Source organism: Puntigrus tetrazona, chromosome 18, assembly GCF_018831695.1.
Source record: "Puntigrus tetrazona isolate hp1 chromosome 18, ASM1883169v1, whole genome shotgun sequence".
Taxonomy (NCBI): Eukaryota; Metazoa; Chordata; class Actinopteri; order Cypriniformes; family Cyprinidae; genus Puntigrus; species Puntigrus tetrazona.
The window spans coordinates 22,641,155-22,763,050 of NC_056716.1; the positions used below are offsets into that span (position 1 = coordinate 22,641,155).

Below are 121,896 nucleotides of genomic sequence, written 5' to 3' on the forward strand. Positions count from 1 at the left end.
CACTGAAAAAGATATGCAATATAAAACACACACACCATAACAGCATCAAATGCTTTAAATCTGAAGGGTTTTTAAATAGACATTTCATAAAATATGTTTTTAAATGCGGCTTAATATTTCAAATACTTTTGGGTTCACAGTATTTACAATGTATTCAGTTGGTCCTATAAGAAAATATTCGCATAATAGCATTGATTTTCAGCTTTTTAGACTTTGCACATAAATGCCCTAAAATGCTAAAATGCAATTATGGATTTGATTTCTAAGCAAATATTTCATTATCTGTCAGCGTTTAATGCCTGCTTAAAATCTCATTGACATTCTGTTTTGGCGAAGGTTAAAGGTGGCCACAGTTTTTTTTTCTTCAAGTTGTGCCCGTGGACATTTATTTTAGTCCTGTACATGATGGATTAAAGATCATTTTTTACAATAAATTTTTCTCTGTTATTTCATTTTTGATAGGACCAGAGGGCATATGCATTTACAACATCTTTTTCTGTTCTTTGACAGCTCTGTTCAAACACAGGCGCAGGAGAAGATGAAAGACCACTGGCAAGGTGGGCTTTCTTTGCCTCTCTGATTTCCCCATCATGAAATCATCTCCTGGGGAGATCCTTGTGGCGCTTGTGGTTAAGTGAACAGCTCTTTGGGTGAGTGGATCCGTTCAGAATGAGAAAATAAGAAATAAACATGTGTGTTAGTACTTGATATATAGCGTCCTTTAACAGCAATAAAACAAAAAAGAATCACAAATAAGTTCAATATCTTTTTTGTATAAAAGTATTTGTCTTCTTGCATAATGTGTCTCAGATTTTTCATTCCGTGAGCTTCCCAGGCTTGCATGTCTCTCAGGAGTTTCACAAGAGATGTCAGACATTGATGTCGTAATATGAGCTCAAATGCTCAAACTCTTTTAAAATAAAAGTATCAATGCTGTGTTGTTAACATTGCTATATACTATATCTATATTTTTTTTATTATTTGTCAACAATATTGTTTTCCCCTTTTTTAGAGTAGTACACTGCCTTTCAAAGATTTGTGGATCAAAGATCAGTAATATTTCATTTGTTTATTTTTAAGTAGTTAATATGAAGATAATAAATGAGGATGCATGCATTTCATTGATCAGAAATGACAGTAAAGATATTTATAATGTTTCTAAATATTTCTATTTTAAATGGTCGCTTAAACTCTTTATTCTATAAATTACTATTTCACGGTATTTCGATCAAATAAATGCATCAGCGTGCATGAGAGGGAAAAAACAAATTAAAACACACTTTGGGCGTTTGTGTACGGGCCCAAAAATTTTATCTTTAATTTAATATAAAAAAAAGTCTAATAATCTCATAACTTTTTTCCGACTGCAACTGAGTTTGTGCTTTAAAACTACTAAAAATAAAAATACATATAAATTGTTTTAAAAAATATATAAAAAATAAAATAAAAATTCACAACCTGAGTAGTTAATTTTTCCTTTGGTTTGATAGAATACTTCATTGTACAAACCTTGATTTATTAAATAAACATGGATTTATTTCTCCTTGCAAGATATATTCCTACATTAAATTCTGTAATGCAAATCTGTCAGGCATTACCAAGAAACCATCACAGCGTTTAAGAAGCGAGATGGATCGGGTGATAATACTGAATTGGCACGAAATATTGCCTCATTCAAGTCCTCTACCATATGAAGCTCTATAGAACCAGAGTTCTTCACTGTACCTATCAACAAACCTGTTTTTTCCCCATGGTTGTCTCCCTGATTGATCACGCATATCCGTTTAGCTGTGTGTGCCGGCCAGTGTTTATAGTTACTGGAGTGTGTTGGGTAAATACTGGGATTAACATGAAGGATCGATCCATTTTACATCAGCACGGAACTTTGAAACCCACCGTGTTTCCTTCACGTGCTCTAATCCTGCGGCGGAGATTTCTCAGCTGCTCCTTCCTTAACTTGTAGGAATACATTCCCAGGCTTCTTTGCTTCTTGAAGATGGGCAGGCGATGTCAGAGCGGCCGCACGCGTAGAAAGCGGACACCGAGTCACATAAACACTCATACACAGACCCAGATCGGTCAACATCAAGCCGTGTCAGTTTGACACACACACAGCTCGAGGCTCGATGTAAATACGCTATGATCTGTCCTCTGATTTATTTACTATTTGACATGCTTTTCACGCACTCATTTACAGACTGTCAGTCGGTGTGCACGCTGGGAAGTGGTGTAACTGTGGAAAAAGAGACAAATCTATGCATTTGTATCGGATGATTTAGGAAACAGTTTGCCGTATCCTTTTTAGATTGAGGAAAAAAAGAAAACTCTGTCAGCATTTCCTCACTTTCATGTCGTTCCAAACCTGTATGACTTTCTTTCTTCTTCATGCTGAACATGTTTTGTCATATAAGAAAATCCTATAGCGACTTTTTGTGTTTTATTGGAGACTTATTTGAGGTAAATAATGGCACGAGTTGAACTGTTTTTTTAATGACATGTTTAAATTTTGACTCTCGCATTTTCATCACCCATATTATTTTTGTGCTACCCTAGCTTTAGCCGATTTCATGCACGACTTCAGCGCTTCTAATTTTACAGCCCCGAGGTTCCAGCGATACTTGAGCTGCTTTTTTATTGTTTTATCTAGACCACAATCTTAGCCATTTTTAAAGTGTTTTATATTTTCATCTTTGAGCAATTTATAAAACCGTACAGTGAACCCAAAAAGTATTTGGATATTTGGGACACGCTTTAAAAATGTATAAATGTCGTTCCACACTGGAGAAACGAAATGGAAACAATAATAAAAAAAAAACAAATGGCATAGAGATGTTTTTAAGTTAAAAATGATATATACTGTATACAGTGCCTTTGAAAAGTTTGTGGTCAGTAAGATTGTTTAAGTTTCCATTGTTTGAAAAAAAGTCTCTTATGCTCACCAAGGCATCTGTGCATTCAAAAATACAGTAAATTGTTGATACTGTGAAATATTTAAAATAATAATGTTTCTATATTAATGCTTTTTGAATTGAGGTTTATTTCTGTGATTGAAGTTTTGGATTTCCAGCCGTAATCACCCCAGTCTTGACCATCATCAGGATCCTTCAGAAATCATTATAATATGCTGGATTAATCTTTTCTGAGATTTTCTGCCTACTTCTCGGATTCCTTACTGATTACAAATGGTATTTATTTTAAAACAGGAATCTTTTGTAACATTATAAATGACTTTTGATAAAATGTGTCCTTGCTGAATGAAATTATTAACTTCTTTCAGATGCTAGTTGGTTCAATGTGAGTTCAGTACGATAATATTCTAATGCAATGCCGTTCATAAAATCAACATGTCCAAATGTGTTTCACTGTTATCATACACAACCATTCAATCACTATAAAGGCGTTTCTATATGTGCAGAGCATCCATTGCCGTGTCCTATGTGACAGACGATGCCCCTTCTAAACATATGCAGCACAGATGTGTGGTTTCACATGTTTAAGCCACAGGCGCACAACCTGATGTGTCTTTAATTTCTCCTATAATTACAAGTGTCTGCCCTTCGCCCGAGAACCCCAGAATGAATAAAGTATTCACATGTGAACACCCAATACATGTGGTATGCCAGTCAGTTTATTTCAGCGATGCTGGTTGGAACTCTAAAGCTTCACACATCCCTCCAACCTGACATCTAACAGAGAGCTCACCCTGAAGCTGTTTTCAATGGATCAAATTGATACATTGTGTATTGGTTGCCGTTTGTTGGGTTTCCATGTAATGTCCGTCTGACAAAGAAGATAAAGCATGTTTGGGTAATTTTCTCCTCACTGGTCTCTTATCTCGGTCTCATTCATTAAAGTGGAAATCATGATGGATTCAGTTTAGTCTGAGAAGGCTCAATGACCAAGCAAACCGCAGTTGCACTGTGATTTATTTTTTGTGAACGCGAGAGGCATGAAGGCAACAAAGGCAAAGCGCAACGCATATGTTTATACGCAGTATATATCTTAGTATAGAAAAAAAACAACAACGAGATTTTTCAGCAGCATTGGTCTGCAAATGTTCCTATGCTCATATGGCCCTCTAAAATGTGAAATTATGTTACGTATCGTAACAAATGTGAAAAAAGTGCCAGTTTTTCCATATTTTACCCCCCCTCTAGTCAACACAGCTTTCATACTAGTCAGATTGTCCTGATGACAGACACGCAAGCAAGCTCCAACGAGGGAAATTTGAGCAGACATCATGGAAGTTCATAATTTGCCATCTGCACTGTAAGGCTTTTGTGTTCATTTGCATATTTTGACATGGTGAAAGACGAGCCAATGAAGCTTTGGGTTGCAAATTTGGTGAGGTTTTAGAGAAGACAGACTGCATTGTTTGTGGTTTAAGTGGAGTTAAGTTAGCTTTAGCTGATTATGGCAGGGACGCCATGCCACTTATTTGAAGTCATGTAATGTTATCCTTATGGAGCCTTTCATGATTGAAAATGCAGTCTGAGTCTTTTGACAGATCCTGCAGTACGCCGTGCAGTGACCCCCAAAAGCTGAACAAAATTGACATATCAGTGTTTGTGCGTTAAAGTTAAAAACTTATCAAGTGTCATTTAGTTTTTACAGAAGTAAACCATACGAAATATAAATATTGCTAATCATATTGTCTACATATGCTTAGAAATAGTTCCAATATCACAGCAGAAATCTCAGTGTGTCGCTGTACAAAATGAATCAAATTTTGAACAAAACGTTTGAGTTAATGATTCAGTAAGTTGCAAATCAATCGCTTTTTCCGAATGAATCTTTAATCTTTTGAGTGAATCTTTAATTAACTCACTTCTAAAATATTACTTGTCTCATTCTGAAATTCAGTGTTAGTCAAAGTTAAAAACTCATCATGTGGCATTTAGTTTTTCCAGAAGCAAACCATGTTACTTCGGTCCATTAGTTAGCATCTTGTGAAGTGATATTATTGATAGTGGAATCATATTTTAGCTAGAAACACTGAGTTGGAGTCATGCGGATTACTTATGGATTACCATATCTTTATCTGCTGTTTGAACTCCCATTCTGATGGCACCCATTCACTGAAGAGAATTCATTAATGAGCAAAGGACAAATCGCTAAATTTCTCCAAATCTGTTCAAAACAAATTTATCTATATTTTAGATGACTTGAGGGTGAACACGTTTGCAGCATTTTTTCAAATTTCTATAAGATTGTTTTGATAAATATACATTTTATTCACAATATTGCAATTTATATAGTCTAAATATGGTTATATACAGTTCCAAAAGCCACAGAAGATATCATAGTGTGTCACAGAACAAGAATGAACTCAATTTTAAGCAAATCACTTGAGTGAATGATTCAGTAAGGTGTGAATTAATCACTTTTTTCCTGAATAAATGATTTATTGACTCTCTCGCTCATAAAAGCAGTCACTTGTCGTGTAACAATATAAACTGCAGAAAGTCATGGAAAAAAAACCTCAGCTGTTGTACAAAGCAAATCCATAAGTCAGTGAATTAAAGAATTGTTGACCTGGAAATATGAAAGTACTAAAGAATTTCTCCACTTTTACCACAACAGGACTTGTTGTCACCCTAGAGGTACGGTATGAGAAATTTAACACTAACTACCTATTGATGTAACAAGAGTCTTGCGTTGTTTTATTACGGCGATACAAGAAGGTTGTCATAGTGTTAAAATGATATGACCACAGAGTTACTCAAAACATATGGCAGGGAAACCAGAGTGTTACAGTAGAGGTTAGACATGGCCATGACAGAGCTGAAATGAATGAAACAGATATGCGCTTCAGTGTTACATCTGATTTTCTGCAGATGTGCAATACATCACTGCCAGAGATGACACATTTTACTTTTGTAATCGGTTACTATTACAGTAATGCACAGTAAGTTAGCGATGAACAGAAAAACAGTCACTTAGACATTTTTAAAAATGCATTTCAGATATGCATCACCTAAAAGAATCTAAAATTCTGACACATAAAGTGTTTAAATTTAGGGCTTCTAACTAAGAAAGCTTTGAAATTCTCCTCACGAGGGATGATTTATCATTTGTAGTGATGCATGGAGCTCTATGGTTGTATTTAAGAGCTGAGCTCATCTAACCAGACCCTCTGGCCCTTAGTAAATTATGAAAAAAGTGGTGACGATAATTCACAGGGTTTCACTTAAAGATTATTCTTCTTGAATTGTACTTTTCCTTTGGCCTTTTAAAACACTTTGGGTGAAAAATAGGATAGTTCTGGATATCCGTTCGCCATGAATTATAAATCGGGACACCTTTATTATTAAAGTAAAAATGAAAAAGGGATGTGCAAAAAACTTGTTTACATCTTTACCTCGAGGTCATTTATGATTCACACTAGAAAGGTATTCTTAGCGCTGCTGACGCAGTCTAGCAAAATTGCCTGTTTTACTTTTTAGAGCTGCATTTCACTACAATAACCATAGCAAGATTACAGACTATGTGAAAGCCACATAATGCCTGTTATTTCATTCTTTAATGGTCGAGGATCTCTGTTCTGTCTGAATGGAGTCTGTAAACGCCAAGACAAAAATCAGTGACATGAAAGAAGAGATTAACACAGATGTGCTCTTCTGAGCTGCGTACGTAGACAGCATCTCGGCACAGATTAAATAAACCAAATTCTGACGCCATCCATTAAATGAAGAGAGAGAGAGAGAGAGAGAGCAAATCCATCAACTGTAGATTTGATAAAGTTTCTCCAAGTTTTGAAATGGTTATTGCAATCTTTAAAACAGCTGAAAAAAGGCTTGTCAAAATTACTTGCAATATTTACTTAATAATTAGCTTTTATCTGCATTTTTCTATCAGTTATTTGTAAGCAATTATTTTTATTTATATAATGTTTACTTCCAAACATTACATCACCACAGGATACAATTCATAAATAAATGCATAAATAAAAAAGTAATTGTGACTTTTAATATCACAATTCAAATTTTTGCTTGCAATTCTGAGAGGAAAAAGTAAGGATAAAAGTTATGTTCTGATTTATGTCCTACATTTATGTATTTATTTTTGTAGTTTACATCTTGCAATACTTTAAAAGTGGCACTTAAAATTTCACAATTAGAACTTTTGAATTTAAAAATCTTTTTTTCCCCTCTCACAATTGAGATTTTAACAAATTTGTGAGAAAAGATATATATATATATATGTATATATATATATATATATATATATATATATATATATATATATATATATATATATATATATATATATATATATATATCCTATAGCAGAAACATGTTTTCCTTTTCCTGCTTGTATTCATTGCATTTGTGTTTAACTGTGATAAGATCTCTTATACAAGATTTAGTAAAGGTTAAGAAAAACCAAAAGTCAGAAGGTGGAACAGAACTGTGCGCTTCCAGCCAAATCTTGCAATGTTTTTCTTGGCGAGGACGGAAAAAATGCATTTTATTAATTAAACATTCTAATGACTTTATGCATTGCTTAATTTATTTACGTCCTTAACTTGTCGTACAGTTCAAAAAGACTGTTGCGCAAAAGAGTTTTCTGAGTATGTTTTTGGCACCGCTGCCGATCTAATTTTGCACGTTCCTTTAGAAAAAGCTCAGATGTATTGATTGGTGATGGCAGTGGGCTGGAGTTAATTATATGTAATGTCCCTGACGGTTCTCTGGGCTAGAGTGCAGAGCCTGCTCTGTATCTACAGTCTCCCAAACGTGCCGTGATTTAGCAGCTTTTTCTGCTCTTTTTAATCCCTTCTGCCAAAGTTTAGACCTCTGAGAAATTCTATTTTATGAAGAAAGGAGGGTTTTCCGTGTCTCTGTACATGCTTCATAAACACTTACTACCTGAGCTTTGGGTTTGCTCAGTCCTGCTGGGAGAAAATCATGACTCCTTGGCTTATTAATGATGATCGTATATTCTCAATTCACCCTGTGAGAGGACAGGTGCTCGGCTGAAATGGAGTGAAAGGAACATTTTGGCAACGTAATGGTGAACTGCTCTGAATCAGAAAACAGCCTCATATCTCTCGGGCTTTATTTTTTAAGAGCTCTTATCAGCTGTGGAGCGCATGTTTTGAAATCATATGACTGTGTGCAGGGTGTGTGGCTTTTCCTGTTTTCGTGAAACGTACTTGTTTTTTAAGAAAGCAGCGCTTTGTATTGTTTTTATCATGTATTTTCCGCTTGATTCAACTAGATTTTTTCTCTTATCTTTAACAAGGCTGCATTTATTTGATAAAAAATAAGTAGAAATTGTAATATTGTGAAATAATTATTTTATTTCTTTTATTTCTTCATGGTAGAAATAGGCTTCTATGTATGTGTATTTTTTAATCTCATAGTTTTGATTTAGTATTCCATAATTTGACTTTTTGCCTCATATTTTTGACTTCATAGGTCATTATTTCGACTTTGTTAGTCAAAATTTAGACTTTTTACTCTTATAATATTAAGTATATAATAATTTTGACTCTTTATCTCATAATTTCAACTAAGTCCTAATTGTCGACTCTGCAAGTCATCATTTTAGCTTTTTAGCTCAAATTTCCAACTTTATAAGCCATAACTTTTCATCTTATAATTACAACTTCCAAGGCATGATTTCTTTTTTCTTCCAACGATTTTTTAGCATCCAATAGTTTTACTTTTTTTCAATATATCTATTTTTTTTAAATATACTGGGGGAAAAACACCATTTCTCATGACTACTGTAATAGCTGTCAAAACTTTTGCCCTGCCATCACAACGGCAGTATTATGAAAACGTGATATTAATTTTGAATAAAATGATATAAGATATTTTTCAAGCGGTGCGTGTATCGAACGTATATCCGATAACTGTCTGCAAATGCAATGAAAAATGACAATTAGTAATATCGTACAAGCTCTCGTTGAATTACCAGACACTCGTTCGAAGACTTAAAAAGTGATTTATTACATCTCTTCCACCGATAAAGCCTACCACAGGTTGTTTGAATGCAAAAGGTGATAAGGACAGCCAATCTTTTTCATTGCTGAGGTTCATTATTCCCACAAGCCTGTTCTTATTACCGATGCACAGCTCCATCAGAAACAACCTTCAAATGGAGCAATATCCTGCCCTGGCTAATTATCAAATTTCAGATCTTAATAGATCTTTTGTGAAGGTAAGAGCAAAATCAATCACAAATGTAGCCGAGCATCCACTTTCAGAGGACCAATTTGTCCACCATTTCACATCAATCGCTATCTCGCTAGCCTCGTGCAAATTGAAAGCAGAGTGAAGCGAGTGGCGAGGAGGCGGATCTGGCCACTCTAGCGCCTGTCCTCCTGCGCAAATATCACCCGAGCGAGAATGAATCAGGCCGAGGGCCCGTTTTCCACGCAGCGGCTCGCTGTCGTCAGACTGCACGTAGAACTCCGCTTTAATTCTTTCCATCATCACGCACATTTATCACCGGGCCTGAATTACCCAGGGTTGTGCGCTAACGCAGTTTTGAAACTGCTGCTGCGAGAGGAGGGTCCCGCTCGCACAGATGTGAACGGATGTGTTTGAGATTCGCTTGGGCCCCAGATGCATTCATTTTACGCGCACACACACGTTCTGCTTCCCATGCAGCAGATATTCTGAATGGATGCTTACACTAATCTCCCCCCGAAGATGTGAACAATTGGTCATTTAACGGCAGAAGGAATACCATTTAAGCTCGCATAGCTACCTCCCCAATGTTTTGGTCAAATCCATTTATCATTTTGCCTAAAGGTGGTCTATATAGTACCCAGAGAAAGCGCATATCTGGAAGCTTTCACATTCATCTTAATGACAGTCGCTCAGCAGGTGCAGGATTTCCTGAACCTATGTATTTTGAATTATTACAAATGTATTATATTATATATTTATTTATATATTTATAAACATGTCAAATATGTAAAGTTTGGATTTTTTTTTATGCTTTTGAAAGAAGGCCCATCCTCGACAAGGCTGTATTTATATGAGGATTACAATTTGTTTCATTTAGCATTTTTATATATTTTAAAATCGTCATATTCCTGTTATTCTAAAATGCTAATTTGGTTCTCAGTTAATAGTTGTCAACCTTTTTACTATTAACGTAATGTTTAAAGCGTTGCTGTTTTATTGCTTTATTTATTTATTATCAAAGTGATGGTAAAGACATTTACCGTCAATAATAATAATGCAATAATATTAAAACAAATCGGGTCAATACTGTTCTTTGAACATTTTATTAATTAAAGAAATGTTTAGATAAATAATACATTTATCATGTTTTTGTTTAAGATTTTAGTAAAAAATTATTTTAAAAAAATTGACAGTATATATAATTAATCAATATAATCAACTAAAGACAGTATATAATTAATTATTATATTTATATATATATATATATATATATATGATATATATATATATATATATATATATATATTATATCAAATAAACCGACAATTGAAAATTCAATTAATTCAAATAAATACCACACTTTTTAAAATAATGGTTTCTAAAGGATCATTTGAAACATGAAAATGGAATAATGGCTGCTGAAAAGAATGTATTCATATTTATAGGATTTTTTTTAATGTCTATGAAAATTACATTATACGTCTGCAAAATGACTAAATGTAAATGTAATGAAAATTACATTAGGCTATTTTTGACTGAATGTTGTAGTTACAGCATCTACCAGTAGGGCAAACTTGCCAGTATTCAAGCCAACATTACAGCTCTTTGGTTTGTCCAGGCATGCTTATGTGGCAATGTGGGTCTGTGCAAGCCATGCTTTTAAATCGTGGCCCTCTACCTCCTGTAAACCACCATAACTCAATTTTGACATATTTGAGCCCAGCTCATTAAGGTACCAAAATCACTCCTTCAAGGAGAAGTGTCTCTTATCTCCAAAGCGCGCTCCCCTCGAACATTCTGCCTCCACGCTAAATCTTTTACCTCTATGCATTAGGAGTGATATAAAACACAAAGGCTGAGTATACGGATGACAGTCGGGTCAGTGCCTGAGAGGGGGCTCGTATGTCAGCGTGGCAAGATTGGCTCCAGATGCCGTGAAATGTATTACAGACCAACAGTGGCTTTGTAATGTGAATGTGTGGGATGAGAGCCGCATGCTTCCCTCTTGATATGGGCGGCAGACGTATGCCTGGGCCCCATGGTAATTGTCTGCTCCATACGCGCTCTGAAGAAGCTCTCCGAGCACAATAGGTGGGAGGACACGCTGTTGGCTGCTGGCTCTGTTTTAATAAACAGGTCTGCTACAGAAGATGGGAGTTTTATTCTGGTGTTAGGCTCAAGTAGACAAGACTTTTCACAGTCTGGGACTCATCGTAGCATATTGTGGCATAGATCTGCACACTTGTACATTTAAAGTAACCAGTCTGCTTTGTTTTCAATGTTTTCAAAGCGTGTTAATATAATACCAATATGTCTGCAATGTGCCGGTCTATAGCTGCAACTTTTTTTCTTTTTTTTTTCATTAACAAAAGCTATTTAATAAATGCGCCTTATAGGGGAATTGGGGGAAATATATGTCATTGTCAATTTTCTATTAGTTTAAAATGATTTTTGATCATTTTGTTTTAATAATAATTTCATTTTTTGCCTCAAACATCTTTAAATTCACGTTCTATCAATTTTGTTGCCTTTGTTTTATTTAGTTTTTTCACCCCAAAATTTCGCCTGCATTTATTATAGCAAAGTGAATTGAATTTCCAATGAAATGCTTGATTTTTGAAATGTAATGTATACTGAAATGACACATTTGCTCCTGTATTTTTAGCAACATATTCATAATAAGCATGTATTTTTCACAACCGTTACATCATGGCTCATTTACAGCATATGTGTACAGCATATGCTTTGCTTTTTACGGTACAATTCTAGTTAATGATTTACTGTACTCTTACTGGCACCTAAAACTGCGGAGGACTGAGTGATCTTCCTGCAAATCCCCTGCAGTTCACTTCTATAGGCTCTTCCCCCTGCACTGCTCCACTAGTTCCTAGTTGGTGTGTTTCCTCTCATTAGATCCTCTCCTCAATCCACTCTTCCCAGGGCACTGTGAGTTCCAGCATGATCAGGTGCTTTGAAGCCTTGGAGGGCATGATAATATCTGGCCGGAGGGATGCTGTTGCTATATACGTAAGTGAAAAATAAAAAATAAAATAATAATAATAATAATAATATGTGTGATTGCATATATATATATATATATATATATATATATATATATATATATATATATATATATATATATATATATATATATATATATATATATATATATATATATATATATATATATATATATATATATATATATATATATATATATATATATATATATATATATATATATATATATATATATATATATATATTAATATTGCAATATACGTGAATTAAAAATAATAATAATATGTGTATTATATTATATTATTATTATTATTATTAAATAAATAAATAAATAAATAAAACATTTTGATTTTTCTTTTCCTTTAGAAGGTGCTTTCTCTGGATTTTGAAAAAGGCAGCATTTATTTGGAACACCATCACTTTTTTATCAGTTTAATGCATACTTTATTTAGTGCAGCAATGATTTAATCAAAATACCTCCACTAAATTAATTTGCTATGCAATGATATACAGACAGGACAAAGAGTCCGAGTAGCTCTCTAGCTCTAGCTTTAGGAAAACATCTATACTGCGTTTGAGTCCAGGGTTAAGTGGAAAGTCAAGCTTGGTGGTTGGTAGATACGGTTCTTAATCAGTAGTTAAGCGCAGTGAAGGCCTCCAGATCAGCCATAATGAACGGCATGCTAATTGGACTCTGGCAACCTCTGTCCTCATCTGGCCGCCCTTTATTATGTATGGGTGGAACAGGCAGGAGCCAGGAAGCCCACCACTTCAGAGCACACCGCAACACAAATAAAACTGCACTGATGAGATTAAGCAATTCAAGATGTGTGTGCGTGTACTTTTAAGGCAAACAGTGAGAGAGGGACCGCTGTCGGGTCCTCGCGTGCACACCTCGCGTTCGGTTCCAGTCAGTAAACAGAGCCGCGTTGTTTTCATTGTGCCCTTATGTGTCACGCCATAAATAAACATCGCTTCCCATAACTGTTGGACGGCAGAGATAAATAGAAGAAGCTGATTAGAAATCTTTAGTCTTGGGAGGATGCTCAGGCGACTCTCAGGGATTCATTTTGGTGAATCCTATTATTGGCTAGAGGAAGCGTGGAAAATATGAATGCAGAGAGTGACTAGGATTTTACAGTGCGGCTGAAAGCGTAATTGAATTTGAATTGTTAGTTTTATGCACAGGCACATTTCACTGAACCAAGCAAGCATGAAATGTTTTAAAACGTTCCACAACATGGCATTTTGGTTGCAGTTATAGAAAACTCCCCATACAACAAAAAGAAAAGGGTTCTAATATATTGCAAGGCTATATATAATAAATGCTATTTTGCTATTTTAAGTTCATTTTAGTTAATATTTAAATAAAATAAATAAATAAACTAATTAAATGAATTAATATTTAAATCAGCTCTTTTTAAACCTTTTAATTTATTTTAATTAATATTTAAATAAATTTCATAAAGTAATTAAAATAATTAGAGATATTTTATATTTTCAGTTTTAAATTGCTTTAAATTTAAATGCTATGTGCTTGTGAAAATTTGTTTTCTTTTTCAAATGTTTTTTTCTAGTTAGCTTTAATGTATTTTTATTTCAGTTTTAGTCATTTTAGCATTTCAGATTCAACATTTTTATTTTTTCTAAAATGATTAGCGCAAAGTTATGAAAATATTACAACTCTATTTATTAAGGATGCTTATAAAAAATAACATTATCGCAACCTTTTTACAGCTAGCTGAGTACAGAGTTCCCAGAGTTCTGATACCCAGGCCACCACAGCTTTATAAGTAGTTTTTATGCCGTTGTCTGGGATTCTGTTTTGCTGTTTTGCTTAAACTCTCTGATTAGAAGACAATTCCTGTTCCTATTCCTTTGTGTCTGGTGCTTAGCAAGCGCATGCAATTGTTTGCGAAAATGTTACCAGCGTGTGGAGAGAAAGCACAGTTTAGTTCTGTATTTTTTTTTTCACACTAGAACGCCGGCCTCATTTTAAGCCTGTCTGTCAACAGGCGGACGTGCTGACAGCACACTATACATGCTGGAAATAAAGTACAGTAAGTGCTTAGAATTACCACTCACTGAAACGACAGCATCCATTCGGCCTTCAAAGAAATCCATTTAGGAGGTTCAGAGACTTCTCTTAGCTGTGCAATAAAGTGTGACGGATATGATCTTGAGGAGAATGGCTTGAGTATGGAGTTGAGTATACACTACACTACACTCCTAAAAAACTACACTACACTGCTTAAAAGTTCTACAAATAACCATTTTTGGTTCCACAAAGCAGCTTTCAGTCAAAGGTTCTTTAAAGAACTTACATTTTTATCATCTAAAGAGCCTTCTTTCGCCACAAAGAACCTTTTGTAAAAACTGAAAGGTTCTTTAGATGTTAAAGGTCGTTTACGGAGCCATTCAGACCGAAAGGTTCTTCTATGAGTGTTCTTATCTAACATACGTCCTGTAGGCGATGCGTACCAACCTAATACAAACGTGCCACGGTTACGCATTAAACGTTTGTTTTTATGCCACTCTCTGGACATTTCACTTTGAAACTGCAGTGAAATGTGCGGTAAGATACATAATTATGGGTTCACAGAAATACATACAATTAAATTGCAGAGTTGTTTTTTTAATATTTTTTTCTAGTGATTGTTCTGATGATTTGATCATTTTCAGCCAATGAGTGATCAAGATTTAACAGTGTGTATTGTATTGCATTGGATAGTGAATCAGTAAATCAGGGCAAAAATCAAGATCAAAATGAATACTCAATAATGCTATTTCATCACTCGGTCATGGGATTTTTTTAATACTGAAAAAAGTTCACCCTGTCATATTTCACAAATTTTTACTGTTTATTTTTATTGCTTGTATACTTTTTGGTGTTTTATTGTTACATTTCACTTTCAATTTAATTGATTAGTTTATTTATTTATGGTAATGTTTCTATTTAGGTTAATAAGTTTATTTTTACATATTTCAGGTTGCCAATTTTTCAGGTTGCCAATTTAATAGTAGTTTTTTTACTTAAGTTTAAGTTAAATGTAATGTTTAGATTTTAGTTTTAGTTTTTAAAAAGTCTGGTGTTTCCAGCATTCTTTATCCAGTCTTCTTCATTTAGTCATGCACAAACAGTTGCTCTACTCTATTTTTAGAAATAGAATTATCATTACCATTTACCAGCTAATTGCAAAAAAGGCTATTCAGCTCAACATTTATTGAAAACAACAATGGGAAATGTGTTCTGTAATATAGCTCGTATACAAGTTGAACACCATCAGACATGTTCATTGGGATTATTTGACCAATAGGGAGTGATCTTCAAGGATACTGTACACATGGAAAGCCAGATTCAAAGCACTGTTCTCAGTATAAATACGTATACGAGTAAAATTTTACCTTCCTATTTTTGCCTAACGGTATGATGTTTCAATGGAAAAACCATTTCCAGCTCAGTCGCTGCCGTTTGTCCTTCTCACATGCAGATAACCAATCATTTTCCATCCTGTTTTTCATCGCTAGCAGTTTGTATGTGAGAAAAAGATAATATTTGACGGTCGGCGTGTTTTGTTTGTAAGTTCATGGTATCGCGTTCGGCAGTGCGGCGGTCAGCTGTGTTTATGGTTTCTTGGCTTTATTTTAGCAAGATTTAAAAGTGATTTCTTATCAAAGGTGTGGTCAGACCAGAACAATATTTTTGTCTAAAGCAACTGGTGAGATGTAATTTGTGGGGGACAGTTTGCGCAGTTTGTGTGGCAACCCAAACACCAAGTAACCTAAAAGCATATTTCAGCTATGTTTACCGTATAGAATTCAAAGTGGTCTTTATGTTTTAGTCCAGCTGAGTGGAAACAGACGTGGCTCTGGGTTATGGAAAAAGAGACTGTGTTTTGGATGACTGTCAAAATATTATCAATCAATATGACCAATCTAAATATTTTCCCCCCACACTGTACATCTGTCTCATTCTGTGTTATACTGATATGCCTACTGTGCTGACCCGACGTCCAGATAAAAGCCCTCGACACACAAACAGATCACATACCCAGACTCAATACTGAAGCCACGTCTCAGAGAGCTTCTATAATCTCAGACAGAGCTGTAACCAGTAGGATGTAATTAAAGCACCTCAAGCAGTGCACAAAAGCAGCTCCTCTGGAGCTAAGGATATTGTCCATATGGTGCCTTTAGTTTTATTTTTTTGCATGCAGGGAAAATATGCAGACCACAGTTGGACTTTTTTAATGTTTCATGACTCAGATAAAAAATTTCTGAACCAGGGATTCGGCTTGTCATAATGTATTTCCATCATTTCTTTCCATTTAAATGCATTGTTGTCTACGTGATTAAGGAAGATATGTTCAAATACATATGTGACCATGGAAGCCAAAATCACGGGGGTGTATTTCTAGCCATAGTCAAAAATATTTTAATGGCAAAAATGATTAGGATATTAAGTAAAGATCATGTTCCATGAATATATTTTGTAAATTTCCTACCATAAATATATAAAAACTTATTTTTTGATGGACAACAATTTTGTCAACCTTTTTTTTTTGTAAAAAGTTTAGGGCTGCATTTATTTGATTAAAAGAAAAACTGTAAAAACAATATAGTTCATTACTATCATATAATGTATTCCTTTTCTCCAGGATTCTTTGATGATTAAAAATAGAAATCTTTTGCAACATTGCATATGTATTTTTTGTTACTTTTGATACATCCTTGCTGAATAAATATATATATACATATATATATATATATTTTTTTAAAAAACCTTACCGAATAGCAGTTTCCAGTTTTCTCGAATCATAGTTTCAAATATAAATTATTTAAATATTATAGTCACAAGTAATTATTCCTGAGTGCCAAATAAGCATATTAGAATGACTTCCAAAAATTTGAATTTAATAGAAAGAACATAATTGTGAAATATTTTTTTGGGTTTGTTTTTCCTGTTGTGATTCTGCTAAATAAAACTACAAATTATAAAAATTCCAGTACAGTTATACCGTATATACCAGTCAACATTTAAAGTGGATCAAAACCATTCATCAAAGCTGTCCTAAAACTTATAACCAAAATGCGGTCTTTGATGAGCTTTTTTGATCCACTTCAGATGTTGACCACTGAATTGTTTACATTTACATTCTTTCATTTCAACTAAAACCATAAATCGTCTTACATGTATTCTTTCTGAACACAATGTAGTTTATTTATTCATGTTTTGACCCTCTAAAATTGTATAAAACTGTAGATAGGTTACAAGACTGGAAGGTAGTTCTGTGCCTGGGGTCCAACATTTGGTGCTATGCCCCTGTTCGCAAGTAGCGTAATCTTCTTTGTTTATGAAAATGTATATGAAGCATTTCGCTACACTGCGGATGCGGCAATGCTTGTCAAAATAATCATGCTCTGGGTGCAAGTTTCCAACCAAAGAAACACGAATGTATCTGAGCATTAAGATGCCCGAAACCTGACTTATTTAAAACTGTAATTATTTCATGCAGCCTTCTATATTCAGGAAAGTTTAGCATGTTTGGCAGAATTTTCTCACAATTATTGTATTGTAAAAATGTATTATTATAGTTTTTATATTTAAAACCGAGAAAGAGAGTAAAAGAGATTAGGAGACGGAGAGAGAGAGAGAGAGAGAGTATATTTTGTCCAAACGCTCAGCGGTAAATCAGCAGTCAGTAAACTGGGCCAGTTCTATTGTTGGTGCCTTGCAGCAGAAAACAGAGTCACTCCATGCATTAGTATTCAGGACTGGACTCATTACAATTCAGACAGTTTTCTTGCCTTCTGCATGTCTGCCTGTACGCTATAAATGAATGACTAACTTTACAAAAACCAGATATCACAGATCTAATGAATAAACACTAAATTTAGAACGGGTTTGCATACATGCATAAGATAAACAGTCAAAAATGGACTTGAATAAGCAGGCAAATACTATTCATTTTTATGTTATAAGCCTCCATTTTAACAGATACCTTCGAGAACAGGATAAATGAACTACGGGGTGACAAATACGCAGCGTATTTCTTATTCGGGCCAACAAAGAATGAACGAAAAAGTACTTAGCGTACCTTTAAATCATTGGTTAATAAATGTACATACAGTACATGCAGGTGTTTGGTTTTTTTAAAGCCTGTAAATGACTATGTGAGTATTCAAAAAGAGTGAGCTTTATTTCCTATGTGAGAAAGCGAAGCTTTTAAAAGCTACGTGCCTTTGGCAAACTTCCTCATGTAATGCTTTTAATGTAATGGGTCTTAGGAGGGGAAGTTGTAAGTTACCAAAAGGCAATTTTGTGAGCTTCCTCAGAGGTGCTAAATTGTGCATTAGACTCAGATTTCTTCATGAAAAACTACAAAAAAAAACTTAAGCAAACTTGATTATTTTTCTGTGAACGGCTGCCTTGTATCTCAAGCTCGGTGTTGACAGCAAACAGAGCTTTAATGTGCAATAATGTGTTTTTTAAATGCATTTTCAGACACCAGCGTCCTTTTCTTTCTTTTAAACACGCAGCAAGGTCAGCGTGAGTTTACATTTATGTTCTTAGCAGATGCTTTTAGACCAAAGTGACTTAAAATAAAGTGCACAAATCATGTTAATGGTTATTTCCATGACAGATAATTGCCATTCATGTGATTTGTGCACTTCATTGTAAGTCGCTGTAGCGTCACAGGCTGGTTAATCTCTGGTCTCGGCTCAAAGTAACACACCATTACCTGCCAACACCTGCTGTCTTTCTCTTCCTGAACTCTCTACCCCGTGAGAGTTCAGTTCACACTCACCTACATTCGCTCTAATGCATAATGCATTACTCTTTTTGCCCTTTAAAAAACTCATTTATTAACCGTCTACAGCACGCTAGCTTATTTCGCTCTCATAACAGATAACCGGGTCTCTTGCTGTTTATATCGATCTCCAGTCATTGATGTATCATGCATTGATTGTTCTGTTTCTTTGATATCTGAAGAGCTTAATTAATTCTCTTTTTAAAGCTTTCATTTTAGGTTTGGCTTTGAAGTAAGGGTTATTTAACTTTTTCCTGTTAACTGAAGTACTCTCTTTAGTACTCATCAAATCTGAACGTAATTGCAATTTAAGTACGGTTTTATGATTTAACCACCATAGAGTTTCACTCATCATTAGGTTGGCTTTTGAAGACTTGCAATACAGTGCAAGAGACAAATGAAAAACGTTTTAGGGCACTTTTATGGTATGATTCATGACCAATTCGAATCATGTTGTCTTGTCCCCCTATTAAATTAATTCCTGGATTGCTATTATAATGTTTGCTTTGCCTCTGTTTATGCTACATCTTTTTATAAGTTGTGTTGTGTGTACTTCACCTGCTTGTAAATTTGATTGGAAGATTTTACCCATTCAATTCAAAAGTGTTGCGCATCTGATAACAATATGGGTTTAAACTGACATGAGAGTGAATAAATGATGACAGAATTTTAATTTTTCAATGTACTTAACCCTCCAGACTCTTTTGTTTTCCGTCAGTGTTGATATCTTATCCTGTACAGCTCATCCAGAAAGCTCCCCCGCAATATGCTCTGCTGTCAGGTGTGTCTGGACAAGTGTGTGTGTGTGTGTGTCTGCATCGTACAAAGAGCAGTAGTACGCCTGAATGCTCTGTCTGTGGTCTACAGGATGATTCAGCTTTCCATGTGGATCCTCTGCCAGACACATTAGCTTCAATCTGCTGGGAATCTCATCACATGCTTCTTGGCTTTATGATGGCATGCTGCTCATCAGAACCAGCGCTGCTCCGCTGCTGGTTGTAAAAACCTTCATCAAAAAGGTTTGGGTCTAGAAACATCCCACATACCCCTGTAGCCGCTCTGTCGAAGAGTGTGTCATGTTGTCAGCGACAGTTCAAAGGAGGCCAAACCCTGGATATGCAGATATGATTGATGGGAAGGTCTGATTGATCCGTGGTGATGGGCGTTATGTGCAGCCACCAAAGCTGTCAATCATTTTTTCATCCAAAAATTTGAAGCGTACTTGGCTATGAGGGAATTGTGAAACACTGACAGTTGTCGCTGTTAACGCCCTATGAAATGATGCTGTCATCCTCAATACTGTAAACAATTCTACATTAACTAAGAAAGTGAGTTCGTGCAATAAACATCCTTTTGCATTTCATATACGAAAAGAGAAGCATGGTCAAAAAACCTGTATGTTGTACAGTAATATTAAAGTGAACTAGTTTAAGCTTTATTGCACTAATATCTTTTTATTTATTGAGGCACCATTAAATCTTATATCCATGGTATCACATACATTCTCCACTTTTTTTTTGCTCATTTTAGGGTGAACTATAATTTGAACAAACAGGTATTGAATGAGTTAATTGGATAATTCATCACTGCAAACATGGGCTGATAAAACTTTCATTTTGGCATCACTGTTGATGTGACTCTCTGTTTGGGTAAATACAAAATGCAAAATAGCAGTCTCTGGTTCCAAGAGACCAGGAGGTGTCAAAAATTTACTGGATGACACAAAATGACACAATTTGCATCATCTGGGTGACATTTGTAGAGAAATAAACAGTGATTTCTGGGTGCAGGAAAAACAGAGATAGCCCTATTCTGACAGGGATAGTATTATAGGGGGTCATTACAGAAATGTTTGTTTCACAGACGTACTCATTTTTTATTTGCGTCTGAATATGCCATGTTGTGTTTTTCTCTCACAACTTCTGTGATAATTCCAGAGCAAATTACCTACTGATTTTCAGCAAACTCAGTGATCCTCTGAGAAAGCTAATCCCATCCAATGCTTGTGATTGCTGGTAATATATATATATGATATCTAATATGGTCAAATTATTTCTGCACTCAATTATGTTTTAATGACATGTACCTTTATCAAAATTAAACATGGGTTTACTACAAATACAAAATACAATAGTTATACTAAAGTAACCACACATTAACATGGTTTTGCTACAAACCATTTAGCTTCACAATGGTATTTGTGATTATACTAATCGAAATCAATCCAAATGATATGGATTGCATGCATACAGAGCTCAGACGTACAAAACAGACCCTCCCACATCTGTAATAAACACGGAGATGACTCAATAGACATTGTTCATTTACATATACATACTGTGACAATACAAATCTAAATAACAATGCAAATTTATAAGGTTAGTTAACCCCAAAATGAAAATTCTGTCTTGAGTTACTCATATTCACATCACTCCAAACCCAAAAGACCGTTGTTCATCTTCGGAACACAAATTGAGATATTTTTGATGAAATCAGAGGACCATCTGACCCTCCATAAACAGCCATGCAAGAAACGTACTAATTACATCAATAAAACAGTTCACGTGTTACGTCTTCCGCCATTTTGGAGAGCATCGCAATGCAACACATACACACGCACGCTTTAACGTATTTGCACTCGCATGAATGTAAACTAAGGCGAAAGACAAAACTCAGGCGAGAAGAATGGTTGAGTAAATTACATTATTTTTGTTATCTCTGTGCAAAAAAAGTATTCTCCTGGTGTCGCAGAACTAAAATTGAGCCATTGATGTCACATGGACTGTTTTACCGATGTATGTATGTACTGGATGTTTCTGGATCTGGGATCCTTTCAGTTGTATTGCTGTCTATGGAGGGTCAGATGCCGATCTGATTTGTGTTCTTAAAGATGAACAAAGGTTTGGAACAACATGACAAGATTTTCATTTTGGGGTGAATTAACCCTTTAAAATGTATTAAAATCACAAAACCTTTTTAAACTATTATGAGCTTTCCTGCAATCAACAACTTAGCAACCATCCTAGCCTATAAATAAAATCTAGATAACTTAATTATTCCAAATGTCTTGCAGCCACCCTCTCTCGGTCCCAGACTTGAAGGTCAACACCAGCGAGTCTGCTGACCCACTTTTCGATGAGGCACCAGAAGGAGTGCCCGGCCAATGACTGAAAGGCATTCTGCAGCGCACCATCTGTGCACATGGATAGGTCAAATGTCAGCACGCCTGCTGAATCACACCTGGGAAAATTCCTAAAATGTGATGGATTAGAGAGAATTGCTTAAAGCATACGTTAGAGACCATCATGGTGCATGTATGGAAGATACTCTCATCACTGTAAACTAGGCTAAAATTACTTTCCTTTTAAGCGGATGCCACCAATGCCTCTTATTTTTCAGCAAGCCATCAAATTTTTAAGATCCATGATTTCTCGACAGATAAAATCAAGTTCCTATTTATTAAACATTCTGTTCAAGTTGGAAATGCGTCATATAAAGGGTTGTGAATGCCAGACATTTGACTTTAAAACATGCTCTACTTGGATATTTGACTGATATGTGAGGAAAAAAGTTGTGAGGATGTGGAGGAAAGGTTTATTTGAGCGATTCAAGAGTTTTGAGTGTGGAAAAACTGTGCAATTTGATTATGTAAATCAGATGTGGGAAAGCCATTGGATGCGGAGAGAAACTATGGGCGGCTGGAACGGGCCGGTTCTGGGAACAGGCCTCCATCCAAGCCTCTTAATGACAGTCATTGACCCCCTTCTGTCTACGACTTTTTGAGAATAAAGCCACAAAAATGCTCGCATTCCTACAATCGTACAGCATAAACAGATGGAAAATGTAAGATATTCTGCTGCAAAAGGTAGGATCCTTTACCTGATAGCATGAAGAAGCAATCTTTTACACCTTGGAATTTCTTACACATAAATTTGCGTAGATATGAGCCTGAAGAAAGGTTATCTGTAATCTCCTGTTGTTTCTACAGTAATGTTCTGGGTTAGATTTTGTATTAAGGTCTTCTGTTGCCTGTGTCATTCATCCGTTCATTCTTTATCGCACTTCTGTGAGTAATCTGAGATTTCCATCTCTGCTGGAAATAACCTTAACTACTTCTGATGTGTTGCGAATGTGTGCAGGTGCAGGTACTCAAGCGTAAAATACCGATTCTTTGTGCTTTATGGGCATGAAACACTTCGCTCCGACTCACATAATGTAGACCAGTAGATCTTTTCCAAATACAGAACTCATTTATACTTCACATCACACACACACACACACATCTTCGAGACCATAGGTGCTCAGTAGGGAACTGGCAAAACGTCTTCTTCAGATAAGGTTACCTGAGTTAAAATCATGTGCACATATGACCGGAAATATGAAAGTTAGCCATCCGTGACTCATACAAGCCAGATCTGTCAAATTCAATTTGGAGTTTAATCATTGAAAGACATCCAAAAGGCCTCGGTTTTCCAACCCCTGTTGAAGGTCAGTATGCAGTTATTCACTTAAGTTCATTATTAATGGGTCTGCGCGACGTTTGAAATCAAAATGTAAAACCAAAAAGCAGAGGAAAGGTATGTGTTCATTTTCCTGCTACCAGCTGGCTGTTTTGCAACCTTTTTGCTAGGGAATGGATTTCACTTTCATAAATGCCTCACTAATGCCATATTTTAATTATGCACAAAGAACCCTTCTCCCTAAGTGGTCTGTTATTGAAATGGCATTTTCAATTAAGCATTATCTTCTGAGTTTTGAAAATGGTCTCGCTAAAGGTCATCTCATTTTTTTGGCAAGGAAAATTTCTATCACTTCATACACCGATGGAAAGTTAATAACAAAAAATGCATTGTGAAAGAAAAGAGCAGAAATGCAATGCTGCGCACCAAGCTTACCAAACCTGCATCCATAAATGACTAATGAAGGACAAAATGTTATCAATCACTTGTTCTTATCTTACAGTGTCAAATACGCCACCCAGGTTCACCCATCCATCACACCATCCTCCTACATCATCATTTCATTTCAAGCCAGAATGATTTAATATCACTTATGTGGTTGAAGGCCACTTTATTTAACAGTTTTTTTAACTGGAGGCATGTGATCTTGTGGTCTCCCTCCTGGCTGTAATTTGTTAAATATTACATTTGAATTGGGTTGAAGCTTTGTAAACAAATTAATATGAAAATACGAAGAAAGTACAAATTTTAAAAGAAATAATATCTGTTGAAGTCATAAAATTCAAGTGTTTTCTTTAGTGGAGGAAGAATACACAAAGTAACTGGCAATGTTGTGTTTAGAATATACTGAAATTAACCTCTTGTTTATTGAAATGTCGAACTAAAGCAATATCACACTTGTGTCTGTGAATCATGTGGATTATTGTGATGTTTTCATCAGCTGTCTGGACTCTCGTTCTGACGGCACCCATTGACTACAGAGCATCCATTAGCGAGAAAGTGATTTTGCTACATTTCTCCAAATTTGTTCAGATGAGAAAATTCATACGTTTTCAGCATGTTGAGTATGTTTCCACCATACGTTCATTTTTGGATTCCTTTAAATGCATTTGTAAACCGAAAATGTCCACATTCCAAAAAGACCCTCTATTGAAACAGAACTGCAAAAAACTGCTCAGTCATTTAACAATATATGGTAAACCGCAGATCAAGGGCCCTCATAAATTTTCAAAACGTAATTATGAAGCATATAATGCATTAAAGAGTGCTGGTTGTAAATATAAATAACTATAGGCAACTGGGTTTAAAAGCTGCACAGTATGTAAATAGCAGGCTGTTCACTTTAGAGTAATGGAGTTTTTCCCCACACAGGAAACAGATTATTAGAAAATCATACAAATTTGACACTGACAAATGACATGCACGAATAATACGTGTACAAGAGGGATTGCACCTATTTCATATACAGGAATTTGATATTATATTTTAGGTAATGACATTTCAGCATGCTACATTAAACCTACATCAAATTTACATGGTATATAATTCTTCATAAGCTTAACGTGTTAGCCATAAGCAAACAATATGTAGGCTCTTAAGCTCTTTATTGTGAACTCAAACAAAGCATTTATACTGTCAAATGCGAAGTTTGCCGTGTAATTTGAAACTGGCCCTGTGCTGCAATTGAATTTGAGGGGCCACGACTTCATGCTTACTTACTGTATTCTGCTTCAAAAGATTTTTTGTGGGATTTCAGACTGTGCTAAGCCTAAATTTGTGGGTCTTAGTTTAAAAATCTGTGTAGAATTATCACCGTGACAGGAATTCTGAGGTTTCCGTCACAAAAACTGATACGTGGTATACCCAAAAAGTAGGATTTGGGAAACACAGAACCTACTAATTTTGAAAAAAAAAAACGTAAAACTAGAATTATACCACCGTAACGTTTATGAAAACTTTTCATTTGTGAAAATGAAATACGATACAGCTAACGTTATAAACGTAAAACACTCTTTTAGTGCTGTGTGTACAGAATTATCTCAAATTAAGCCATGCGGTCAGGAGGGACCAAAATGGTAATTACAGTTTCAGAAAAAAACCAAATGGTTGTGTAGCGGCGCACCCGTTCCTATAAGACAATTTCAGAGTCTGTTACAGTGAGACGGAAGGGTCAGTTCCTGTGATTCCTTCAGATCTGTGATAGATTACATCATAGCATCCTGCTGTTCTGTGAATGGCCACATTGAAGACTGTCTAAGTAGCCTGGGTCTCGCTATTGAACTAGAATTACATCAATATTCACTGGACCATAGAGCACTCTTTGTGTCCTCAGCAACTACAAGATTGATTCTTTCTCTCTTCCTCGGTTTCTTTTCTTCAATTTCTCAAGTCTTCAAAGGGATCCGAATACTCCCTGCTGTTTGAAGAAAGCAGTACATATTAGCCATAAAGCCTGCCTGAAGTGCATGGCTTCTGCTAAATTAAAAATATGTGTAGGTTGACTATAGAAGCAATTCATTTGAAAAGACAGTGTTTTTCCAGTTTTGCCAAAGACAATGGCTTGTTTTCTGAATGTAGGCCCTCTACTGGATGTTTTAAAATACAGTTCATTAAGGATTGCATATGTATAGACATGATAATTTTTATACGTATGGCTGTTGTTATTAATAATAAACGACCTGGTTTTAGAACTGAGAGTTAAACTAAACAGATCAACAGCAGTCACAACCGCTGGTTATGGTCGCAGTCCTTTCTCTCTGCTTTAAATTCATGCGTGAAATGTGTCAAAATATTCAGTTTGTGCCGATCGTCTGCATAATCACAAAATGAATCCAGTTTCTTGACTTTTTTAGCACATTTTAAATTAACACCGCTATATTTGTGACATGATTCAATAATTAATGTTAACACCACGGCAAATTAAATCTGAGGCACGAATAATTGTTTCTCAGAGGACATGCCTTGGACTCTTACGTCATGAGCTGCACTTTAGGCTACAGAAGAAACACTTAAATGAATACCTTAAATAAATTTCACCCAAAATATTGCATCCTTTTAAATTCATCTGTGTGAAAAATAATTTCTGTATAGTCACTACACTCCTGCACTTTTTCTACTGTAAAACTCTCACACATGCGTAACATGCACACAATTAAATGGATCAGCTTTGATGAAAGGACTATATGTATAGCTATATAAAGGTATATATGTTCCACGTGTGTGTGCAGTAAACATAATAAAATGTAACAATAAGACAGAAGAGCAAATATAACAGCTAGCACAAGATGAATATTCATATTCTTGATTGCACACCTGTTAAAAACATCAAACATTACGTATTTTTCCTTATTAAAGATGTATCTAGCACTGTTATTGATGGTGCTAAGTGACCGGTTAATTTACATAGTAACAAAAATGCGCAAGAAAAGTGAATCTAATATTTTGTAAACATTTCAGAATGCGTGTGCAATAGAGGGTTAAGTCAGACCGTGTGTATGTGTATACATACCCAGGAGGAGGGGTTGCGCGCATGCGCACTGGAGCCACTAACCACACGCGGCTCAATCACGACATTTATTTGGCGTCCACTATGCATCATCTCAACACTCTCGGTGTAAGGACGTCCAAACACAGTCGCGCGTACTGTAAATACTGTATGTGCACCATCCACTCTAGCCTACGGGATTCTCTCCGCAAATAACATGGGTTAAGAGGAGGATGTCTGGATAATTCATTTCAACACTTTGCAAGGATGGGGACTCGGATATTGTTTTTTGGCAGAGGCATTTTGACAAAGACGAAGAGAGAAATCAAAGAAGGGCTTTAATATCATCCTTCAACTCTTTCATTTCCTTTCCTTCTTTTCTTTTTTGAGAGATGATCGCAGAGTTGGTGTGCAGCGCCGTGGCACTGCTCCTGTACGTCAACACACTGGACGCCGATTTCTGCTACGATGACAGGTATGCCAGCGAACGAACCCGATACATCCGCGCGTTCCCGACCGTCGTAGTGAGTTCGCCGGTTTCGTAGCAACCGGAGAACGTTGAGCCGAATGTAGTAGCGGCGGCTTTTGTTCTTTTCGTTCTGTTACATGTCGCGACAGCGCAGGGAATGGCGGCGCGAGCGTGACAACTGTCAGCGGATAAACACAGCCAGTCGTGCAACTTTGAAACACCGAGTCTCGAGCTTGCGTTGATGTTGTTTTTTGGAAATGCGATCGTCGGGGAAAGTGATGATGCTCGAGAATATCGCACTCCGCTCGCTAATTTATAACAGGGGGGATTGTCAGCCTCCGGGGGGCTGAACTGACCGTGTTTGAGCCTGGCGATTTAGAATTAGAGTCAGATGGTGATATCTCGAAATGGGAATTGTGTTTTCGCTTCCGTTTGCGATGCTTTGAGTACTTTTGAGGTATGAGATTCGCGTGGCATGCGTTTGCTGCCCTCGGCGGTCTGTTGCCAAAATAAGAGGAGAATCGTGCAGTCTTGTATACGAAACCGAAAAAGCTAACAAAAGCTAAATTTTAAATTTAAAAGGTTGTTAAAACAAACTTTTACCGACTCTTTAAAGACTTCTTAAAGCGACCAGTGCTGCCTATATTAAATGGCTACTAAAGCGATATCTGGCAACATATTTAATATATGGCGTGTTCATACAATAACCACATGCATGTTTTACGGCACATGTCTTTATTAAAACATAGTTAGTAAAGTCAAGCGAACCTTAAGTAGGCTATAGTTATTGGACCGGGCATCATTTTGCGGCTAAGCAAGTGAGTCAGATCAATTTATAAACCACTAAGACTGATTCATACTTGTTTTTAATCCCCTAAAACAGACGACTCATCAGAGAGTCGTTATTTTGGGAATAGCCTGCACTGGCCGTTTTGCATGTTTTTGATGAAGCGGCTTATGAGTTACTCGTTGGGTAGTCGGACTGCACCGGTCGCGTTGTATCACTTTGATTCGATAAAAAGCCCAGGTCGTGGGAATAATTTGTTCTAGAATCGGACTGTACCAGTCGCACTGTATGTTAAAGACTCCAACTCGAATATCGTGTGCTCAGCTGCTAGCCTTACAATAATACGCGTTGTAGAACAAATATCTCAGCACTTGGTCCCGCCACTTGTTTCTAACGGACGGAAAAGCCACGCGTCCCTCAACTCTCTCTCTCTCTCTCACATGGAGAACGGTAGCTTTTCGTAATCATTTAACAATTCTACCCCACTGGGATGACACATTTATTTTCCTAAGTGGCGTTAGGGCACGCTGTAATAACGTTAAAGAAAACTAGAGCCGCACGACAGTTACGCGCCGTTGAGAAGCAATAACCCAGAGAGCAGGCAAGCGACGAGAGCGTCCACTGTCGCAGTTTGTGAAATGAATGCGTCTCCAAGGTTACAATCCCTACATTTACAGTGACTGATTTATTTATTTACACGCCCGCTGGCGTTCTTATGCTATACAAACCGTATAGGCTTAACGTGTTTTTCTTTCTTGCCGCACTTGTCTGTCTCAGATATGTGTGGAATCTTAAAAATGGGGTTTATCATTTTCCCGGGTTGTCAAGACATGCCATTTTCCGCCATAGCGTAGCTATTAGAGCGAGTACGAATCCTCTGGGCAATAAAGTCAAAGTTGCAGTAGGTATTGCGCCCTGCTTTTACTGTGTAAGCTGCAGTCTGAGTAGATTTGTCAAGCAGTGCCTTCTGTTTTCAAACGCCTCATGTTTGTAATTAGTAGCAGGCTTCATTTAAAACTAGAAATGACATTTTGTCTCACAGCGTTCCCTGAGGTGGAAGGACTGCAGAAACAAGTGTCAGGCCGGTCCTGGGCAGTGTTACGCCTCCCTTGCTGGTTATCATTTAATTCGCGTTGAGAAAGAGCAGATGTGACATGGCGGTGGCGGAGAAGCCTTTTTTTGGGTTTGGAGTCCTGATATCATGCCTGTAAATGAAAACGGTGTTTTAAATCACTGAACTGACCTCTATTATTCAACCAAAGGCTTGCGAAGGACCAAGGTTGGTAACGTTTAAGCGAGCACTATCAGATGTCGCTAGTCGTATAAGGGCTTTATTAAAAACGGGAGGTTGGCATTTGATTTTGGAGCGTAATAAAAGCATTTGAGGAATTGGGGTTATGATTTTTAATGTGGAGACAGGAAACGCAGCACTTAGCAAAGTGGTTCTGCACGTACATATATTGCGACCAGAGTAATGCACAAAACATGCGCTTCAAAATGCTGGCTAAAAAGCTCCCAAAAATGAAAAATGTGAAATTTTGATGGCAAAGGCAGCATGAATTATACATCAACATAACATTATATGTCTGGATTGCCTAGTCGCTTTTTAAGCATGACATTTGGTTCCTTTTTCAGGCAACTCATGGATGTTTCGCGTTGGAAGAGTTTCTTAACAGGAATTATTGTCTTAAGGATTATAACAGAATTCTAAGTGAAAAAGCACATTCCCGATTTAAATAAGTTGCCTTTTAAAAGTGCATCTGCATCTCTTGTGGATTTCTACACGATGCACTGCCAAATCCATTTGTGAAATGACAGTTACTTTAAATCTAAAGGGAAATCACCCTGTAATGATACAAGAAGCTAAACTTTCTATCGCTTCCTCATTAAAAACTTCAGCTGCTCCCTCCTCTGTAATCCGTGTACCGTTTATGCTGCTGTGACATACCATCACTCAGGTCTATTAGGAGCTCAGCAAGCTTGACTTCAGTGCTGTGTGTCTAGCTTTCCCTAGGGAGCCCTCTGTATCTGGTCCCCGTCTCCAAATCACACTCGACCCTGACACCTGCACTACAGAGTGGAGGCCATAACTTGTGGAGCTCATATCTGTGATGCCATAATCCCCACACCTAGAGCAGAGATGGAGAAAAGAGTGGATGGTGCCAGGGTTGAGTTATAGCCTCATCTCCGTGGCCTGCTGTGAACCTGTCCAGAGGCCTGATAGATGAACTCGCATGAGGAATTGTCGTCATTCACCTGAAATTGAGGGCAAACCCATTGCCGTTTCAAGCTCTCGCAAGGCTGTATTTATTTGGGGTTTGTGGTTTTGGAAAGAGAAGGCTTTGAGTCGGATGAATGAGTTCCTAAAATGTGTAATTTTTCTTTTTCTTTTCGCATGTCGAGTAGAATCAGATACGTTTTGAGTACTTCCTCCACAAGTACTTATAAAGACAGCATGAAATGGCATGTGCAATGCGTTCATCTTCCGTAATGTGACAGTTTTCAGAGAGGAGCCGAAAATAATGCAATATGGGATTTGTCTGGACCGTGAAAAGTGGACCAAGGCAGACTAAGATATTATTGGTTAATATTTTTTGCCTTTCTGAGCAACCACAGGAGAAATTATAAAATATTTATGTAAATTTTGTGGTTATGGAAACAAGCATTTGAATTGGACGAATAGAGGTACTTATTTTTATATATGTCAATTAGCATTAGATAGATTGTGAGTACTTGCTGCATGAAATTGCGCTCATGAATAAAACTCTTTTAATGCGTGTCTGTGTAATTTTCATAAACGTGTTTAGATTGTAATGTATTTATAATTTTTATATACACAGTGGTATGCAAAGGTTTGGACACCTCTTACAGAATTTGTGAAATATATATATATATATATATATTATTTATTAAAGGGTAGTTAATGGTTCATAGTGCCTTTTAAGAATGCAAATATTGTAAATTCGGCTTCTATATTTCCTTAAAATACGTTTTGCAAGGATGTTTCAAAGAAGCATCTCTTTGGTGCTTTTAGCTTTGCACCGTAAGAACTGGATGTCATATTAAACTTCCCCTCTGACTCTTCTCCATTAAGCAATTTTCCTAGTGGTTCTGCTGGTAGTTTAGTTTCCAAGCCTGTTTAGCTGAGGCTGCAGGGATGAGCTGGTGTGCGCTTTAAATAGCCTGCGCTGTTGGTTTGGGTTTTGTGGTGCTGTCTGGCTCTGTTCTCTTCAGGCGCTGCTGGAGTGTCCACCCTGTGGATCCGACCGCACACTTTGGATCTGTGGTGATGTCGAGAACCAAGGGCGGCAACCCCGACTAGGAGCATCTCTCTCCTCAATCCGTCCATCCCAGCGGTACCCTGTAATTATCTCGGAGAGAGAAAAATTAGAGCGAGAGACACTCTACAGCTCGCACCACCCCTACATGGCCCCCTTTTAATCCTCCAACAGCTCAGTCCAGATGGTCATGTTTGCAAGGCATTGTGGGTGTTTCTTTTTTTATGTTTTTGTTATTCCTCTTCTGTACTTTTGTTTGAGGACGATTCATGGGGAGTGTGATGTAGACATCAGCATTCCAGATGACTGTGATTATGCCAATGACTCAAAGAGTTTTGCGTTGGATCATTGGCATATTGTGGTAATGTGTGTGTTAATGCTTCAGCCAGACACCGTAGAGACACTTTGTTCGTTAGTCTGTTGTGTTTTCTTTTTAATTGGTGCAGTGTGCTTCCTTGCGAGTCTTGTAAATGGTTGACTTCTATACTTAGAGCTTTTGTCAGAGTTTTTGGGATAAGATTAAAACTGACGCTCATCAATTTTTATGCACAGACAGTGCAAAACCTCTCCAAGTGCGTGCCAGTGGCCTGCAAGTTTAAGAGACTTCAAGCTGTGGGTTAAGTCATATAACTTCAGGGAGTATTTTGGCACGTCCAGAATGGGGAAACGTATTGCCTCATCTTTTGGTTTGAGTAGAGATGTCATAAAATAAAACACCAGATTGAACAGCCACCTGTGCCATTTGAGTTGAGGCTGCTTTTGAAACAGCTGCATTTGCTTTACGGTAATATAAATGTTTTTGCTTTAAGTTCATAATGCCGTGAAAGTAGTCTGTCATTGACTGAGTCTTATAGTGGCAAGTGCTAGTTAAGTTGGATTTGGTGAGTCGGTTGTACCTGTAACCAGTTGGCTGATAACTTTATTAGGAAACACAATGTTATAGTATGAATTGAAAGTGAAAGTGACACATAAAATTAGACTCCATAACATACAGCCTGCTAAAGAAAATATCTGCTGTAACTCATGTTTAATGACAATTTTAGTGGAATTTTAGTTTAGTCTCATAATTATGCAAAAAAAAAAAAACAACAACAACAAAAAACAGCTAAATGTTATATATTTACATTTAAAATTATACATTTAATTTAATGTGAAACATTCATTTGCAATATATTTGTCACGTATGAAGGGTCTGAGGCGTGCGGATCCATGTGCAGGCTTTTATTAAATGAAGGCATGGTCAAAACAGGCAGGCGTCAAACAGGGCGAACAGGAATATCAGAGGCAAGACAATAGCAAAATCCAGAGACAGGCGGTGGTCAGGTCAGGCAGCAAACAATCACGGAATCAGAAGACAGGCAGGGTCAAAACCAGATAAACCAGAGACAATAATCCACGGGCGATCTAACAACGAAACAGGCGAAACAATGCAACCTGCAGTTGAGTGGCTTGCTGCAGTATTTATAGTCCTCTGACAGGAAGTAGCAGCAGAGGGAGTGATCGCAGATCACCCAGAGGTAAGAGCTCCCTCTGCTGGCTTGGTGACATAGCCCCCCTCCTAGGAGCGACTCCTGGCGCTCCACAAAACAAACAAAACAAAACATAACTGGGAGCTTGGGAGGGGTTCCGGGAGAGGGAGTCAGCAAGCTGAGACCAGGAGGAAGAGACGGTGGGAGGAGCCAGGGAGAAGACGGGAGGAGTAAGGAGCGGGAGGCGATACCGAGCCCAGCCATGATGGTCAGTGGTGGAGCCGACGGAGGGAGGAGCCATAGAGAGGTAACTGTCCTCAACCCCATGGAGCCGACCGACGGCGGTGGAGCAGGTGGTCGAGGAGACTGAGGCGAAGGCGGAGAGCAGAAGAGCCAGGGTGATGCAGAGGCGCTGGAGGTCCCAGGCGACACCGCAGGCTTTGGCGACTGATGCGGAGACGGGGACGAGAAGGACGCTGCGGAGCCAGAGCGACAGAGGACTGAGGTAGAGCCGGGGGAAGGGAGGAGCCTGACAGAGCCGGAGGGACGGAGGGATGAGGCGAAGCTGGAGGAGAGGAATCCTGAGGCGACGGATGGTCGACGACCGACCAGGGCGTAGCCGGAGAGACGATGGAGCCTGATGAAGCTGGTGGATTGACGGAGCACGGTGGAGAGGAGGGAGCTAGGAGCCTAGGGAAGCCGGCGGGTCTACAAGCCGAGCTGGAGTCCGGGGCTCGGAGGCGGGATGATGAAGCGAGGGATCCTTTACCCACGGCGGCAATGGAGACTGGCAGACCCGTGGCGAGCTCCAGGTGGAGGGCAGAGGATGAGTGCAGGGGCTGCTGGGATCCATCGTCGACGTGTGGTAAGGGTGGGAGGTGGGTTAATCTTGAGGAGGCGCCGCAGGCGCGGGCACTGGGACGGGCACGCAGGCGCGGGCACTGGACGGGCGCACGAGGCGCACTGGCACTGGAGGCTGGAGGCACGCAGCGCGGGCACTGGAGGCTTGGGCACGCAGGCGCGGGCACTGGAGGCTTGGCACGAGGCGCGGGCACTGGAGGCTTGGCACGCAGGCGCGGGCACTGGAGGGCAGCACGCAGGCGCGGGCACTGGAGGCTTAGCACAGGCGCGGGCACTGGAGGCTTGGCACGAGGCGCGGGCACTGGAGGCTTGGCACGAGGCGCGCGGGCACTGGAGGCTTAGCACGGCGCGGGCACTGGAGGCTTGGCACGAGGCGCGGGCACTGGAGGCTTTGCAGGGCAGGCGGCCATGTTGGAAAGCGGCGCAGGGCAGGCGGCCATGTTGAAAGCGGCGCAGGGCAGGCGGCCATGTTGGAAAGCGCGCAGGGCAGGCGGCGACCATGTTGGAAGCGGCGCAGGGCAGGCGGCGACCATCTTGGAAAGCGGCTCTGGGCAGGCGGCGACCATCTTGGGAAGCGGCTCTGGGCAGGCGGCGACCATCTTGGGAAGCGGCTCTGGGCAGGCGGCGACCATCTTGGGAAGCGGCTCTGGGCAGGCGGCGACCATCTTGGGAAGCGGCTCTGGGCAGGCGGCGACCATCTTGGGAAGCGGCTCTGGGCAGGCGGCGACCATCTTGGGAAGCGGCTCTGGGCAGGCGGCGACCATCTTGGGAAGCGGCTCTGGGCAGGCGGCGACCATCTTGGGAAGCGGCTCTGGGCAGGCGGCGACCATCTTGGGAAGCGGCTCTGGGCAGGCGGCGACCATCTTGGGAAGCGGCTCTGGGCAGGCGGCGACCATCTTGGGAAGCGGCTCTGGGCAGGCGGCGAACATCTTGGGAAGCGGCTCTGGGCAGGCGGCGACCATCTTGGGAAGCGGCTCTGGGCAGGCGGCGACCATCTTGGGAAGCGGCTCTGGGCAGGCGGCGACCATCTTGGGAAGCGCTCTGGGCAGGCGGCGACCATCTTGGGAAGCGGCTCTGGGCAGGCGGCGACCATCTTGGGAAGCGGCTCTGGGCAGGCGGCGACCATCTTGGGAAGCGGCTCTGGGCAGGCGGCGACCATCTTGGGAAGCGGCTCTGGGCAGGCGGCGAACATCTTGGGAAGCGGCTCTGGGCAGGCGGCGACATCTTGGGAAGCGGCTCTGGGCAGGCGGCGACCATCTTGGGAAGCGGCTCTGGGCAGGCGGCGACCATCTTGGGAAGCGGCTCTGGGCAGGCGGCGACCATCTTGGGAAGCGGCTCTGGGCAGGCGGCGACCATCTTGGGAAGCGGCTCTGGGCAGGCGGCGACCATCTTGGGAAGCGGCTCTGGGCAGGCGGCGACCATCTTGGGAAGCGGCTCTGGGCAGGCGGCGACCATCTTGGGAAGCGGCTCTGGGCAGGCGGCGACCCATCTTGGGAAGCGGCTCTGGGCAGCGACCATCTTGGGAAGCGGCTCTGGGCAGGCGGCGACCATCTTGGGAAGCGGCTCTGGGCAGGCGGCGACCATCTTGGGAAGCGGCTCTGGGCAGGCGGCGACCATCTTGGGAAGCGGCTCTGGGCAGGCGGCGACCATCTTGGGAAGCGGCTCTGGGCAGGCGGCGACCATCTTGGGAAGCGGCTCTGGGCAGGCGGCGACCATCTTGGGAAGCGGCTCTGGGCAGGCGGCGACCATCTTGGGAAGCGGCTCTGGGCGGCGGCGACCATCTTGGGAAGCGGCTCTGGGCAGGCGGCGACCATCTTGGGAAGCGGCTCTGGGCAGGCGGCGACCATCTTGGGAAGCGGCTCTGGGCAGGCGGCGACCATCTTGGGAAGCGGCTCTGGGCAGGCGGCGACCATCTTGGGAAGCGGCTCTGGGCAGGCGGCGCGCCATCTTGGGAAGCGGCTCTGGGCAGGCGGCGGCCATCTTGGGAAGCGGCTCTGGGCAGGCGGCGGCCATCTTGGGAAGCGGCTCTGGGCAGGCGGCGGCCATCTTGGGAAGCGGCTCTGGGCAGGCGGCGGCCATCTTGGGAAGCGGCTCTGGGCAGGCGGCAGCCATCTTGGGAAGCGGCTCTGGGCAGGCGGCGGCCATCTTGGGCAGCGGCTCTGGGCAGGCGGCCATCTTGGGCAGCGGCTCGGGGAAGGCGGCCATCTTGGGAATAAATGCAGTGTCTTCTTCCTCCATAATACCCAACGTGAGAGCTGACCCCACAGTCACTAAACCAAACTCAATAAAGTGTGCCAGTGATTCACGTGGACCCTCTTGAACAAGTTGTGTTTTGAGTGGCTGATTTATTCCCTCGTGAAAAAATTCAATTAGCAAACAGTCCGGTAAATCAGAGAAGTAAGCCAGGTCCAGAAATTCCTGAGTATAATCCTCAAGTGATCGGGTGCCCTGCTTGAGGGTTAGCAAAGACATTGCAAGGTGCATACCTGGCCATGGTTCGGGTGAAAAGCCGCTGGATCCTGGTGTGAGGTTGCATTCTGTCACGTATGAAGGGTCTGAGGCGTGCGGATCCATGTGCAGGCTTTTATTAAATGAAGGCATGGTCAAAACAGGCAGGCGTCAAACAGGGCGAACAGGAATATCAGAGGCAAGACAATAGCAAAATCCAGAGACAGGCGGTGGTCAGGTCAGGCAGCAAACAATCACGGAATCAGAAGACAGGCAGGGTCAAAACCAGATAAACCAGAGACAATAATCCACGGGCGATCTAACAACGAAACAGGCGAAACAATGCAACCTGCAGTTGAGTGGCTTGCTGCAGTATTTATAGTCCTCTGACAGGAAGTAGCAGCAGAGGGAGTGATCGCAGATCACCCAGAGGTAAGAGCTCCCTCTGCTGGCTTGGTGACAATATTACATTGATTAAAAATTAATATACAAAGTTAAACATACCTTGGTGCTGAGCCAACGGAGACTTTAGAGCAAGCGTATGTTACGATATTCGCATATATCGCGAATCGAGAAGTGATTCAGCACCGATTCAGAGATTTTCCGAATGAATCGCGATTCCTCTGGAACCTATACTAAGCTTAGCTTTGAACGTCAGATGGTTCTGCATGCTTTAGAAACGGCCGTACTCTGCTTGTTTCCAAATACTTAAACACACTTGAATCTAAAATAATCATTTATAAAATTCGCAAAAGGTTACAGCTCTAGTTTTTGGTGAATGGCATTTCAAATGTAAATAAGCCCAACGTGCATGGACACATCCACTTGTAGCACGCACAAGTGACGATTCTAGTCAACCAGTCGGTGTTCTGCACTTTAGCTCCACCCTTTTGGTACCCAAAGGAAGGGTACCAAAAGAAGGCACGGTACCGTTTACTATTTTGCTACCATTTACAACTTCTGACAATGGAGGCGAACATAATTGCGTACCGTACTGTACTATACTGAACAGTACCGCTTGGTGGAAATGAGCCATTAAATTACCACATTGTTTCACTTAATATATAAATGGCTTTTTCAAACCAGTAATTTTTCAACCGTTCAGCACACAATTTTACATTTGAATTTGTGCATTTGGCAGGTGCTTTAATCCAAAGCTTTAAAGTTACACATTTTATTAATATATTGCTGGACTGTAAAACAGTGTTCTCATTGCCCTCAGGAACAACTGGATTCGCAGTGGATTGTTAAAAGTCGAGGAATGTATAGCCGTTTTTGTTCTCTGAGAGATTCCTCTTGGACCTTTCTCTCTGTGACGTATTCTAACCCCCGAGTTCTGGGTCAGCGGCCTTCTGACAAACCACAAACACTATTAAACACAACCCGCTCTACTGTAGTTGGCGTATGTGTGTGGGGTTTTGGTGTCTCCCACTGAGTAATCTGACTAACAATTACTATGGCCATGACCTCGTAAGGTGAACTTTCTCAAGGCTGTAACCTCAGACCAACCATTTCTCCAATTTACTGCAGTCCTGCTGTGTCCGGGGTTTAAACTGAGTGAAAAACACCAGCCTGTGTGTGTGTGTGTCTGAAATACCAATGCAGAAGAAACGTTCTGCATAGGTACTTAGCCTCAGTATTAGTACTGGTATCTTCAGCTATCTCACGACATAATCAGGAAGAATTTAAATCGGTTTTAGTCTCTCTCAGTCTTTTGTGCATAGAAACAACTTCAGAACAATTTTTGTTTTTGTGTGTGTGTGTGTATATGTATGTATATTTATATATATGTATGTGTATGTGATTGAAGAATATTGTATTTCGAATAGCTATTCATCACATCAAAGCTTTGTCTTTCTTTTTAATAGCTTATGCTCAAAAAGTATGCTTTAATCATTTGCAAATTACTTTTTTGACATCAGACATCGGAGAAAACTATTATCATCATATTTACTGTAAGCATATTATTTGTGCTTAATAAAGTGCTCAGATCATGCAGGTGCCTCTTGATAACCATGTCCATTGTCCAGATGGCGTCTAGACTGAAATCTTGGGATTGGGAGCAAGCCGAGGTTTTTCTCTTCTCTTTTTCGATAGTTTGTTAAGCAGAGGAGCTCTCTCTCTCTCTCTCTCTCTCTCTCTCTCTCTCTCTCTCTCTCTCTCTCTCTCTCTCCTCCAGCTCTGATTACTGAAGCTTGATTAGCGAAGCGCTGTCAGAACAGCCTGAGATTGGATGGCCGTCGTCCCACTCTATTGGCTCTCTGAGGGAGCAGCTTCTCTCTGTGATTGCCAGGGCAGATGATTGTCATTTGTGATGTGTGGGCCGAAATGAACTGCAGGCCAGAGTGGCCTGACCCATCGCTGCCCATGGGGCTCTAAAATGGGCTGTTGGTCACAGCTGATGGCCTTTCAGGCCTTCTAAATCAGACAGGCCGTAATCAGCGCTGAAAGAGGGAGGCCATATGTACAGCAGGTTTACTGCACAGTAGAAGACAGCAGTGCAGATTAACTTTATTGACGCGCGCTGTAGGATCGCATGGCTACCTCTACAATCGTGCTGCGTCTTTGTGCCTGTCATTTAATTAAAACCTAACAGATTATCTGTCTAGTTTCATTATTTTGGCTGCCTTCTCCCTGCCCCCTTCGATTATTTAGCTAATCACATTAGCCACTAATTAAGGTAGAATTATACCCACGTACAAACTGTATGCACCTTACTGGAGTCCTGCTCTTACCTTTGCCCTAAAAACTAGGGTTACACAATCAATTGACTAAAATAAATTAAATGAATCATTTAAAAATGAAAATGAAATGAAATTTACAGTTATTTTTATGTGAAAATATCTAAAAAACATCAAATAATAATATAATAATAATAACAAATAAGCATACTAGGAATAGCAGTAATATATATTATTTTATAATAATTTTGTGTTAGGATAATAAAATAAATATTAGTAAATATTTAACTGGACCAAAATAAATTTTTGAAAACCCGTTTCAATTTTTTCACCTCAATTTATCTTATTGTTATTCAGCATTATATTACAATAAATAGGCATTTTATTCAATTCTTAGTCAACTTTGAAATTGATTAAACATTGCATAAATACATGTAGTTATGTATATGTATGAGGGGGTTGCCTTCTTTTTTTTAAGCGTCAGAAATGTTAGATGCTCATACATTATATCACAGTTCAAATCAAAGTCACAATACTACACTCTCAGAAATTACATTACATATGAGACTGAACTTGTAAAAGAACGAACAACAAAACTTGGCTTTACCAACAGAAAGATAAATGCGAGTTAGTTTGCTCTTGCTTCAGGGGATGTTTAGTTGGAATCTTTTCCTCAAAAAAGTTGATGTAATGTTATGGCTTCATCATTACACACAGGTCTCAAATCATTTCCTTTCATTTCACTAGATTGGTAATGGCCAGAGACATGAGTTTTGATTTAGAGCTAATGTTCTTGATGGATCTAATGCGGTGTTCCTGTCCTGTGCCGGCCTGCCTTCATTTTAATAGGATTAGCAGTGGCCTGTGGATTGTGGGGGGTGCTGTGTCAGTAAAGCGTCTTATCCATTTGAAGCACAAAACCCCCCTGTTGCTAGCGTCTAAACAGGATGCTATAGTGCACTTAAAAAAAATAAAGCAAGCCTCTATTTTTCTTTGGTTTACCTTCTAGTGTCTCCTGTGCAGCTTCTATGCCTGCAGAGGAAGCTGGGACATGACCTGGCCAAGAAGCTTTTGTGCTTTGTTGAGATCTGTGTGGTCTCTATTCACTCTTCCGCCTGTGCACACCATTAACGCTCACTGATGAGAAATAAGCCTCGCTTGTGTTGCCTGTTGGCTCAGTTGAACAAAGAAGTGCTCGTTTTTTTTATTTGGGCAGAGAGTAGATGCATTGCCTTTGTGTATCAACCTGTCAGAATCAATCTAATCAGCACTGCAAACATGTACGTGCCTGGGGAGACGTCCCCAGCTGAAGACCAGGGCATTATTTTAGGTGCTTTAGGTGTTTCTGTTGTTCTTAATCTGTTGTCCTGCATGTGACATGCTTTTACTATTAGAGATTACATATTCGATGTAAAATATTCTTGTAAAATCTAAAATTTGCATTAAATACCATGTTAGAATGTTAATAGCATATGTATACATTTATAAACTGGGGTTTAACAATTCTATAAAGATGAAAAAAAAAAAAAAAACTACATAGTTGTATAACACGTTTATAACATATATAAGTGTGTGTGTATACATATACATTTGTTGTATGTAATATTTTGCATGATATTTACATTAAAAGTTGGAAAAAGTAATAAATATGATATTATATCATTTGACCTATTATGTATGTTTTAAAAATATATTTTCTCATTCGAGGAAATTCATGTGTTCATTGTAACAAAAATGCATTGAATTGTTAAAGCAAGCATACCATGTGATTCTGTTGAGCTACTGTAAATCTCAGTGAAATGGAAATCATTTTACTGAGACCTTCAGCAATCCAACAAGCATTGCCTTATTCTTTCTCTATTTAGATCTTTAAATATTTGCACAAATCTTATAATGCATTTATGCAAAGTCAACAAATGATGTTGTTTTTGGCTTTGACTCAGTAAAGCTTTCATTTTCTAAGGGTAAGGGTTGCACAGTCCTCTCTCTACACTGATCTTATCATTGCTATTACCTTTGATTCAGCAATCCTGTGGCCGGCTTTGCAAGCCAGAGATGACTTTGCCAACCTCATGTAAGCAAACTAGGGCATGTGAGCCGTCTGCTTTCCATATCTGACATCATGCCAGATGGGCAATGCCCGTTTGGTTTCTTACAGAGATCAAGGGGATAGAAGGATTAGATCCTGCTATTTAGTAATAAAGGCTTTAGAAAATGATCTAAATTCTGAATGGTTTGATTAACACAGAATGTTCTTGGGTTTCAGCAGTCTAGTTCTTTTTAAATGGGAGTTTTCTTTATTTTAATATAGGAAATGTGTGATTTGAGCTTTCTATTTGACTGCTTTACTTTAAATGGATAATTTACCATTTAATTAAAATGTTCTAATATTTTGCTCAACTTCAAGTCTTTATTTGTATGACTGCTTTCTTCCACAGTAAAAACGTGTTGTCACAAATACTTAACTGTTCTTTTGAAAGCAAGTGGTTACTGAAGAGTCTGCATCCACTTTCATGTACTCTTTGTAAAAAAAAAAAAAAAAAAAAAAAAAAAAAAAAAAATGGCTGAAAGTTATTTTGCCATTTGTCAATGCTCTCAAAACCCATGTGAGGGCCAATGAAGTTTGAAAATGAACACTTTGTCATCATTTACTCACCCGCCTTCAAATGTCTTTTTCTTCTGTTAAATCCAGACGTTTTGAAGAATGTTGGTAACCAAATAGTTGCTGGTAGCCATTGACTACCAATTATTTATTTCCCCAATCCTCCTCAATACTATGCATATAAAGATATAAGATGAATTCTTGATAGTATCTTCTATTGTGTTCAACAGAAGAAAGCATTTCATACAGGTTTGGAACAGCTTTTGCATGATGAAGCAATTTTATTTTGGGTGAGCTATTACTTTCTTAATCGAAATGCGTCGTGTCTGTAAGATTGAATAACCAATGACTATCCAGATTTAGAGCTTGATATCTAGAGATAAATTTTGTGTGCCCTCTTGCTGGCTGTCTGCATGTGGCTTCTCTCAGCCTGGTATTCGAGAAGTTGTTAATTGGTCCCATGGAGGACATATCTGAACGTCTAAAGCAACACTTGCTGTTTGTCATCAGTTTTCAACATCCAGCAGACATCAAACTTCTTTTTTCAGGCTGTGATCTGCGAGACCAATATCAGTCTCCGAGGAGACTAAGACTGCCTGCACTGAGATGTCTGTTCTTTTTTAGTTTTGTTAAAATTTCGGTAGAAATGAGAGTAGAAGGAGCAAATCAAATCCAGCAGCTGTCACGGAGGCTTCCTTTGGCTGTGAGTGATCGCAAAGAACATCTTGGAGGTTGAGTCATTGCTTTTGGAACAACTTTCATGTTGTCCTACTTCCAAGTTATCTCTTCTGTCATCACTGTAATGCATACAAACATATCTAGCTCTGACATCAACAGCAATATGGCAGGGAAGAGCATTTGTGGGGTATTTTATGGGACAGACTGGATTAGGGTTGTCAGAACATTGTAATTTTAGTGGTCCACACCAATACTAGTAAAATTGCACATTTTGATAGCAATTTTGAAAGAGGAAAAGAACCTAAATTATAATCAAACCCTCTGTTATAAATGTGTTAAATGTATATACAGTACCATGCAAATGTTTTGGGCTGGTAAGATTTTACTTTTTGTTCACCAAGAATACATTTACATAATAATAATTAATAATAATAATAATAATAATAATAAAGAGCAGTAGTATTGTTAAATATCATTAAGTTTTATTATATTTTTTATTTCTTGTAATGGCAAAGCTAAATTTTCAGCAGCTGTTACTTAATGTCACATGATCCTTCAGAAAAACTTTTAATATGCTAAATTGGTGAATTTGGTGCTCAAGAAACATTTCTTATTAATAATTTAAAAATAATTGTACTGCTGCTTTTTAGGATTTTTCGTGAATAAAAAGAATGACATTTATGTAATAGTTGTATGGTAACAATTTTAAAAATATTACCCTAAATCTTAAGTGTCTTAATTAGAAATTAAGTATTAATTAAACGTGTTACAGACCCAAAAGTTTGTACAAAAATCTTAATTTAGCTCATCTCATTAAAGGGAAAAACATTGCTTTTGAGGGTTTAAAATTTTACAAAAACAGTAAGTAATATTATCAAGATTAAAGAAACAAAGCAAGTGAAACAATAGATCAAAGAAAAAAAAAACTAGCAAACAGTGATTGAACTCTCTTCTTGGAAATTATTGCAATATTCGTTATGGACACACACACCGTTATTTGCATTGTGGTTGGCTTGACCACACATATTCAAACCAAGACTAGCTTGAGCATTCAGTAGTTAAATATTTATGATTTTAGGCCCTCATTAGCTTTAGCCTGCCAATTTTCACACTTAGTATTAGATTTAATACCGTTCATAAAACCAAATGGAAAATTGTTGTGCTGCTTTATATCCACAATCTTTTACTGTGAAAAGATTTCACCAGATAAAGAACCGCTTTTGTGTATTGTGTAGGTTGCAGGGCATTGATCTTGAGTAAACGGAACTACGGGAAGGTTTTCCTTGCTCTTGAACTCACGCACTGTTTGCTTTGCCCAGTGGGACGTCAGGCAGAGTGGGGTCTTCCTTTCCTGGATGGGGGAGTTAGTGGAGGTTTATTTTTGGGTCTCAAAGGAAATTTAGCTTTTGAGAGAATCCATGTGTCTTTTTGACAGGTTGGCCGCAGACCCTGCCGCACTATTAAGTGTAATTCAGCGTTCTCGTGAATGTCTCGGATGAATGTAGTTTTATTAGTCAATGACTCTAGCTGGGTCTGAAAGTGTTTGGATTGAGTGTCTAAAGAATAACAAACTAAGTACTGAAGAAACGCCCTTGATTACTTGGTGGGGATCTTTACATAATCAATAAATAGATCCTCATAAGGAGTCCGGACCACCAGATGTAGCAGCCCACGGCTTCACTGCCAACATGATGAAAATGTCAACATGTCTAATTAAAACCATTTCAAATGATGCAGACCCTCTTCGGCTTATCAAATATGTTTGCTTTTGCGTGATTGACTGCTATAAAAGTTTGAGGCCCATGTCAATGGTTCTCATCAAAGAGACAAACACAAGAACTTCAAAGTTTCCATCTTCTCATCAAGGGCTAAAATAAAGGAACTGTTTGGAAACTCTCAGTTGTGCTGGTCTGTCGCTGTCTGTGATTGATTTTGTTGAACCTTGTGGTGAGGTTCAGCATTACAAAAGTTTTTTTTTTTTTTTTTTTTTTTTTTTTTACAATTTCCCATGATCCTCCTCTGTCTGAGAGCAAAAGCAATTTTACTGTTTTGGTCAAAGTCTCATATGTCGATTTATAATTTTTTTTTAGACACACACACACATATATATATATAACACAGGAAGAATGTTTTGAGTTCAAGGATCTGAGCTTGTCACTTGCACACCACTAGACCCTGCCTCCATCAGGTTTCTAAAGGTCAGGAAGTACATCCAAACATCTAATGCAGTAATGGAAGTCACTCCATCAAGATGAGATGTTGCTTCCTGGTAATGCATTTTGTCTGTTATGGACAGAAATGGATTTTACTGTCTCGAGTCGCATCTTAAAGCATTTTGTGTCATATTACAGCATTACCAGTTCATAGCGTGGACTGCCGAAGCACTTTTCACATTTATAGCAAGAACCACTGATGAAGAGCTCGACAGATGTAGATTTTTATGTATGTATTGTTTGCAGATTGCCATAAAATGACATCATCTGTTGCTTGTAGCATCTACTTTCCATGACGCGTAAATATAATGTGTCTGGGAAAGGCATCTTTCCGCACGCTGTGTGTCTGTGGAACGGTTTGTGTTTGTGTATGCATGTGGGTGTGTTAATTGTCTCCGTGATTAATACTGGTTGTCTGTAGTAAGATAAATTGGCAGTCTCCTGCCCTCAAATGTTTGCTGGCGAAATCTATCTTTAATTGCACGGTAATGGCTTGACATGAGAAAAAACAGAGATCTCTGGTAATCATGAGCTTAGATTTGAAATGTAATCACATCTTGCTCCTAGCTTCAAAAGGCAATTAGCCAAAAACAAGTTTTGTTAAGAAAAGAAAGACGACTTTGGTCCCACAAGCCCAAAAGAACATGTTTCCATTGGGCGTTGCTTAGTGATGCCCATGCACAAATGGAGCTTAAGAACTGGGTGGTTTCTTTCCAACCACATTTCACTGACCTTGAATTCTTTGGTTTATCCTGGTTGCATCCTCGGTGTCTTCTTCTGATGTTGTCAAGAGGCAATAAAGTGGTATTTTTTTGGAGTGGAACTTCCAGTGGAGGCTGGAAGTCAGTCCCAAACAAAATTGATTCTGAATAGTTTTCAGCTCCACTGAAGGGCCTAATCAGAGAGACGGCAACACATATTCAAGACCAAAAAGCTAGATAGGACATCATTAAAACAGTCCATGTGACATCAGCGGTTCAACTGTAATGTTATGAAGCTATTTGAATACTTTTTATGCACAAAGAAAACAAAAAATACAGACTTTATTCAATTTATTCTGCTCCTTTTCACCCTTGCTATATAAAGATTGATACTGCACTGTACCAACTACTTGTATGTGATATTTGCCATATCTCTTAGTGTGCGTGCGCAACTTAAAACGTCTTAATCCTTAAAAAGTCTTAATCCTAAAATTGCAATGACTTTCTCATCTTTTGACATGATCCAGGCTTCTTGTATTTGTTATTTTAAGCCTACTTATTTCAAGCCTTGTCAGTCAATTTATTCAACTATAATTATCACATAATCTTGCCTTCTTGGGTGAAATGTTCATTTCACAGTTAATGTTAAAATTAATCATCCACAGCTGCTGCACATTGTCTAAGAACACATTATCAGCTCCATTATAAATGAATTGCGGTAATTATCTCTCAGTTCTGCATTCAGACTTTCATTGCATTTGTCTGATGATTAAACATGATCTCATCTGGAAGCCAGCCATTAAAGACAGTCTTGCTATGTATAAATAGGATATTTACTTTTGAGTGAACAATACAAATCCTGCATATCCTACTGCCGCTTATGGCTTGACCGGCGCTGCGGCTTGCTGCAGATTTTTCCATTCCTTCCTTCACCCAGGCGGGCACATTCGAGTCAACGTTCCAGTCACTTTGAAGTATCTGAAATTAAATTGGATGGTGTCTGTGCAGCATAAAGAGCACTGAAGAGTTATTTGTCTTACTTAGAGCGTATCTGATTTATAGCGGAAAGATCTATTTGAAAAAGTAGCTTCCTCTGAAATCTATAACCTCAGAGCCCACAGAGGAGCATGGCTTTTCACAGGGTTTGGTTTCAACTCATGTAACGGTCGTCGTTGGTTAATATTACAGTGTATGCTCTGTTTAAATGCTTTAATCATCCATTGGCCCAGATTGCCTGTCTTTTGGGTCTGGTCATGATGGAGTTGCTTGACTTGGCTTAAGTAATATTTGCTGTACTTTCAAATTATGCTTTTTTCAACTCTGTTTAACCAAAGGGATTCTCTTTTACATAACAGAAAGCATGCTTAATACCTGCATGCCAATCAGTATAAGAGAGTTTTTATAAAAACATTGCAGCATACACACAGCGTATACTGTTCCCAAATTCCAACAGTTGTTGTCCACATAGTATTTCTTTTTCCTTACTTTTTTTAAATATATATTTTTTCAACTTTAAAGGTGCGGTATGTAGGATTTTGACACTACTGAAGTATATACTATAATAGGTTTGCAGATATTTGAGAAAAATGAGCGGAATGTCGTTTCTCTTTGTGAAGACCGCCCACCGCCAGTTTACCCAATCGTCTTTTGGAACCCCGTGTTGCCAGTTTGCAGAAAACACAGCGTATTTCATTTTAATCATGGAAGCTGGCAAATGAAAGGGGTCTGAGCGGGAATCTGGCAACCTGTGTGTGCGTTAAATCTGAATAGTTCCAAGAAAATGAAGTCAGCAACATCTAAATTCAGTTCAAACTCTTTTTCTGGGATGTTTACTAAGCAGTAGCACCCAGTGAATGAACATGCTCCGCCAGCATTTGTGGGCTCAAGCTTTCACGATAAACCCGATTAAAGGTTAAATCCCCATAGTGACACCCTGTCTGGGGCTTAGAAAATCTTCAGTCTCTCTTGAGATTTTTACATTTGCGCGCCGCGGAGGGCTTACTTTTCGTAATTGTGTTTATAAGGGAAGAAAAACAACACGAGAAACATCTTGATTGTCATCGCCACAGGGTTCTGCCTGTCGAAACAGGCCAAACTATAACTGAAACCTGTTGTGTAATGCTGTTACGTTCACAGGAGAATGTTGCTTGGAAACATATTTGTTGAAAGTAAAACTGCTTGTTAAGTTTAAAAGCCTACATCAAGATGCTAGCTGTAGATAAAGTTAAATCCTGCAAAAGCATTATAATATAAACTCTGTGTAAGTTATCTGTGAAGTTATTTGTTTTTCGGTAAATGTAATTTGGAATGTCACAATCTGATAACAATTTCAAAGAAATACCAGAAATTGGCATTGTCATGGCAAAGACTTTCTTTCTGTCTTTCTGTGTGTTTTTGCGCAGATACAAATGATCAGTATTTTAGAGTTATGTGTATTTTTAAAAATTATAGTTAATTAATTTTTTTAAGTAATAATAATTATGGACACAAACAGTAAACTATCTGATTGCTGTCAAACTAGTCAAGCTACAAAACACTTTTTTTGACATTCATGGTAGTGTTGGTCAGTATGTGATTTTTTTTTTTTTTTTTTTTTTTTTTTTTTTTTAAGCTGTAGCTTTAGATAGAAAAATTAAACATTCATACAATTCTTGCAATGACCAATACTGTCTTTCTCCAGGGGTATATTGAGAAGAACGATTGAATTTATTTAGAGCAGGACAAGCATTTCCAGCTGTGAGAGATGAATGTGAACTTGACAAGCCCCTTCCATGAAAGTCCTACGTCTTACAATGAAATTCCCTGGTCACTATTTGATCTTTTTCACTCACTATTCTCCACTTTCTTTTGTTTCTTTTTCCCTGTTGCTGTTTAAAGTCATTTAGAGTTTGTCTTCTGAAAGTGTAAGGGGTCATATGCAGAACTTATCTTGAAGCACTTTAATATGCTCGGACCTTTAGCACACTAAGAAGGCTCTGTTAGAGCGATCTAGATTAGATAGTAGGTGGCTACTGCATTTATAGTCCTACAGAGGCGAATGGGAGGATGATGATGTAGATGTTGATTGACAGCGCCTGACCTCTGGCTAACTTAAAAAAAAAAAAAAATGACACCTTCACTTTTTTTTTTGTGTGTGTAACTTTGTGACTAGGGATGGGAATCATAAAGAATTTAACGATTCTGGATGTGATTCCAATTCCACTTGAGTATTCTGGTTCCTTAGCGGTTTTATTACCATAGTATTTCAGGAGGAAAGAATGGGCACATTCGAAAATATTGTAACACATCGGATAAAACATTTCTTATGGCATATTAGTTTTATCTGTCGTAAACCTCCTTTTTTTCAAATGCGTTACATCTGTGAACAGTAGGTCTATATGGGCTCATATATCTAAAGTTACATTTATTTTCAAATAAAAATAACCAATTTTTAACCCATTTTACTTCATTTTTTTAGACTACTGCCATTCTACCATTAGAAAGATCCAGTTACTGCCAAATGATCCTTGTCTCCAAATGTATTTTATTTCACATAGCTGCACATTTGAGAGAGTTTTTGTGGTATGTCGCTATTGTGTGAAGATAGTATTTTGTCTAGGGAATTACTGGGTTTGGCAATCCTGTCATGTCGATAATAGGTAGTTGTGGGGAAAAATATTTTTTTCGACAACATCTTTCAGCTCTCCTTTGCTATTATGCCTTCAACTCAGATTTATAGGTATTCGCAGTCGGTGGATCCAAAAGTGTAATGTAAGCCTGTCATTGTCATTTCTAAAAAGCGGTGATAAACGTGTTGAGTATTCGACAAAGAATTGTGCCATGTCTTGATTCTGCACGCTTATTTACGGTTTGGCAAGGTATCTTCGGATCAGTATATTCATACGTTTCAAATAAGCAGACCCAAACAGTGGCATTATTGTGTAGTTGAAATGTAAGAAGTATTGTTATACCAATTAGAATGTGTTTGTGGTGTTAGCTTGGCGTGGAAGATAGATAAATCGACCCAACCAATAAAACCAAAGATGATTTTTGCCTCAACATTCAACGTCAAAGTAGTTATAAACCACAAAATGTCCTTATTCCTTAACTCCCTAGATTGTGCTTTTGACTCTAATAACTGTGTTGAGACAAACCGCAAGTGTCCATCCGGTCCGTCCGCATCTGCTGTGATAATTTAAAGGACTATTTATTTTGGTTGATTCAAAGCTGTTTGTCGTTTTATTGGATCGCTGGTAAAAATGTCTATTGTTTCTTCTAAGTATGTGCTTTTCTACAGATTATTCATGTGGTTGAATAGTGCTTTTTTGCTGCCGCTAGGTCATTGCTGAGGAAAAGTACATCCATTAGTTGCTGACTTGGACGTTGGCCAGCGGTGAACGGTCCTTTAGGCCTTTGCACTCTATATTGATCAAAGGAGGTCATCGCTGTTCTCAATAAACGCTTGGACTCGGGCATTCTATCCATTGTCCTCCATTACCTAATTGGAAAGGATGAATCAATGGCAGCGGGGCTGAAATCGGCCAGATTAGTTCCTGTCCGTTTTGCCGGTATTGGCTCTGATTGTGCGTGAGGTGACGGTTTTAGAGGCCATCAATGCGGCGAAATAATTAAGGCGCTGTCTGTGTTCTAACCCATTTTGACCGTGATTGGCCTGCCTGGGGCAAACCATCTCCTGGCCAGCCTTCAGAGAGAGTGCTCCTCAAAGACACAAAAACACTTTGAAATGAATGTTGAAGGACAACAGCCCTGTTTGTCCAACAGGCCAACAGCAATGCTGAGGACAGCGCTGGTAATTAGGAAGGATCGTTGTAGTGGATCCAGCTGAGCTTTTAATGGCAGCTAAATGCCATATCCGTTTTTTTTTTTTTTTTTGTTTGTTTTTTGCCTGTTCGGGTTTTGGGATAGATTAGGGTCATTCTAGGTTCTCTACAAATTCTATGTATATAATATATAGTTGTATAAATAAGTTTAATGTCTTAAGATGCTGAAAAGCTGAAAAAAGCAGATTCTTAATACAGTAAGAATAATTGCTAAAACTTATTTATTTATTTTAATATAGGTTCAATTTCAATTTGTGCTTTTAGAGTATCATCCAAAAAACTAAGCCCTTGGAATGGGACACATTTTGTTTCTCTATTCATAACAAATGCAAATCCTGCTGAATGTAGTTCATCCTTTTTATCCTTTCTGCAAAGGAAGGCTTATGATGTTTGCAGCTATAATGAAGTATAATACTGTCTGGCCGACGGCAAACAGTAGTGGTCCCTGACAGCCTGCTGCCTTCATAAATGACTAGATGTGACTGTGTTTCATAAGTAATATGATCGTTGCTGAAAACTGTCAGTATTGAAAACGAGATCTAAAACTGGTGAGGATAAAGCACTTTGGCACAGTGGCTAGTGTAACAACTGGAGAATTCATATGCAGTATATGAACAGCCAATTTGCATTTTATAACCATATGCTGGATCAAGTGGTTTTAGAGACCACAGTATGTTTAAACGGTTTGCAATTTTACATGCTTTTAGATGTTTTCTCAAGTATTGTGGGTGGAGAAATAGGCTTGTCGTGAAGATGCATGGAAACATAGCATGCTTTTTGTCAAAACGAATCTTGTGAAGTAGCTGATTTTTCAGGAGAAGAGTAATAATGGTGATGATGGTCATCAGGTGTGAGGTATTGGAGTGTTTAAGGGTTTTATTCCCCTGTAGATTTAAAATAAAGAACTGTTAAAGCAGCTGCTTTCTTGGAACAAAAATCATCCAAATGCTGTGTTTTCATGCGCTGAGCCTTACCATACCTGGCAACGTCGCCTTCCAGCAATAACACTCACAGCCAAAACAGGGTTTGGTCAATTGCACCTACACTTTTCAAATCATAAAATCTCTATACATGTATTATTCTTTGAGTTTAAGAAGCCTTGAGCCAGGGAAAGGGAGGAGAGGGGATGAGGAAGTAGAAATAATACTCCGCTTTGCACCTCATAAAGAACGGAGCTTGCACGTGAAGTAGGGATATCCACAATCCTAGCTCACTCGTCTTCTCCGAGTGTTGTTTGAAGTGATAAAGACTTGCGAAAGAAAAACTAAAATCTTCTACACGCTTGCGGCTCTTCACCGCCTTAACCGTTAAAGTAGAAACACCTGCTTGTTGTTCAGGATGCCCATTGGAGCACTTTAATGAAAAAACTGTAATGCAATATGCAGACACACTTTCAAAATTGCCAAGATTCGACATGTTTTCAGTTAAGTGTAATTGGATAAAAAGTCAAAATGGTGTTTTCTTGGCTGACTGTATGCAGAAATGAACCTACAGTTAGTTATCTGCATGCTAGTCACTCAATTCTGAATTGGAGTATTTTGACGTTTACATTGTGACAGTGTTGATAATGATGCAAAGTCAGCTTTTGAACAAACATAACTGTTGTTCGGTTGAACATGCACTGTACATACATACTGAATAGAACAACCCTTAAGCCATCAAAATGAACAGGCTTTTCATCAATGCACTAATGCGGCATGCAAAATTTCGCCAAATTTCATTAATGCAACCGCATATTTAGTCAAGTAGTCATTAAGGTACCCACAACTCGCAGCTGCCCTTCTGGAAAGAGCAAATTATGTTGGCAACACTGTTTCAGCTTGACTTAATTCATCTGGTTTCGACTTGAGCACCATCTTTCAACAGTTCTTTTACCGGGGTAGAGTGAAAACAGAGAGTCTTGGGTATGTTTCACCTCTGCTGTTTCCATAGCCCAGACTTTGGCAGGAAGACCGAGCGATGCAGGACATTGTGTGCCGAGATTAGCTGCATTCGGCCACAAATCCCAAATGCTTGTGGCCGCTGAGCAGAACTGAATGTGCGTACTGTGTGAGGTTTTAACCCACTTTGCGTGACTTGAATATTTAATAAGAGTTAAGCTCTAGGAATGCGCCCACATGTCAGCCTCCTCTGGTCTCTCTTCTTTCTCTGTCCTCACTCATTTAATTATTCTACAGAAGCTTGAGGGAAACACCCCCAGATGCTGAAGTGCTGATTTAATTCATTCAGTGCATTAATCGAATAGAATTCATGGGCGGCAACAGATGTCATGTCTTTTAAGAGTGACTATCTATGCGTTGTATGTGTCTCAATCTAAACTTGTTTACTGTTACAGTAGTGTAGTTAGACCAAGACAACTATTCTTTTCAGTGAAGTCCACTGAAAATAAAAAGATACATTTAATAATGTACATATATGATAATCATATTTAGTTAAAAATCGAATTCTAACCCAGGATCCATCTATTTGTAAATTTATATACATGTAATATTTTTTATATTAAAGTACAAAAAGTAATTTTTAAATTATTAAAATATTCCACAATATTATTATTTTACTATGCTGTTTTACCGAGCATAGGAGGCTTCTCTGAAAAACATGATAAAAATATTTTTAGTATTTGTTGTGCATTTTAATTTAGTTGTTGTTCTCTCAACTGAATCTGTGATCACTCTTGATCTCAAAAGGCGAATGGGATTATCCGATTAACCTGACCGAGCGCTGAAGTGCCTTCACACATCCTGCTGAGAGAGGCTTAACCTCTGTCTCTCTTGAGAGTGGCACTAGGTGATCTGCACATAGATCAAGGCTCATTGTTAAGCTGTGTGATGCAACACACTGCACTACTAAATCTCTTTGCCTGTCATTCGGACTTGAAGTCATGTGTGATAGTTCTCACTGGATTGTCTTGTTCCTTTCTATATTTTGGGATGAGGTTTTGGTGCAGAGTCTGTTTGACGTCAGATTGTGGTCCATGAAGCTCAGGTTTGGATCTCTCAGAGCTCGGTCTGGTTTGCTCATTTGAACTTTAAGCTGACCTCCAAACATTCCATTCAAATTTTGAATGATCTAGAAGGACAAAGGCAATCAGAAACATTGGGTTCAAGGTTTAAGCCTTTGGGGTTTTCCTCACAGATTTTCTTTAGCTTTTATTTGCATAAATGAAAAAAGGAAAAAAACTTTTTTTTTTACTTTGTCGACTTTATGATTTCTGTTTTGCCCAAATAGGAGTCTTCACATACTTTATGGAACAGTCATTCTTTCCATTTCTTCTCTAATTAACCTTGATAAGTCAGATTGAGAGGGTTTCCTTTGACACCTGAGCTTAACCTCACAAAGAAGATCACAATGAGTAATAATAAACACTGATCTGGTCACACTGACCTCACCGGATTTATTGATTGAAACACACTAAATTATGCCTGACATTTGAACGTCACCTTCATCCAAACATCTGACACTTTAGTCCTTCGGATGTCAATTTCTTTCGGTATATATTTAATTCTGTCATTTCAATTAAGTGCTGGCATTCTGTTGCATGTCCATTTTATGTTTCTTTGTTTTACTTAAATGTCAAGGTTTCTTGAAAAGGTTTTCATATAAGCTTGAGGAATATGGGATTTTTTTCATTGCATTTTTGACACTAAATTTGAGGGAAAGCTTAGTGCTTGACACGCATTCTAATTCAAAAGTCTTCCTGTTTTTCTGGCTTTTGCATGAACGAGTCCGGGTATGCAACTATACGGTGGAAAAGCTGGGCTGACACGGTGAAAAAGCTTCAACATTAGGTTATTTTAATATTTAATAATGTTTTGTCTGCCTCTGGGCTGAATATACAATTTTTTTTTTTTTAAGAATCTAATTTTCAGAGCTGTAGCAAATTTACTTCAGTGCATTTCCTTTTGTCGAGAAAACTGACGTTTAAACTTGACTTAACGCAAGTAATTAGCACATATAAATATCAACCAGAATTTTAGATCAGTGCATTCCTAACACAGATGCATTAAATGTAATGCAAACTGATGCAATACACTGGCCGGTGATGTTGTGTTCTGGTCTACTTTGCTCACCCAAATGATAGCGCAGGAGTGTGGTGTTGAATGCAAGGACAAGCCCGGCAGGTTGAAGGTCTTATCCTGTGTCCCTAATGAGAGGAAGTTGTGTGTAATTATCATTGGCAGTGACGGAAAGGCTTTGATGCTGTAACCTGCAGAAGATTACTCGCAGCCGCTATCTGTTTCCCAGGCTCAAAAGCAACGTGTGCCTATAAAACAGATTTCTACCCTACCTGACATAGCTGTGCTGTGTTATTTGCCTGTAAAAAAATAGCTCGACCCAGACTAGACGCAGAGCTCAAGATGTGTGGTATTCATTTGTTGGTTGTGATGAGAAAGTGCCTTTGTGGTGACAGGATGGTTAGCTCTGCGCTGAAGGCAAGCAAAGAACGCTCAAACAAACAAAACACATCTGAATCGCGAACCGAAGTCGCTTTTTCGGTCATGCAAGTTGAACATATCAGTGACAATTTTGTCATATGGATTTTTTTTTTCTGGGCGTTTTGTTTTCTTTTTTTCTGTGTTTGGGAAGCCACCCCGCTGTGTAGTTTATGTCTTTACTTTATGAGCTTGCATCTGTAATGTCCCGGAGAGAATTTACTGCGACCGATTCCTACAGGGTGAACAGGCCTGGTTCCCAGCCATTGTCCCAGACCTCACAGTCCCTGCTTAACAGGGTTGCTTTAAACAGATGGTCTCAAACGTGCATTGCTTTAGTTTTATTTGTTGTGTAAAAACTGCCCTGCTATTTGCTTTAAAGGAACCGTTCACCCAAAATGAAAATTTGCTCAAAATATACTTCACTGAAATTTAATTCAAAACATATGTTTGTGAGTTTGTTTCTGCATCGGAACAGGTTTGGAGAAATGAAGCTTTATACATCATTGGCTCACCAGTGGATCCTCTGCGGTAAATGGGTGCCGTCAGAATGAGCCCAAACAGCTGTTGAAAACATCACAATAATTCAAGTATTCCAGTCTGTCAGCAAAAGCCGCATGTATGTAATAATATAAAACAAATTATTCTAATTTAATTCTAAAAATAACTGTTGATTCCAACCCCATATAATATTTTTTTCCCCAGTGAAAATAATGAATAAGGAGATAAAATATGCGCAGATCAAGCACCATTTCTAAGACAAAAAAAAGTTAAAAACAAATATTTTCGAGGAGACAAATGGGGGTGGACCTTTTCAATAGAATGAGCAATATTATATATTATAGAATTGTATATTGGCAAGACTTAACTTTTTTAAATTTTATTTTTATTACAAAAAAAGGATTTCAATTAAAAGTCATTAATTGATGGACTGGAGTCATGTAGATTACTTTGATGTATTTATCAGGTGTTTGGACTGTGACGGTACCCATTTACTTCAAATGATTACTTCATTGGTGAGCAAGTGATGCTACCGAAGAAGTGATAAAAATTTCTTCAAATGCAAACAAACCCATCTGTGTCTTGGTTGGCCTGAGGATGAGTACGTTTTCAACAAATTAAATTTTTGAGTCAACTTTTCCTTTAAGACTTCTCCACCCTGTAGAGATTTGAACAATTTGACTCAACAATTAGACGTGCTACCTGCTGTATGATCATAATACCATAGGCTGTAATTTTGTAGATGCAAGGTGTTTTAAATTGTGTGTTTTCCAAAAGGCTCTCGTCTACACTTCAGCTGGAAGACAGACAATTGTAGAAATCCTGTTAATTGCTTCCTGTATCTGGCTGTACAGCTTTCACAGGCTCGGTATACGGCATTCATGCCACCGTGAAGCGAAATAACGTCTTTTTTTTTTTTTTTTTTTTTTATACAATTGCTTTGACTGAAAATTTAAAATAGTGAGTGTGGAGAATTGAAAATATTGGCTTACGCTAAATCCAAAGATAAAACTTCATATACCAGTTTTCAATTCCTTATCAGTTGTTTTTTTTTCCCCTGGAAAAAAAAATTAAGCTATAGAAAGAGATATTTCGAGAATGAGTAAAGTGGATTTGAGGAAATGACAGACACATTTCCATCAGAAAAGGAGTCTGGTGTACGTTTGTGCCTTGATGTGGTTCCAGCACTTCAGCAGCAAGAAATTCTTATGCTCTTTGCTCTTTTAAACGTGGCCCCTCATGTCATTTTGATTTAAAATGTGGTAAATGTATCCACATGAAACCGCTGCTGGGTTGCAGTTAGTTGTCAGAAACTTTGCGATAATTCACTCTTTCGAGCCGGTAGTCGACGCAATGCCAGTTATTTTTGAATGTTGCTTTTGCAATGCTGTGCTTTTAAAATGTACCGCCATGGTAGATTCTCATTATATTTTTAGGAATGCAGTGCATTCGGTTCACATGAAATTTCCAACCCAAGCTGGTTGCCAGGGTGTTCGGACGGTTGCTAGGTGGTTGCTTAATGAAAAGTCCTACTTTAAGTGCGAGCAGTATAGTCAAGATTGTCCTTGCAATCATTTATTTTTACTATCATGCTGTCCTTTTTATTTTATTAGAATTTTTGAAGAGAAGGTTCATTTAATTAGCGTAATGGCATTTATTGAAGAATTTGGCTCGCTTGCTGCTTTGTCTGTCTCTCCTCCTCATAAAATAATTACGACTGCATGATGTCACGTTTCTCTGATATAGTTCTTCTTTAACAGGCCTGTGCATGTGGCACCTTGGAAAGCCCTGTACGTCTGAGAGCGCCTGAATGGTTTCTGCATGGTGGTGCTTTCTAGGTCACGGAGTCATTTGTTGTTCTTGTGCTTCCTTGTTTTTTTTTTTTTTAATACAGAAAGGGTTAACCTAAAGGGGGATGGGCAGAATGTGCCAGTGGGGGTTTTTCTGTCTAGTTGGCCAAGCCCACTCAACCCCCCAAACACAGGCATCAGTCTCAGCAGTTTGACCCAGAATCACACCTCTTTCTCAGTTGCTAAGAAATTAGAATCTGCAATGAACAATTAGCCTGAATTGTTAGATACTGGCCTTATGCTTGTTGGCTGGACGGTATAACTAATATAGAGGTTAAATAACTGATTAAATAATAACTGTATAAAAATAAAATTAATAAAAATTAAAATTTCAATAAAATATGTATATTAATATTAAAGTCAAGTACAGTATATGCATTTTTCCCACCGTTTTATTTTTTTCACCATGTTACATTGCTTTTGTGAACTACTTGATTTATTTTTATCCCTGTTATTTTTATTAACTGGAGATTAGACTGTTTAAATAATATGACCTTTTCTCCCATGAGGTCTAAGTACTGAAATATACTATCTAGCATTTTTTCCCCGAGATATAAGGAATAATTTTATGTGACCTTTTACTTGACGTGTACAGAATGCTTTTTATCAGTTCACAGAGCACATCTTGGAATGATGTTCCCCAATCTCAGCCCGCCTTGTACCAAGATGTTCCTGAATTCCTGATCAGAGCGTTGTTTCTGCAGGTTATCTTCGTTCTCCGCTAAACAAAATTCCTGCTGAAGTTATAAAGTGCGGGGAAGATTAAATGAGCCTTTCTTATCCGAGCGCTTTAAGCGCTCTAATAAGAAGAGGTAATGTTTCATGATGTTTTGCTGTAGCTTGGCTCAGCTCGAACGTTTCTTTGCCTGAGCTGTCTGATAAGATAATCTAATGTTTAGACAGCTTAAGCAATAGATTGTGCAGTGGTTAGATGTAACTGTCAACACTAATTGTCTTTGTGCTGAACATTTGTATCCCTAAAGTGATAAATCTGGTTATGTTCGGAATTCTTTTTTTGGTTACGGTTTCCTTTTAATTAGGTTTTTAAAAATGTTTTATTAGTGCTGAGTCAAGTTTTACTCTTATTATTGCTCATACCTATGATTAGGGGTTTAGAACTAAATTAAATTTTGGTACATCACCTGTCCAGCTGTCCAGGCGTAAATGATGTCTCAAATCATGAGGCTTGTTGGGGGGAAAGATTTTGACTAGAGTCAACAAGAAGCTATCAATACAATAACTACCACCCAGTACACAAGAGACATTGGGAAAAGAACCCACTTTCTTTTTGAAGAAAATGTTTATTAGTAGTGTGAAATATATTGATGAACATAATAATTATATAACAAGAATGTGTGTATATATATATATATATATATATATATATATATATATATATATATATATATATATATATATATATATATATATATATATATATTAGTTTCTAAGACATTATTATTAATATGATGGGCTTCAAAATTGATATTTATTCTTGATTTGTCTAATTTATTTTATTTTATTATTTTAGAAATGTATATTTCTAAGACTAGAATATTATACAAATAATAGGCATTCCTATTCCATTCGAAAGTGAATAATTATTGGTATCAGTTCTGTGTAATTTTATACATGTACACAGACACATAATAATATATTTATAATATAAAGATATTTATTAAAGTAAAATACAGAATCTATCCTGATTTTGAAAGAGGATAATTTACAATCTGTTGACAAATAAACACTGCTGCTTCCATATTTTTCTCACCATTTTATTGCAGAAAGTGCTGCTTGTGTTTCCCACATTCCGCACAAATGCCCTCAAGCTAGTCTACGTGCTAGTAAACACCCCGGACACATGGTCTTCTGTCAGCAGCGGTAACAGGCTGATGACATCTGTATGTGTCTTTTTATGTTCACACTAGGCCTGTTGCACGTATAACAGACCACAGACGGCATTCAAGAGGAAGTGTAAGGCTGTTATCTCAGAGCTAGTTTAGTCACCATCCTTCACACCTTCCTTCCTGACGCGTACACGCACTAACACTTTGACCCTAATTCTTCAAGAGGAGCTTTCCTGGGTTGTGTCTTGTGACCCTGTTCCGCGCATGGCCAGGATGGGGGAAAGCAGCAACAGACTGGTGTTCATTGATGCAGCTGTTGGGAACATGTTCGAAAATGTTTGATCTGAGCCCATCTGTTTTGTTTTGCTGGTTGTGACTTTAGTAAAGACACGGCACTTTAACACAGTGTCAGATGCGCTCATCAGTAATTGATTCGAATGAGAAGCGACTTGGGTTCGCACCTTTTGAACCTCTCCGAGCCCAAAACATTATTAGAAGTGGCCTTAGAGCAGCTGCAAAGTCAGATCTCCAACGTTGTAACACTAGAAGTTTCATGTGTTGGAGTAGTGAATTTCTTGCAATTTAGATTGTGTAGATTTCTCCGTCATGAAATTACCTTCGTCAGAAAGGAACACATTTTCAGGTTTTCAGTAGTGAAATAAATCCACTCGGTTGCACTTATTCAGTTTAATGTTCTGGATTTGTTTTGTTTTTATGGAAACCCTATGATGGTTTGAGCTTTGTTTGGAGTGTTTACTAAGTTTGTGGTGGAAAAAAAAAAAAAAATCTGCCACATTCTATAGAATGTGGAATTGAAGTAAAACCTTATAATTAATCGTAATAATTAATTGAGAAACAATTCTCAAAACAGTACAAAATAGAGGCGTTAAGCAGTGACGAGGATTTTGTTGTTCTCTCTTTTCTTAAAAAGAGAAAAGAAAGAGGAAATATTGGGTACATCCAATCCTGAGAAAGGAGAGATCCACCTTCTTGTCGAGGAGCTGTGATTATCCCAGATGATTCAACTTACTAAAGGATGTCGGTGGCTCAGTTTGATGCTTTGCTAGCGATACTGCAGACGATTATTTCCAGTTTCCATAACTAAGTGTGCTAGGACCTAGATGAAGTGGATCAAGTTGTCAGATGCCATTCTGGATTTTGACGCTCCCTTGTATGGTGGCCCTGAATTGTCAAAACACCTCCCAAAATGATAGAATTGTCTAGAATGTAGAATAAATTTTTTTAAAATTTTGAATACGTTTCAGAGACTGTTTGTAAACTTCATTGACACAACATGAAGTCATATTTATTTTTTTGCAAGTGCAAATTTCTGACTGTGCAAGGACCTTATTTAGAAGAATTTACTGAATTACAGTTTGAAGAAAATCAGCAGATCTATCTACTAATAATAAGTTGTTATTAAAATGAAGATTAATAGAATACCTTTTACACACAGTCTAATTTCTGTTTTGTGTTGAAATTTGCCATCAATTTCTGAGTGGAAATTATTTTTACCCAATATTTTTGTTGAAAAATTATATTTCTATCCATCTTCATATTCTTTCTTCAATCAAAAACTCAACATTTGTCTATTTACAATGAGCTTTAATTCTACGTATATACAAATTTCTCTTGTGTCTTGTTATCTTATTATTTTACAACATCCCCATTTCAGTTCTGCAAGACAAGCAGCCGTGATGTTCACTTGTCATTTACATAAGGCGTACACTGACTCACTTGACTAGTTTTTTGGGAGACTGCTGTCGACCAGTAAAACAATGTAGTTTTGCAAGCCCTACAATAGAATAATTGCACTATCCTTGTTTTCTCTCTTGATTCGACAAGTTGCCACCTGGCACAGCTTTCCTCTTCCCTGAGGTATACTGAAGTGGCTGCATATTGCGATCCATTCAGTGACGTTGAATAGGCTTAACTATTGTTTCTTTGGGCTTTTCTTAGCTATCGGCCCTATTTATCCATCGAGGGAGCTTCCGTTGTCTCGTAGGCATAGGGAATAGTCAAGCTGTTACTGGTTGAGTAATGGACCACACATGATCGAGGCTCACACTGTTCCTCTATTGCCGTGCCTTCACCTCTCCTTCTCCGCCTCTCCCTCGTTCTCACTCTCTGCCGCCAGTTGAGAGGCTCGGTTGTTTCTTTGTGTCATCCATTCATAGGGTTGGTGTATTGAGCAGAGTTGAGGCTGGTTCTTTGTCCTTAGCGTTGGGAGTACCTCCTCGCCCCCTCCCCTAATCTTTCTGCTCTCCATCTACAATCCAACAATAGAGCACTAGCAAGCATCTCAGACATGCCATGAATGTTAGTTCCCTTTTGTTGGTTTTCGTTTGCCCTGATAGAGCAGTGAAAAGTAGGCATTTCAATTTTAGACACTGACACTTAAGGTATTGTCTCATTTCCTGAAGATGTCTGCCGTCTGAGATGAGCGTTTTATCTTTGTTGTCCTTCTCCTTGTAAAGTCTAGACATATAGGTGCTTCAGATGGTTTTTATATAATGCGCAACCACTGGAGCTGTGTGTTCATGCAGAATATCTGATTCAGTTAGGTTTTGATTCACAAGGTAATAAAATAATGAAATTTAAAAAAGATTGATGATCATAAATATTTACCTTAATGCAAATAAAAGATGTGTAATAGACCTTTTCTGCAGATTAAAATGGGTAAATAATGTGTGTTTGTGTGTGTGTGTGTTTTTTTTTTTTTTTTTTTAATTAACTTAACTTTGGCTGTGTTGTATTTATGAAGCAAAATAAGTAAGCAGTGTGCATTTACACAGAGAAAACATTTTCTCATTTTTCAATGTCAGTTGACAAGAAGTGCATAATGATGCATCTAGTGTAGATCAGACCTGAAGCTATTTTTGAAGTGCTATGTGGAATGAAGAGATCCAGACCTTCAGATGTTGGTTGGCATAATCACATCTGCTTTTCTGCAACATAATATACACCACTTAGTTTCATGTTTTTTTTCCATGACTTGCATCTCAATCATTCTCATACATGTGAAATTTTCTGGAACTGTTTGATGTATCACCCTCGAAAAAATGACATTTCTCATCTTGCGTTGTTGGGGTCTGTAGTAATGTCTTGTGGTCCTAGGGACTTTTTCACCATCTGTAAAATTCACACAAGTTACATTTTTATAAATTTCATGCAAACTTAATAACAACTGACTTGAATTAATGCATAGTCTAGTGAACATGCAGTTTTTATTAGTGCAAATGTTTTATTACTTGTTCGCTGGCATGCATCGGCGGAAGTATTAACGGCTATATTGAAAGATTTTTGGGATTCTACCATTTCCAGGTTGATTTCCCTCAAACATATAAACAGATGGTTGTGATGATTTGTTTGGTTGACTCATCCAATGGTTTGAGTTGAAGGAGTGGCCAACTGTTTGAGTGAAAAATGGTGGACAGGTGTATTGTAGCTGGATTAATCGCAATTTCCTGTTGCGATTCCATTTGCTACTGCACAGAATTACACTGTCAGTTTAATTCGGATTGAGAAAAGTCTGTGAGTGTAAACAGTCACTGATTAGGATGTTTATGAAAGTTCTTGCATGAACTTTATCAAAGAAAGTTCAAGCTTTAACAAAACAGCAAACCTCATTTTCTCAGGCGCAAGGATGTTGCTAATCAGGAAATACATGTTGTTTGAAGACTTCAAAGACGCACACTTGACAGTGGGAAATGGTCTTCTCCTGACAAATGTTTGTACTGCTTTCTAGAGGAAATGAAAACACCTCTGGAACGGTCTTTCAGTTTTAGGTTCGCGTTCGTATGTCCTGTCTTGTGTAGGAATGTGGTAGGCGATTTGTCAAGAAGGCTTCATCTGAAGTGCTGACTTCCCTAATACCTCAATTTTATTTCAAACAAATGGTTTCTGTCATCGTAATTTTAGCGAAGTCAATCATGCACATTTCAGCCGTAACTGTGGCATGTTTTTAGCTCCTCGTGGGTCAGTAATGTATTGTGTATTAGGACTTTTTCCACATTAACGGCAGGAAAATGTGATTATAATGACAAGTGCGTGGTGTGCCACTGGCCTCTTTCAAGGTGAGGTTATTTGCTATGGCCTGGATTTAATTCCAGAAGACGGTGGAGATTTGGCGCAGTATGGTATTGATTGATGGATTGTGTGCCGAGTATTCTTCTGTTTCTTCAACTCAGGCAGTAAGGAGGAGAAAAAGGGCTGGGTGTATGAAATTGTAGCTTTTTTTTCCGTTGGGTTTCTGATGGTCAGCTGCAGTCGTGCACTAAAGATCTCTGGGGTTCTGATTTATTGAAACCATATGATGAACCAAATATTTTGAAAGGATCCCAAGCAGCGAAATCTGCTAGCTATTGTTTTTTAATGATTTAGAATTAATCAGTTTTGGGTGGTAATTGGTAACTCGAGCTTGAATGTTAGCGATGCTAAGAGAACTGATGTCTTTTCTTTGTGGTCCCAAGATGATTGAAAAGTCAATTGCGAAATCAAAAGGCTGTAAAAAAGGATTGCTTACCAGGATGGTGGTGTGGTTTCTGTGATTCTGTGACTATAAAGTCTAAAATGCGTAAATGAGCTCCTTTACAAAAATGCAAATTGACACCATGTGGAAGACAAAGCATTTAAAAACAGTTAAGTGGCTGGTTGGGTTCCTTTTAAGAATGTTTACGGGATTACTAGGCGCTTTCGTCTCACGCAATAGCACCGCTAAATATATTTTGGTAACTTTCGAATTAATGTCATGCCTTAAGGGGAAAGATTTTGTTGTATTCCGTTTTATTGTAAACTGTTTTTTCCCTGTCATTTTCCTTCCAGCCACTAATTTAAGAAAATCCTTAGTTTGTTTAAAAAGTCAAAGGCCATTCCACACTGAATTAAGCGATTTGGATTGTTTTCCGGAAGCTTCATCAGGGCTTTTTGCTTTTCATTCTTGTGCGGAAATAGAATTTAAAGGTAATATACACATGCATACATATGTATACGCGTGTATACACACAAACACACACACAGGGAGATGGATAGATTCTAATTAAATTACAATTAAGGTCATTCTAAATCATTCTAAAATGAAAAATATGTTTTGAGAACATTACGTAATGATTCTATGTAATGTTTTTATTCTTATCATAGTATCACAAATTTTAGCTTAGCAACATGCTATCATCAAATCCTCTTGAATTCATCAAGACTTTTTGCTGCAGCCTTGGAAGACCACTTCAGATCCCTCGCTTGTGTAGTTCCATGACTGTTAATATGGCCCACGTAGGCAGTGAGGCAGCTCACTAACTTTTTAAGCGTAGCTATTTTGTCTTGTGTTTTGCACAGAATGCATTATTGGACAAACTAAAAGGATGATGTCTTCCGCAGCAGGAAGTGGGGCGGGGTTAAAGTCAAGGTCTCATCGTGTATGTGCTGTTGGGGGTCATCTGTGATTTCACTCAAAGGACACACACACAGGACAGTCAACATATGTACCTTCAATTATGAGCGAGCCCCCTAATGTGCAGCTAATAACGTGTGCGCTTGATCGAAAGGCATCTGTGATAACAGTGTGATTGTGTCTAATGAGATCACACTGTGCACCACCATGAACCATCCTCTGTGATTGTCTATAATTAATGTGGAACATGTGGAATCACACATGGAAGTGTGCTTTGTGCTCCAGTGAGCTCATTAACAAAGGGAATTGTTGTGGAATAGAGAGAGTTTTGGGAGGATTTTGCATTGTAATTATGAAGATTATCCGTGGCTAAATAATAGAAGAGGATGAAGGATTTTACCAAACACTGAAAAGAACAAAAAACATCTTTTCTCTGTTTAAAAGACACTGGGAAAAAAAAATGTTGTAAGATTTACTTTGAAATTTTTTATTTACGCAGAAACCGCTTGTAAATTTGATAAATAATTACAGAGAAACAAGTGACGCGTTGAATTAAAAATGACATTTTGAAGTGGTAAAACACAAAAAAGCCATTTCTTGTAAAACATACTCCATTAATTTTTTCTTTATTTAAAACTTTTTATTGGCTCATTATTTTATTTTACACTCGGAAAAAACAGATCTCACTGAGATTACAGTAATTCAGTTAAGGAAAACATTTAGCAATTAAATTAAGCCTTCAACAAAAGATAATTTGTTTAAACTAGTGCTAGTGCTAATGCAATTAATCACATGCCAAATAAAAGTGTTTGTTCACATAATATACTTGTGTACTGTGTATAATTAAAAGAAAAAAAAATATCCATCCAGTTAAGTGTTTTAATCAGATTAGTTGTCCAGTCAGGAAATTATCTTCTTTCATTTGCATCTTCACATGTCTACTTTTCTCAGAAAAGCATTAATGTTGAGTTTTATATAAAAGTTAATGACTGTTAATGTCAAGCCCTGAGAATAAACATGCACAGAATGCAATTAATTGTGATTTAATCATTAGACAGCACTAATTTAAACTCCTCTTTTTTTACTTCTGTTTTATGAATGTTGCACATATTCTGCATTTTTTACCATTGTACCAAATGGAACTTTATTTTACAATTTTTATTCAGTTGCATGCATTGAAATAAACTCAAAAACCAATCAGTAAAAGCAAATTTCAAAGTGTATTCAGGTGTTTATTGCACTTATTCTTTCATGCACGGATTACCAGTTTTCCAAAAATGTGTAAAATACCATTCATTCTTGAGGGGGGAAAAATGAAGTATAAATCATGCACAACACAGATCACCCTGGAGGTCTTTCAGCCTCCTCTAGATTGATTTGCTATCATGGCCTCTAGTTGATAGATTACCTGGTGTCTTCTGAAAGGCTGAAGTAATCAGTATCCCTTTTCCAACACATCAGACTTCTGATGAACAAAGGTTTTCGAGGTCAAAATACAGGAGAAGACCTGGAATAGCCATATTCAGCAAGAAAAAAAACTTTATGGTCTGAAGGCAGTGGGAGCAGTGTGTGGGTGGCAAAGTGTTTTTGGCTGCCAATATTTAATCGAAGATGCTCAGATTTTTTTTTTTTTTTGTTGAGGTGCTGGCGTTTACGGTCATTGTGCTGTGGTCTTAACTGTAGTGAGTCTTGGCTAAACCAGTAGCATGCCATGGCCTGGCACGGCAGTTTGCTGGAATGCCTCATAAATGAAAGACTGCATTGCATGGGAGCAGGCACTCCAGCCCGCAACTTTAGAACATCCGCCACGTGTCTGTAAACCAGGAATCTGTGCGCTCCAGTGGCAGAAGCAAAGCCAAGACGAGACGCAAAAGACACTCAGCTGAATTCATTTCATTTCATTCCATTCCTAAAGCATTTCTGATGATTTTTGTCTACAATGCAGATGTTCTTTTTGAAAGTTTCTGACATTTGCCAGACTATTGCACATAACTCGCCGGAAAGCCAACACACCCCGCTGACAAGGCAACAACTGAGAATGTCACTGGTGCACCATTCCAAAAATGAGGGAAAAAAGAAAATTCTTAAGAAGAAAAGGGGGGAAAAAAGCCTGCTCAGTGGGCGCAGTGTATTCGCTTCCATCTGAATTTTTTTTTTTTGTCTCTGTGTGTGTGTGTGTGGATCTCCTCGGGTGACCACATGTTCCCCTCTGCATTCCTTCAGCTGGTTCTCATCCATCCGATGTCATTCTCCTCATTCTCCTACCCACGTGCTCCTGTGGGTCAACAAGAGCCACTCGAATGATAAACCATCCCATCAGGATGGGTCTTGCACGCAAACACAACGAGCAGGTCGCCCACTCTCTCTCTCTCTCTCTCTCTCCTTCTCTTTCTTTCTCTCTCCATGGGAAGACAAAGAAGCTCCAGAAACATGCAGGAACAAAGTCCAGCTAATTTATTACACTCTGGCCAGAGGGACTCGAGCCGTGACAAACAGCCTCCTGTTGAGAGGCCTGTGTACTGTGGCCAGAGAGTGGGCTGAGTATTCAGACCTGGGTCAAACTCTGGATAAAACAAAGCCTCTTTATTTACCAGAGGATTCACAGAGCATGACACGTTTGGCAGATTAGGCTAATTGATATTGGATGGATGACATTTTGTATCCATTGTAGCAGCTAAGTAGCATTTGACAAATCCTGAGGAATTTGTTTATCATTGTTGTCTAAAATAGCAGCAGTTAACAGTAGTCTAACTGTTTTCAAAACCGTGGCAGTGCATCTTTTATTTTATTCATGAGATCTTTTTTTTATGCAGCATATTTATTAGTAATCTGATAAGTATTGGTTATAGGATTACTACTTAGTATATACGATTACGCAAATTGTGTGCTCTAAAAATTACATAATTGCAGTTTATGTAGTATTCTAGAAACTGAATGTTAAATCTGACAACCTTGAGCTGTACCTTTTAAATTAGCAATTAAACAATAGCAATAATAGTATATAGTACTCTATAAATGATTGTTTATTTAGCAAAAAATATAGATTAATTTTATGTGTGTGTTTTGTTCGTTGCTAGCTACTTACATATTCATAAGAAAGGCTTGACTGGATAATTATATAAGATAATATATCAAATTACTTTTTAAGAGAAGTTTTCACTACCCTGGTTGTGTGAAATCCAATATGGAGTGCAGACTGGAAATTTTGGCTTGTATTTTATGCATTTTAATGGCATAGTTTACCTAAAAATGAACATTTTGTCTTAATTTACTCACTCTCATGTCGTTCAAAATCTGCATGGATTTTTTTTTTATTATTTTGAATATTTTAAAGAATGATGGTAATCAAACTGTTGTTCGGTTCTTCAAAATGTTTCAAAGTATTGTCTTTTGTGTAAAAGGGTGACAAAAAACAGCCTGGTTACAAACTTTCTTTAAAATATCTTCCTTGTTCGCCAGAACAAAGAAATGCTATTGAGGATGAGTAAATTTTCATTTTTGGGTGAGCTATTCCTTTAAGAACCTAGTTCGAGTTTGAAAAAAAAAAACAGCTAGGCACTGATACTTACAGTAGCATCAATATACTGTATGTTGCCAACACCACACTTTTCTTTGCCATTGTAGGTCGGCAACATGTTTGCGAGCCTGTAGTTCAACAGTACATTTGTTTTAACAATCTATTTGATGTCTTGTGTTCAGAAAATCCCTGTTCAGCACATTTGTAAACTTAATGCAAGATGTATCATGTGTCAACACTGATGCCAAACAGGTGGCTTAGTTTGCAGTGTGAAGCACTGACTGGATGACACACATGTCACTTTATGATCCACAGGAAATGAACTAGGCTCCAAAGAGTTTACCTGAGACGATACAAAGCTTTCACACCTTGAACTTGAACTCTGTGTGTATGCTTAAAGTATTAACCTATTAAGCTAATTAAAAGTGACTGTAATTATCATTTCGCAACACGTATAGTAGGAAATGATTCTTGAGCAACAAATCAGCATATTAGAATGATTTCTGAAGAATCGTGTTACAGTGAAGACTGGAGTAATGATTCTAAAAATTCAGCTGTGCATCACAGACATAAATTGCACAATAGAAAAACTAGTTTTTTTTTTTTCTTTTTTAAAAAACTTGAAAACTTTTAAACTTTTTTTAAAATGGTAGTTTATGTAATTTTTTTATCGGATGAATGTGTATCTATGGTTGGCATTTCTAAAGAATATGATCTTGCACAAACTCAGAAATCCAGCTTTTTTGGGTCCGTTTTGGTTCTTGTTAATAGTAGTGTAAACATAAGGAGACATTTAGTGGTTTGCCATGTTGGGCTGAAGTCTCATTTTTAGCAGTTTGTGAACAGCTTTTTCCAATAATTTTAATTGATCATTTTCGGATACCCTTCATTTTGTCAAAATTCAGAGATTCTTTTGACAGATTGTGTTTGTATGGAAATAAAAGACGGGAGGTGAGAGCATGCTGGTATATTCGTGCTGCGAGGAAGCAGTCTGTCCTAGCATATGCCCTCAGATTTATGAGACTCTAAAATGCAAGTGTATGTCCCAGGAATGTCCTTTCAGTGGCCTTTCACGCCTTTTTTGAGATAATCGCTAACTCTACTTTTTTTTTTTTTTTTTTCATAGGGCCAGACATTTCTTGTGGGATGAAAAGAACCTCTTCCTACAGTCGTTCTGGGAAGGCTTGTTACCATCTATGAAATTGTTACAGGACAGATGTGTAGGGTGGAACTTATATTTTCTGATCCCTTTTGGCCAACGCCGCGTATGCTTTGTAAATAGTTCCCTGCCTTTTACAGTACAAAGTTCAACAGACACACAGGAAATGGAGAAAGGAGTGACGGAGTCACCAGTTAAGGCTATAGACTTCCTTTTCTCCTCTACTTTCTTCTGTTATCTGATTACTTGAGTTCAGCTGCCATGTAATGTTCTCCTCATAGTAAAGCAATTGGCCTAATAGTGTGTTCTGTAAAAGCTGTTTGTCCCAAGAGGGGCCGCATGATATAATGAAAAGTGGTGGTCGCTTTTTCACCATGCTAATTTAGGAGTCAATGTGCTGAGTGGGCTTTTTTTCTTTCTTTCTTTTTGTCAATAAAGCCTAAATGGAAATGGCGCTTTCATTGATTTGCCATTAGTGGGCAATTGATTCATTCATGCGGTTAAAAAAAAAAAAGTTAAAATGAATGCCGATGTGTGCATATTATTTTTTCAAAAAAGGTTGAAAGTGCCATAAGTGCTATAAGTTGTATAATATAATGTTTTTTGTTTTTTGGGGTTTTTTTTTTTTTGAAAGTCCACACCCTTTTTCTTTTTTGCCTTGACATGGTTGCACACTAGATAATGTGGCTATTGTGGCGTTTAGATCAACAATGTCCAGCCATGACCATGTTGATTTCATGGTGGCCCTAGATGGTTTGTTCCGACTGCAGAGCCCCCGACCCTTTCAATGTGTGTCTGCTTCACTGTTTGTTGAAGCCCACCGACTGAAAGCCTTTAGTCTCACTCTGTCTGACCCTAATTCAATAATACACCAGCTGACATTTTGACTAACTTGCCAGACTGACATATTGAAATACATTGACTTGTTTACCGTGCTATCGATTTTCTGTTGTTTTATAAGGAACAATTCAAAGAGTCAAATCTTAAGACAGCTCTTTGTACCTCACTCATTATTTGACATTTACATGAGTGTAAATTGATGTTGAACTGCATTTTGTGGCTTTGAATTGTCAATAGTTTATTTTTCTTATCAGCCATATGAATTGATTTGTAATGCTGGCATTTATAAGATTAGCCTCTTTGCACCTCCATAATCTTCATCTTCATAAATAATGTATGTATTCAAATAGATTTTTCTTATTTCCCATTTCAAGGAAGCTGTGTTGCAGTACAACCTTTAGACATGACCCTGTGCTCTTCATCAGAGGCATTATAAGAAGGTTTCACTGTTGTGGTAGCCAGCAGTGACCTTTTGTTTAAACACAAGCATTATTTTAGATTCCTATTGATTTTACATGTGCAGCACAAGCACATTCTCTAGATTATTGTAGTAATGTGACTAATAATAATTTAATAATATTCAGTTTGGTGCTTGTTGAATGAATAAAAGCATGAATGCAGAATAATAAGTATGTGAAAGAATGAATAAATTAATTAATGAATATGAAAGAATTCACAAATGCATTATGAATGGATGAATTAATTTAACGGAAAAAAAACAAAACTAATGCATGCAAATGAATGAATTTGAAAGTGTGGAAAAAATGGCCGGAAGAACTAATGACGAAGTGTAAAAGAATGACCAGCAGAACGAAAGAATGAATGAAAGTTAGAGTGAAAAAAAAATTTAAAGATTGAAAGAAAGAATGAAAGGAAATAATAAAATGAAAGACTGAACAAAAGTCAGTCAGACAATGGAAGAACAAAAGAGCAATTGATAAAAAGAGATAGTGAATGAATAAAAGAATAACTGAAAGAAGGAAATACATTTGTACTTTGTGTGAGCTGCTCAGCTTGGATTGTGTTTCCTCAACAGTTCGGTTCTTTATTCTGACAAATTAATTGATTTTCCTCTTTTATAGGCCATACAGCTTTTCTTCATGAAACTGCATAATAGAACAAGTCTGTTGTCCCTGAGAGCTCTTCTCGCATAAGCACCACTAAAGGGGAAGGTATTCTGTTATTGACCTGCAGGCATTCTCATGGGAAGAAACCATAGACAAAAGCCCAGGCAGGAGAGCAGAGTGGACAGACCGGACGGCCTCTCTGTAGGCACTCTCAAAATATGACTGCAGCCCTTTCAGACACTGAAGCCGGGTGATGACACATACTTGGCAGACCGAAAAACACATCTCCCTACTGCCTGTGCTCTACCCCCCCACCCCTTTTTCATTTGCTGGCACAAATAGAAACAACAATTGCATTGTCTCAAACTTTTCAGAAGAATATCTGGAACCATTTTTTGGCTCTATGCAAGGAAGCTATGTTTGGTTCGTTAAAATGTATAGAACCTGGATGTACTTGCATTATACAAACCACTGCTGACGTTTATGCACTTTGGCAGAAAGAATTTTTTCTGTGCACTAAGCTAATCATGCGTCAAGACTAAGTATCCATTCGATTCGTAAAGAAAGAAAGGCAATACAGGAATACAGTCATTCTGTAGTAGGTCACTTGTTGCTTTTTGATTCCAGAGACCAGACTCTTTGCATGGTTTGTTTTGCTTTTGGCTCAAATTATAAGCCTTTGTTTTGGATGTAGCAAAGCTGTGCTTGTCCGAAAACATTGAGGTCGCAGCCTGCTATCGACACCATAGCGTTTAAGCTCCTCTCATGGCCACGGAGCTAAATCTTGCTCCTAGTCTGAGGGAACTGGGCTCTAGATTACACAGGACTTATTTTGGATTTCACTTCTCATTAGTGCTGTGGTCGGACAAAATGTAACAACGTGCCAGTCATGGCAGGGATAGAGCGATAAGCAAACATTCTTTGACAGATGTGGTCACACTATCCCCGTCAGGCTGATTGGACTCTAGATGAAGCAAAGTGGCCAGTTTTGGGATCGCGTGATACCGCCGATCCCCTGAGAGTTGTCAAGAGTAAGAACTCACACTTGCATTTAAAAAAGCTTCTCTGCTTTCTTTATAGTCGAGAAGGATCAGCCCATGCCAGAGATTGGCTTTCACATTATTTGTCTCACTAACACCAATTAGAGTCATTCTAGGGAGTCAGACTTCCTCGGGGTGCTGTCAAGCCAAATCAGGCAGTGGCTCAAGAATTTGCGCACTCGTCATGAAAGCCGAGAGCTTACTCTGTTACTGATCTTCAGTTACTATCCACGCCAGAGCTCCAAGTGTTCGTTTTTGATTCACACTTCACGTGAAAGCTGATCTCGGAAGCCCCTGCCTGCCGGGCCTGGCACGGAGTTTGTTGTTGTGTCTGGGCTTCTGGGTGTCGAGTCTTCAGGCGGTAGTGTTTGTTTTCTCTGGCTCACCAAAATATTCAGTAAATTGGCACCTCCTTCCAAATGATTCATAGGTGTAATTGAACCACAAGGGCTCTCGTGTTATCCTTTTGTTCAGAAGGATGAAGATCTAATTTGATGAATGGCTTGGAGAAAATGAAGAAGGTATACCTGAGGGGAAAGAAAGCATGAACTTCTGCCAAGAAAGTGAGTGATTTGAAGTCGAGGCAGGGAATTGAAATGTGTCCGATGACGGAGAGCTTTATCTCACGGAGAAGTGTACAGCTCAGAGCATCTGTTTTTCTTGTGGACTCTTACAAGGCAATCGCTGCAATTTCAACATGTCTTGTTGAAAATTTCCCCTAAGACAACCAAGAAGTTGAAGCATATCCTGAACTAGTTCTTTTTGGCAGTTCTGTCTGTCGTAACATCTCCTCGCTTTTCCCAGTTCCATCTGTTCTCATGGGCAACTGGTAGACAGGCGTTCGATGCTGGCGACTGTGCAAGTAGCAAATGATCAAAGACATTGGCTCGACTGTACAGCCAGGGATCCATTGCTCTTTTTGCATTATATCCTTCTCTTGTAAACATGTTTCTATTAAAGCTTTTGTCTCCATTCTGTGTTAATTGCACGTTCTTGGCACCAATGCTGTGAAGGCTGATTATTCAGTTGCTCTGATGGCACGTTATTGCACTTGTCACGTATTTCCCGATGCATGTTTTAATTACAGCTTATGTCGTTGCTTGCACTCTCTAAGGAGACTAATTATGCTCGACGGTTCAGCACCATCTTCTTGTGATGAAGCATACATTCACAGTTACAGGAGGTAGAGGGGGTTTGTATCACAGCAAGATACCACCACCGCCTTGGGTTTGAATGACATGGATTTTGGCACGGATGACTGCATATGGAATAACGTAACTGCCTAGTTGCTTTGTTTACACATGTTTGTGTTGTTTGATTCCTTAAGGGCTTTCTCTGTCTTGTTGGGCGGCGCAACACAGGCAGACAGTGTGGGCACAGCGTGTCTGTGGCCCTCAGAGCATATCCCGCCCTGCCTCCTCCTGTTCCCTGTACAACTCAACGCTTTTAGAAGACCTTCTTCAGACATATTTAGAGTCCCAAAGCCTTCTCCCAGGGAGTAAACTGCACATTTAATTCTTCCACTCACTCATTCTCTTCTGCATTGGCCTTTCCTCATGCATTTTTCATTCCCCTTAGCTTTTTGTCTCTCAGTTTGTTTGGGATAGTCAGTACATGGTTTCTGGCACAGTTGGGTTGGTTTGATTGACAGGCATTTGGTACCACTTCGTGCTTGCTTATGGCTAAATGTCTTTCTGTTGAGCTTTTATTTGTTTTTGCTTAAGGGTGTGGCACATGTCCTCACTTTCTTAACTTTGAGAAAAGAATCCATGTTCCCTCCTCTTTCTTTATATCTTATTGTGTCTCAGTCAAACCTCACACTATAAGGTAATTTTTGTGGAATGTTAAATGTATTGTTTTAACTGAATATTGTTCATGAAGAGAATATCTTGGAAGTGTTTAATTAAATAGAAGTGTATGTTTAGAGTCAAGACTGAATTCCGTGATACTGTTAGTGCTTTCTGCATCATGGGAATTGTAGAGTTCTACAATATGCTTGTGCATGCTATAATAAATTATTTGATTTTTAAAACAAATTTGAATCTTAAACTTTTTTTTTTTTCTTTTTCTCCACACAGCCGTGCTATCAAAACCAACCAGGACCTCCTCCCTGAAACGCCATGGATCAACATCTTCTACGATGACTTCTGGGGGACACTTCTCACCCACAGTGGTAGCCACAAGTCCTACCGCCCGCTCTGCACGCTCTCCTTTCGACTCAACTTTGCCCTGGGTGACTTGAACCCCTGGGGTTACCACCTAGTTAATGTGGTACTACACTGCACCACGACCGCCCTGTTCTCTAGCCTCTCAAGCCTGCTGCTGGGGTCGGGTTGCTGGAGCCTGCTGGCCGGGCTTCTCTTTGCCGCTCACCCCATCCACACTGAGGCTGTGGCTGGCATCGTGGGCAGGGCCGATGTAGGAGCCGCCCTCTTCTTCCTCCTGGCCATGCGCTGCTACATACGCCACTGCTCCCTGAGGACGAGTGGTGCCCATGGAAGGAGCTGGACGTGGTTCTTGGGCACCTTGGCATGTGCTTCCTGTAGCATGCTTTGGAAGGAACAAGGCGTGACTGTTCTGGCAGTGGCTGGCATGTACGACATGTTTGTCTTCAACAGGTTGAAGCTGCAGCAAGTTCCCGCTCTCTTCCAAAAGGTAAACGGCCTCTTTACACCATTTGGTGCACCAGCTTTGTTTTTATGTGTGTATCTGATTTCCTAAACTCTTGCTGTGTTTAAAGGAGCCCATCGATGTGTGGATGGATAGTGCATGTGTGTGCTGGTGGATAATTTGTATAAAGGTTCATATGTGGTGTTTGCTTTCCATCAGAATGAAATTTGGAAAACATTTTGGCATGTATGTTCAACTGAGTGAACCGCAACAAAACCGTATCGTTTATTTTTTTCTTCGAAACACTGCGAGAGCGGAGGGCAATCAAATGAAAATTGGTGTTTATTTGGTGTATTTACATGCATACATCTGGCCAGAGATGTTTTTGTTTTTACTTGGCAGCACACAGTGACCTGTAATTAAGAGAAAATGTTTCTGCACCACATCAAATTTCGGCAACCTTATTGCAGCTTTGTTCACCTCTTTGATTTGGAGTTTGCTGAAGGCCGGCTCTTTAAATTTAAATGACCCATTCTGCTTTCTCAAACTACCGTTCATCCGAGCCCGTCACGGGTGAATTCAGTCCCCAGTAAACTCCTGTTTTTAATGAACCCTTTATAATTGGAAAATTTTCGAGTGGGGCCGGAAAGGCCTGGCTAACATTTTGAATTTGTTTTATTAACGGCCAGAGTGCAGTCGTAACAAATGCTCCTTTAATGACGTCTAATGTTGTGGATGTATTGTGTTTACATGAGAACAGTAATTAGTCCGGTGATCACTCATAAACAACAGCAGTCAATGAGTGTGTAAGCTGAGGCATGGTGGGGAAAGAAAAGACAGGGAAATCAATGATACTAGAAGGATTGCACACAGCGATGCCTTGCTTCTTAGTGTGCAATATCTGCTCTTTCAAGCAACCGACCATCAGGTCGACTTTTGCTCAACCCTGGCTTGTCAAGAGGACTTACCTTTGAGCGTCAAAACACACTGACATTCATAACCATCAGCCAGTCAGCACAAATGAAATTGACGTGTGCACAAATGGGACTGAGAATTACGGAGCCATTTAACTCTCATTCCGGAGTGTAACGATTTTTTAATAATGTGTGCATCATGTTCAACAGAAACAAAATACAATAAAAAATACTTTTTATTGTAACTGTGGATAGTGAATGGTTGCTTTTGACTATTCAGTTGCACTTGCCTATTATTATTTTTTTTTACTATTACTATTTCCCTCATGTAACGCTCATTTAAAAAGATAGAATAAACATTTTGAGATATTTTTAAAAAAGCAGTTTTCGCTCTTATTTCTTAAAGTTTATTTCTAACATTTTTTTTTTTTTTTGCGGTTACAAGTGTATTTTGAACCAGTATTGCTTCACGTCTCATCACAATGGCCTGTGACATATCAGAGGGAGGTCAGTCTGTGATGCTATCTGCCTCTGGCTTATTCATAGACTGCAGCAGACAGGCCGTATGATGGCACATCACTTCAGCCTGGGAAGCCTGGCCTGTAGGTGACAAAAGAGCATGATCTCTCATATCTGACAGCTCTCTACACTCTGACTGACCATCTCCCCATCAATCATCACCTCTTCTATCAGCCTGAGCTGTCATTTTAACTATATTAAGCCGTACAGTAGAAATGCTTCGCCCCACAGAGTGCCAAAGAGCATTCAATGTCCGCGAACCCATGTGCTTCACACATCCTTTCCGCATCAGGTCCTGGCTGTGTTTTCACATCGCTGTCATCCAGTTCAACAGTATTAGCACGTTGTCAGAGGCAAATAATTCCAGATTTTCCTCTTTGCGGAGAGTCCGTGTCACTCTGACTTACGACAGCTTAACGTAAAGTCGAGTCGAGGGGTAAAACAGAATTACTATGTAAACATATAAGCATCAAGACGTCTACGATCCGCAAGCCCAAGGACAAATACCCCTCATCTGCCAGGCTGCAGTGTGGCGATAATTTCAGAGATGAAAGCTGGATGGGTTTTAGCGAGGAGACAAACTGCTTCGTACATCCAAGGGGCCTGAAGACTCATTCGCTATAATGAGACGATAAACTAAACATGGGGGAATAAACTAAAAAGCACCAGCGTTTAGATGTTAGAGCGCATTCATCAATGTGGCATATAAACATGTTTATGATTCTCTTTGCCTGGTGCTGTACTTTTGGTCTGTGGACTTGCTTAATGTATGAGGCGTAGAGACATATTAATGGCCGTTCCTCGTCCATCCATATTAAATGTGTAGGCTTGGATGAGAATAGCGGTATGATCGTAAATTGGGCCGCTTATCTGATTGTGGTATGCAGTTTATGACATCATCCCATAACTTTATATCAGTGCTAAATCATAATGTCTGCTATAAGTAAATGCTCTCTGGGCAGCTGGTCTGGACTCAGGATGATCACTTATAGAGATAGATGGTGCGTTCGATTCAATTATCTCAGGTTTAAGAGGGTCTGGTCGTTGTGAGGCTTCTAAACTGCATTAAAGTGTTTCTTAGAATCTCCCTTGTCTGCTCAGAATGCTCAATTTATTTCCAATCTTCTCTTGGATGCCACATTTAATTTGATGTGTGAAAATGAGGCTGCAAGAAAAGGATGTTCAGTCTGTTTAATACGTGATATTGTTTATTTTGTGGTTTTTCATCTGAAAATGTCACTCAGGTTTTCACAACATAACCACAGGATGATTATGTAAAAGGACACAACCGATGTTTATTATTGTTTATTGTTCACTGATCACTTTATCTGATAACAGATAAATGGTCGTTTTTAACATTTCAACACTGAAATTGCACCGTAATAACATGGATTAAACATGAAATTTTGAGGTGCAAAAGCTGAAATTATAATTTCTTTTCTAACGTGGAAAACTAAAATGAATTTAATCAAAATCAAGCATTGCATAATTGAAAAAAATATATATTTATGTGTAAGATAACAAGTAATCTTTATGTTAAAATACAATAAATTAACATTTGCAATTAAAAGTTTAATATCAGCCAGTTGAATAGTAAATGTTAATAACATTAATAGTATAGTTCTGATATTTTTACATTTTTGAAAACATATATCAAAGAGTTTTGAGAGAGATTACCTAAGCTGGGTTCGGTTATAGAAGCATAGCTATTTTTCTTCTGCCAATTCAAAAAAGTTGAGGGGCAAAAAAGGCATCCAGCCTTAACTTCTAGTAGCATTTTTTTTTATCCTCTTAAATTGTAACCCTGTGTCACAAAGTCTTTTTCTATATCATAATAATCATTCACATGCTAACGCTCTTCTGCCTGGATCGGAGTGTAATGGTCTGACTACACATTCTTCACACCTCTGCTGTCTCGTTGCCGTAATGATAGCCAGACAGACTTATATGCTGTGAATACATAATGCGCTCTTTGCCCTTTTTCCGTTGGAGACGTGATTCCATTACCCCCGCAAACCGTTGTATTCTTCTCCACTTTTGTGGCTGTATTAAGGGAAAAACACACTAGCATTTAAGAAACTCTCTGCAAATCAAGAAACGTTTTGGATAGCATTTTATTTATGAACTACTGGCATGTTGGAAGTAATTTAAAGCTCTGTTTTAAAACCTAATGAGCTGACGGACTGTTGGCATCCTAACTATCACAGAGCCTCCTAAATGACCAATTTAAACACTATTTGAAAAGACAGCTTGTCTGTGTGGCACTCAAATAGTGCTCCTTGTGGGATATTTGACTCAAATAATTTGATTCCAATAGACTTTGACAATATCGTGATGGGTAAATATAGCAAATATGCTATGCTGTTTTAAAAATTGTTTAAAACAAGGTATCGTCAAAGCATATAATTAAAATGCCTGCCTATGCCTAAAATGCAGTCTAGGTAGCCAGCTTGCTTGGTTTTAGAGCTGACTGCAAGTATGCACGTGCGTATGAACATGAAAAAGTGAGAAAATGAGCTAAGTGCATAAGCACATGTTGAGTTAACAGGGAGCCGCGATCTAAGCGCCTTTGGCCGCGTCTCCCTCCAAAGCTCTTGGGGGATTTTTATTGAGAGTCCTGGTAGAGCTCTAAGATGCTTTTGGTCATTGCTCACCCTTTTAAAAAAGCCTCCACGCTCACGGCAAATCAAAGTATGCTTGCGGAGATGTTTTACATCGAATATTCGCGAGGTCGACGTGGATTTCCAACTTTTATCTGTAAAAGTCTAAAACTAAATGAATTTTTAGTTTTTTAGTCTAATCTGAGTTACAATGAATGTAGGTTTTTAACATTTAGCATTCACATATAACGTTGGCACCAACGGCAATTGCATTTATGGTGTAATCAGTTTATCTTTATGTGGAAAATGCCGTTTTATTAGCTCATTTTCTGGAACAAGTTAATAGGCTCATTTTCAGTAACAGATACCGAAGTTAGATACAATTAGCGCACCACGTTTGGCAAACTCACCTTTCAGAATGAGATCACAATGTTTATTCATCAACATTAAGCTGTAAAATGTCTTTCCTGAGGACTTGGCAATTTTACCGTTTTTCCACAGTACAAACGGCATTGTTGGTAAGCTAATAAAGTAAATGTGTGTGGAGCATTGTGACAGAATATTGCATGGCCTTGTGCAGTACAAGGGTAAAGAGTTAGTAGTTTGTATTTTTTTTTGTGATTTTTGTAATTTTTTTATTTTTAGAATGCAAAATTTGTTAGGTGTCAAATCAATCGGTCATAGTAAAAAAAAAAAAAATCATAGTGCAGTTGTAATGGGTCTAGTGTATAAATAATGATAACATAAATATATGAAATATGAAACACCAAGTCATTATGTGATTCTAAAAAGTCAAAATTCTGACATAAGTCAAATATAGCTTGCAATTGAGATGCATAATCCTAATTATGAGATTTAAAATTTAAATTTAGATACTGTAAAATTAAATTTAGTTAGTCAAAATTATGAAATAAAGATACTAAATTGATACAATTATTCAAATTGCTAATATCTAAGTTTTGAATTTAATCTCAAAAATATAACCAAGTAAATTGTCAGACCAAAGTATCAAAATTAAGATAATTGACATGCAGGGGTTAGTTTTTGACAACGTTTCTCAGACGAGCACAAGCACTCGTTTTCATGATCAAATATCTATCTTTTTCTTTCTTTTTCTTGTATTTAAAAAATATTCTAAAACCACTAAGAAAATCAGTAAGACGGCATTTTAACCTTGAGAATTGCAGTATGCTGTAATTAGGCATGTTTTCTGTAAGAGCATTGTGGTATTCGATAAGTCAAGTGGTTTATGGTGTGGGTGGTACAGTTGGAAGGAAGTCCTGGTATGTCAATGAAGCATGTGTTAAGTTCAGCTCTGGGTGTGTGTGTCTGTGTTTAAGGGAACAGGTGTGAATTTATGACATGGCCTTGTGTGTGTACACATGGAAACGTATGTGCGCGCACACACAGATGGTGTTGAGTATGCTCTAATGCCTTCTGTCAGTGTATGATGAAGTGATGCTCCGTGGGCATTATCCCGTACAGGAGCACCTGCCCGCCAGGAGCATTTATACCGCACTGTATAGCTACTCAAAATGGCTGCAAATCAAATTCTTTTGTCTATTTTTTAGTCTCTTTTTACATCAAATTGGAATTTGAATCAAAGAAGAGGATATGCTCTCTTGATGCACGTATCATAAATTAAAAGCCATGTCTTTGAGGTCAGCGTAATCACCCTTTGCCCTCACTCTTTCACACTTCTTCCAAAAGAGAGCGCCATCCAGCACTGCCCGTGACATTTAAGAGATAGGTATTCAGATGAAGACAACGTGCAAAAAAAAAGATCCAAATGCATTTAGATTTTCCTAACACACAGCAAACAGATCAGCTTAAAAGGGTGGAGTCTAAGATTAGAGGGGGTATTGGACTCTTCAGTGCCATCTGGTGCAAACATTGGACATTTGGACTGATCTGTACAAGAGTTGAAACATTAGTTTAATATACATATTTAAACAAACATTAATGCCTTGTGCGAGATTTTTTTTTTATTTGTTTGGTTGTTTGAAATTTTAATTAAAATAATTTTAATAAGAATAATAAAGTCAATATTTGCAATATTTAGTATTGCCAATTTGTTTTACTATTATTATTAATAATAATAATAATAATAATAATAATAATAACTATTATTATTATTATGTTTTAAGAAGTGGATCAATTTAATAATAATGTTGCACTTTTTATTTATTTTGTAATTATAACGTAAGATGGCTAAATTATGTCTTCCAAAGTAAAGTAGTTTCAGAAGTGGATGAATTTATTATTATTAATAATAATATGTCTGTACATATAGATTTATATAACTTTATTTATTTGTTTATTTAGAACATTTAGATCTTTAAAAAAGTAAACCTTAAGGGTCTGAAATATAAAATAGTTTCAAAGATGAAGCAGTCGATGGAAAAATTGTTGGGGGGGGAGGTTGAGGGGAATGATGTGAAAGCAGAACATTTTGAGATTTTTACAAGAAGCATTTTTTTTGCGCCTATGAAAGTGCATCCTGTATCTCTGCCTTTTTCTTGTCTGCTTTAATTTCTATATTTTCTGCTGCCGTTTAGTTTGCGGAGAGACAAACGAGAAGCGCTGCAGGGCTTCGCTGTTTGTTTTTCCCAGCGTTGAACGTGAAAGCTCTCCGATCCAGTGAACTGTCACAGCTTCTCTATATATAGTGCTCTGTGGTTACTGTGTCTGAGCGGCTCTCTCCTCTGCTGTCTTCCCTCAGACTTGAGTTGATGCATCTGGAAACACGAGACCCGCTCTTCCCACACAAACACGCAGCAGTGTAGATGATCCCTGGATAATTTGGAGATACAGATGATCATGTGATTGGTTAATTGGTTTTGGCTGACCTGTATATCCGACACTCTTGCTTCACCTTTGAATGAACTTATTTCGCGTTGCGATAAACGCATAACACAGCATTGGCTTTGTTGTGACGGGGAGAGGGAAAAAAGTGTAATATCTAACTAAAATACAGGCTCTTCAAATCCAAATATTTCTGTAATGCATGTACAGAATTTATGTGTTTATTTCTGAAAGAATGTGATGAATAGTTTTTTTGCTAAAGTAGTTTATTTCCTACTAGAGGTGTATCTAATTAATCTAGCGACTGCAAATAAACTAGCTTATTTTATTGTTTCTGCTCATAATTTTTCACTCCCTAATTAGCAATTAGCATTATGCTCAGCCGACTCGCCCACTCGTGTAATTACTCGTTCAGCGAGCAGAGCTTCTGGAGGTCGAAATTAGATTTGTGACCTTCATCCAAAAACCCGCACGGCAAATCAAGGCCATGCTGATGTGATGTTTGCTGTGAAATGTTTTTATCTTTATCGATCGTGCTCTGCATTGCTTCACAAATCCTGATGGTCCTTGAGGTGGCGTTTTAAAGGGCACTTCTCACACACTGCGTCTTCCTGAAAACGCAGTCCTCCTGAGGCGGTGCTGCCATTTTACATTTCTTGAGTTGGCTAAATGGCACGATCGTTGAACCGTGCATCCATTTGGCCGCGTTCAAGGGAAACATGTTCAGGGGTTTCACTTCAGTTTTTTTTTTTTTTTTTTTTTTTTCTGGCTTTAAACTGCTTTTAGGAATTAGTTTACTCGTAAAGGGGCAACAATCTGCACTTTTGTAGCGTTTTATTTTTTCCCATAAAATCCTCTTATGATGTTAGTGAGGGTTCTTGCACAACAAAAAAATCATGTACATGACTACACCTTGAGATATATATAATATCTTGAGATATATATAATATCTGACCAACAAATCAGCATATTAGAATAATTTCTAAAGGATCACATGACATTAATGATGAAAATTCAACTTTGCATCACAGCAAAAAATTATATTTTAAAATATATAAAAATAGAAATATGTTATTTTAAAGTGTATAATAAAATTGTACGGTATTGACATTTTAATATACTTCTTGGTTTAAAAAATACAGCATTAGTGAGCTTTAAATGTTTTAAAAGTTGTTGTTTTTTTATTGTGTACATAATACAATATCATTAGAGTCAGCGCTTACACTGCACTGTACAAATAATTTTTTTATTTGAGTTCGCATCGACTGTAATGAATTCTGAATTACCTTTTTATAATTTCCATAAAAGCTTCTGGGTGGGGAGGACGTTATGAGTTCTGAAAAGCTAGCTACATGGTAATTGTGAACTATTTCAAAGCAGCAAAATGAATCGTGGTTTTATGTGCTCTTTAATACAAAGACCTTCATCGCTGCAGCAACAATCAGCTCTCTGTAATTTAAAGAGACCACCTACAGCATGATCCAACCTAAATGAACTTTGAGTGTGTGTAAACTCAAAGGTTTCATTGAATGATTGCTGAAGGTTCAGATTAAGGCCTTTTGGTACTTAAGGCGCCACAGATCTCTTAGCTACGCTAAACACTCGGTTCTTTAAAAACCAAGAGGGAGAGGCGAAATATGAATTTGTGTTCATTATCATAACAAAGAGGCAGTTTAAGCAGTGTGATTAATGATCACAGGGACGTCTGCGGGGTAAACCCACTCTCTTTTATTTCACGTGTGTATGTTTTGTTGTTTATGCTAATGTGCACAAGAAGAGGTTGTATTCTCTACAGCTCTTTTCTCTCATCTTTCTCCAGCCCTTCTCTGGTTCTAACAGCATTATAACAGTCTTTTGAGTTTTGTGTCCTCCTCATAGCCGCCGTTTACAATGTGGATGTGTCCCAGTCGTTGCTTTTGTACGACTTCATAAAACCGTATGTAATAAAGAAGAAGCTTTATCTTTCATTTAGCTTGATTTTTGTTTACAAATTTGGGTACGAAGAGCCGCTTCTGATTTGATCCAATCTATAAACAGCATTTAGTCAAACGTTACCGAGAAAAATTACGATATTTTTTTTTTCAGAACACTCAAGATGTCATTTCTCCGGCTCATTGCATTAGTCTATTTCGCATGCCTTTTGTTATAGCGCATTGGAGTTATTAAATGTTGCAGCGGGAACCGTGAAGCATCTACTCATGACATGAATGTTAATATTGTTTAGAGTTTTTTCTGTAATGTCAGAGACCGTTGCCGCTTCAGCAGTATTTCAGCGCTGTGATGTTTTTGCTCTGTAGAGCTGTCATACCGATTTAGCTGCAATGTAACACACATGACAAAATGACAGTAATGTGAGATGAATATCATTTCTTAGAACTGTTCTTGAAAGCATACAGAGTAGTTCTCCCAAAACTCAGTGAAAGCGCTCTTGTATTATTCGTTAGCAGTTTAGATGAAATCTGCTGGGGCTATAAAAAGCTAAGATGCTCAGCGAGGAAGCCAAGAATACAGGAAAACACCACCAATAAAAAAAAAGCTGTGAAAGGTTCTATTATTCCCACATTTTTTTTTTCCAATAATAGTCTCTGCCTCATTTATATTTTTATTTTTTGTGTTTTCTCGCTCCATATTCTTTTGGAAGGCATTTGCCAACAGAAGTAGGAGTTTCTCATTTATTATGCTTTTCTCTTGCTGTTTATAATTTCCAAATTGTGTTGTGTTTTTTTTTTTTTTTTTTTAAATCGTCTCTGACGATTTTTGGTGAATTTCTGGTTTTATTCCTATACTGTCATTTTTTTTGTTCCAGACTTTTTCCAGTTTTCTGCATTGAAAATAACAAGATAACTACATAGACAGAGTTATACTTTGATTTCCCTTTCTTCATTTATATACAAAACGCTAATTGGTGACAGCAAGGGTTTACAAAAATAATATTCAGTTTCACCCCCTTTCTATTTAAACATTTATGACCTGTTTTTTTTTTTTAATGAATGTAAATGGTGACCTCAGTAGTCGGTGGTCTCCATCTACTTCCTTTATATTTGAAAAAGGCGGTCTTGCTTGGTTAATAGTTTAAAAATATCCAGATTAAGTCTTGTTTTGCGTCTCACATGAGTCTCAGAGGCAGTAGTCTATGTACTGTAAGCCCTAATGTAAACCGTGGGCCGAAGTAAGCCTTTGTTTGGGTTGTAGCCGCTGACTGGTTAATTTATTGTTGCCTGTCCCCTCCGGTCCAGCGCTGGTCTGGCTGAAGATGGAGTGTGGTGTGCAGAAATATATAATTTCCTTAGAAAGCAGTGTCTTATGGAAACTCTTAGCATGTTCAGGTTCTTTATATGTACTTAGCGCTAAGAAACAGTTGCTGAGAACATAGAGTAAAGCCCGATATGACCTCAGGTAGCCACATACATGTACACAAACAGACCGCCATACACCACAGCTTGTCATATGGCACTCAATCACATCCAGCATGTTTTCTTTGGTCAAGCTCAGCCAGTGTAAACAGCCGTGGATTTCCTATACGTTGATGCAGTGACAGGATGGAAAACACAGCAGAATCACAAGTCCATGTTCGTTTCACATTATTCGTTTCGGAGAGCTCTGCTGACGGTGCAGGTCTCACTCCGCGCCACGGTCCATCCAGACTCTGCCTTGCTGAAAGTGCCAAGGTGTGAAGCTGGAAAAGCTGCAAAAAGCCTGAAAGTTGAATTACCTGAGGAGATAAGTTCAGCTAGTTTCGCATATAGTTTTCTCACACAACCTCAAAAAATAAATGAATAAATAATCTAATTGAATCCGGATAGGGGTGTGTGTGATTGCTTCATATGTATTTTTCTGCGTTGCTCAGTCATTCTGACCTCCATTGTTCCTCACCTTAATGAATTACTTATTTTAATTAAATATGAATACTGAATACCCATATTTAAAGTATGCGACCTTTCATAAATCCCACATTAAAATGACAGTTCTCTCGAAACCGAAACTTTTCATCTCTCTTACTCTCTCTTTTAAATTCCAAACTTGTATGATATTCTTTCCTCTGTGGAATATGATGAAAACAAACCTTTTTTTTTTAGGTCTCATCAATTAAATAAAATGTTCTATGAAAGAAACTGCAGCCCAGTTTTAGACTGATAACTTATTTTTTTATTTATTTTTTTATTTATTTATTTTTTAAAGCATTCTTGACATAATTGGTAAATAAAAGTTTCAGCCTGCAGTTCAATTTTGTTGTGGGCTTAGTTTTGGAGTCCATTTTTAAAATATTTCCAGTAAGGAGGAGCCTCATTTACGTGTATGTGTGGCGCAGAGGTGAAATAGTCCAACAATAATAGGCCGGGTAATAATACTACTAAGTATAATCGTTTTATACATTAATGGGAGAGTGAGCCTAGTATCATCTTATCTATCAACAAAGACATCTAGTATCATCAATATCTCTAACGTTAATGCACAATACTTTCGTCTATCTGCACAACCTTAATCTCATCCCATTCAAGTCAGTACATGAAATCACATATAGCTTGTGTTAATAATTTGGACTCTCATGTGGTTTTTGGAAATTTGTCTAGTTTTAAGTACAATATGTTGCTAAAGTTGTCATTTTCGTGAACTGGGGTCATGGTGGTCCATTAAATTGCTATATAATTTTTTTTTAAATTTAGAATGTTCTCCTTGACCTTATTGACGTCTGAACGGGATGAATCAGTATCTTGTAGCTGCCGCAGAGGATTGTGGACACACACACAGGCTCGCCGAACCATTCAGGCTAAATAAACAGCAGCGATTTAGGAAGCAGAAGTTTATGCTAGGAGGTCTCTCTGTGGCTGCACTCAATAAATTTTTCACAGAGAGCAGTTTTGAGTTTGAATGGATTGAGGTTTCTCAATCTCATCACTTTATTTACATTTCAGATTTTCCTCTTTTGTGGTTAAGCTTTATATTTTTGGGAAACGGTGATGCATAGCTGCAAGGCATTTCTTTTGGCTACCCTGGAAAGCTGGAATACAAACCTACAAATCCTTCAAATGTCATTCTTCTCGAGCTATGATCAAATCGGACCGCTGACCTGGCTGAAATACCAAGAACAGTTTAGAAAGCAAGCAAACCCAGGCCAAAATAATTTCATCTTCAACTTTCTGATCCCCTTTGTGCTTTCCACAGTAATAGCCTTGCTAAGTAATAAATGTCTCTCTTTATTTGTTAAATATAAAGTTTCATATTCACATCGCCTCGAAGGCGAGCTCTGCGTGACTCTATACCTGCAATTCAAAGATTATTACTTTCCTGTGATAAATCTTCATATCCTAATCATCCATTATTATTTTCTCATTCTTTTGCGAGTACTGCATTTATTTTCTGCTAAGCCATCAAAAGCATGGCGAAAATGAATCCAGGCGTCACCTTGAGAAGTTAGATATCTGTTTGCTGTTTGATTATGAAGTTTGTTGCACTTGGCGTATCAGAAATACCAGCTTATCTGAGCACATTCCCGTTTGAGCTGGAATGATTTCTGTAGGACTGCTGGCATCTGGAACACTGGCACATCTTCAAGTATGGAAATCTTCAAACGTCTCACCAAAACATTTTATTATTATTCTTTTCTTTTTTTTTCGTTGATATAAAGACACTAATCAAAGAGGGTATGTAAAGGAATTTCAAGCATTTTAAGTATCAATAAATTCAATCAAACTGATACTGGGAAGATGTTAAGTTGTAAATCATTTTAAATGTGTACACTGTAAAAAAAATTACTGTGATTTTTACCAACAAACAAAAAAAACATGTGAAAATGCTAGAGTAAAATGGTTAACTGTAAATTTCTGTAAAATTTACTGTTAAAAAACACGTTTCTTCTTAGTTTTTCTCATCAGTTATTTTTATTAGGGTTGTTTTTTACATCTAATGTTGTTAAATGAATGTATATTTTATTTTGAGTCTCACCATGATCACCATGAGCACCTTCTATGTATTTTAATATTTAAAAGCTGCTTGTGATGGGCTTTGGTCCATCATGTTAGATCATGTAACCTCCTGCATTTGGTGGTTATCAGTGTATTGTAAAGGTATGAAACCGATTTCAGTACTTTAATAGGTTGGTATATTAACTTTGTTGTTAATGAAATTGCAGTATTTAACTGTAAATTTACCATATTTGTTACCATACTTTTTTTACAGTAGAATTCTGGCAACCACAGCTGCCAGTGTTTCACCGTAAATTTCACACATTCATTTTTACTGTGTATCGTGGGAAGTTTGTGGTGTTGTAGCTGCTATTTATTTGCAATTATTTAGTCGCTGGCTAAGGAACCGTGGTTTAGTTTCTATAAGTAGAGCAGCAGTATAAATACTGTATTGCAGGCCTTATAAAAGTCCAATTTGTCAAATTTCAGGTTAGGAAAATGCCAGCTGGTTTCATAGTTGTGGCTCGTGGAGAATTTGTTAATGAGACATAACAATGCTCTGGCATATCGCCTTCTTTTTTTGCTTAAAGACAATTCCAAGGCCGTTTTCCCACGATGGTCATATATTTTTTAGTTACACAAAACATAGTTATCGTTTGTTTTTGTTTTTTTTTCAATTAAACATTGTATAGCATCTTGTATTCTTGCTGGCTAATTTGCTAATTTGTTCTAAAACTGATACGATTTGGTCAATTAAAATGAAACCTATTTTTCAATGCCGTTTATCGGTCAGGTCACATCTTCCAGACTTACAGTAGCTTACAAAATCTGCTGGTTTGTGCCTTGATCTCAATCATTTTCTTTCTATATTCTGTATATGTTTTAAGTTAAGATTATAAATGGTACTATACATAGAAAATCTGAATGTAGAAATTGTTGTAAGGTTATACGTTGGCTTAATAAATCTTTAATGGCGGTGCTTGGAGGTTTGTCGTCTGAGGCTGAGCTCAGTAAATCATCTCCTGTAGCTCCACACTTGTCTTCGGGCCCAAAGTTGCAGATTCGTTTGAAAAGTCTCATTAAGAGCAGCGGATTACTAAGTGCAGACTCGGGTGGCTTTTATCCGTCGACTCGGCTCTCCCCAAATCCCTCATGGTTCCAGCCAATTTACTCATGAAGGAAAGTCAAATATTTAACACCCCCCTCTTCTATCAGTCATGTAGGTTAAATCCGAGAGCGACGAGGCACACGTTAGCATTCAGGAGCTGGAAACATTGACAGACTTCCGAGAAAAAGTCCTTACTCTGAAACTTTGAGGAAAGCTAAAAAAGATACTGGTAAAAGGGCAATCTGCACATAATATGAGAGCGGCTTGCTGGTTTAAGTGAATTTTAAAAGCTAAATCCTCATATAGCATCTTGGCTATTGGGCTGTTTTTTCTTGATCCGTTAGTAACAGTGCTCAAAGCAGCTTCAGAGAAAATATTCAGCTTGTTGAAGCTGAATTGCAAATCTCTCAGGGTGTTCGCTCTGTCAGAATGACTTAGATGTTTTCCAGTCATGTGCTTGTTATTTGTTTGAGCGGCTGGGTATTACGGGATTTCGTTTTAGTTTGTACCATACCTGTGGATGGAGTAGATAAGACTTCTGATGATTTTTTTTTTTGTTGTAATTTTGGTGTTAATTGCTTCCTCCTTCATATTGCAGCATATTAAAACCTCCAGGCATTTTCTTTGCATATTTTAAGTGCTACATCAATGCATAATCCTTTCTGTTTGATTATTAAATTTGTTTAAAAAAATATTACAAATTCAGACAAAATTAATCATGCATCATAGTTAAGAAAATGGAAATATATATATATATATATATATATATATATATATATATATATATATATATATATATATATATATATATATATATATATATATATATATATATATATATATATTTTTTATATATAAAGCTATTGTTTATCTGTTTGTGTATTTATTTATACATTTAAATGTTAAAATTATTTAAACATTTAAAAATTAGATATGATATTTTTAAACATAATTTTAATAGCGGCTATGACAGTACCATGTCATATCAAACAAGCACAACAAATATGAAGAGTTCATTTGCAAATGGTTTTTAACCATTTTCAAAAATCATGTTTTTATTATTGTGCGTTTCAGTTAATCTTAACCAAAGTTGGGTTATTTTGATTTGGTTAAAAATTAAATATAAAATATACAGCTAACTAACACAATAAAACATTATAACATAATAAAAAAATATGTTTCTTGAAAATTTTAAGTTGTTACTTCTCTTTTTGCAAATAAACTCTTCACATATAGTTTAAGAAAAGTAACAATTACTTTTTTTTTTTTTTTTTTTACCTTTCTCATTTAATAAATCTCATAAAATAAAAAATTAAAAAACATGCATTTTTGAGACCGAATTCAGGGATAATTGGATTTTTGGCAAGCCTGATTCTATCCCAAATGTCCTGGAAAAAAATGTGCTGCCAAAAATGGTTTTCTTTCTTTCACTTTTCTTTTGAATTGGTCTGTTGTGTGCTTTATCTCCACGGATGTTATCCTCATATGCCTGTTTCTAGTAGTTTCATTTCAAACTGATGGAGGGGAACTGACAATGGGAGGAATGGAGAAAGCCTCCATCCCTCCTACCGGGCAGTGTTAAACCACTTATTTCGAGACAAACTGGATTATAGACAAAAAAAGACAAAAGCTATATTCCACATTGGGCTGCAGAAGGCCTGACGTTGAAAACGGAGGCCGTATTATGAAGATGGACACATCTTGTTTATGTGGGAGATGATGGAGATAGAGCCAAGCGCTCAAATCTCTTTCCATCTGTGAATGGTGGTCGTTCTCTAAGGGTTTGGTTTTATCAGATTTTGTTCTGCCTTTCTGTTGGTTTTCAGTCTTTATGTTTTGTTCTATTATTGTGTGCAGAGAATTTTTTACCGAGTGATGGTGCTTAGAGTCCATTCTTTTACGGTGACGCATCTCTTCGTAGACAGTCGAACAGCAGCGTCTTCAGCGTGCACACATGGATGTGGTTAAGTCCGCTGCGTTTTACTCGCTGCCAGATACTAGGCAGACTAGAAGTGACAATTGTTGTTTGTCTGATGGCCAGGTAGTGTGAATAAGAGAGTTTTACTATGTGTTTGTGTTCTTAAATTCTCTTTTCTGTGTCTTTCCACGCTGCCTGAGGACGTTTTCGCTTGGTTAAATGCTGCCACATTTAGTCCAGCGTTGTGAATCGGTACATTCAGATACGAAACGCATTCCTGCTTTCTCAAATGCGGTGAATTGGAGGATTTTTCCCAAATACATAAGTGTTTTGGAAGGTTTTTAATTGAGTGATGTGGTTTATTTTAGAGTGAAACTGGATATTCAGTGAGACAAAAAGGTATAAAACTTGATTTTATATACTGGGAGTAAATTATAAAAATAAGTTTAAGTATGAAATTTTGCATTCCATATACCAGTCTCATTTTTTGACATAAATGAGTTTTTTTAGTTTGATTTTATTTACTGATTATGTACATAACTATGATGATTATGATTATTTAATTAAATACTGATAAGTTGTGCTCAGTAAGTTCAAAGTGTGACTTATAAAACAGGGTCAGTTTTGATTTTCTCTTTTATATAAACTATAAAAAATAGCATTCCCTGCACATTTCACTGCCATCATTTAATATATTTCAATTAAAACACAGTATTGCAGTTGTATACACACTTTTATATCACCCATATGACAGAAATTGTGTAAACTCAAAACAAGAGAAGGTTTTTGTTTTGATTACGTAATTAAAAATTATGCTGTTTTTGTATAATGAGCAGAGATGAGTAATCTGCAAGTTAAAAAGCTGTTATTGTATTTTTTATTCACTTTTATTTGTTGCATTTTAATATTAGCTTTTTAAGTAATTCCATCATTTCGTAAATATGTGTGTGTTTTGAGTCATTTTGTTTGTGCTGTTGTGTGTGTGTGTGTGTGTGTGTGTGTGTGTGTGTGTGTGTGTATTTCCAATTCCAATTTGACTCTGTAATTTTTTAAACAGTAAGTGTTCAATCTGATATTTAGATTCCATTTGTGCTTTTTTCCTCCATTAATACTTTTTATTTTAGTCTAATGTTAATAACCTTACCAGGAACGTTTCATTTTGAAATACAGCATTTCGTTCATGCTCACTCGCGCGCACACACACACACACACACACACACACACACACACACACACACACACACACACACACACACACAGACACAGATTGAAACCTACAAATCCCAAGGTCTATGTGTTTTGGCTCCAAACCTGCAAGTGCTAAAAAGCCCTGCCGGCTCTCGAGAGCCTGTGCAGTCCCAAACCTGCAGCCGCCTCATAAATCCAGCGAGAATCCTGTGTGCAAGCATTCACACTCCCGCATGACCTCACTGACACATCTTCAGCCTCCGCAATCTTTCTCTCTCGTGCCGGCTCACCCCCACTGGGCTTAAGCTCCGCTAAACCACCGGTAATTTGTACAGGCTTTTTATTTATTTATATATTCGTATGTGCACGCGCTAGAGACGGCCCGTATTTACAGGCTTTTGGTGTGATTGGCTGACAGGGTCATGCGGAGTTCAGTCATCCCCTCGCATGTGCACTAAAATGACAGATGCGTCCACATCACCGCACTGATTTGCAGAGATTTATACCTGTTGAAATGTATGAATGTCTGTCATACTTTCATCTGTTCGAATTCACGGTCCTTCGGTGCTAGATGATTTAGTGCATCACCACAAAGCTCTCCTGGCCCCTTTGAAAATCCCATATCTATGAAGAGAAACATTCAAGAGAGAAGTGTCATGAGATGTGAAGACGTTTTGAAAGCCTTTTCCTGGTAGGAATTCTTTGACTCCAAGGATGTAATTATGCCTATATGCCGCGTGATCGTCGCTCTCTTACTGGTGTAGTTCGCTAATTAGGGACAGGAACCGCCTCTGTACTACAGATGTAGTGAAGTATGTGAGCACTTTTAAGTGTGACCAAAAGGAAATAGCAGAGTTTGCTACGCAGCAAAATAAAAAAAAAGTCTTACAGCTTAGATTTTTGTACAAATTAAATGCTGCAGGAAAGTTGTTGTTGACGCTGTCATGAAATACGGCAGGCGTCTTGTAGTCAGTCAGCTCTCTGGGGGAATCGTGACGGTGCTTTTTTTTCTGTGCGAAGACAACCAGCGATGGTTGAATAAATGAATAAATAAAGATGACTTATTGCAATTCTTTGTAATGTGTAGATAGATGTTAAAGGGACCTAAGCGTTGTTTGCAACAACAAAAAGAAGCATATTTAAAACCGTAATTATACACAAAACAAAATTTAAGTGAAGCTTTCATATATGAGCACTTTACAGCTAATTTACAGACTTATTTATATTTAATTTTGTATATAGGCAAATTGTAATCTCTTTTTTCATCAGATTGATTTATATTTGTAAATATTTTAAATAAATGTCCAATATTAGAGTAATATATTACTAGAGTAATAATTACGATTAATATGTCACTATAATAATTTAATTAATTTTATTAATATTCATTTATTTATATATGAACACTCAAGCAACCAATCCTGATTTCTGTTTTTATAGTTAATAGTTTTGCTCAGTTTTTCAGCTATTTTTTTTATTATTAAATTATCAACATTGTTTCAGAATCAATACAGAATTGTTTCAAAAACGTTTTTAATTCTTTACAGAAAGCTGTATTTACTGCACTATTTTCTTCCAACCAGCGATACATCACAAAATTTTAGAGATATACAGTATGTGGGCATTAGTGACCTTCATACCAGTGCAGTTTAGGTTCAGACCTGCTTGAATGTAGTTCTGTGTTTCTCTTCAGTCGGACCGTTCCGCTCGGCCTCTGTAGCCTGCTGCTTCAAGACCCCCGTGGGACGGCCCCTTTACGACCTCTTCCCTTCAGCCTACAGTTCACTCCGCTGGGACGTGCGTGTTCCACCTGAAACAGCCAGCTGTACTGTATGCGCAAAATCAAAAGGCCTTCAGATCTGATCAGTATTTATCATGTAAACCATTTTTATTCAATGAAATATTTATCATGTTAGTATTTAACTGCGCTCACATTTTAAATGTGTTCAAGTTATTGTTGTAGTATTCATCTTGCGTGATCGTTAATACGCCCATCATGCCTTCGGTCAGTAAACTTAAACAGATGTCACAGGAACTGAGAGACACAGGCTGTTAACTTGATGTTGTCCAAGACTTTAATTGGTGACAGATTGATATGTCTTACAGACATGGAGTTTACTTAAGTCTGCTGCAAAACAAAATTAAATAGCTCTCATTTAGATTTTTTTTTTTTTTTAGTTAAAAAAAAGTGATATATATTCTTCTCTTGGTGGCATGTTGCTCTTTCCTGTGCTATGTCACAGATTCATTGAATGTAAAAAAAAAAAAAAATAAATATTTTTAATATTACACCAAAATGTATACATTTCTAAAAATATTAGTCATTAGTCATTTTATTTTTATTTTATTATATTTATATCAGATTATATTTTTTAATTAAGTATTCATTCAATTTACATTATTTATATATATATATATATATATATATATATATATATATATATATATATATATATATATATATATATATAATTTTTTTTTTTCGTAAAAAAAAAAAAAAAGTGATATATATTCTTCTCTTGGTGGCATGTTGCTCTTTCCTGTGTTATGTCACAGATTCAGAGCTGTGTGCCTTTCGGGTCTCACTGTAAAGGTTATGTCATTCAGGACACGCTCTATACATCTGTGCTACATAACATGATTACATGGTAAGTGGCCTGTTACAGACATTTCCCCTGTGAGTAATAATGTGCTCTTTGTCTAAAGCAGAGATGACCAAAACCAGGACAAAAAATCTATACTGTATAAAGCAGCTGGACATTAATGCAGAACACATACTCACCGTCTCACAGTCATTCTGTTAGTGAATCAGTTGGGAAGAGGAGTATTTCACTGTAAGTTACAATAAATGGTGTTTTGGACTGACAAAATGATTCACAAATAATCATTATGGAAATCTTTCCAACATTAATCTTTAATATGAGCGTTTTCCCAACGAGCATTAACATCTTGTAAGGCTTCTGAAATAAAAATGAAAATTGTGTCATGATTTGTTTACATTGTTCCAAACCTGTGGAATACATTTAAAAATGAATAGGGATGAATGCTATATACTTCCTTTATTTTTTTTAAGTAGTGTTAACATCCTGCCTAACGTTTCCGCTTGTATTCTGCAGGAGGAGGAAGGTCATAAAGGTTTGGAACGACATGAAAAAGAAAATAATTTTGGGGTGAACTGTCCCTTTAATGGTGATTGTCGAAAGCCTTGAAGTAATCATTTGCATGTTTGTTTGCCGTCCGTACCGAATGAGTTCCGTGTTTGGAGGAAGTCATAAAATTGCTTAAGGCCATCCGTGATCCAAAATCAACACGAAAAGGAAGCCGTACTGAACTATGCAGCTGCTCTACCAGGAACTGGTTGATATTCTTCTTTTACCTAATGTGTAAAATATTCAAACACTCCATAAATACCCTGAAATCATTTTCATGCTGCAGTGTTTAATATCAGCGTTGCAGTATGATGGATTGGCACCTTTATGAGGCCATATCTTGTTTATTTTATAAAGTCTGTAAAAGCCGGCTGTATGAGACTGAGATGAATGCCTTGTGTCGTGACGTCAAGCTGTACTCGCTGACCAGCAGTCAGTGACGCTACGTTTATTATTCTGGCCTCTCTGAAAAATGTGGAAAATGTGTCTACATTTGGGCAGGAGTTTTAAATTGTTTGCAGTGACCGGAGATGCAGAGGGCTGATTCTCGTTAGCCATCACAGACCTCACAAGGATTGATGTCACAGCGAAACCGTAGTATGTGCATGCGGTACAGTATGTATTGAATAACTCTTAAGACTCCAACAAATTGCTCATGAAGGTTGCTTGGGTTCCAAATTGTGTTCCAGTGTTTATTTTTCCGGTCTCAATTTACTTACTTTTGGACCCGTTGCCTTTTTTCTCATTTTTTATTTAATATTTAATGCAGTTGGAATTTTTTGGCTTATTGGTCAATCTTGGTATTGGTAATAATACCTGGTCCAGATGTAAGCGCAAGGGGTTGAAAAACCAAAAGTCATACAGAATAAAAAAATATTCTGCCATATTCTTTTTGAAATATTCCAGTCTCACTTTTTGTTTTTGTTCTTATGTTGTTTTTCCTGGTTTTGTTTCTCAGAAATGGCTTCCCTGGTGTGTTTTCCTTAAAATGTTATTTATTTGTGAAAATATTCAGTGCAATGCTGCAGAAAATGTATTGTTTTTGTTTTTAGTTTGCTTTTGTTTGACTTTTTCATTGAATTTTGTTTTTGGTATTGTTTGTGGTTGATGGTTATTTTTATTTTATTTTATTTTTTTTTTCTTTGGTTTAGTTTTGATAGTTTTTTGTTTGATTTATTTTATTTTATTCTATTTATTTTTATATATAAAATATATATCTGTGTGTGTGTGTGTGTGTGTGTGTGTGTGTGTGTGTGTTATGAACTGTAGGTTGAATTTGCCGAGCCTAATTTGTTTTATGAATTTGAATATGTTTGATTCTGCTGCATCCTCTCTGAAATCCCAGTAATTATGTATTTTGATCAGTCTTGTTTTTCTGTTTTTGTTTCTCAGAAGAAGAACCTGCACCTGCTCTTGAGCGTGTTTCTGCTGGGCTTCTGGGGTGTCATCCTTTTGGCTTGTCGGCTTTACTGGATGGGAAACAAACCTCCGAACTTCTCCAACTCGGACAACCCTGCAGCAGACTGCCCTTGTTTTCTAACTAGGACGCTAACGTTCTTTTTTCTCCCCGCCATGAACGTTTGGCTCCTCCTGTGCCCTGACATGCTAAGTTTTGATTGGTCAATGGATGCCCTGCCTCTTGTGAGGAGCTTTGCAGATTGGCGAAACCTCCACACCGCGGCCTTCTACACCTCGCTTCTAGCGCTGGCATGGTTTGGCCTTTGCCATTACCCAACCAAAAGCAAGGAGACCAATGGGAAAGCACATCATGTAGCAAACGGGAAGTCCACAAACGGACACAGTTGTAGCTCTGATTATGAACACCTAACTGTTTACTCAAACTCAGTGCAGATGAATGGAACAAATGGCACTGCAAAACACTATTCATCGTCTTTGCCCACCACAGAGAGTTTGGTGGTCTTCTCATTGGGTCTGCTAGCCGTTCCTTTCATCCCTGCCACCAATCTATTCTTCTACGTAGGTTTCGTAGTGGCGGAGCGAGTACTATACATCCCTAGTATGGGCTTCTGCCTGTTGGTAGCAGTGGGGATGAGAGCTTTATATGTCAAATTGCGGAGGAAGTCCTCCAGAACTTTGGTGCTAGGCTGCTCAGCGGCCTTGGTCCTTCTTTTTGGGATTAAGACGATGTTGAGGAACCGTGACTGGCAGAATGAAGAGATGCTATACAAGTCAGGGATATCTGTGAACCCTGCTAAAGGTAATTTTAACCCTCTTGGGTCTGAGGAGGTTTTGAGGAGGTCATTTATTATCCTGCAAATCAAAAATGAACGTTCATCATTAAAAGATTTGAAGTTTATTTATCAAGTTTCCCCAACCTCTCTTAATTTCTGTACTCAATTTTGGACTATGGCTCAGATATTTAAATAGAAATCTAAAACATTTACTTAGATTAATTTTAGTAAGTGATATTGACATTTACAAAGTGTGCGCTGGCATAAAAAACAAAAGCACAAATTCCTTTTTAAGTACTAACTTCCATTTAGGGCAGAGAATGTTAATTAATTGTAAGCACAAGATGATGATTTAATACATTAGAATCATTAAAAGTTCCCTCAGTTTATCAGTCACTTGGATTCATGCATCAAATTAATTTTCTGTGTGGAGCAGAGTCACTGAACTGTTAAATTATCGTCCTCTCTGATTCAGTTCCATCCATTAACGACAGCCCGTTATCTTCATTTGTTAAATCTCTAAAATTGATTGTCACAATTTCATTTAAATCATTTATCAAGCCAGACTGCATCAATATGACTTAGTAATTACCTCCCATGATCCAATTTTACAGGCTATGGTATTCTCGTCCTTTCTATGGCACAGCTTCTACGCATGGGTAGCGTCTCAAATTGCATTATTATAATGTAATTTACTGTTTTTCCTTGTGCCTCTCATAAGCTTTTATGAATTTCAGATTCCGTATCAAGTTTACTTATGTGACTTGGAAGCGCAAAACATTCGCAAGTCTCACATCGTTGCACTATGATGTAACCTAACCAGCCAAAGTGCAACATTCTGAAATTTTCTGAAAACGATCATATCAAAGATATCAATAATGCAACAAGAAATCATACCCGAAATAGAATGTTGTAGAAACTATTTTGTAATTTTTGTAATTTGATGAATTGCTTTAATAACAAATTGTTTTAGATGTTCCTCGATTTCTTGTATTTCCTGAATTGTAATGCTTTACTCTTCTTTCTCAGCTTGGGGTAACTTAGGAAACGTTCTCAAGAACCAGGGAAAGGTGATGGAGGCCGAGCAAGCCTACAGGAACGCTCTGTACTACCGGAGGAACATGGCTGACATGTTGTATAACCTGTGAGTGAGCCAACTTCCTCCTAACGGCTGACTTTATTGATCTGTCCTAGTAAAGCTGAGGAAATCTCCTGAAAGGCCAGTCTATGACTGTCCCCAGATTCATCAGCCTTCTGGAGGACGGCGTCGGGGACCTCCCCAGACACATTACCCCCGCAGTCAGGGCGTGAAGGCGCTTCATACATAATTCATATACTGCAAACGTTTGGGCTGTTCTCAGTTTCCATTTAAAACAGTGGGGATGGAAATCATTAGGCACCTCACAATCAGATTTGATTTTAATTCAGGGAGTTGTGATCTGATTACAAAACCATTCTCAATGCATCTAATTTTTCAACAAGTGCGTACCCAGTGCACGAGTTTAGAGTCATAGATTTTTCACACTACATGTCATACGGTACATGGGATGTTTTCCTGCATATGCTTTTTCAATGAATAACATTATATTAATTATAATAATAATTAGCATGGAAATCAGAAAGTAAATTTGAATTTAATGCTATTTTAATCTGATTTCTAATTGTATGTCATTAAAAAATGCTTTGGTAACACTTTATTTTAGGGTTACACATATTAGTGCCTTATTCTACATCCCGAATCCTACACAATACCTAAATTTAACAACTACCTTACTATTAATAAGAAGCAAATTAAGAATTTATTGAGAGAAATTGTAATAGTTAATAGTTAACAAGTGTTACCTATTCTAAAGTGTTACCAATGTTTTCATTCCTGTTCATTTGTTTTTGCTGAATAATTAGTTCTGAATAATACTGTGAAACTTTTTTTTCTCTCTCATTTAGCCTGGTTAAATTATTACAAACACAGGGCTTTGAGTTTGTTTTCATTCTCTGGATTTCAAAGTTGATTTCATAGTTCTTTAACTCAATTAAATATTGAACAGTTGAATGCAAATGTAGTATATAATAATAAATATCATCTATTTTATTTCTAAATTCTCACTGCTCATTTTTCTGAGAAAATAACAGGTTTGACTTTTTAATGTAGCATGGTAGTTCATCGTGATAAAATGTGCCCAGTTGATATAATAATGAAATAATAATTAATTATAATAAAATAATATTAATAATAATCATCATCATCATCATTTGGGGAAATAATAATAATTCTTCCCACTAGCCTTTGTAATCTTTGTACAAACTCAATGCTTTGCCCATTTAATTTTTTTTTAACTCGATTAGTATCACTGGGAAAAAATAGGTGATGAATGATACAGATTTAGTGGTTTGTTTATTGTCTTTTTCCTTTTTGTTGATTTGAATGAATTGTGTTACAAATACTTTGTAACTGTTCTTGTTCTCATTTGTCTCACTTTTGGATCGCAGGGGTCTGTTGCTCCAGGAAAACAACAGATTCTCAGAGGCCCTCCACTACTATAAGCTGGCCATTGGGAGCAGGCCAACGCTGGCTTGTAAGTACAGCTCCTCTTTTTATTAACAATTTCAAGCCTCCTCAGTCTTCACTGTGTCCAGGCAACTACAAATTAAAAGGTCTGTGTGTGTGTGTGTGTGTGTGTGCGTGCGTCCAGCATTAAAGAAATAATGATGATTCACAGGCCTACACACTGTTTCCACTCTTGTCAAGGAATGATTGACGTTTGATTCGATTTCAACAGAAAAAAGAATCCAGGCCAAAATCCTTTTATACTATCTGGCCCAGTGTGCATGCATTTGCTTGCCTCTTGTCCAAATGAAATGCATGTGCTATTTTTGGCCGTATTAAGGTTTCTCATAGAATTTCCCATGTTGTTTTAAATGTCATGGGAGGAAATTATTGCTGCTCTGCTTGAATGACTAGATTTGCCCAGAGAGACAATTATCATGATGTGTGTATCGGGGCCTGGGGATTTTTAAGTCAAATTTTTCTTTACACAGGGACAAGACAATCTGTAAAACGTTCTGTAAGACATTTAGATTCAACTAACTGGTCAGCCAGTATAAAGGAAGTCTACCATGTTTCGCAGGAGATATATATTTGAATATATTTAAAAAGAAATATCATTAAATTGCATTGCACATTTACCCCTTGTAATAAGAGTAAATATTAATATTAATAAACGTTATTTAATTAAGTGTCAGTAGCAAAAACATACAAATATTAAATAAAAATGCAAAACTTTAAAATTAAATAAAAATAAAATGTGTATTAAATATACATAATAATAGCTCATTTAATAAAGAATTCTGATTAAAGTCACGTTTAAAGAATTTGTCCCTGAATTTCAGACTGAGAACATCTCCTCACTTGCTATTTCCCTCACGTGCTTCTTTAGTGCAGTAGCATTTCCTTCCACGTTAATGTGTTGTGAGACATCTGTAAGAGATCTGTAATAGTTTGAGATCAGAGCACGCACATACTGCAGCTCTGAGGGGAGTGATGGATGTCTACTCCCCCCGAGTCCCTGCTGCAGGAGTCCTGATAGATTGTGCTGTCCTGTGATATAAACTCATTTAAATTTGTGGTTCTGTGTGTATGTATGGTCTATTAAGAGCATCAGAATGAAGCCTGCAGCTGGAGTGGATATTCCCCTGCTGATTTAGATTTGATTCTGGCCGGGTGGATAGTGAATATGTATTGGCACCTTATCGACTAGACTGCAGGCCGCTGATCTGCATAAATCAACTAGTTGATTCCTGCAGCCCCAGTGGAAGTCTTTCTCTGAGCCTCAATAAGCCTCATTACCTTTTGCACTGATATTGACCCCTTTTCCTCGCTCTCTTTCAGCCGCCTACTTGAACACAGGGATTGTTCTGATGAACCAGGGCCGTCTAGAAGAGGCCAAGCGCACTTTTGTGACTTGTGCCGATATCCCAGATGAAAACCTGAAGGATCCTCATGCACACAAGAGCTCAGTCACCAGCTGCCTGTATAACCTGGGAAAGCTTCTTCACGAGCAGGGCCAACAGGAGGTGAGACGCTTTTTAGTACAGTTTAGTACAGTTTTATTTCATTTCTGTACACACCAAATCTGATGCAATGGATCTATGTGAAAGTCGGTTTTCACAGCACAAATTTAAAAACCAATGCTTTAGGAAATGAAGTGTGCAATTTCCAATTGAATTCACAGGGAATGCATGAAGTGAATAGAACGATCATCAAAATGTGGTATTTCAAACTTATGAGCTCGATTTAATTGACTTTTAAAATAATACTACTTTTTTATTCATAAAAGACATTGTAAAAAATAATTCTCCTGGAACGATTGTAACTTCCTTAAGCTGAAAGACTCTATGTAAGGGTTCTTACCCCTTTTGTTTTTGTTATTTTCATTGTGTGTCACAATGGAGAAAAAAAAAAAAAAAAAATAATAATAATAATATATATATATATACAGCCACTGTTGCTGACACTGTGTTAAATCACAAATAAGTAAATAATTAGCTTTTTCTGTTTGTGAAAATTATGGATTGCTATGAATTAACTTTTTTTGACATGCTTATAATCGTGCCTTTTATGAATTAACTGTGTCTTCTGTTTTTAGGAGGCCATATCTGTATATAAAGAAGCAATACAGAAGATGCCTAGGCAGTTTGCCCCACAGAGCCTTTATAATATGATGGGTAAGCTCTCCAGAATGTTTAGTTCCAGATATATATTTGTATGAATATAATTAAAAAAAAAAAAAGAAAAAAAACATTGCTCCATTACTCCAGAATCCCTCAGAAATCATTTTAATTCACTGATTTAGAGTTAAAAAACATTTCACATTATCATGCTGAAAGCAGTTGTGCTGCTTGTTATTTTTGTGGAGAGAGGAGTAGAAAGTTCGAAAGAAAACGTTTAATTCAGATATTAAAATAAGACATGTTTACCTTCACTTTTAATAAATTTAATTCATCCTTGATTAATAAGAGTGTTTTTCTTAGCAGAGACTTCTGCTATCTACAAGATAATAAAACCGACAAGATAAGCTAGTTAAGCTGTCTACACAGCAATAAAATAATTTCAACTCGGATCAGTATTTCATGTCTATATATTTATTTGGTGAGCAGTTATGCAATAAGTCAAATTATGTACAGTCTGCAGGCCATTATTGCAAAATAAACCCCTTTAGGGTGATCCAAAATAAGACTGTAGTTCCAGTTTTGCAATAATACCTGACTTACTGTAAATTATTCCTTGCATACTGTAACTCTATATTGTTTTTATCTTGTCTCACTAGTGAGTCTGTAATTGTAATGTTGCCTTTTTCTGGTGAACCCACTTCCATAGCATTCTTAGATCAAGAAATTGATTTTGTCAGATTGAGTCAACAGCTTCGCAAACAAGATAAGTCAGAGGATTTGTACAATACAGAGAGCGTGAGAATCGTTCTTTTATTTAGAGCATGAGAGCAAACTGTTAGATTTTAATATCTTATGCAACACATTTACCAACCCGCGGCTTTCAGCCTTTCCCTCCCGTCTCATTTTCTCACAATTAACTGTATTTTGTCCTTTCCCATCGTAATTCTTTCTTTTTTTGTTTTCCCATGTTCGTTTCTTTCCAAGCTCATTTGTTGTTAATTTTTCTGGGTTTGTGTTCTTTTGTTTGTTGTCACTGTTTCAACTGTATCGGGCTCATTCTAACAGCCAAAATCGACAGCTGTCGTCTCCGACCAGCCGAGCCAAATTCAGCTTGACAGAGGAGGTCAGATCGTATCTGTTAAACAAAGTTAAACAATCCCTTTAAATCGCTAAATATACCAGCATGTGAATGTTTTGCGCACTACCATTACCATCCATAGGTTTGGGGTTATTTTTAATGTCTTCAGGGTCTTACCAAAGGCTGCATTTATTGGATCATAAAACTCCTTTTTAATCCATTTTTAATATACTATATAAAAAGTCATTTATTCTCATGATGCAAAGTTCTCAGCAGCATTATTCCAGTCTTTGGTGTCACAAGATCCAGAATGAATACGAATAGAATTGAAAATCTAAATATTTCGTAACTTCTAAAATGTCTTTTATAAAATGCATAAAGAAATCTAACTTTTGATCACTGAATGAAATGATTACAACATTGTAGTATATTTTTTCATCGCTACATTCACGATCATACTCTTCCTCTTTATTGCACAAAACAAATGCGTGAAGAAAGAGGAATTGTGTTCGTTTAAGGTTTTCCTAAACGAGTCATAGTTTCTTTATTTCTTCAAAATCTACGTTTCCAAAGCCAATTAATTTACAAACATGGCAAGAGTTTTTGCCGTGACATCACCGTTCCCGGCTGTCATTATTGAGCCATCTGCAGTATGTCCCTTTTTTAATCTTTAAAATAATAACTGAAAATTCCAGCGTTATTTGACTGGAGGCTGTTTTAATGACCCGCTTGTCCTATATTTGACACCCACACGACACTGGTGCGGACGAACGTGTATTGAGACTGGCGGGTCATGTGAAACCCCAGTGTAGTCACGTACCCTCTACTTATGTTATTTTAGCTCTAATTACATTACATTAACATTGTTTAGGCTGTGTTATCTCAGTGAAGTAGCTGTGATACGCTCTTCTGTAATAATCTGACTGTGAGGAGCGTGTGTGTTATTGCAGGTGGGTGGGAGCTGGAGGCTGGCTGAGGTATTAGATGATGTTTAAAGGATAGGAGTGTGTGTTTATACTTGTGTCATAAGGAGTCAGCTTTTACATCTGGATAAGAGTAGGGTTGGCGCTGGGACAGGCATGGCTTTGAATTGCTGTGCTGAAGACCCGGAGGATAGTATTTTTAGAGGAGTATGCATAGTACTTTTTTTAGTTTCTTGCGTTTTTTTTATGCTTTTATTTATTATTAAAAGAATTGACAATCGATTAATGAATCATTTTTAAATGCATTTTGCGCGAGTATATATTTGTAAGTAAATGGTATCTGTTCATTTTAATTAAGAATTTTAATAATAATTCATTTCATAAATGTTCCTTAAAAAATAATAAAATTGATCAAATGTGACTTGCCTTGTTTCGAAAGATTTCTGATGCAAATTTGTTTGAACTTTCTGTTCACTCTGAAAAGATATTAAACGGATTTCTAAATTTTTATAATATTTCACAGTGTTAAATTATTTGGTCCGTAACAACAAATAAATGAATACATGCAACCTTAATGAGCATGAAATCTATTTATTTAGAATAAAATGATAAAATGCAGAATCCATCAAAATAATCTAATAAATAACTGAATGGTCAGTAATCCCGAGGGACTTAATGCTGGTTTCACTCTGCTCGTTTTACATTAATGCTCCAGTATCACATTTCATCGACTGTCTGAATTTTTGTGGGTCATTTTCAGTTGACTGCCTTAATTTCTGCTGTGGCATAAACCACAGCAAGGGAGTCGGTTATGTGCTTCCTTAACTTCTGACCTGTTGACCTGACCTCTGTCTCCTCCCCTCACAGGAGAGGCCTACATGAGGCTGAACAAACCGACGGAGGCAGAACACTGGTATAAGGAATCCCTAAGAGCCAAACCGGACCATATACCTGCGCACCTCACTTACGGCAAGCTCCTGGCAATGACGGTAAACTGACTGAATAAGGGATTGAGTTGGCTAGATGTTAATTATTCAGGCTAGTAAACAATTTCAAGTTTGAACACAAACTAGTGACACTCAAGGTCAGAACAGTGGTAGTTTATGCTTGAATGAAAAATGAATCATAATTTCAGATCCTTTGCGTTCATCCACACCCCTACGAGTTTGTGCTCTACATAGCTGTTTTACAGGCCAAAAAAAATACAGAGGCATGAGTTTATTGAATAATTAAAACTAAAACATGATTGTCTTGTAGAAAAAACATTAAATACCCTTTAGGCGTAAAAGAGCTTGAGTACACATTGGCTTTCTGTGTCTAAGAGTAGCCGCTATTATATAAAGAAACCTTTTTTTTTTTATACATCTAAACTGAGAAGTCATCTCTTAAGGCCAAACGCATTCTTTCCTTCTCTCTGATCTTGAAATTTAAGACTGAAAAAGTGAACCAGCTAAACACAGAAGGCCAAATCTCTCGCACGTATACCCTGGGTCTGAATTCACTCAGCAGAAATCCGTGCGGACAGATAAGAGAGAAGACGTGTTAAAAAGGGTTGAGAGGAGGTGATGGCTCTGAGAGTTCCTGCTCTGCAGCGGAGCGGACTGTCTCAGGTTTACTTGTGTCTGTCTCGTTTCATTTCCACTCTGGCCATATGGTGCACTTCAGGCCTTTCTCGTTCATGTGGCCACCACCAGCTGATTATGTAAAGAAAATACAGACCGTCTTAATTTACCATATTTGAAAGCTCAAAAGGAAAGCAGAGTGTGCGGGGTTTTTTTTTTTTTGTTTTGTTTTTAAGGGGATTGTGCTGAGGGGTTTTAACCGAAATGGAGCTTCACGATTAAGCTAGGATGACAAGAAAATCAAACGAGAGGTGTGATGAGATCTCCTCTACGTAGCAGTATCGTTTAAAGTCAACATTGACCCCGTTTACTTTAATACAGGTTCCTGTTTTCATCGCGAACGATTCATTGCACTCTATTCTAAAGAAGAAAGGTATTTTATATTGACATGCTCATAGGAAATCTCCTTTATTATCAGTCTCAAAAAAGACTAAAAAAAGACGAAGCAATAGCTAAAATGTCTAAATACTATATACTTTACTTTAGATAGATGTAGATGTACAAAAATAGATGTACAGGGCCACAAAATGTATAATATTGTAAAGTATATGTAAATATAATTTAATTTTTTTTTCGGAAAATGTCTTTTACACTTAGCGACACTGAATTAGTTTGATTTAAAATATTTCACAATATTGCTGTTTTTAATATATTATTAAAATTTTAATTAACTTTTTAATATATTTTAATATATTTAAAAAGTAATTTATTCTTTTTATGGCAAAGCTGAATTTTACTATTATTATTCCAGTCCTCACGGTCGCATAATACTTCAGAAATCATTCTAATATGCTGATTTGGTGCTAATTTATTATTATCAATGTTTAAAGCAGTTGTGGTTTTTTTTTGTGATAAATTGTATTTTTAGGATCTTAAGAACTGCATTTATTTAAAAAATGCATCATAGATCATTTATTTTTTCACCCACACATAATATATCAGTCAAATATAAACATAAAAAGTCAGCAATGAAGCACACTTTTAAAGCTTTTTTTATTAAAACTTTAAAAAAAAATATTTTGTTTGTTTAGGTGTTCTTGACAGTGCCATAAACCTTGGTGCAAGTAACAAAAACAGTGTAGTATTTATAGCATGCTCTTCATAAACAGTTTATATTAACCACACATTTCCGCCAGTTACATCATTTCACACAGCCAAGAATAAGCAATGCCAGATGAAAGGGTTCTGTGTCTCTGTCCCTCTCTTTTCTTTGTCATTCTTGCTCTCGTCTCAGTCATCCAAATCCCCAAGACGCACTCTCCTCAAACGTCTCAATTCAGGGACTCGTACTGTAACCAAAGAAAGCAAGAAATCTATACAAACGTCCCGAATGAAGCCACTGAAAAAGGCGTCCATCGAGTAAGTCAGTCCACCAGAGACAAAGTCGATCCATCACAGAACCGAACCGCTGTGATGAAACTCGCTCAAGTGAAAGCAAATTCAAAAGGTGTTGTCTTCACTTCAGAGCTGTATTGATTTTGAAGCAAGTTTTTCAGCTCAAATCTCCGAGGTCCTTGCGGTTTCTGCTTGGTTAATGCAGAAACGGAGTAAAACACGAGTACCCATAATCCTTTGGGTGAAAACAAAGCTTCCTCGGAGGTGAGGGGGCCTGGGCAGTGATTTGATCAGTTCAGTGACCTTGAATCAACTTGAATGGATGAAAGGAAAAAGTTTGGTGCTCTTCTGTTAGTTTGATCAAGTGTAGCGAGTATTTGTTGTTTAGTGAATGATGTGCTTTTGTTAAGTAGACTTTGTAGCGTCTCTACATGGCAGCATTCATTATTTGGGTTGTCAGTTCAATGAAACTCTGAATGTTTTTGGGTTTTTTTTAATGTTGTAATATTCCAATTAATTTAATTAAACACACATATCATTGTTAAAAGAAATAGCATAAAAAAAAGTTTTTTTAAATTAATTGCACTGAATAAATTTCGTTAAATTGACATCTCTAGATGTAATATCCCATTATAATTGGTTTAGTTAATAAAGCGTATTTCTATCCCACCACTGTCTCTTTTTAAAAACAGAAATATTGTAAAATGTTATTGTAATTAAAAAAATTGTAATGTATATTAAAAATTATTTAAAGCTAAAGCTTAAATTCAAAGTTGTGCTGTTTGTAATTTTTTTTTACGTCAATTTACAATATTTTATGGGATTCTTTGATAAATATAAAGTTTAAAAAAAACTTTATTTGAAATAGAATTATTAATTAAAAAGTCAAATGTAAAAATCTAAAAATATAAATGAATGATAAGGAGGTGTTCATCCTGTCAGCACCACGTTGTCCCGGCATCATTTCCAGGTGGGGAACGGGGAAATCTTCACGGTCAGGGGTCGAATGCAGGAGACATGATAAAACTAGGTCCTTTCCCCTGCTGTGCTGACCTTCCCTGACCTCCCTTCACAAACTCACCGGGTCAAAGAGCCCAACCCCAGGGACGCAAGTGTGTGTGTGTGTGTGTGTTTCAGCTGCGTTATTGAATTCTCTCATTTCCGTCACTAATCAGGCTCAGGATACGTTGACGAACACCGCAGAGACGTAGGAACAGCAGTGTGTCTGTTGTCTCTCTGATGTCATGCTCAGATTAAGGAGGTCGGGGGTCCAGCACAGGGGTGTGTGTGTGTGTGTGTGTGTGTGTTCAGAGGGGGTAAAGGGGGTAAAGCAGGATATTGCTTGAAAGTGATAACACGACCTCGGCGGATGACACTGAGACGTGTGTTTGTCAGGAATTGACTACGCTTATCTTTGTGCTGAATCTTTCCTCATTGAAGTAAAGGCATGCATTTTTCATGTGCAACAAGACTGCTGTCAGTAAAATGCTTTTTATAGAAATCAATACTTTTATTCATGGACGCCAAATCGATCAAAGTATTTACCGGAATTGACAGTAAAGATGTCTGTTTTATTCTTTAAAGTAAAAAATAAATAAATATTAAGCAGCAAAACAGGTATAGGGAATTTTTTTTGAGCAGCAAATCGGCAGATTAAGATCATTTCTGAAGGATCACGTGACACTAATGATTGAAGTCCATACCATAACATAAAATCTAAAACATTTTAATAAATGTAAAAAATGAAAAGTTATTTTAAATTGTAATAATATTTCACAATATTTACAGATTTTACTGCATTTTGATCAAATAAATGTAGCTTTGGTGAGAATAAGACATTTCTTTCTTTAAAACCTTTTCCCCCTATTGCATATAAACTATACAGTTTAAGTGTTCCAAGTTTAAGTATTTTTCTCACACTCCTGACATGGTGTAAGTTTGCAAACATCCATGTCTAACATTAAACAGCGCTGACTCTATCAAGTGCTGGCATAGCTGTGAGTCCAGTGCATTGATTTAAAGTTACACATCGCTGCGCTGGGGATTTAAATTATACAATGTAAATAAAAATATATCACTGTTTTGCATCTGGTCTGCAGATAAATCCACGCATGGTTAATCAAGGGAGAATAGGTCATGATAATACATCCCAGACTGGAACCAGTATGAAAACGTCAGGTTTTAAGATGCACAGGAGATACATTCAGTTTTTATCACTCGGTTCTCTGGAATATTTTTGCATAATGATCACTAAATATTCCCTCTATATTTTTTCTCTTATCATTCAGAAATCTTTTAAATCAAAACTTTGTTTATTCGTTCATTCAGTTGTTTGTAGTTAGTGTGCATGCATGCAATCCCATTTCATTAAATATAAAATATGATTGTATTTTTTTTTTTGGTTGCTGTTTTTGTCTGTTCATTTTTCTTTATTTAAAGATAGCTGCGAAGTTAAAAGTGCAATTATGCACAGATATTTCGAAGCACGTTTCCTGTTGCTGTAGTGAACATTATTTGTCAGGTCAAAAGTTAGAAATGAAAAATGAAAGTTTCCATGAAAACCTCGCCCTGAAGAAATTCCTGATATGCTTTGTTTATTTTCGTTTCAGGGTCAGAAAACGGAAGCGGAGAAGTTCTTTCTCAAGGCGATCGAGCTCGATCCCACTAAAGGAAACTGCTATATGCATTATGGTTGGTGTTATTTTATTTTATTCCTCGTCAACTTGCAAATGTGGGCTGAAACAACATTAGCTAGTCATCCAGTAATGCAGAGATAGTGAGGTATATGAATCCGCACATTGCATCTACTCTAGCTTTGCTGACGTAGTGAAATTCGTGAAATACTTCACAACGTCTTGTGTGGTTTCTCCCCAACTCCACATTGGCCATAATTGTTCGTATTTTGCTCTTTAGTCGACGTTTGTCTTGTAATTGAGGTTACATTTATAGGCTTTTTCACTGCAAGATAGATGGTTCTGTGCAGGAAGTCATTGTTTTTCGGTTATCTAAAGCGTACCTGTTATACAGATGTTATTCCAGTGAGACGAAACCACCCACGCCTCTGCAAGCGGAGAGAGATAACGAGGCCTTATTTCTCTAAGGAGTTTTCATGTGTGTCTGCACGAATGTGATTTAGCCAAATTATAGCCTGCGGCCATTTTCTCCAACTGAGACTCAGACTTTTGGAGCTCAGTTTACTTCCCAGGAATTTTTTTTCTTTCTAAAGATGATTCTTTTTGCGCATCGCATCATTATTTTCAGTCTTAAAGGTATATCGAAAATGTAAAATTCTGTCATTAAATACTGAAGCTCATGTCGTTCCAAAAAACCCGTCATTCATCTTCGGGACACAAATTAAGATTTGTTTTTATGAAATCCAAGAGCTTTTGTAGTCAGCAGCACAACTGACACGTTCAAGGCCCAGAAATGTGAAAAGGACATTGTTAAAATAATCCATGTGTAATTTTATGCAGCTATGAGAATACTTTTTATGTGCAAAAAGAAAATAACTTTATTCAATGATTTCTTGTCTGCTGCATCAGTCTTTGATGCGTGTTCGTGTGATTTTTCAAGTTGAATTGTCAAAAACGAAACTCTCATACTGTCATTTAGATTTTTTTTTTAAGTATTTTAATGCATTTGTATATTATTGTACAGTATGCTGTCATAGTTTTAGATTTCAATTTTAAAATATGAGTACAGTTTAAAATTTAATGTAAAAAAGTTATTTTTTTACATGATGATAATTTATTAAGATCCTAAAAAATACTTTTTTGTCTCAACAAATAAGTCTTCCATGCTTTTCCTTAGATCCTAGATTTTTATGGTTGACCCGTCCCTGGATGCTCCCATGTATGGATTTAGTCCAGATAAACAGAATCACAGGCTAACCCCAACAATATGTTTTCCACTTGATCGCTGCCAGAGCATCTGCGTAATATAATTTAGTACGTGTCTGATCAGACATCTTCAGAACACGTACTATCCAAAGGCCATAAGGATGATCTTGTATTTCCTTCTATTGTTCTCTAGTGCATAACCACTGTATCAGAGAACGTGGCTTCTTCTAAGTATTTTCCGTTTCGCGTGATAGACTGTCATATACCATGGAGAGGGAGACCATGCTTTGCGTCAGATTTTTGTAATGTTTGTATTAAAATTATGGCATCCAAAAATGCCATAATCAGTGACGGCATTCTTGCTATCTTCACTTTGAATTACATAGCTCCTTGGGTTTCCACTTTGGTCATTTCTGTTTAGGAAAAAATGCTCGGTTTTGGCCCAGGAGTGTTTAGAAGTATAGAGAGCCATTTTGCCAAATAGCAACAGGCTATTTATTTCGCTTCAGTCTTGACCGATGCCTCTAGCAAAGATACTGCAGAGGTTTGAGATCCCCGTCAGTTCCCTTTCCACAACCTTACAGGAGTAAGCATTTAATTTGTCACGGAAACATGCCTATCGGAGAAATCTCAATTGGACAAATGGTCTGTCAGATGGTTTGCGCGGCGTGCAGCACTCCTGCTATCTCGTGTTTCACAAAATCATTGAGAGGGCAGACCGAACTCTCCATCCCACAGCCAAAGGAAATATTTCGCATTTGTCTTTAAGAGGGAGTAAGAGCAAATATAAAATGAAATTTCCCTGCTTTTTCCTCAGGTCAGTTTTTGCTGGAGGAGTCGCGGCTTTTGGAGGCAGCTGAAATGGCAGAAAAAGCCGCCCAGTTGGACAGTGAAGAATTTGATGTGGTTTTCAGTGCAGCTCACATGCTCAGGTGAGGAGGACACACTAAATCCATACAGACATATATATCATTTTTTTTTCCCCCAATAAGATTACATACCTATATTCCTGGACAGAGCATTTATGGAGCACATAGCAGCCAATTGGTTCTCGATAGATGGATAGATGGATAGATGGATAGATAGATGGCAAACTTAGATAGATAATAGATAAAAAAAAAAAAAAAAATACAATTTAAGTACATTTTTGTTTATAATTCTGCTTCCTTAAATTCACATTGCAATTCCACTTCTTGTTAATTTTTTGTTGAAAACTAGAGTTTATTCAATTTCAATAAAGAATGGTGCCATGTTGTTTTGTTTTGTTAAAATAATTGTTACTGTATGTAAAAGTTGATGTCAACTGATAATTCCGGACCCTGAAGCAGAACCTTCTGCACTGTGGGATGGTTTTCTCTTTCTTTTTATGTTTTTCTTTTACTTCTTCCACCTTCGCATTTGCATGGACACTTTCTTTCTGTCGCAGCGCTACACAGGACGTGTAATGGAATGCCTGCATTAATACCCTTGCCTCGAGGTTTCTGTTGAATACGCTTCTCATAATTGCTACATGGAGTTCACATGGTATATAGTTACACACTTTCTAAAAAGTATTCCAACCCTACAGCAGATTTTGCATGGTGCTTTATGCTACAAGAACACTTGGTTGTTAATTGCAGTTTTAGGCTGTGTCCCCTTGCCTTCGTGCTAGCTTGCAGACCGACTTATTTGAAGATCGGGTTCCTAGTGTGTTTGTCTTGGAAGAACTTGCAGAAGGCTCTCGGATGGGGGGGTGGATTTGAGTGGGGTGGGGAAGTACGAGGCCGCTTCAGATGTGCGGCTTTCAGGGGCCCGTCTGACAAGTTTGCTTCCTCGCTATCAGTTTCCTTGCCCTCTTCAAATGAGTGTTGGTTATTCGAAACCGCGGCTAAACTATGTCACTGCCACGCAAAGTAAAATGCCACATTTTACAACTTTAAATAAAGTTCTCCCTTATTGTTGCGCTTGTGTGACTGTGAAAGTATCGTATTAAGTTCAAGACCGTTCATTACATCGGCTGCTTTCTTTTCTTTTTGTTTTTTGCAGTATGTTTAAGGAAAAGCTGCAGTACTTTAAAGAAATAGCTTACCCAAAATGTTTACCCAAAAAAAAGACCCTCAGACAAGATGCTGAAGAATTGGTTTCTTTATATGAAAAAAAAATCATTATATCACTTGCATTAAATTAGCATTGCATCCTTTGTAGTGAATGGGTGCCATCAGAATAAGAGTTCAGAAAGTTCACAGTAATTCACATGACTCCAGTACGTCAATTAATATAAACGTATGCTGTGCGTTTGTGACAAACAAATCCATCAAGACATCTTAACTTCAAACCATTGTTTCTAGCTACAGTTAGAGCTATTAATGTCTTGTCTGAATCAGGAGAGAAATATGTTCAGGTTAAATGAAAACAGTCCGAAACACTAAACAAATAGTCGGTGGATTTTCATGAGAACTGGAGCTTCAAAGACTTTTTCACTGGAGGAAGCATATGGGCTTGTATTTTGTCCAGAATTTGATGATAAATCTTAATAGTGGATTTAATTTTTTTTTTTTTTTTTTTTTTTTTTTTTTTTTACACAATTACCCTTTTGATTTTAGCTTAACAATATGTTTATTGATGGACTGCGGTTTATTGGTGTGGATTATTGTGATGTTTTTATCAGCTGTTTGGACTGCAAAAGTTCCATGGATGAGCAAATTTCATTTCTTTGTGAACTATTCCTTAAAAGCATAAATTAGCAATACATTTTAGAGAGGATTTTAGCAAGTCTCTCCTTCTAGTCTAAATTCAGCTCCTTTAAAGCACCTCCTTATACTATACATTTCAAGACAATTGCCGTCAGATTTCAGATAAATTGCTTTCAGTCATTGTTGCTCCTGATATTAATTCATAATTCATAGCTCTCCATTTGTTTGTGAGGAGTTCTATAGCTTTGTACACAAAACGCTTACCATTGAAGCTTTCATGTATTGCAGTCTTACATGGTTACATCTACGGGTCATGAAATAATTTTATGCTTTTTCTCGGAAGGTTGGTGACCACTTTGGAATGAAATAATGAGTAGACTGCGGTGGGGTGGAGGAAATGTTTGGTTGCCAAAAATTAAACATTTGGTTTATTGTATTTTGGAGGTTTATATCTGATTTAGGGAGGTTCACTTGATGCTGTCTTTTAGATTTTCACCATATATTGCAGTTGTGGTCGTGACGACCAACGCGGTCCTAACACAGTTTTGACTCTGCATTAAGGGTGGTCACTTTCCCACTGTTGATTATAACAGAATCCTTTGTCCCTGCAGACAACTGTGGTTACGATCAAGCCCATTTTATTATGTTCATGTGAATGTGAAAATTACACAGACTCATCGTTCAGGAGGAAAGAATAGTAAAACAGAATTGTGGTGGGTGAATGGTAACACATGGTTTTGGTTAGACGCTTAAGTCCACTGTTGAGAACCCCAAAATTGATTTTGTTTTTAGTTAACAGGTCATTTTTTTTATCCATATACATTCAGAAGAGGTCAAGCCAGTTAATACAGGAAGACAGATTTTCTTTTCAAGATTGATGCTTAAATAAGGGCTTTTTGATGAAGGCCACTATATATTTTAAGAAAACAGAAAAATCAGAAAAAAAAAAAAAAAAAAAAAAAAAAAAATATATATATATATATATATATATATATATATATATATATATATATATATATATATATATATATATATATATATATATATATATATATATATAAATTATTATATTTATTATTTTTTTTATTTTTTATTTTTTATTATTTTCTTGACCTATAAATCAACTGGGCATCAACTAGTAAAATAAATGTTACTGTTTTCAGATTATTTTCTGTTTTCACGTTAATATTCTTCTATTACAATTAAAGAGCATGATTGTTTTAGATGACACTTCAACTTAAATTATTCTTATTTATTCCTGTTAATATTTAGTTTTTTTGGTAGATAAACTATTAGGACATTGTAACCTACTTCTATAACAGCTGATTTTTCACGAAGCAACTCTAAACATTGTGACCTAAAAATGCTTTCTCTCACTGTACAAAGGGAAGGACAACACCATTATTAGCTGTTTGCAGTTCACCATGACCCCATACATTCTCTCACTCAGCAATTTATTTTATTTTTGGCTTTTTTTTCATAGAATAGCACGGGAGGAAGATGGTTTGGAAGCTGTTGCAAACTGAATTCAAACGTGTCATCCACATAAGCCCAAGTGCATCTTTATCCTTAATGTAGAAATTTCCTCCTAAATTGTATCTCTGTCGAGGTAAAAAAAAACTGAAATGTTTTCCACACATATCATTTATCCATCATCTCACTGCTTGAATATTTCAAGTAAAGTACATACTATTTTCCCTTAATAAAAAGCTGTTTCTTGAAACGTTTAACCTTAGCTCTTTTCAGCAAAGAGTTTTGTTGAGGATGAAGGAGGGTTTATAAAACTGGCCAGTATAAGGAAGCGGTCATCTATCATAAATAAAGGAAATATTAAGCCTTCTTTCATCATTACAACCCAGCCTTTTTGGCCGACGGTCATTGTCTCCATATTGAACTCTCTTCAAAATAAGGATATATTGCTACCAGCAGGTACAAGCAGCTAGTAGATGTTTCTTTTTTTCCCCATGAAAAAGTAAAACCTTATAGTTGTAAAGAAGCTAAAGATCTTCAAAGAGCATCCATGAGGTTGTAGGTCGCGACCTAAGAAATGAGGGCACCTTTTCTGCTCAAACATTGTGAAGCCGGGCAGTTTTATAACCCTGTTTGGCTTCTGCCTAGTTTTCCATGGCATTAAAGTTGGTTAACAAATAGTCCACGGTTTAATGGCCAGCGATAAACTTGTGCAACAGGATGAAGTAACACGCAATGTTTATTTGCTCTTTCAGGCAAGCCAGTCTCAATGATGCCGCTGAGAAGTACTACAGACAAGCAGCCAACCTGAGACCCAACGTAAGTACCCAAGCCGTGCTGCACGTGGGCCGTGTGCCATGCACACACATGGTGGTTGACTTTAAATGATTGGTGTGACTCAGCTGCTCCCCATAAGTTGTATCGGTGACCAACTGTACAAGCTCTGTTGGCGGTTTTGGGGTTTGTTTTTAAAGCATCAGTCTCAAACTTTAAAGAGACGCGGTATGTCAGGGAAGTGTACTGTGAAGTTCGCAAAACACACAGTTGTTTGATTTCTTTGGAAAATGTGGATGCGTTTGATGTTCGGGTCTGCAGCTGCCTGAAAGGAAGTTGCCCTGTTCGTCAGACAGAAGTGCAAAGTGAAAAAATGAAATATTTTAGAAGGCTGGTATGAGGTCCTGGCCTGGTAGGTGAAGTCAACTTTAGATAACGTTTTTGTTTTGTAATTGTCTTGTTTCGTGTGGTTTTGTGGAATATGGCTCATAAACCTTAATTAAATCAAAAGTGTAATATGTTTCTAATGAATTAAATGTATTTGTTTATTTATAATAATCGTAGTATTATTAAATGTTTAACTGAAAATATATTATAATAGCAATTAATACATTTATTTTAGATTTATCAATTTATATAAATTATATTTGTTTTATTATGATTATCTTTATTTTATATAATAAATCTGGGTTTTATACCAACTATTGTGCATAAATTTCTAGTTATTTTTCTATTATGTCTCTGTATAAAAACACATTTGGGATTGAAATTTTAATTAAAAATAATAACAAAAGCACTGCTACTGTATTTAACAGCATTCTTAAACAGCATTTAGCTGTAATATATGCGTAATTTTTACTGGGTATACAGGCCATACCATGCTTGTCAGAAATTGTTAAATAAATGTAACCTATTAGTTCCTTTATGTTGTTACTTTGAAGTGGACTCAACAATATTACTTATCAAATTATTTTATACTTGTAGCTAACCTTCTTTATTCTATATTGTTTATTCTTTTTCTAAATGCCGCCTTTATTTCAGTGTTGTACAGTGTCTGGACTTTTTGTCTTCAGGGATGTTTGTCTCCTTAGCAGCTGTTTCAACAAAAGTCTCAAGATCCTTTCCACATCTGGTACCGCTGATGCTGTGACTGCATGCCAGGATGGTGTTGTGAGGGATAGTGTGCAGTTAGAGTGTAGGGTGAAGAGGAAGCAGGGAGGTCAGGAAACGTCTTGAGGCCTCAGCAGGGCAGATTCCCCTCCGCTCCTCACTTCCTCTCACCTGACACTATCTAGAAAGGCTCTAGGTTATTTAGTTATTTTGAGTTTTTGGTTGATAAAGGCACCTGCTCTACAGAAATATAAAATGGTGGTTCTCTACAAAACATTTGAATAACATATTAAACATTATACCCTTCTGAATAGTATACATGCACAAGTATCCATATACAAATATGAACTTTTCCATATAAGCTTTTTTTTTAATGCAGGTGTTACGCTGATGCCAGACTGAATACTATGAATAATATTACAAATGTTATGTAAATCTTTTCACATTTTTTAAAGCAGCTTTGTTTTTATTTGATTTTGTTTTTTTATTTGATGTAAAATTTATATAATGGAAGATTAATTTTCATTAAAAAAAATTACTGCATAATCCCATTACAGTTTGAACCAATGCATTTATTTATGGAGAAAAATACATATATTATGATTTACAGTATCACTTTAGTGATTTAAAATAAATCATACCGATACCAATTCTCCATATAATTTTTTTATATTAAAAAAAAGTACAATAAAAGTAAAATTATGGTCCAGTGTATTGTTGATATGAAGGAATTTTCCAAATGGATTTTTTCACAGATGTTTGCTATATTGAATTACGTCTTGTTTTGTGTTGTGCTTTAGGGTTAAAGAAAGCATCTGTAAGCTGAAAATGTCCTGACAGAAATGCATTGTCCATTTTTCTATGGATTTAGTTTTTTACTTTGATACTTGAAGCTAGTGAAAATACCGCTGAATGTGGCTTAGAATATATTTGGTTTTGAGAGGAAGGTATATGTGTCACTCGAGTGCAGTTAATGCCACAGTTTGCAGTTCATTTGTCCCTCAGTCTCGTTTTGAGGTTTGACATCTCTGCGTTGGGTCAAATAGTGCTAATGTATTACTTATGCGTTGTGTAACTCTACAATGATCGTCTCTTTCTACATTTCCGTGTGGAAAACCATGGCATCTGGCCTAAAAAGTCAGTTAGTGTTAGTTTTACTCTCGTGAGTGTTAGATAATATACGACGCTCTCCCTTCAGAGGTGGCAAGAGAAGCATGAAGCATTACCAGAAATGTTTTTTAATTTAAATCACATCACCTTTTGCAGTTAAATATTTTTGACGTATTAAATTCAGCCATGCCAGCCTGTGTTTCAGCCCGTTCATGTCGGGACTCAAGGAATGTTGGGTTTAGTTTAGGTTCAGTTTGATTTACGCATCTATTGAAATCTCCTTATGTGAGAAGAATCAGCGTAGTCAACATATTGTTTCCATTGAAGCCTGATGCATTCAACATCGCTCATGTAACCCTGACATAAGTAAAACAGATGATGTGCGTCCAGGAGAGTTATAGACTGTAGAATAACAGAGATTCTGGTTAAATTTATGGACATGTGAACCTGAAAACATTTCAGAAATGCCAGTGATTCGCTGGAACCTGGGTTTCCTTGAGAAAGAGCATGCTAAGGACATTATTTGCTTCTTAAAGTGACTGTTTGGTGCTTTTCTTCCACAGTATCCCGCAGCCCTCATGAACCTCGGAGCCATTCTCCATCTCAACGGCAAACTCCAAGAAGCGGAGGCCAATTACCTTCGAGCTTTGCAGCTGAAACCAGACGACACCATCACTCAGTCCAACCTACGGAAGCTGTGGAACATCATGGAAAAACAGGGCTTGAGGACCATGGCTCCTTGACGTGGACATATTTGATGGAGCACCTTCACTGAAGTTGCAAAGGAGACGTTCCTTCTGAGCTCTCGCTAATGAGGTAAACGACATCCTAGGGCTTTTACCTCATGGGACGCTTGAACGTATGACAGCAGCTACGTCTGGTAAAACCAAGACATTCTGGAACAATCTAGAACTGCGGAGCTCCCCAAGAAGTGTCGGGAGCTGTTAACTTGAAGTGGCCCATAGATACATACTTGAAGTCTCATGATAAATTAGATTTTAATTAGTTAGTCGATGCTTAATAGTCTTGAAGGGCAATATTTGCCCTGAGGCTGTATGAAATTAAGAAGGAATGAGAGTGCTACAACCCCCATGAGGCTATACTCTGCATGTACAGTACATTTCTTCATTCATATGATTGGAATCATTAATATTTAATGAGCACATCATGGCTGATGGAAACGCGAAAAAAAAATCATACCATTAAAACATCAACAAAATAATGAGATAAATAGACCAAACATATCCTAAAAGTTTCTCACTGTAAAGAAAAAAAATGCAAGCATTCATTGTGTCAAAATGATCGATTTGTGTGGTTGTAGACTTAATGAAATTGTACATAGGAGCACGGACGATATGTGAAGGATACAGATTTTTTTTACGAATGCATTTACACGTTCCATCGATCCAGACACGCCTGCCCACGACACTAGATAACTTCTGGGTTCGAGGAATTGGATCCATTTGATTAATCTTGCCAAAAATGACAGGAAAACAGGAAGGAACGTTTGATAAGCTCTATAGCCTGAAGGAAATGTTGGAAGTCGAACTTGCAAGCTCTCTTTGCCTTACTTTGCGAAAAATCTGTTCTATAACAGAAGGATCCAGTGGAATTAATTTACTTGTTGCATTACTAATATAAAATGGAGATGGAGATGTTCGCGTGTTATAAAATCCCATTCAGAAGTGTGTTTGTTTAGTTACGCTACCGTTCAAAATTTTGGGCTCACGAACACATCCGAAAAGTTGTGCTAAAACAAGAACTGGCATTGTTTTGATTTTAGGACAACTTTTATGGAAGATTTTTATCCATTTCAAATGTTATTTATATAATATAACTGTTTTCAAGATTGTTAATATAAGAGGTGCTTCTTGAGCTCCACATCAGCATATCAGAATGATTTCTGAAGGATCATGGGACACTGAAGACTGAAATAATAATGCAGAAAATTCAGCGGCAAATTTCTTTTACATTTTAATCATATTTCACAATATTACAGTGTTTTTACTGCATTTATGATCAAGTACTTATAATGTCAGTACATTATAAGTTTCTTAAAAACCATAAAATCCCAAAGTTTTGAAAGGTAGTGTTGATTAGCTCTGAACATTAGGATGTAGGACATTGGTTAGTTCTGATGGCTGTGTCCTTGGACTGAATTGGTTCAACAGATCAGTAGTTTAACTACAAAGCTTTGACTGGTAACTCCTAACCAAATACAAAACCTCTCACTCGTTGCACTCATCTAACAATATACAGCCATAGTTTTGTAAAGGATTGTTTATATGTAATGTTGCTTTAATATTTTTCTTCTACGTTTGAGTGTATAAATGGAACCTAATATATGAAATGACACGTTACACGGTGTGATGTTTTGCTCAAACACGGAAAAACAGTGAGCCAGAATCATTATATACATTTACTTGTTTAGAACTGTTTAGTTTATTCTGCATTTACTTGTTTCATAATTGTCTTTGTTCATACTCGTTTATGATTTCCAACTTTTGTATATGTAGCGACTAGGAATGATGGGTGATGTGGGGGTTGTTTGGGTTTTTGTTTAGTTTTTTACAAATCTTTTTTTTTATTGTGATACGAGCCTTCTCGCCATCACTTAAAAAAAAAAAAATGAAGTGAAAACTTTGACCTGAAAATTAAATTCTGCCGTTTCTCGCCCTCAAACCAATTCTGTTAACAGGAAAAAATTAGGGTGGAATCGGTTTGCAAAAAGCACGGAAAAAGTCGTTCGTAGTGGCTTTTATTTTAAGTTGAGTTTTCAGTCAACTACAATAAGCGTTTTTTTCACATTTCCAGAAGCTATACGATAGCTTTGTGTGATAAATAAATATTATAAACCGCTTATTTGATGCTTTTTGCGAAATTCCAGTCCCCCGTTCGATGCAGTAGCATGGAAATGAGCGATTAAATGTATTTGGAATGACATGAGGGTGAATAAATAACGGAATATTAATTTTTGAGTGAACAATCCTTTTACAACTCTAGCAAATCTCACGTCAGACGGCTGAGTTAGTATTAACTTATTCCCTTTTATGTTGTCTTGATGGGGTAAAAAAAGGAAAAGAAGGAAAAAAAGCAGCTGGCTCTGTCTTATATGTCAATAGTGTATGAAATATTTCTGATTCAAGATGCCCTTTTTCTAAATATATTTTTAAGCTGAACTAATTCATTCGTTGTTTCAGTGTGTACCGGGAACATTTTCTAAGGGAATAAACCCAGAATTTGTCACACATTCGTCTAGACAGTCTCTCAGACGAACCTGTTTTCACAAGTCTTCACATTTCTTTGCTTCCATCGTCTTCTCTTTCCTCCCAAAGTTAACGAATCAGTATATTAGTAAATAGTCCGATCTTTATAAAGAGCATTTCTGAGCATTATCACAGAATGGTGCAGTATATTAAAAGTATAGTTTGCCTAATTTAAAATCCTGGAGCTTTTCATGTCATTCCAAAGCTGTTTTTTTTTTTTTTTTTTTAGGACAACACGAGTGAGTAAATTAATAAAAGGTGTTTTAATTTTTGGATGATCGGTACATTTAAAGGGATAGTTCTCCCCCAAAAAATGGAAAATTGCTGAAAATGCGTACTCGTACTCAAGCCGTTCATGATGTAGCTTGTTTCTTCAATCGCGAGCATCAATTACGTCTCGTGAAGCAAAAAAGTTGCATGTTTGTAATAATCGAATCCATCGCTGAGCTGTTTTGATCAATTTTTCAGCTCAACCATTCCTCAAAAACGCCACCGCAGTAGAATAATATTGGAGTAAAAGACCTCCCGTGTCTTCGAAGGACGCGAGTTCTTCATAGTTAGCACATTATCTTAGTAAACCCTTTGTCATTTTATTGAGTCTCAGTCGTAACGTGATTGTGTCTTGTCTGTCCTCCACAGTGTAAGTTATCAGCGTAGTTTCTAGTGCTATTAGCTGCTGCTGCATCCACGCCGTGCTGTTTTTAGCTGTACCCCCGTGTGTCAGTTTTCACATCAGCTCACACAATGCAGACTTACATGACTAAGACACCTTCACCCGTGTACTGTAGGCGTGAGTGTTGAAGTCTTTCCTCAGGGATTTGGAGAGAGGTGCTGATATCGAGGTTGGTGCTCTCAGAGCAGAGAAAGAGTTTACTTTTAAAAGTTTTTTTTTTTTGAACAGTGTTGCATTTGTATAAATTATCAAGATTTGTAGCCTTTCTTGCTTCTGTTTTTGTATAAAGACTGACGTATGTGCCAGATAAGACTTTTTCCCCAATGTCACGTTTTTTCCTTAATAAAGTACCCGGTGTTCTGCTCTCTTCTTCAGACTCCGTATCAATGAAATGCAAACATTTCAAAGGTCTGTGATCTATTTCGTTTGACATTATTTAACTGAAATGTTGGGTTTCGGTAATGCTTTGTACAATGACTGTAACAGGTAGCATTGAGTGGTACGGCTGCAGATCTTATGATTAGATAAATAGCACCAAGAATTCATGATCTCCATGGAAACCAGTCTTGACGTGGGTGTAGGGGATATATTGGCATCACTATAAAATAATGTAAATTTTTTTGTTGCTGCATTATCACAATGTACAGCAACTGGGTTAGTGTTGACTTATAAATCTATTTTTGTTCATTATTATCATATGTTTGCTAATGACACATTCACTAATGTTAAATTGACAACTAGAAATTTTAAAATGTGTTAATATATGTACAAAGTTACATTAACCTACATTAATGCTGCAAAGCATAATTGTTGGTTTTTATGGTATTATATGCGCGTTACAGACTAGCTCTGTCATTCAAATATTTTGAGTATAATT

General features: G+C 37.5%; 1 protein-coding gene across 1 annotated transcript; it reads left to right on the forward strand.

Annotated features, from left to right (window-relative positions):
* Positions 1-27,042: 27,042 nt before the first annotated feature.
* tmtc2b (transmembrane O-mannosyltransferase targeting cadherins 2b) lies at positions 27,043-121,388 on the forward strand. The gene is made up of 12 exons (XM_043216753.1): positions 27,043-27,398; positions 73,652-74,228; positions 95,680-96,505; positions 97,509-97,623; positions 98,967-99,052; positions 100,366-100,550; positions 101,123-101,201; positions 104,016-104,137; positions 108,715-108,796; positions 110,762-110,876; positions 114,842-114,905; positions 117,644-121,388. The coding sequence occupies exons 1-12, from the start codon at positions 27,316-27,318 to the stop codon at positions 117,821-117,823; spliced, it is 2,514 nt and encodes an 837-aa protein (XP_043072688.1). The 5' UTR covers positions 27,043-27,315; the 3' UTR covers positions 117,824-121,388.
* Positions 121,389-121,896: the final 508 nt, after the last annotated feature.

Coding starts and splice junctions, on each gene's coding strand:
- tmtc2b (XM_043216753.1), top strand. CDS start 27,316: ATGATCGCAGAGTTGGTGTGCAGCGCCGTGGCACTGCTCCTGTACGTC. Junction 27,399..73,651: donor GATTTCTGCTACGATGACAG/GTATGCCAGCGA, acceptor TTCTCCACACAG/CCGTGCTATCAAAACCAACC. Junction 96,506..97,508: donor ATCTGTGAACCCTGCTAAAG/GTAATTTTAACC, acceptor CTTCTTTCTCAG/CTTGGGGTAACTTAGGAAAC.